This window comes from Rhynchophorus ferrugineus, unplaced genomic scaffold (genome assembly GCF_030347505.1).
Source record: "Rhynchophorus ferrugineus isolate W39M unplaced genomic scaffold, kcgeb_rfMv2 rfM1, whole genome shotgun sequence".
NCBI classification, from domain to species: Eukaryota; Metazoa; Arthropoda; class Insecta; order Coleoptera; family Curculionidae; genus Rhynchophorus; species Rhynchophorus ferrugineus.
The window spans coordinates 60377353-60521531 of NW_027472580.1; the positions used below are offsets into that span (position 1 = coordinate 60377353).

A 144179-nucleotide genomic window follows, 5' to 3' on the forward strand; every position below is an offset into this window, starting at 1 on the left:
GGTGCACTTCGTTTCTATGGTGCACTTATTGTTTATTTGTTTCGAACGTCATTTTCAATGTACTTGACGTAAGGTATAATAAAGTATAATAGTATGTTGAGATTTTGATAACGTTTCAATATTAAACGAATAGTTCATTAGTTATGAGTAGTACAATAAATAAAGTGAATTCTCGATTCAGGAAGTGTTGTGTACCCGGATGCACAGACTGTAAATAAATGCAGAATCGTTTTATTTCTAAGAAGTATTTGGCTGTTTAAAAAAATTATTTATAATGTTGAATATCCCAAACTGACTGGATTAAGTATCAAAGAAATTTATGATCATTACACAATGTTTTGTTGTTGTAAGTTGGGGTAAGTTTATTCATATTAATAATCATATAAAATATCAAAAATGTATTTTTAGTTTTAAAAATGTATTGCTTTCACAAAGAAGATATACAAACGGCTATATACTTTTATTCTTGGGTCAATTATTTGACAGTTGCAATTCCACTAAAATAATAGCTACTGAGTGCAAACCTTTTAAGAGATGCTTAACCAAAGTTCCAGTTCAATACACTAGGAATTTTGATCGCTTTTAGGAAATTGTGAAGAGGATGAACATAAGGGTTCTTTAGATAATTTACATTTCATACTAATGGGGGATATATCATCAGTTGTTCAGAAATTGCAACTTAACCCTATACCTTTAATTCCTTAAGTTGCTATATGCTTAGTATCTCATGCCCCTGAAAATTGTTTCAATACATGGACAGTAGGTCTTTGAGCTATCTCAGCAGGAAAAGACTAAAAATTTGATTTCAGTATGAGAAACCAAAAACAAGAGCTCTAATAGAAATTTATAGCAGTAAACATATATGAAAAAGGGGTAAGACAGAAGCCGTTTAGCCGTTTAGAAAGTTCTTTGTTTATTATTAAAAAATTAAATTAGATTTATGTCATTTTATTAATTTTTTTAATGAAATTATTAAGAACAGTTGGCAATTATAAAAAGTCATTTATTTACACATACAACCAAATCATAAAGCGTGGATTTTTGTTATTATTTATATGATAGTATAATAATTCACATTGTCTATTGTGGCAAATACTTTATAGACTGTGGTTCAGAGCCCATGTTAAGCAGTTGGTCCAGTACAAACTAACCCTAGTTTCTAAGGAGACTGATAACAATGTCGGTGTAATTTTGTTATTAAAAAATAAATGGTCTCTTAGAAAAGCATTTAAAATTATATCTGAATAACAGTCTCACCCGGCCTTACATAACCTGATGATTAGCATAACAAATGATTAAATATTATATTTTTATTAAAATTTTATTCAAATTATTTATTTTTAACAAATGTCCCTTTATGAGGCAAGATTTAAATCCATCGAGCACTTGAAGCGAATGTATCAGCACACAATTATTACAATGCCTGGAAAAATTTCCGATATGATATGTATGTTAATATGTATATATAGTTAATATATTAAGGACATTTTTTTATTGCATCATCCCTTAAATACGTTTAGTAAAATCTTGATTTACAAATTATTTTATTACTATTTTTCTGTTATCTTTTTATCAATAAACAAGCAAGACGAGTGCCGGATTAATATGTCAGTAAAGTTACATTAAACTATTTAAGCTAGGGTTAAAAGTCTTATGCATTATAAAGCTTATGTAGTTTGGTTCATTTCAATCTTCTAATTTTCTGCGGATTGTCTAGTATCCGTATTGCTCCACTTTGCTGTGATTTAGTAAACTTATTTCGACTTTGTAAATCTATTTGATTTCGAAATTTTTTATATAGTTCTTCAATGGTTACGTAGCGATAGGTATTAGTTGAAGAACTTTGTTTTGGCGGACTAGGATTAGGTACTAGTCGGTTTGGTGTTTCAGTACAACTAACATTAATTACACCCGGGAAGTTCAAATAGGCTTTAAAACTGACCAATAAACCAATATAATTGATATTATGACATGTTAGGTGTATTTTCCGATTAACTAGTAGGATTTTTAGATTTTCAGCCTGGTCTGCTTTTTATCTAGCGTGATTACTTTTTAATTAATATTATCTTTACGCATTAGCATATTTTCAGTTACTAAAGACCATCATTTTCTCTCAAATTAGTTAATAACAATAGTTTAGATTAGAGAATTTTTAAAGCAGTGTTATTTGTTCAAACGTTCAAATTTTTATACAAAATAAATTCGAATATCACAGAGAAAAAACACCAATCGAGTATTGTTGTAATAACTACCGAATTAGCTTCACATCGATACGTAACAATCAGTTCCATGGTAAGTTAACCGAGCAATACCCATGGGAGGGAACAAATTGTTTTATGGGAGGTGCCGTCGCACAAGCCCGACCTCGACGCTCACACCGCGGATTGTTTCAAACCAAAACAACAACGCCGACAACAAAAACAACAACAACCACAAAAAAACGCCATTGAAAAGGCTCGCGTGGGCTGATGAAAGCTCGCTAACAGCTATTTTATGTTAAACATCTTTGACTACAGCTTAATGTACGATAAGGATTTTAGTTTACGTAATTGCCTGCCAGTAACTAGTGTACGGGCATTTTGTTTAGATTTTACGATTACAACGAATAAAGAAAATGGAACAATGGTTTGTTTTTAATTATATTCAGGATGTTCGACATAAAAGAAATAGGTAAAAATACAATGAAACGTGTATAAGCTCAGTTATAGATATTTTGACGTATTGGGTTCCCATTAACACATACATTTTTAACATTCAGTCATTTCACAATAAAATAGATGAAAAATTCAGATGAATTCACTTTTAGCAAATACAAAACATATTTTAAACTTATAGTATAATCTCTTCTTACTATCATCATTTCTTCATATTAACATCAAAAATTTATCTTTACTAGACCTTGCTTGATGGAATTATGTTTTTAAATAAATTTTTTAACGTTATTTTTACAGGTTAGTGATTTTATTGGCCATTCTATTTAACTTTAACTTCTCACATAATCCTATACATTACGTCTAAATAGAGAGTCAACAACTTACATTTCCACCTAGACAATCACTAAATATATATCTCCTTTTATTCTGTGCATTTGCATGTTGTTAAACTCCCCCAAAACCTTTAGACCAATTTTGATGAAACATTTTTTGGGTGAGTTTTGTATGGGCCCCGAAATTATTTACATTAACAATTGGACAATCCCGCCCGCTGGATAAGCAGCGCCGCAATAAGATTCCAGCGATATATATCTTTAAATTTTTAAAATATAAAAACATATAACAACAACATTTCGACAAAATAAAGATTGACAAAATATGTTGTGTACTGTCTTAATAAACCCGGAATTCCTAATAGCTGTGTTGCTCACTAATTGAATGTCATTACAAATGTGTAATTATGAGAATCTTCTATAACGTTAGTTTTATTGTCGAAATAAATTATTCTACACAAACAAAATGCCAATATTTCGGCAAGACAACGTCTGTCGGATCCGCTAGTATAAATGTCAATAATATATCATAGATAAAATCAAATAAATAAAAATCATAAATCAACCACATTCATTCCCTGAGTAGAATTCGATAATCAGCATCAGAAACGTCCTGTCATGTTCGTCACCTAATATATTTAAAATATCCATACTCTGAACAGGATTTGAACATACAATTTTTACCACTACTTATACTACTTTTTTCCATTGTCAGGCTCTATACGAATTTGAAATTCCCGTATTTTGAGACTATTTTTGGGCCTTTCGTGAGAAGTTAAGCAATGGGTCATCAGCCGGAACAAGTAGTAACAATTTTTACCAAATCTGACTGAGCGTTTTCATGTTACACCGACTTATTTTATATTCGATGGTTTTTAAATATTCGTCTGATCCTCCTACTACGTTTTTTACCTTCAGTATTACCGTGGACTTCTATGTAATACTGATACAAAATTGTTAATATATATATATATATATATATATATATATATATATATATATATATATATTGTAGATGTTCAATATTATATTAAAATTTAACCAAATGTAATATTTAAGGCAAATTCTAAATATGAAATGAAGTCATTCGTTTACATGATGATAATAGTAACAGTTTAAATAACTATAAGAGATTCATTGATTTAATGGTGAGTATTATTTTATCGAAAGTCGAAGACTTTTATGTACAAGTGTATAGTTAAAAGAACTCAAGAACTAAAAATGTAACTCTATATAACTTATATATAATACATATACCTACATATACCTGCCTTATGTACCTATATATAAGTTAGGCTGAGAAAACTCGAATAGAACTTACGGCAAATAAATGATCTTACGTTAACTTGCCACGAAAATAAGACATTATATGCTTTAGTAGATTTCTAATGTAAAGGTTACATTTTATATCTTGAGAAAAACAATTACTTCCAAATATAAATAAATTATTTATGATGGTGTTATTGGATCGCAAAATATGCTCTAGAAAGAGCTTTGAAGAATGCGAATGAGAATGCTTTCATATGCATATGACTTAATTTAGAATTCAAAAATTACCTATTTCAACTTTCAGATTGACACGTTTACATTGCCTTCTAAATGAGACAATATCTTCCTCAAATACGAGGATAATTCAATACATCAATAGAATGATAAATAGTAATTATCAAGAATTTATTTATTTCAGTGTTCGATTTTTGCAATGATCAATCTTTGATCACTAAATGTCTATTCATATTTAAATATATTTAGGTCTCACTATTTAGTTATTAATCAACCTCAACATTATCCACAACCGAACCAACTAGTAACTAATGAAAAGCTACACAATGACTTCGAAATCAAATATGTTTTCGAAGTTATCCAAGATTTCGCCGTAAAAAGAAATAAGGTACTAATTTACAGTAACGTGAAACGAAGCTTCTGAACAATACGCTGGAAATTGGAAGATCGAATGGCACCAAACCACACTTGTATAATGTATAAGTGCTATTCTTTACTTTAGCTTAAGTTGATTAATTTTATTTTAATTTGGGAAATACATACCGTAGAAATATATTAATTTTCAAATTAAGATTGTACTAAGCATATCTTATGTAAGATATTTTTTTTAATTCAACATGGCCATCGTAACACTAGTTTAGCTAATTACCCTAATATAAAAGTTTGGTTCCCATTAATGCATATATATTCTTGGCATCTTTCTTATTTAAATTTTAATTGAGTTTTATTTTACAATAATGTACTAAAATGTACACAAATGTTATTTACATAAATATTGTGGTATTAGAAATAAGGAATCTGTAACCATTTTCTGAAATGGAGAATTTTCTTCCATCTTTTCCAGTTTACCACATTCAACAATAGAATCTGATCAAGTATCTAATGTCAATCTCCTTTACTGTATGTCAATGGTCTTCCGACGGATTCAGAATCCTTCAATTGTTGGCAAAATTGTTAACATTGGTAACAACTATTTGACAACTTCTTTAAGAGATCTTTTGTATATACCGATATTTTAAATAAATATTTTAAGGTACATTTTGTGTTTACATTATCAGGATTTCCATATTTTCCTCAACAGACACGTTGTCCTTATTTATTGTCTTCTTGTTCTATGTAGTAATTTATCCAGTCTGTGTTATACCTACTATTTATTTTTCCTATTCTATGTTTTCTCTCTTTGAATTACATATTTCTGTATTTGCTATTTTATGCTATTTTATGCTCTGATCATTATTTAGACATTTCTCGCAAAGCGTCTTATCTGTCTTTACTAAATTAATTTCCTGTGGGGTATTTCTAATTAAGTCATACTATTTTATACTTTCAAGTCTTTTTATGGAGGTTTATGCCTTACATTTTATATATTTTTGTCAATACCCCTTTTTCTGATTTTCTTTTATAATTCAGGCTAGGTTATTAAAGTCATTTTGTATTCCCATTATTCAAATTTATAAGTTTTTAAGTACTACTTTCTTTAATGGCATATCCATAAAATATATGCGGAAATTATAATACATACCCTACATGTCAAAGTATCTTTTGGAATCTAACGTATGCTTGCTATGAATGTTTTTCGTTAGGAATTTAATCTTTATTCTCGATCTTTGTGTATATATACCACTTTAAAACATTATTGGTATTTCAAATAATATTTAATTTTATTGTACTAGATATACTCCAGTCGCCAAGAAAATGGAACCCAAAAAAATATAATATTTTACCAAGTAAAAATGAAATCAATTCAGAATAATTCAGTTTTAATCAAGTAAGTTTATTATATTTCTCCCTTCTTTCAATTTTATTCTGATTATGGATGTGTTCCTCACTTTGTCATTAAGAAGGATTAAGAAGAATTCAAAATCAGTTAGAAAGTTCATGCATGTTAAAAAAAGAGCATTATTACTTGACTTCAACCGTCAGTAGGTAAGTTGAATGATCTACTACACATACTTAAAGGTTAAATATAATATACAATAAATGTATGTTAACCTATACAATAGGTTGGCGAAAAGTAATTTCGATATTTGTCATGCTTTTCAAAACGAATTTATTCTAAAATTTCAAATGCTAATTAATTTAAAACATAGTAATATATGTGCCGTGTAGAATCAACATCCTTCGTTTATTGTGTTTTTCTGATTATAATTATATTACGTTAAACGGGCAAAATCTAAGCCAAGACTTTTCACAAGCAACATTTCACCGTTAATATCTAACTAATGCATTTATGAACCTTTTTTTGGTATCAAATCTTATGTAAATGGTTCGAAACTAATTTTATGGCCCACATTTATTTTGAAAGGGTTGTCGCGATATTAAATATATCGAACTATCTTGCAACTGAACTAAAACGAAAATCAGTTCTGGCACAAGCCTTCACTAAAGCGCTCTTCGCCATATACATCACATAATTTTCTACATTTTCACCTTTTGGAAGTAAAACGCAAAATATAACAAAAATGACATTCTAGTATCCCCATTTTAAAAACGCAAACCCCAACTTTTGACTGAGTAACTAAATGATGCTACCTTTATCTCTAAAATAGCTGTTATTTGGTAACTGCACTATATGACGGCTTCATTAAATAAGCATTACTGGATATACACGTCTTTTAAGCGATCTGTTAGGAAATACCGAAATTATTTTCTCCTGGACCAATTATAAACTACTCCAGGCCTACTATAAAATTAAACCCCATGGCTCTTTTGGTTGTTTTTCTGATCACTCAGATGGTTATTACTATTTCATTAATTATTATATATCAGTAATCAAAATTACTTTGTTATATTTAATGAATAGAACAAATATTCCATAAAATTATCAATATATTAATTAATTTTAGAAACCTGTGAGCAAGTGCAATGTTTTTCCTAATCAACTTTTAACACCCTTGGTATCAATTATTTTCTGTAAATATTCTCTGAATTAACCATATACACCTTTACAAAAATAGGTATTATTGGTTTTTACATGGCCGCATTATGACTGAATTTACACTACATGGCAAATTATATTCTTAAACCATGATCACGTAACAGTTTTTGTAATCGATTTTCCAATAAATGTAATTAGATATTTTTATAAAATATATATTTTTATATACTATTTAAATGAATCACTAATTTAATTATTACATTGAAACAAAACCATTCCTACTTAATGTTTAATTATCAAAAAACCTTACACAGAATATACATACATTTTGTGTAGCTATATAATATATATTAACAAACATTTTACTTATCTATTTATTTAACTGAACAAACGAATATGACTGGAATAATAAGCTTATAACCAATGGTGTGTGAATTTAATACTAGTTAACAGAAACGAACACACGTGGATCTACTCTACAACAAAACGAACGAAACTCTACGGGAATATACCCCGATTAAAAGAAACACGTTAGTTGTCTACAAAAAGGATAACCAATAAGGCAAATAAGACGATAGTTTTATTCGTTTGTGTTCGATAATGGTAACAAAAACGACAACGTTTCTGGCTTACGAAGCGGCAGTGTCGAGGCAAAAGGTCGAAGCGTGGCTAATCCAATCAGCCCAAGTCATAGAGATGTGGCCCTTTGTGATGTTGCGGCGCTGGAGGACCACCTGGAAGACATTCGCCATTTAGCGGAATAGCTTTCGGGAAAATAAAACACCTTGATTTATCGATAGAATGGTGCTGAGAGCATATAAGAACCGGACGTTTTTACATTAAAAAATATGGAATTTAATCCAAAAAAAATATGGGGACGGGACGGAACAATAGTCGGTAAATGTATGCGTGGAAACGTTTTTTTATATCCAGGGTGCTGTGAGTGTTTTATGAATTATACATCTCCATTAAAATATCTGGTAACATTTATAAAGTAACCAAATCTTCCTGTGGAATAATATAGAACATTCAAACAAAGAATTTGAAATTAATCTAAAAGGTAACTTTATCATTTTATTTGATATATATTTATAATATTTTATATTTTTGTTAAGTTATTTTTTTAATAATGGCAGAGTTATTACTTAAACTACAACTTAAACTTATATTATATGGTAATAGATTAACATAACGTTAAGTTTTATTCGTGCAGCAAACGTTAATTTTATAAAACAATACAATTTCCTGACTCTGCCAAACATAAAAGCAAAGGAGCTTTTACAGAACGAATTCAGCATAATAGTTAGAAATCACAAAGAAAACAGATTATTCTTAGAAATCATTACAAGATTAATATCTAAATGTTGTCGTGTATAAACTAAGTATTGTATTTAATATAAATTCACACCATTATTTAATTCGCTGCCTCCTTAAGGCTTTTTGCACTGAAATATGCTTTATATCTTCAGAATCAGTATACCCATGATTATCAGTATATACATCTACCCCTAAATTTAAAGTATCCAAGTAGTGAAAAGTAGCATAAACTGTATAACATCTGAGCTGAAATCCCGGAGCTAACACATAGATGGCGCTAGTTTTATTGCATTCGCCGTTCTACTTTTGTTATTTTCAATGGATCAAAAACAATTTTCTATTTTAATTTTTATTGCTTCTTGACTGGAAAAAATTCCGTTCAAGCAAAGCAATGGCTTGAAAAGTGTTATAAGGACTCCATTCCATCAGAAACGACAATAAAACGTTGATTTGCTGACTTCAGACTTGGTCGTAGAGATATCGATGATGCAGAACGCAGTGTCCAAATGAAGTAGTAACACTAGAAAATGTCAAATAAATCCGCAAAATTATTTTGAATGATGGAAAAGTGAATTTGCATGAGTTAGCTAACATTATAAAGATATCAAAAGAACGTGTTGGTTTTATAATATATAAGTATTTGACTATGAGTAAGCTCTGTTCAAAGTGGGTGCCGCGTTTGTTCACCGTTGACCAATAACAAGAACGTTTTGATGATTCTAAGCAGTATTTGGCCATGTTTAAACATGGCATTACTTCACTCCGGAATCAAAACGATCATCATCTGAGTGGAGAGTAACCGGTGGCTGGCCTATTTTGAAGCAAAAGATAAATCGTTCTGCAAAAGTGGTATTGAAATATTAGAGCGGTGATGGAAAGATTGTGTGGCTCTTGATAGAGATTGCTTTGATCTAATTTTAAGTTTATTACTCACTATTACCGGTCTTCTTGCAACAATACGTCATTTAATATATTAATTTGATAGACATTTGCAGTAATATTCGGTTTTAGCAACTTGTAATATACTACATCTTGGTGATGCTACCATATGGCCATAAATATAGCATATCGCTTGTAGTAGATTCACTTTTATCGCCCGTTACAATACGTCACAGAACACTTTTCTTTTTTTATTTCTGAGCAATGAAATCGCGATGGTGCTACTGCTGATAATTGCTAATCTCCAAGCCCTCTGAAAGTTCTTTGAGAATTTGAGCCAGCTTGAGTTTCATCTAGTAAATCGTACAATTCATTCTCTTCCAGAGTTCTGTTCTGTTGAAAAAACTGTTTTGGTTCTCCAGGACCTTTTTTGACCCCTACATTAAAATCACTACTTTTAAATCCTTGAAGTCCAAACCGAGAATTGGCATATTTCAAATATGTTATGTATGTTTTCTGTTATATTGTTTAACAGTGGTTTACATTAATAATTTACTAATGTTAACGATGACTTTTTGAGCCACTTGAAAAAGCTTATTCAAAAAGCGAATGGTTTTTGTTTTAATGTTAGTGAATTCCACAGGTATTGTACAACAGTTTTACACATCCACATTTATTCATACATACCCTTTTATACACACGGTAATTTCTCATTTAGTACTCTAAACGGCTTTAGTTTTCCATTTTTTAGCTTTTGTATAAGTTATAATAATGTATTGGTGTTAATGCAATATTTCCATAGATACTTTATGAATATTTCAGTTCTAAAATACTCCTTTTAAAGACATAAAGCACTTTTAACATGCACAATGTTTCATACATACTCGCTTTTCTACGTACACTAACTGGAATTATTTTAGTAGATTTATCATTTCTTGTTGATAAAGTAATTTTAAACCTCTGGTAGTTAGATTCAAGTTTAAGTTTTTTCTTAAATTGCTGAATTTTAGGATATATTAGGATGAATTTTATATATATATGTATATATATATATATATATATATATATATATATATATATATGTATATATATGTATATATATATATATATATATATATATATGTATATATATGTATATATATATATATATATATATATATATATATATGTATATATATATATATATATATATATATATATATATATATATGTATATATATATATATATATATATATATATATATATATGTATATATATGTATATATATATATATATATATATATATATATGTATATATATATATATATATATATATATATATATATATGTATATATATATATATATATATATATATATATATATATATATTACAACTTATTTTATTATTATAATGTGTTTTGTATTTACACAAAAAATTATTTTAATAATATTTCTATATTAATGTCAAATACTTATATAGTAAAATAATCCTAAATTGTTAGATTTGCAAATTTATCTCTTTTAAGTACTATTAATATACAATATAAAACAAAAAACATATAACACTTCTAAAACAAAAAAGGTATAATTTTAGCACACATGGCAAGATCATTATATGCAATAAATGTGCATTAAATTACTTAAATAATTACAGTATTATTTTGAATCACGTTATTTTATGTACCTAAATACACGCAAAATATTCTTAAGTTATCCGTATTATGGAATTCCCCCTGAATCAATTATTTATAATAAACTATTATATTCAATTCATTTCTGTTACTATCACCGTGTCCTTCAAAACGTTCGAATATTTTCCATTTACAATTATATTACAATATTGCTTTGATATTGGGTAATCGAACTTGGATATATTTTGTGTTATATAACTGCTATTAAAACTTTTAATTAAAATGAAAACTTCTAGTTAATAAGAAGCTTATATAGTATAATAATCATATTAATTTTCTTTAAAATATAATGTGTTAAATATTATGTTGTCAAGGTAATGTAATAAGTTTGTGATAATTTACTAGTAAAAATTAAAAATTTAATAAGAAGCAATTATATCTACCAATTAAGTCAGGTGACTAATTGTCAGAGTGGGTAACGTCAAACAGAGGCTGACTGGCGAGAGGTGGCTGGGTAAGCTTCATACATTTCATATTATCAACTGATATATGATAAAAAAAAACAGTAATTAAGAATTAGATATGTTTTTTAAATATCTTGTTCAATTTTTATTACAACTAAAAATATGTTAGATTAATTTAAGTTTTAATATTATTGTGTATTCTTAATAGTAATATCTAATAATTTTGCGCACAATACTATCAGTATGAATGTTTAACAACCTTTAAGGAATCTAACTTATATACTAAACCTCTAACCTTTTATATAATATTGTACCATAAAATAGCTGTTTTCCAATTCGTATTATTGAATTATTCAGTGCATAATAATGTTAATCATGGACCGCTCCAAATAGAATTTTCGATATTCATTACTTTTGTTGCTTAATTTGACGAAACATAACGAAGGCAAAGTCATCTTCTTACACGCCAATACTCGAAATACTCGGAATTAATTTTGAGTTAGCAAGGGTTAATATTCCATTCAACGTGAATATGTTTAAAAGATAATCAGAAAAGCCTGAGAAAACTAAATAAAAAATATAAGACACTTGATAAATGGAATGATATAAGCTTCATTTTAAATTTTTAATAAAAGTATCACTAAGATGCAGTGCAGTTCATAATGAAAAGGTCAAGAATAATTGATCCATAATCATTTTGTAATTTCACCACTACCCTGAATAACATTCAAAAAATATTCCATGCTAAGATTTTGGTCACACAATAAATCACAGGCAAAAGCATCAAATTGTATTCCAAATCTGAACCAAATCTAGTTATCTTATAACCTATGTTAATTTTCAATTATTTATATTCATACATAAACTTTATGGTAATCTATATATAATATTATTACTTTATATGCAACCTCTGTAAAATATTAAATTAACTTATAAAATAAAAAAACGTATTCAGTAATTGTTCAATCTGAAATCCGTTCTCCTCAATCTCAACGTAACTTTTTGTAATGAATCGTGTATGATAAAATAATTTCAAAAAGACGTATTGAGTAATAATTTATCTGCTCCAATAATTAGTTATTGTTTTACACGACCTACTGGTTCGTAATTGATTTGCGAACTGCATGACAAGTACAAAAAAGTGTCAAAATTAACTTTTTACTAAATTTTGTAGTAATCACAATTACAGATTCTTTCGAAATTAATTTCTTTTTTCGTTTTGTACAATACCTCATGATTTTGACATGGGAAATTGCTAAGTTTTTTCTTTTATTGTCAGTTCGATGATAGATTTGGTCATATTTCAAATCAATCCGGTTTTACTGACAAATTAAGGATAAAAAAAATCTTAATTTTGTGTTTCCTTTTAAAATTCAATTTATTCCTTCCAATGAACTAAACCAAATCGATTAATATTATCAAATTATTAAATTAATTTATACTAATTTGTCGATATAATAACAATGAAGTAAATTAAATATAACAGTAAATCAGTTTTGAGTTCTTATAGGGCACTATAATATAGAGCCATGATGTTATTCATCAGCGACATATAATATATATAAAAATTTTAACATTTTGAACATAATCTTTTATTTTTTATCACTTAGTACAATATCATCAGTGATTTTGTCATTTAAGGACGATCTACGTAACTTTCAATACACACACATAAAAATTGCGTTTTTGTAAAATATTTAAATGGACTTTTACTTGATTATATATTTAGTGATAAAGTCCAGTCGTTTGACACTACGAAGTGTTAGTATTGTTAGTTTGAAACGCCCAAATTAGTTATCTGTCTAAAATTATTATATATAACATGCAAAAAGTAATGACACAAAATGCATCTTAAAATATTGTATCAACTTTAACTATTCATTCAACTAACATTAACGTACAATTATTACTTAAGTATAAAAACATTTTCATATTTAAAAAAAACATGATTTTAAAAGATCTCAAAAAATGCTCATGATACAGTTGATGCACAGAAATATAAAATCAGGATTTTTCAACATATATAGAGGTTAAAAGTTTTAATTAGCATTCACCAATTCAGGTTAAATAAACGCCATCTTGATCCTGTATGTTACCGTTATTTCTAATATGCCTCTCTCATAAAATTCCTTGTATCTAGTCAAAAAATTGATTGAGAGTTGATTCTCAGAAGTCTTTGCAAAAGATCCGGTCTGAATGTGTAGCCTGGCGTAGATTTCTGGCAACTTAGCCAAAACTGTGTTAATTCGCTATTACAGCAACAGAACTATATTACTATATTTCATATATAAACAATATTCACCTTGCTTTTTTACCTTTGAAGAACAATTGAAAATTTGGCGTGTTTTCTCTTTGCTAGTGTCCTTTGACGTGAGTTCAAACAAAAGTGAGTCAACCATTCACAAAACTGTCAAATAAAATTAAATTTTGAGTACGAAATTTAAATTCTAAAAATAATTTTCTCATTTCAATTCCAAAATTCGAAATTCTAATAACTGCTAGTGTAACTCGATCGAACTTTCGCAAAGCCAGATACAATTTATTAATCTTTACAAACTCTTTATTGGAAAAAAGTTAATTTTATTGTCCTTTTTGGATATATCTCAAATAAAATTATAAATATAATTTGACAAATGGTAAGAACAGATACAAAAATGTATAGCTTATGAAGATTATAAAGGAAATGTGAATATAAAATATATTGCAGTAACCTACTAGACGTTAAAATTATTTATACGTAATTTGATGGAGCTTGCTCATTAATTGTTTAACAAGCTTAGATAATATTTAATACTAGTACTTCTTTACATACATAAAGTCAATTTTATTTTATTTTGAAGTTGGAACTTTTCGAATATAACTGGCAATAATTTATTTATTAATATGATTCTTGTATAGCTACAACTTTTAACCGATGATAATGATTCTAAAATCTCAATTGATCAACCAAATTGCAATATTTTTATGCAATTCGGGCTAAATACATTATTCTTAAATGTTTTTAAATTTTTTAATTTTTCATTAATATTGTGTTATTTATGTTCTGACATTTATTTCGTACTTTTCAGTAGTCCACCTTAAAACGGAATTATTTATAATTTATTTGTATTTGTTTTAGTCCTTTCAGGTCTTCAGGGATCACAGTTCGCACTTACACAATTATATACCAGAAACTATCACGAAATATATTTTGTTCAGTGAGGTTTCTGCCGTAAATGGTTTAATTTTATACCTTTGCCTATCGATAAACACAATTATAGTCAATCAAAAACATAAAATGGTAAACCCAGTTCCCAGCAGAATTCGAATCTACTACTAACGTAGCAGTAATACAGTCCGTAGCAGTAAGAAATAGTTATTGACTTCAAGTTCTTTTAAAGCATTTTTCGGTTCAATGATTAATTCAATTTAATGTTCAATGTTTATATTTATCAATGACTGAATTCATCAAAGCAGTTCATCATTCACTAAAATCCAATGGAGCTAAATCAAACATATAGCGTCATTACGAACTAAGTTCATTGTGTTATGAAAACAATCAATGCCCTGTGAGAAGGCACATCATGACAAAACTAAGAGTTATTGACCCATAATTCCTACTTGTGTACAATACAATGATTTGAGTCTTACTGTGTTTTGATCACAGTACTAAGAATACCATCGACACTAATCGTGTTAAAATACGTAAACTTATAACTTAGACAAAAACGTGTGTAAATTTGAACCAATACATCGGCATACTCCAAAAAATAATTGTGAATGACACCCAGGTGGTCCTTAGCGCCCCCACTCGGGGATGACTGGTCTTATTAAATTAGCTACACAACGCTGTGGGCCTTTTCGGTACAATTCCTTTCACACTCCACTGAATCGGCCTTAGTCATCGCTCACAACAAGAAATCAATATTGAATATTGGTCTTAATGAACGTACATCGATAGGCACTAACAGCCTTAATTATTTTCCTTTCTTTTTTTCTCGGCGATTTATAGGCAATTCATTAGCCAATAAAACTTATTCTTTATCAATAATGGTAATATGAATATTACATTACACGATACATTAATTAAGTTCGTTTGGTTTGGTTTGGTAAAAATTGAAATTGATATATAATTAAAAAACTTAATGTAATATGAATGATCTTAATAAATATATTTAAATTATGTTTCCGAAACTATATTTTTTCCAAATATCTATGTTTTAGGCATTATTTCTTATTACATATAATTTTGCTAAAGTCTAAAAAGCATAACGTTAAAGTTCGGTGAAATATTTCCCAGAAAAAATGTTTGCCGTTTAATTTAAAAAAGTGCCACTGAAAGTCATCGGATACTTTTGAAAATGTATGTAGAATGTAACAACTCCACAATTGTTAGCAAAGAGTAATTATTTAGCAAATAATAATGTACCAATTTTTTACAATTAGGCCTTGAGCTTAAGTATTGATAGAGCTTCAACAGCTTCCTGGTTTAGCCTCACTTTTCCAAGTAAGAGGAAAAAAATAAGAAGTTGGCACAAGTGTTATTTTATTTAGTTCATAAATGTAATCCGATTCTTCATACATAGTTGAAGTTGGCGAAAGAATTTTTTATTGCTTATAACTCAGCACTATAACACTATAGCATATTTAGGCGATGACACCATGATCATCAATCCATGGGCTGGGAAGATTTTCTGCTTCTCAACCAAAACATTGCTGTTGGTATTAGGTTGCTGTTGGACGTCGAATACTTCTTTTTCACGAAATCTCACCACAGTTAACGATTGACCACATCCATTCTGGCGACGAAAAATGCTAGTCTCCTATATTGCAGATATTTTTCGAAGCTGGCTGACTCTCGTTAATTTCCTTCAATTTCGTTTGACAGATATGTCCAAACCCTTGTAATTTGCGTCGCTGTATTGTTTCTCTTTGTTTGTCAGTTATACACTGGTTGTATTCTACTGATCAAATTCAGTAGTTATGACTTATCGATCCCAAATACCTGAACTTCTACACTTGCTCTAAATAGATCCCGTAGAGATTTACAATAGCAGGCTATTCGTCAGTTGTCAATACATTGAATGTAGCTTCATTAATTATCAAGGCCCAAGGCTTTTTAATGAGAACTGTATCAAGATGAATGCTAGATGTCTCTCTGAACCTGTATTAGCGAATATGAGCGAACAAGCGATCAATCAAGAGGTAATATCATCATGTTATATCATATTAAATGCCGTATTTCTTTTTAAAGCATTTTCATGTGATTATGAATTACCATTCCATTACGTTGTTGATAAACAGAAAAACAGTGGAAATTGAACTTCACAAATTATCTCGCACGCATCTAATGGAACTATTGTAAGTAGCCTGAAGAAGTTTAATAATATTTATTAAAGGAACGTTGAGCTTTCAAAGCTGCCCAAAGTAGGACCGGTGTATGCAGTCGAATTCAACAGAAAAATTAATAAATATCGATAATCGCATAATTTCCACATCCAATGCATTCCATAAGCTACCGGACTGCGAAAATCTTATCAATACAACCACGATTTATTTCCTTTTCTAGAGTAACCGGCGGTGAAGAAAGCTGTGTCATCTGCATAAAATGATGTATATGAATGTTCGTGAGATGGGAAAGCAGCCATGTAAAAGTTGAGCAGGGTTGGAGCTAGTGAAGCACCTTGCTGGACTCCTGCGGAGATTTGTTTTCGAGAGGAGACTGCGTCGTCGTTTTACTTGAAAGGATATTTCTTCCAAATATGAGTGGATCGGGGAAATTAGGTCATTCGGTTGACCTAGTTCGCTTTCAATACTAAACCGTTGTGCTATTCTTGATCGAAAGCTTTGGATACTTCTAGAAAGATTGCTGCAGCTTTGCGATGTTTTATAAGTGCCTGTTGGATGGTTGCTGTGGCGCGAGCAGCTTGATGGTGGCTTGTTTGTTTGACACGGAAACCGAATTGTTCGTTCGGGCTTATGTGGTGCGCTTCTGTAAAACTATTTAAAGCGTGTAATATCGCTTTTTCGGCAAGTTTGAAATAAAACCACGATTGGATTTAAATCCTACCTGCTTTTCTCGGCTTGCTTCGTGAACCCTTTGAATTGTCATTTTATGATTTATATAAATACTTTCCGCCTTTAATTGTTAAGAGAACATTTTTTCAACACTGGAGCAATTATTTCTTTTTTCTCTCGTAATCTCTCCGATCACTAATTTTGCGTAAGCAGAATGTTGAAGTAACATTTCCCCACCGGCGATATTATCACAATTTAATGATTTTACCGCAGTTCGTTATTCGTCTATTGTAGGCTCATCATCAGGAAAACTAGGATGCTGATATAACTCTAACCAATAATCAATAAATATTACTCACTGATAATATTACAGAACATTATCTTGAGGATATGTTTCTTATGGACATTGTATTTTTTCGACAATTCCTCTGTTTTTGACTTTTGTTATAATCCTGATGCATACTGATAAATCTTTATCTATTATGTCAACGAGAAGGTTTTTGTTAGCACTTATTTATAATTATTAAAAAATATATATAACATTAATTTATAAACAATACATGATATTTCAACTGGAATAGAAAACAAACAAATCATTTGAAGAATCTTTTTATAACTGTTCTTTTAGCATTTCTTACAATTTAACTTCCCTTTATGTTTTATATAATTACACAGCAGTAATATTATATTTTAGTGTTATTTATGTATTTTTTTCAGTCTATGTGATGTTACAATTATTATGATCAACAACTAATAGTTTAGCGTGAACTGAAAACCTCTAAGAAAAGAACTAAAGACAACTAACGGGAAATTTAATATGGAGTGTATTAATTTATCATGTTAAATTGGATTAGTGAATATCATTAGAGACTATGTACTGGTCAAATAAGGAATTTGGTAAGTATATGCAACAAGGTAAGGAGTTCTATTATTTTTCTGCTCGGGAATATGAAAAAAAGGATAATTTTTGGACACAAACTTATCATCAAACACTTTTATTTATTCATTAGTAAAATTATTTTTTTATATTTTAATTTTAGATAACATTTAAAAATAAATCGAATGATTCTTCCATTCTGAAATATCCATGACTCAATTAAATACACACATTGAAATAATACGTTTTCTTTGATTTTGTAATATTCTTAATTATTTATTAAAATTATATATTGATTAATTTTGTAACATACAAAATTAAAACAATGTTTGCGGTTTATAATCTGTAGTTTAATATTTTGAATAGTTTTGCAGACGTTTGACAACCGGACGATTTTGACAATTCCTTTTTATTTCTTTTGAGATCCAAATTCCTTTTGGGTTCTAAAGAATTAACTTTAATTCTTTTAGGTCCTTATCTTTCTTTATTGTATTGATTTAATTCAAAATCATATTAGTAAACTCAAGTCTTTTCCGTGTCCGTAGTGATGAAACGGCGTTTAAAATAATTTTTAAGTCTCATCCCCAGTACCCAGTGAGCATATAGTTAACTGTTTTCAAGATTTGATATTAATTTAATTTGATCTTGAAAATTTGGTGATTTCTTATTGAAAAATGTAGTACATAGTGTATTCAAAGTTTTTTTTCGTAATCCGTAACGGATATTTGTGACGCTGAAATATTGCAATGTAGCCGCATCAACTCCCGAGTTTTAGTTCAGTTTGGCTTTGACATACAAGCAAATTCTAATCTAAATAAATGCTATCAAATATAATTTATTTTAACATTATAATACATCTAATACATATATTATCGTAGGACTTAATTATATAATTATTAATAAATATATTATCGTAGGATTATCGTACAATTAAGAATACAGGTATAATAATGTGTGGATTAGATTTGTTTTGTTTACATTGAACTCTTTTCCACACCATCCAAGAGGTAGGCGCATTTTAGTATGTACTGGTATCTCCTGTAGGCCTAATTAATCCACCTAATTAACAATTGTACATCTGAGAAACGTATTTTACTTTCATTCGAGAGCATATTTACTTTTTACATTTAGTTCTTGTTTCCTTGGATGGTGTGTCAAGTCACCTTGGTATCACTGTATATTTTATTTGTTCTGCTACTATCTGTGTACACCATATTGCATAAAATTAACCACTGAATTGAAAACAGTTAGTATTCATTCTCTCCTCATATAATTAACCTAATGCTCATATTTAACTAAATTAATCATATCTGTGCACACAAATCTTTCACGCCCCACAATACCATTTTCTACAGTCATAACCATTTTTAGTTATGTGCATACCTTTAGCTGTTTCCAATCTCATCACCCTGTCTCAGGAATTTCTCACATTACAGAGCATTATCAAATATCCTGAAAGGTTCCTTCAGTCATTTTCACTTTCCGACTTGCTGTTTAATTCAATCACTAAACTGTTCATTTCTAATCTGTCTAAAACATGTTCACGATTTCACCAATTTATCAATTACTTCCTCTGGATGTCTTATCGAGTTCATCCAAACCGAAGGTGTTATGGTTGATAATGCTTATTTCCACATATCCAAATAGATTTCAATAGAATATCCTTCTGGATCAGCAATATATCAGCAATTAAGTACTAATAAATATAATGACCTACAAAACCTAATCGAATGCTATTGTAACTTTTACCTTTTTCCATCAATTTTTATTGTCTTTACATTTTTTGCTTCTTTGTTACTCTCTTGCCAAGAGTGCCACAATGAATTATTTTGAAATATTCAAGTTCCATCAAGGTACACAAATTCAAATAGTTTATCTTCCTTGGTCTTATTTTATACCATTAAAAATTGAATTAATTTTAAGGTAATGTCTGGAAGTTCCATTAAACCTCACCGAGGGTTATCTTTGCACCATTTAAACCATATGCCCTGTAAGTCCTGGAGTCTTACATACCTCAAAGGATGTATCTCTTACATCTCTCAAAGAGCTGCATGTCCCTAATTATTTTATGTATACTTTATGTAACAGATAATTTTCTTAAATAAATTTAAAATAATTTATTAAATTTTGTTTATATCGATAAAATAGTTTGTGTACTTACTATTCTTATACACTTTGTATATTTGGTTTCGAATACAACGAATATCAAGATGGTCAAAATTCGTCACCCACTATGTATGTAGACGGGTTTTTTGGATTAATTTAACATATTATTCTTCATTTTGTAAGCGACGTTATTCACAGTACCCACACTAATATTTAGCGCGGCAGCAACCCCCTAGAAATATTTTTAATAAAATTGTAGGAACTTAGGGATATTATTTAATATCATCACCTCTCTAACGGAATTTACTGGAAAAAAGGGGCCTTCATTATTTCGTTCCTTTTCGAAATAACCTATTACAGCCGTAATTAATTTGTGACCCTGAATATCTATTGTTTTCGGAATTTTCAAACAACGTAATATAATGTATTACGGAGCGACTTAAATTTTATTACTAATCAAAGGGCTAAAATAATGTTTACCTAACTAATATTTTGAACAATTTAGCGTACATTTGACAACAGAATTCTTGAAAGCAATAGTGATAAGAGGTTTTAACTCTTACCTATGAATTATTGTGGCTGTATAGTTAACTGTACTTTTTAGATTACATTTTAGGCAACATTGCAGTGTTTCGAAGTCACAAATATCCATTACGCACTACTAAAAAAAACTTTCGATAGACTATATAAGAGTAGGTTTGATTGATTCTAATTTAATTCCTTAAATTAAAATGATATATAGCGACCTGTGCTCGACTAAGCCAAACCTAAATTTAAAAGCTGTTATCTAACAGGATTAATAAGTGCATTAAAATTTCGTCTAACAGGTATTTGACCAATACCGTGTGACTTGGTGTCTTCACAACGACGATGCATTAGCGTGAATTAGGATTAATTGGCATTAACTCGACGATTCGATATTCCCAACAAAACTAATAAATTAAAGCAATATTTCTTCGCGCAGTCGTGTGCGCCTCCAATGATTAATGAACGTGGAACTTTGTCGGCTTCAATTTATAAGAAACAACGTTTGATTTACGGATATTGTTGACCTGTACGGGGTCATCACGTATCAATACCGCGCCGAGGTACCGAGGACGTCTACGAAAACGTCTCCGAAAATAAAAACGGAATTTACCTATTGAAAATAGCGGTTAAGTCATCTGATAACCTCCTGGATTGCAGTTCGTAATGTCCGGAATCGCTTCTCCGACAATTCTACTTTTTAAGAGATACGTTGTTCTCTTCGCCATTATTCCTGCATCGTTATTGAGAAGTTTTATATCCTGGTATATATTGCGTTATTGAACTATTCACTCTGTACTAGTGTTCATCCAGTGGTCGAAATGCCATCGCAATCTATTAAGTTAATCATGTTTATCGCATAATAGAGTAAAAAGACGAATATAAAAATGATATGTTACTAAAATTTGTTATCACAGTATTTTCAACATAAGATCAAAAATGTATTTGATACCTAACATTAATTAAAATAAGAAGTGTCTGTATATTAATACATATTAAAATATATATAAACTATCTCAATAACTAACACTAGCAAGCATTATTTAAATTATATTTCATTAATTTTAATTTCCATTAACGTTCAATAATTTATAAAGTATTAATAAGTGTCAATTATTATTCCACTGAACATTATAACAAAGTACATAAGTAAGATTAGTTTCAAAACTGTAACAACTTCAGAGTATCAAATATAAGTATACAGATCTTTATTTTTATATTATAAACACAGAAATTGAATAATACATGATGTAATAAATGTTCATATATTAAAACAGATAATATATGAATAAAACAACTTTAAAATTAATAGTTGAGTTTAGCATGTATATTAAAACAATAACGAATACAATCAGGTAGTTTATTTTTTGCAATTGCGAAATAAAGGAATGTATTCATCAAAATAATTGATGCAAAGTTCAAAGAATAAAAAGCCATATCTTATTGCATTAATCACCTTAATTTATCAATGCTTGGAAATGTTTATCAATGTATTGTTGTGCCGTATTCCATTTATGTAAATTATTTAATTAATCTCATTTTAACTAATGTATGCTTTCATTGCTTCATTTATGCAATCATATAGTCCTTATCTTTTATCCATATTTTTCACCTGAAGTATATATAACCAAAACAATAAATACACCAGGCTGATTAAAAGAATAATTTGTTTACCTAAATTTTTAAACGAAATTGCATTATTCCTTGCTTATTTGTTTCATTCATCTATATCGCTCTTGCAGATAACTCATCCTCAGTTTGTCTTTTATGGCTTTCATTTCAACTTACCGAAAAATAATGATGCACAAATTAACGTATTTATTACCTGCAATTAGTGTTTTGTTAATAAGTGCATTTACTAATGAAACCAGAAATTAATCAGAAGTCAATACCTAAGTATGGAAAATTCAGAAAATAGAAAAATCTTAACAGAAGCTAGGATTAACTCTAGTACAATGATATACTATGTCCCCAGAGCCATATAAATTAATAATAGTCCTTAAGCAAGAACATTTTTTTCCTTTTCTTTACCAGACATTAAATTAAATCAAAAGCTGATTTCAAAAATCTAAATACTTTGTAAGCAAGGAAAACAAACGATTCTTGTTATTCTCGAATTTTGTTAATCTATGTTATCTTAAATAACACTGCTTAAAATTAAATCATTAAAATTTAATCAATTAAAATTAAACTTCGTTTAATATTTAACTAATCAGTTTCCGTTTTAATATCGTTTCAAATATTTATATTTGAAATATTAAGAATTAAAAATTTAACGATTAAACGGTCACTATCTTTTATTTAATTTTATAAATTTAAAAGAGCCCCAGCTAGATTCGATCTTCGTATGTTATTGACGGCGAGACGAACGCTTAACCCGCACAGCTACCCGCCGGGTTTATTTATGTGTTGCATATTACTGATCGGATTCTTCGTTTCTTGATCTAGGCATGTTTCAGTTTTATTGGAATATATTTATTTGTAGATGTAGATGTAGAGAAAAATATTATGTCTAAATATTCTTCCTTGATATAAGCTTTACCCGTGCCAAATTTCACACCTAAGCCGATTAATATATAGATTTCCCTTATTTTTATAAAAAGATATATTAATTTAGTGCAGTAAAATTTTTTGTTACCTTATGAATTTATTTTTTATGGCCAACTGACAGTGTTTTCAATGCAAGCATTGATTTTATGTACTTCAGATATTACGTACGTCTTAACGTTTCTCATTGATTCGGTATGAAAGTACTTTATATCAACCACTAAATCACATTATATTCAAGAACCAATCACGACATTTAGATTTATCGCGCTTAAACAAAACAACATATAGATAAACATCACTATGTATTACAAACAGGTTTTTGTTCTCCACCATAGTAAACACACTGTAAAATTTGTTTATGTTTTAAAAAGACTGCAGAAGAGTTTAAAAATACTGCCAAATTTCAATTAGCATGTTTAGCACAATGCATATCTGAATATCATAAATTTTATGCCGCTTATTATCTAAATTTCTAGTCATCTTGAAATATCTTAGAATAAGTTCAATTTGACAAATTCAATTACACAATTCAATAAGAAAAACAAAGAATCAGAGAACAACCGCTTGGCTACAATTAAAAGGTTTTAAATTTACATTTTTTAAAAGATATTTGATAAAATATATGTTGTTTTATCGACGTGGCAATATCACGGGATAAAATAAAAGATATAACTCAAAGACCTACTGACAGTATAATAAAATAATTTTCTGAGGCATGAGATTGCCTTGCCCCATTTGTTCGTATAGGAACATCTTGAATTGAAGCTATAAAGTCAAGTTGCAATTTCTCAGCTACTGGTAATACATCCCCCGTTAGTATGGAATGTAAATTATTTAAAGGGCTTTCTTTTTCATAGTTTCCTAAAGGCGAATGAGATTTAAAATAATTAACTTATGATGAGCACTTTAAATGATTTCTCAAACATACTACCGAAGAATGTATATTCTTGAGTCCATGAGCTGTTTTATATCCAAAAAGAAACTCCAAACTATCTTGGTTAAGTAGCCTTAAGCCAATATATTTATTCGGATGATTACACAGATTTTTTTTCTTTAATGAAATGAACAAACTCAAGCTAGTTATTTTTTAAATTTTTAATTGATGACACTTTAATAAATTTCTTTTTCCTTCAGCAATAATAGTTAAACACTGTTAAGTCCTGAACAATCATTGCATCAAAATTTCTAGTGTATTGAAGTTCGGTTAATCCTCTCTTAAAAGGTTTGCATTCTGTAGCTATTATTTTAATGGAGTTGCAACTATCAAATAATTGATCTTAGAACAAAAGTACTCTCGTATATCAGTTGCATAGCATCTTTCGTATGGAGATTAATTTCTAAAATTAAAAAATAAATAATTAATATTTCATATGATTAAATTACATCAACATAAGATTATTGATTATTATATGATTTTATATGATATGAATGAACTTACCCCAAATCAGATCCCGTCGCCAGTCATTTTTAAACCTGGCACTAAAGTAACAGGTCAATTGGAAAGGCCCCGGCCTGACATATAGATGGCGCTACTAGAATTATATATATATATTTTTTGTTAGCCCTAATCCTCAAAAGGTGCCCTAATCCTCAAAAGGTGCGTGTGTAAATTTGACAGCTGTCAGATTATTGGTTTGTGAATTAAAACATTTTGAGTGAAGCAACTTTTATTGTCATGGTTAATGTGAAAAAAATTGGATAAATATGAATTTTGCGTATTGATAAAATATTGCTTTTTGAAGGGAAAAAATACTGTGAAAAAATAAATTTGAAGTTGAATGAAATAGCAGACACTCTAAAGATATCAACTGAACGTGTCTATGCAATGCAAAGTGGGTGCCGCGCGAGCCCACTTTGCATTGACCAAAAACAACGACGAGTTGATGATTCGGAGCAGTATTTGAAGATGATCAGCCGTAATAAATCCCAGTTTTGCGTCGATATATGACAAAGGATGAAACTTGGCTCCATCCTTTCACTCCGAAGTCCAAGGGACAGTCATCATAGTGGACTACACACGATGAATCCGCTCCAAAGCATGGGAAAACCCATCTGTCGCCCGGCAAGTTTATGGTGTCTGTAATGGATTGTTTGAAATGCGAAATCGTCGCATTTGAAAAAAAAGAAAATACTGCTTCACCAAGACAATGCACCGTGTCACAAGTCAGTGAAAACGATGGTAATAATCCATGAATTGGTCTTCGAATTGCTTCCTCATCCACGGTATTCTCCAGATCTGGCCCCCAGCGACTATTTCCTGTTCTCAGATCACAAAAGAATGCTCGCTGGGAAGACATTTTCGTCGAATGAGGAGGTGATCGCCGAAACTGAAGCCTATTTTGAGGCATTTGAAGGACAAATCGTACTACAAAAATGGTATCGAAAAGTTGGAGGGTTGCCATAATAATTGTATCAATCTTCTCGTATCTCAAGGGAATTATGTTGTATAAAAAAAAATAATTTCGCCAAAAAAATGTGATTTACTATGGCAGGCTAAAGACCTTTCGATTGACCTATATATTGTTATATTTATGTTCCTATATTAACGAATGCGACGCTCATTTGTTCCAATTTAATACAGTTTAATAACGAAATATAGGTTATATTGTTACAAAAAAATTGAAATATTATTAACGAATAAGTGGTGCTTCATGATAAACCAAATTTAATATTAAATATGTTTTTGAAGAAACATTGTCGCTCGATGTAATAGTGTAAAAATTATTAATAATATAATTTGACAGATGAGAGGTTTGCGGTTCGCACGGCTTACAACACCCAGCCGTATTGTCCAACTAACGAACCGATCGATCTGCCGATATCCATCTTAATCAGTCGGTTATTGATACGATTTGGCGTTCGGACACCTTCGACATAGACAACTGAATGACGCGCTTCATTCGTGAGGAAGAAAGAAATATTGTTATCAATCAGGACGTTCACCTGAGACGCCCGAGTTATTTTTTATGAGTAGGGATGCGAAGAACGAAAAAATATCAAACCCAGAGAAAGGTACACCAGATGCGTACATTATGCGATGCAATGTGGAAATATATGACCATCTAGCCGTCGTGAGAAACCACGAAGGTCAAGTATATTATTTAAGTGTGCCTATTATGGAGGTTTTGGTGTCATACATTTCCTGAGAGGTAAGAAATTGTTTTCATTATATGAAAGATTTAACTTTACATACATCATGGAATATTAATACATTTCACAACATCAAGAATAATATATAGTAACATTATGTTTCTAATTTTTATTATATATTCTTGAGAGGTATCAATACATTCCAAAAATATATAATAAACTGACTAGAAAAAGAATATCTCGTGAAAATTGAAAGAAAACAAAGAATAGACAATTATAGTTCATGCAGTCAGAGGCACCCCGAATGAATTGGTAAGTAGATCAACCACATTGTTAGAATTTAATTATTAATTAATAATTAGTATCGCATTTAAGATGCTTAGTACATAATGTAATTGCGTATTAATTAAATTAAATGTTGAATCAATACTTACATTACTATATGTTAAGTAACATCTTTATATTTATATTGTCCCAATTTATTTGTCTTCCCTATGGTCAGCATATGAATGGTCAGCAATTGAAACATTCCATTGGCAGTATTTTTTTTCAAAATTTGTTCAAAATATAAATCACCCTATATCGGTCCAAAATTACGACTCTAGAGGATTATATGTTTCGAAACTAATATGGTTTCATTGGGGCCGTTATAATTCAAGCATTCTTTAGACAGTCTCATCGCTGCTAAGATCTAACTATTCTTTAAGTCGTTCTCTATGGTCCTAATATCTCTTTGGGACTGATCCATGTGTCTTCAATTCAAAAGATCAATTTTGTCACAACAGCCCCTAAAGAAGTCGTTCTCCCTATAGACATATTTATTACTGTGCACTGATTATCACATTTTAATATTTTTTTATCTTAATATAAATAAATCCCTTGGAACTAAACAATTAGAACAATGTGTAAACCGTAGATGTGTCCATATCTCGAAGCCATGAGAAATAATTTGTAAAATAGTAATTCACAAAACCCGCAAAGTATTAGAGACACGAAAGCTCCTGGCTGATTCAGTTTATTGCTTTAGCCGTGAATTCCACTTTCATCTGTATTACTGACCTCAAGTACTTGAACAACTGCACTTGTTCTAACCAGATGCCGTTGAGATTAAAATTGAAAGTAGTACGTCTAGTTAATTATTAATATACAGGGGATGGGCAAAATATTATCATAAAATAACACCTCACATATACACAACATTTATTTATTAATAATGTTAAAACATAGTTTTTTACATTCTTGTACCAAAACATTCGCCAATTGCTTCAATTATGTTGGAGTTAGAAACATACTCATGATTCTCTGTTTTAAAACCCTCATAAGGGTTAAATTATGTTGAGGTGTGACGATTGTACAGGAGAAAGAACATATTTGATGATATTCTCAAACTAAGACTGAACCTTTTTGGCTGTCTATATGGACGCATTATCATCTTGGAATTCTTGCAGGAAATATGCTAGTCATAGTAAGAACTTCATCATTGAGAATGTCGAAATATACATTCGTGTTAACCCGGTCAGTGATATGAATGAGAGGACCAGCTAAATACCGCGTTAATGCCGCACTAATAATAACAAAACCTGCCCATCTTTGAAGACAGTTCATATCCTAGGCTTCTTTTGGTGTTTGCCATTCGCCATAACCCGGTCATTTGTAGAGAGCAATGCAAACGATGATTCATCGCTTGATATCATTATTCTTCCAAAAATGTTTTTCTCGCAATGGGTTTAAATAATTTTTATTTTACCTGAAAAGAGAAAAAAATATTAGTGGAAAGTAAAATATCAATCTCTTAGGAAAAATGTTAATGCCTGCCATTAGTGAAATCAAATCTGACGCAATGTAATTTGGAAAAGTGGATTACTGTGAAAATATAGCTAAGCCTATTTGGGGTACGTGTTGGGCATTCTTTCGGTATATTTAATCCGAACCCCAGCCCGTACCCTCGATAGACAATGCAGACATCTTGAACATATATGTTGATATAACGCTCATAACAGATAGTAATTCCTCAAGAACCTCAGAGACGTCAAATATTTTAGGCGTATATAAAAATATATTTAAAACGCATTATAAAAATATATATTTAATCAGAAAACCAGCGTTGTCAACTTGTGTGGAATTCCCCCAATCTGCGGGGAATATTGTATGAGGAATATTATGATAATTGGGGATTGGCAATACGCGGGGATTATGACAACTCACCATAAATATAATATCAATATTACAGGTCGGAACAGTTATAGAACAGTTCCAAATACCCACATAATTGTTTCAAATATTTCATAAATTACAATAAATTGTTATTTGGTTATAATAATATATTATATTGACAATTGACAAACTATACTTTCGCACATCAATGGTCGGTCTGTCACCGACAACAATTGCATGGCATTAAAAACTAGAAAAAGTATGGAAAATTTGAAAAAAGATGAAAATGTACCTGCTGATATTCCTAGAAATAGAAATGCCAGGAATATTGACTTCAAATATTATTAAGCGATTTGATTTCAGCGATTCTTTATTTTCCTTTATATCCACAGTAAATTTATCAGATGCTCAAAAGCTAATAATTAAATCGCTGGTGCCAGTGATGAAAAGATTTCCTATGCTTTATAAATCCATAACAGCACAAAAATTAGATGACGCGTAACGAACTCGTGCTAGACTTTGATCAAGACGGGCTTGAACTTCAAGAAGATAACATTAATAGCGAATACTAGTATACTTAAAAACATCGCAAGCGAATACTTGTTCCCAAATATAAAAATTGAGATGTCCTTACTGCTAATTGTACCAATTTCGAAAGCATCGATTGACCGAAACAAAGGGATTAAGAAATTGGTTTGTGTCAAGTTTAACCCATCAAGCAAAATATTGAAAAAAATGTAACGTTATAATTCAGAATATTATACTTTATTCCATATTATGAAAATATAAAAAATAAATTTTATTTAAACATATTTGGATTTAGTTTTGGCTATGTTTGCAGATATGCAATAAAGATCTGAATATTCCACTTATAGATTGGTATAATACTAAAATTGCTTCGCTGCTTGTTTTCTTATATTAAAATCCTTCATTGTTCGAAATCGCTATATATTTTTCTTACTTATATCTGAAATATAAGAACTCTCTTCCAATTATTTCAATTAAACTGTATTCCAACCGCTAGAACAAAAAAATCCAATATTATTAAAATCATCAATAAGACAAGAAATATATATGTTCACACAAAAAGGTAACTTCTTTTCAATATACGAAGATACGAAGATATTTACAGGCCAAATAAGATCATAACTTAAAAATGTTCACTTCAATTAAAAAAATGTGTTGCTAAAAGTGACCAAAGGTATTGAAAACTTGCCACAAACGATATCTTTCTGCAGTAATATCCCATACAAGGTGAACTTCTGAATAATTAAGTAATTTCACAATAGTTTTCGAATATTTAAACTAAATGGTAGCCATTGGTAATGATAATAATTCAATGTTCATTGTGAACCACTCAAAAAGAACATAACAGAAGAGTGTAATCGTTTGAATTTGATACAATTGAAATCAAATAGTATTGTATAAAATAACCGCAATAACCTAAGTACTTGGGAGCTCTAAATGGAAGAGATGGAAATAAATTGTAGTCAGACGGGATAAGCTCCGTATAGTTCGGAGCGAATGCGCTAAAGTTTCCAAGCCAGTCCATTCTCTCTCAGTTTTTGTCAAATCGCTAAAAATGTATGTAGTTTTGCCTTTCAGAGAACGATCAATTATGAACCGATTTTCAATATTCTAAAATTTAAGAAATCCTAAAATTTCAAAGGCGAGGACAAAGTTTTCACATGTTTCTTAATGTAAAATAATCGGATATTTGTGTATAATGTTACTGCTGAACTAATGTGACAAAAAATCGAAAGTAGTTCACTGTAAAAGCCATTCAGTTTGCTTTAAGCACCATCCATATTATATGAGAAGTCGCAGAAGTACTGCAGGCAACTGTTTCTATCGTGTAACGGTTAGAGCGTTAAGCTTTCTCACGAAGGTCGCGGTTTAGATTCCCAACGGGGCAGCAACTTTTTCCGTTTTAGTTTGGTTGGAACAATTTGTCAAATCACCTAGACTATGTAGCGAACTCCGGGGACTGAAGCGTTCCTGATTTTCAAACATTGTTTCTTTATTCCTATTTTTCCTTATACGGGTTGCACTTTTACTTGGGCTCTGCATGGTAATACTTAATAAAATAACTCCGTAATTTATTGAGTAAATATCTATCTCTATAATACAAAAAAGAGAAAAATTAAATATTTTTAAGAAAAAAATATGAACCGACTTCAAATAATAAATAAGGAACTCACTAAAAAGTAAAAAATGATCAAACTTGGATTTTCAACGCACAAAAAAAGTTTTAAAATAAACAAAAACTTATTTAACCTATCTGCTACACGTATTTTATATTCTACTATATACATACAATTTAGCTTAATACCTACCTAAACCTATTTGTCTATTTATAATATTATTGTAACTACCACCAACTAATCAGTTTGAAATCGGTGCCGAGCCCAAACAATACAAAAATAATAATATAACATTGTGACATACACATACATACACAAAATTGAATTTCGAACAAAACAAATCTAATTTGTTGCTCTGCACCGACTTTAAAGTCATCAGTTGGTAGTAGTTAAAATAATATTGTAAATAGATAAATAGGTTTAGGTAAGTATTAAGCTAAATTGTATGTAGTTCCATAATTCCAACATGCAGTGAAGTGGAAACTTGTGTTTGTCCATTAAATTTGTCCTTATTAATTCATGTGAACCCCAATTATCGAATTTATGGTTAAAAATCTGTTTTATACCGATGTTTAGTTCCGTAGTGACTTCACTAGATGAAATATGTTGTTATATGTCGATATTTTTGAATCAGCTTTTACAACGGTAGGCCGACCAGAGCGAGGTTTAACTTATATCGTCCCTTTTTGATTTTGTATAAAATAAAATATTAATTATATAAAATTTTAAAGATTTATTAAATATCATTAAGTAAAATAATACATTAAATTTTAAACATTATGAACAGTATTCCTTACACAAAAAAACTTACTTTTAAATACTTTTTTATGCACCTAATTCCGCCCCGATGACGATATTGAGATCACTTCAGTACATCAGATTAAATTGCATTCGTAATAATGATATAATGTTAGTACTTAATAATCTTCTTGTAATAATATAATCAGACGTTTGTCAATCAGTGACTGTTTCTTTTGTCGCTTGTCTTTATTTGTGTAGCTTTCGTCTGTTTTATTTCTTTACATTTCTGTTTCTCCATTTTCGTCTTGGTACTTTTATTCTTCTCATTTCTTATTCGTTTCTCATTAATTTCTTGTATATGCGGAAAGGCCGTGACTATCATGGCTTTACCCCATCTAATTAAGGTTAAAGATTGCTCAATAATTGAAATAGGCTACACATTTGCTCGTATTATAAATGAAGATGAAGGGTTTCCTGATGACAATAATGAAGTAAATACAGTTGGTCTTTTCCAGTCTGTAGAGTCCGAAGGTGATGAAACGTCTTTTACCACACATGTTGTATTGTTTGCATTGATTGAAAAAGGGACATATGGTAAGTCGACGGTATTCCATTAAATAAAAATATTCTCTTTTTCTGAATCCATTTATTGCTGTCAATTTTACCAGCTATTGCATTTCCAAATATTTCTCTAACTTGGTGCAGTGGACGGTATTAGCACCAACTAGGGGGACGTTATTATGAATGTACTATTTATTTTAATAAATACCCATTCAACAATTAGCCTATTTTTTCTTATAATTTTAAATCACTTGTAATAATGTTAATTTTATTTCAATAAGTCAAGCATATAAATATTTAAATATACCCGAGAATATTTTAGTTAAAAACTCACCTTGAATGTTTTTTTCTTTTTTTTAATAACTTTTACAAGCGACGTTTCGCCATTACGTGGCCGAGTGACGTAACTAAGTTTTGTTTCAGGATATGAAAACAACATAGTGTTAGATAGCAAAAAAATAGGACAGGGGATGAAATTAGATTTGTGAACAAAATTTTATTTTGCGAGAGTATATTACTACTATAACAATATACTATATATATATATATATATATATATATATATATATATATATATATATATATAATATTTTAAATTAAATTATATTGCAAAAAATTTAAATACTGATTAAAACTTCCGGCCACTATTACCAATAGACTAGAATAGACTAGAATATATAATGTATTATATATGTATGTATTATAATTATAGAAGATAATTTTTATATTTCATACCAATGTAAATTTTTAATACGTACTTCACTTCGACAACGCAAAAATGAAATGAAAAATAATAACATATATGTCAAATATGATATAACTATGTACCGAAATTACCGTTAAAATTTCGTAATTTAAGTATTCTAATTGCAGTGGAACAAATATTTACCAGGAATAGAGTTGATATATGTATATACTGTTTATGGAAAAGCATGCTTTGTAAAGGTATTTTACATTTGTTATTATTTACTCATAATTTTAGTGCGCGTGGACTTTCTCTGTTTTTATTATTAACAATGCTAAAAAGACTTACATCATTGAAGTATATCAAATGTGGGACGAGCTAACATACGTGCTAACCGAATTGATGACCATCGAGAGATAGAAAATGATAATTGTCGTATGTTACAGTTACGTCTGTGAGTTCGTGCACATCAAACATAACAACAGAAAGCACGCCAAATTAAATTGAGCGATTCTGCAAACGCTCATGTGATCCAGGAATGAGCAGCATTCTACTACAATCCGGAATTAGATGATAGTGCTACAAATCATGTACATTTGGAGAAATAAAAATCACTTGTCAAAATTGTAAAGCATTAAAATCCGGTAGTGATTGGCTTATTTTGTGCCAGTAGAAAAGCATTAAAATTGCCACAATTGATCGAACCGCTATATCCATTACGCTCATAATTTCTGGGGTAGAAAAAGATTCTAACCACTTCTTGGTCGACATTTAACCAAAACATAATAATTATATCCAAAAGATGTCCTTTAGTACAATGCGCTTTCAATGTATTATACCATACTATTTTTTAGGTAACATTAAAATGAATTATATTCATATTATAATGAATTAAATTTGTCGTCAGTAAGTTAACACAATTTATGTCAATCCGAATGCAGAAATTCATAGACATATATCACAATCCAATAGTGAGGCGAAATACTGAACTTTTTTCTTTTTTCTTCTTTTCATTTAATTTTGTTTCTTCATCAGAACAACGATTTAACTAAAATGTTCAAGTATTAGATCGAGTGTCATCCATAGAAAAAATAGAAATTTCACGGTATAGGCGACCTTGGGGAAAAGTTTTGTTTAGTTCAATCAACTGTAGCGCTGCGATCGCAAATTGTGATTGGCTAGTTTAAATTCCTGGTGCCGCCACTAACATGAAATGTGATTGGTCGATCAAATTGTGTGAAATCAGAATTTTCTATGGGCGTCCACTTTTATGTTTGTTGTTTGTAGGTTATAGTTATTGTTTAGATCACGAAATTTTCGTTTTACGTTGTGCATATTTTCTGTTTTACAATAATTATTATGGAGTAATAATATAAAAATTGATGACAATGAGTCAGTGTAGTAAAAGATGTAGTGTACAGGGGTAAAAATCTACTACGGAAATTAGACATCGTTTCTCAAAGAATGATCTCGCTCCTTTCCAAAAATGGGTTGATCAAGTAAATAGTAGTAAGTTACCTGGATAAACCACAATGCAAATATATCAACGTCATGGTGTTTGTAATGGACATTTTAGTGAAAAATTTAGAATTATCCTTCCTTCACGAACAGGTATTAGGGTAAATGCATATCCATCATTGGTTTTATCAGGTACATATAAAATTATCTATCTACTACATGTCTGTTTATATATTTTTTGTTTACAGAAAATCAAAACCTTATGAAGATGTTAGTAGTAATAAAATTCAATTAATCTACCAAGTTGTTCGTATGCTGTCAGTGTGATGTCTCTACATAAAGAAGTCTTACAAGAAGGTAATAATTAATATAACTGGATAATTAATAGTAATAAATACTACTTTTAATTGTAAAATATCCCTAAAATATTTGCAATACTTTAACTTTTTAGAACAATCAGTGTTGAATCATTTTATAGTAGAGGAATTATATATTTAAATTTGATTGCCTTGTTAAGAAAATATTTGTTATGGTGCCATCAATTAAAAATTTAATTGCTACTTTTAGGGGATTTATTACCTTAAAGAAATCTATTTTGTCTAAATTTACAAATAACTACATTTGTTTAACAAATCTTAACCAAGATTGCTTAAAGAATTTTGTTGGATCTATTAGAGATCATGGAGGTAGAAACAGCATCCTTCCCCTAGTATGTTCGAGAAAATTATTATGAGGTGTGATTGTATTTTTGGTTTAATTAAGTTAATGCAATATCAACAGGGAAGGATTTAAAGTTTACCTTCAATATATCAAGATAAGTTAGAACTCTAATAGATCCAATAAAATTAATGGCACTAAACATATATGGGAAGGCGTTATAGAAGAATTATAGATATTTTAATATTGCCTAGAATAGAGTTCATAATTGTTTTTTTCTTGCTTTTTGTTTATATATATTTATATTATTTACACTTATGTATATTTGTATATGATTTTATTTTAATAAATTAATTTTAAAATTTAAATTTCATTTTTATTTAAATACTATTGACCAATAAATGTGACGTCACAAAATAATCAGGCCAAATGGCAGACCAATCAAAGCAAAGTATTTTCCTTACAGGTTTCTACATAACTATTTTAAACTAACCAATCAAATTCGCGTTCTCAGCGCCGCCAATGATTGGAGTAAGCGAAACTTTGCCTTACTACTTACCATTGCAGTTGCACACCCCTGGTGTCATCTGACAGCCGTCATCAGCAGACATAATATGGTAACCAGCCCTGACGAAACATAAGTGACTATCACTATCGTCGGAAAAAAAGTGTAAGATAGGTGCAGGTAGTACGAAGATCATCTGGTCATTTAATATGTAAATAAAATATAAACATGATAATACTACAGAGTATTCTTAGCGTTCTTAAACTGAAGAAATGTTATTAATAACAAAACATCACGTTCGACAATAAATTTCAATTTAAAATAAACACAAAGATCTAAGCGCTACAAGAAAAATCCGCACGCATTCTAATTAACCGCGGGGTAATTTTCTGTTCCGCGGGAGTACGACGTGATGAAACAGACGTTGATGCTGCGGTAAACCAAGCAATTAAGATCTTATAAATTGTACTGTACGTGCCCCCGCACGTTGAGTCAATTAAGAAGCGCTAGAAAGACACCAAACTCAGAACCGGACTGCATAGTATCAAATAGATATATTTTCATTTAATGCTTCATATATTAAATGTGTTAATTGTGATTATTTGTTAATCTTCAGTTATAATATGGTTAAAATGATAGGCATATATAAATGCACGATGTACTAAGTGTAGCAGTTTTTAATTTTTTCTCAGTAAAAACGCTTATTATACAAGTAATATAAAAATAAATTATCCAAGTATTCACCATCGAATATTCTGAAGTATTCTAGGCATCAATATATTTTTTCGTGTTACTTGCAACTATTGAAGGGTTTCATGCAAAATATATAAAACGTCGATGAAAACAAATGATAGCCAGCTCACAAAGGTCGATGTAAATCGCTTTGCCTATATATGAAATAGCGTTATCAGACTGCAAAATCTGCTTCACCTGAATATTCAACTATAATACGTTCCCGTTTTCGTTTTATAAATTATTTACACATCTGTTAATTAACATACGACTTAAAATATATGATATTGTTTATGCTATTCTTAATTATAAGCAACTTAAGCTGGATCAAAATTACTTATTTACTAAATCCTAATATCCAATAATGTATACGAAATTAAAAGAAAACATACTTACGCTATACACTATATAATTTTAAAACAAAGGGACTCTAAATTTGAACCTAATAGTGTTTACCAGTAAATACCAGTAAAACCTGTAATAACTGTTCAACAACCTAAAACTATTCGATCCTATAGTTTCGAAATTTCTCTTCAAGAAATAATGGTTTTCTCCTAATATTCTTGAGTTATTAGATAGACACTAATCAAGGCCAAAACACATAAAACAATTTAACAAACTTATAGTGATGCTGCTCCGCCATATTCCATTTATCCTTTTTGGTTTGAAGGACATAATATGTATTTTTGATACCAATGACCAAGAATGGCTGTACGATGACTATCCTTAATATATATATACAAGGGTCACTATTTATATTTCGGTAATTGGCAACACTGTTGTCATGTGAGTCTTTCTGATAGGTTCATAGTAAAGTTTGACATTTTTGACCATATACGTACTGAATTTTGTCGCACGAACGCTATTTGTTTATTTTATATTAGTTAAAAGTTTCGTCTCGGCAAAAAATGGAACTGAATCGTGAACATTTTCGTGCGATGACTTTTTAAGATTTTCGACGTGGATTATCACAACAAGAGTGCATCAATCAAGTTAATTTGAGTTTTGGCGATGAAGCTCCATCAAAAACCACCGTGTACCGCTGGTTTAGAGAATTCAATCGTGGTCGTAGTTCGCTGTCCGACGAGTTTCGTTAAGGTCGTCCAAAATCGGCTGTTGTGCCAGAAAACATCGACGCTGTGTGCGAAATGATTAAGCAAGATCGTTAGGTCACCTATTATGAGATTGAGGCATCCCTAAGCATTAGTTCCACCAGCATATAGGCAATTTTACATGAACACTTAGCTGTGCGAAAGTTATGTTCGCGTTGGCTCCCACACAATTTCGCAATTGCTCAAAAAAATGCTCGTCTCGATTGGTGCAAAGAAATTCTTACGAAATTCAATCGCAGTGCTTCGAAAGACGTTTATAAAATTGTGACCGGTGAGGAATCATGGATATATTTGTATGAACACGAAAGTAAGCAGCAGTCTACTGTATGTCTGTTCCAACATGAACCAAATCCAACAAAAGATGTTCGCGCACGAAGCACTTCAAAGAAAATGGTCTGTTTCTTCTGGAAAACTAGTAATATCGCAACAGTGCCTCTAGAGGATCATAGAACAGTAAAATGACAGGAAATTACTTTTTTTGTTGCCATCTGTGAAGAATAAACTGCGTGGTCAACGATTTTCATTGCCCGAAATTTTCAAAGTACTTATTCCATTTACATATATATATATATATATATATATATATATATATATATATATATATATATATATATATATATATATATATATATGTTTATATATATATATACATATATATATATATATATATATATATATATATATATATATATATATATATATATATATATACATTAATTTTAATCCAGGATATCAGATATAGGAAAATCATTATTATATTTTCATAATAATATACATGATTAAAAATCATAAAATTTATATAATTTATTAGTCATTGAAAATAATTAATTTTATATTATATTGTCAATTGCGCATAGGTAGTTCCTGGATTTTTTTGTAATTAATCTTGTAGATAAATATATTACATTGGTATTGCGACTAATACCAACCTTTGTTTGTTACAACCAACATATTGTTTCTCTTAGCAATAAACAATATAATTTATTAAGACAAATTATAACTACATATTTACCTGCATCATATTTATTAAAAATAACTATATGAATTGTATTAAATCAAATTTAATGAAACAAATTGGCCAAAACATTTTAATTCATTATATTTGCACAATCAGATAATAAACTAACGTAATACAGACATTGACATTTAAGCTGTTGTTATGAATATGAAACTAGTTAATTTGTAAGAGCAATATATTTTGAAACACAATATAAACAATAATATAAAAACTCCGATTAAATACTATAGATATTATAACACATTATGTTCATTTTCTCTACTAAAATCCAATTGAAACAGTTCAATTTATTAAACGGTCTTGTAGGTATAATTTGTTGAGCTAATTTTAGTTTACACCATACGTGCAACTTTTCAGCTAATTTTTATTACCTGACCATTCACATAATGATGGAGACGTTTTATAACGTCTGGTCTATAATGTGTAAGCGAAAGTCATGAAGGTCAGTGTTTTTAATATTGTCAAGGCGTACTGACAAAGTTCCTCTGTATTTTAACCTGTAATATCCTAATAAAAATTATATTTCTTTTACTGATACAAACCCAGTTATGCATACCATGATTACTATTCATAATATTAATTTTAATCAATGATATTCACGGCATAATAGATAATTTTAATGCTATGAAGGCTAAACTGTTACCAAGTTTGCTAAAATTTCATATGCCTGACGCAGCTCAAATATGTTCAAATTAAATAAAAGGCACAACCACCAGTGATTAAGCGCCCTGATTTAACAGAAACACTTTCAATCAAAGGACAATATCCAAGCTTGGTTCTGAAGAACGCGAGTAGAGTAAACAGTCTCCTTTTAAGACTTTCTCGAAAATTCAGCAATGCTCGAGTATATGTATACACGCTTATCAAACAAGAAGAAAACATCTCGAACGGTTAATATTAATATATTAATTAATATCGGATTTTAATTAATATCTCGTTTTAGACAAATATCTCGAAAAGTTAATTGTAGTATCTCTGAATAGGTTTCTGCCTGTAACGTTACGAGGAACAGTTTTTGCCCACTTAACAACTGAAATGCTTAGAGCTTTACGCCAGTACACGTCATTTGTCTTCTTATTATTGTCCATTAATTAAGCAGATGGTTTGCTTTAACATTAACGTAGTTGTGGAGGCGTCTTTTACGCTTCTCTATGCCGTTTTTATGCTCAACAACCATGTATACACTCAGGTTTCTAGATATATTGCTATTTAGTGTAAAATAAAGTAAATTTGTTATCGACTATATATTTTAAATGGAAATAATTTTATTCCATTCGTTTCTAATATTTAATGAATCAATGTATATAGAAATATCTAACTATTAATGTTTGATAAAGCAACACAAGCATTTGCTTCCAAAATATTTTCCTTTCAGGAAGCTATTCAATACTAACGTTGATGATTATATAGTCTAACACTGTCACTCCGAAAATTATCAAACTGATGAAGTTATTGTCTCTAGTTATCACCTCCAGTGCAATTTATTGTTATGTTCTTTGAGAATGAGTGTAAGTTTACACCTGAGCTTAACAATATCAGACATTTCTTCTAGCCTACAATAAGGTTAAATTGAGCACAGAAAATATGCTTTTCAGAGCTTCATATTCTAATAGTCCACACTAGTAAATTCAGATGTGCATGCATTTTGGCATTGAGCAGCAGAAATTAGAAACATACCAGTCCATAGTAAAATTATCATTTTTGAACGACAGAAATTAAGATATTGTGAACAGACTAACAATTTTTAGCTAAAGTTGTTTGACTAAAATTGCAAAGAAAATATTTGATAAAGGGTATCCAAGGCATTATAATATTTTTCAGAGTCAATTAATCATCATCAATTCAAAGGTTATCTCAGCTAATAAGCTGCTGAGATTGTTTATATCGTATTGGAATTGATTATTGTATCTGCCGTACGGAAGTACGTGAAGAATCCATTTAACAAACATATCCAAATGACTGTTTTAATGACTGTTTTATTTAGTTTTAGTCTTAACACTTTTAAACATAAACATGTAATATTTGATATCAGCACAGAACTTAATGTACTTGAAGCTTATATACTTAAAATTGTAGTGGTGTAAGTGAGTCTTGAAGCCAAACAAAAAAACTGTCAAAATTTTCATAATAGCCTTATTTTAGTATGAATTGTAATATTCACTCTTATACTCCGCTGTCGCTTCGTAAAAAATCTTCTTCGTGCTACAATAGGCCCATTCGGCTTCTAATCATAAGTACTTGAATAGCTATAGTTGTTCTCATCGAATGTTGTGATATTTACAATTGCATCTATAGTCAAAACTTGCTCTTTTCATAATTTATGGTTAATTATCTTATTCTACAACTCTAAATACATCGTAATAATACTAACACTTAGAACTTTTTATTCGCATTAGCTTAGTTAAGAAGTTTGTATCACCATATTGCAATAAACTACTTTCGCAAAATTGAAAAATATAGTTTCACATATACAGCAAATATATAGATATGTAATAATGTATATAATAATTATAATATTATATAGATAATGACTAGCTTCAAAAAACAAACAGTTATCAGTGGAATCCGTATTTTAATCCTCCAGTGTATTTTTAACTGCCATTCTATTCTTTTCGGTTTTTTTCGAATGGGGTGAGTTTAGTTTATTACACACGTTTTAAATCCATGGAAATACGGTCCTGAAGTGGTAGACGTACAGGCTAAAATATGGTATCCTCTTACGGTCTTTTAAGTGATGGTTTAGCGTATATCATTTCGCTGGGCCCCTCACAATACCAGCAACGCTTAGCGGTCCCTTTCTTGTTTAAATATATTGAAAATCGTGTCGCAATTCCGCGTTGTTTATTGTTTTATTTATTATTTTCTGTTGTACGGTCAAATGTTTCGCTGAACAATGCGCCGATGCATAAATCTCGCTTCACAATTCAGTACCGGGAAAGTAGTAAAAATTTGAAACTATTTATGGTTAGCGAGCTGGCATAAATCTGATACACAATTGGGATATTTTCTTCGTCTAAATATTAAGCTAACCACGGCTCAATGGGATTTTTGTTCTTGGTAAATATGGCGGAAACAATTTTAGACAGAATGTATCTTGCGCAATATGTGTCTATTTATAAGTACATATATATACAAAGAATTTTCAACAATTATTATGCATTATAATACATAATATATTATGGAATATTTTGTAATTGTGTGTCGTTAAAATGTCTTTTCTCGAAATGCTAGAGCAGTATTTAACAAGTAGCATTTTTTCAAGTATTATGTTTTGTTCTCTTTCTATGAGTTTTGTTTTTTTGTTCTTTTTATGGGGTTTTCTGTAATGGACACTCTGCTTAACTTGACGTGCGTACCACCATCCTCTACATTAAGCCTAACAAATAGCAAGCAAACAACATTCCAGAAAACTTTTCCAGATGATATCCGGCATTGTCAGCTCTGACTACTGGATCAAAAGGAGTTTTAATCACAAATATCAATTAAAAATACATTCCCTGGGCATATTGCGGGCCCCTGATTATCGCAATAGTATTGGATCCACTATGTTGCCCTTGCCTTTACCTCTGCGCTATTAAACTAGCAGATTTAATACCTAGTATAATACACATATGCCACACATCCATTTATTTAATAATTGTCTATATATGTTATAAGTCAAGATTATTATTGTACATAAATTATAACCAAAATAAGTATTATAGTAATAATATAAAGAAATATAAAACTGTTTATATTATTATCAAGCAAGAAAATATATTAATAAATTAGTTAGTACATTTAAATTAAAGTATACTTAGGACAATCATAGTAAGCTGACATATGAAACATACTTTCAAGTCATAACGGATATTTTCTGTATTTATTTATTAAAGCAACGGAGAGCTATTCGCACATAAGTGTTAATAATTAATTAATAATGTAATTAATTAAAACAATTTCAGATAAAATCAATACAACTTCACTAATGCATCCAAAATTATTCATTAAAATTTGATGCCGACTTAGAGCTAGAGAATAAATCTATAGGGATAAGAAAAATATTCAATAACAAATGTTAATAAAGCAATGGTAAATATTGATCGACTATATCGAACCTACATACTAACACTTCTTACTATTCTTTGGTTATTCTTTTATTACTAAAACATAAACTTTTCAAGGTCCTATGGAAAAGGATTCTTGATACCCTAAGCAAGAATTAAAAGGCTTTTATACTACCAAGATATTAATTATGGAGTTATGTATATGCTTTCCAAATAGACTATATACTAACATTATATAAATGCAACGGGAGATTCCCTTATCCATTCTCTTGGAAGATTACAAACTTTAAACTAATGTTTTGAATGCCATTCAGTGACAAGTATCGCCAATATTTCAGCTAATATTAATATCCTAAACTTATTATGAATTCCTTGAATCATTCTAAAATCAAACAAAGGTCGTCAATACAAAATTATGTCAAACTTTCTAATTTTATATCCTACATTTCTATTAAAAATAGTTTTGTATGCCGAAAGATATATACATTTATGCACCAAAATGTAAAGTAAACACATATAGTATTTTCTAAAAAAAAATTCTCAGAAATGCTAAGCATCTATAATCATTGAATTATTTAAAGCCATAAATATGAATTATATTCATAGCTAGCTGCAAACATAGCTGCATAGTATAGATACATTTGGCTTCCAAAATTCTAAATTATGTTATAAAAGTAATAAACTCATCCCGAGTTTAATGAAAATAAGAAACTAAAATGAAGCTAACAATGTGAACTAAGTATAAGTTGTATACCCAAAAATATGTTTAAAAAAATTGATAATTAATATAATGTTAAGATGCTAGTGTGAATTATAATGCTACAAGCTGGACACTTACATTAAAAGGCAAAAAATATTTAGACACATATATTAGTAATAATAGGTGCCTATATGTATTTTAATCAGCGATGTTTACTAGATGAATACAAACAATTTAATTTAACTATTAAATTTAATAGTTTTAACATGTTTATACATAAAGTTTTCGATTTATAATTGTTGATTTACTCAGTCTATACACACGCTAAAATTGTAAAATTGTATTTTTGACATTCCTCATTAATTTGAGAGAATCTGCTACCAAAGATCATAAATTACCTATATTTAATAAATTACAAATTTAAAAGTGGTAAATTTGATGTCGTTGGCAAGGAACAGCCTGGAGAACCAAATATGATCTAGGACATTGAATTGCAGGACGTATTGGTTGAACACCACGTTCATAATCTCAAATAATTTTCAGTTTAGTAATTAATGAAGTTTCCAGAAGTTTACATGTGATAGAAAAGATTGGAAAAGAGTGAAATAGCTTCAATACGAATTAACTGAATATGTTATTTCGAACCGCTTCAACCACATAGTTTCATTGCTTGCCTGGCCAAAAAGTTTACTATGGCGTATTACATCTGGCAATAAACAAGGGTTCTGCTATGATAATCCCAACGGCGAGGGATCGTACATTATTCCAGGAAAGTCATCCACATCGACACCGAAGCAAAATATGCATGACCATAAAGTTTTGTTTTAGTAATGGTGCGATCAGCAAGGCATAGTTTATTACAAACTACTAATATCGAATGTAAATGTCAATGCAGATATATATCGATATTAGTTGCACAAAAATTCAGTTTATTAAAACGCATTTTGAAAAGGTCAGCGATGACAAATAACAGGTGAAAATAAAATTTTAAAAAATAATAAGAAATAAAATCGCATCATTAAAACATGGTTCATCAATGTTAGTTTTGGCATCTTAAATAAGTTGGAATTAAACTGTTAGGGGTACTTATCCATCCTTAGGTAAATAAACTAATAAAAATGTTACTAATTAAATCAATTGCTTATGAGTATTATTTCCAACCGCAATGCTCAAAAATTGTTTCATCTACAATCATAAATCAATGATCATTTAAGAACAGATATATTAAGAGCCTACAACAATTTGCAGCTTAAGGGTTTTGAGGATTTTAATATACATGTTTAGTACATTCCTTACTCACAAAAATATGTCACTTTTAAACATTTATATAAAGGAAAATGTAATTGTTTATTTATTAATCAACATAAAGTATATTACTTAATAAATGTTTTACACGCAGATGTTTAATATAACGTCATTTGAAACAATCAGAAATAAATAAGGAATTTATATTACAGCTACCTTTATTATTAACGAATAAGGTTAACAATAATTTTATGAGAATTATTTTATCAATACATAAGCAGAAATAAAACGAAAACAGAGAAAATTAATAGATTGTTCAAGTCAATTTCATTTCAATTATTCTAATAATACCGCTTTACAAACGCTTTTAGCCCTTCTTTTTCTACCAACAAATGCTGTGAGATGTGAGAAGAACTTTTCTTTGACTTAATTTATTTTCATTTAATAATTTTCAGATGTATTAACACGATAAAAACTGATTTTTTTCTGTAAACATCCATAACTGTAGGATTCGGAATCCCAATTTAATATGATTTGTTGTTTAGTTTTTAAACGTTTTACTGTATAACAACCATTTAAGGGTTTCCACAAATTATCAGAAATTGTTCTTTCTTAAATAAAGAAACAATCATTTCAAAATATGTACAGGTATAACATATAAAGAACAAACCAACAGATGGGGCACCATTTTAGTTATTAAAAAATAATTTTATATTGTAGAGTGAATTTTAGTTTTGATGGATAATCCCTATATAGTCTAACATGACATATATGTAGAACTTTATTGTTCCGCGCTTATTGAACTATTGGTCTTTTAAAATCAAAACTAAGTACACATTTATGTTATAACATAACTAGGTGACCCTCTGAAGTTCGTATCACGTACATCTTTCAAATCTTCTCCAACAATAACAATAGCAACTTCGTCGATTGTCGGTGAATTAAACCTCCTCATGTGCTTACTGACAGGTTGTTGTGTCAAATGTCGATAATATTAGATGATATCCGATACAATAATACTTTAAATATTTTGGCTAAAGCGTTTTTCTGATGAAGAAACGTCTGCAGTTCTTGAACATTTTTGGATTGTCAACGAAACGAAACGAAATCTGTCAAAAAAAGAAAGAAATTTGTCAGAATTGATGATCGACATCTAGTAGTGGTAACAGCACTCCTAGTTGGTGATAATTGTCTGACTAATTGATTGATTGTGTAATTGTTGCACTTGTCTGAACCTGAAATTGTTTAGGATTTTGATAATTTATTGCTGATATAAATTTATATCTTACCAAAAAAGTTTTATAATACCTTGAAAGTGGGCATTAAATCGCCATTTGATTTGGAATTTGGAAACAACTGTTTTGAATGTTGGATAACAAGTGGTTAGAATAACTACCCATCTCAGAAAGCGTAATAAGTCTGGTCGTGGGTCGACGATTTTCATTTTCACTATTGTAACTGATTTGTTGGCACCCATAATCTATTTCCGGATTGTAGTGGGATACTCTACGTTCTTGGATCATCACAGCACTGCTCGTCTACGGAATCGATCAATTACATTATGCCGTGCTTGCTGTTGTTGCGTTCGATGTTGACTAACTCGTTGCATTCTAAGCCTATACATATTTCTATTCACTCTGGAAAGCAATTGTGACATACCCTCGCTGGTCATCAGCCCTTTAGTACCTGAAGTAGCTCATCGTATATTTAATTGACTTCGACGACCTTCGACTTTCGTAATCAGGTCGTCTGTTCGTGGGCATTACGATAAATGTAAAGAAAACACTCGCGCATTGAATTTGTGACTAAACAGTAACACATGTGAAATACGTTTAAATGGCAACTTCAACTCTATTCTTGGTAAATGTTGACTCGATCGAAATTAGAATAAGATTCTATATTATCCTTAGCACATTTATTAAACAGTCACTGCCAAGAAATTACTACTTATTATTAGCATTGTGAATTATCGACTGAAAACAGTCGAAACAGTCGATAGTGGAAAACTGTCGATACAGTCGATAGTCTAAAAACTAGTCGATGCACGGTTCGACTGTCAATTAGTGATGTCAGACGAAGATGTACAAACCCTTTCCTGTATAAATTGTGAGAGAGAAAAGGACGGAGATAATTGCTTGGAGCAGTTAATTTTATATGTGCTTTTATTATCCAACGGTAGTATAAGCGAGACGGAGATGTACATATTCCTTCACGTACTAAGTGTAAAAAAGAATAGAAAAAAAATTACTGAATACTATTAACATGCAATTAATATTTAAATTTTGAATGAAGTAGAATTACTTTTATATCTGAATGTTCTATGGATCTGTAAAAAGGAATGGAATTTTTCGATGGAATTAATTGCTTATTTTAAGTTAATTGCCATTTTTAAATAATATGCTATAAAATATAGACAATGTAATGAAACTTAAACAAACACTAAAAACGAATGTTGTATAATAACCATAAACACTAAATAAAAATTAAACATATACCTATATAATCATAAAAAAAACTAATCTATGACATAATTTAAAATGATGGCAAAAATTCATAAAACTATATATATTGCATATAAATCTATGTAGTATAAATTGGGTACATTTTTGTCAAGGGCTAGGACGGCTAGGATGACAGAGCCAGAACGTTAAAAATCAGTCCAATGAAACTAGTAGAACAAAAATAGTAACTAAAATTGCACTACTGAAACAGTTTATAGTAAATATTAACAAAATCAGTCGGACCGAAAATAGCGACTGAAACAATCACTGGTAAAAGTAGTGAAATCAGTAGAAGCAAAAATAGCGACTGAAAGAGTCGATAGTAAAAAGTAGCCAATTACGAAACAATCGATAGTCGTTTTCAGTCGATAGTTCGTAACGCTACTTATTATTAATTCCAATCGCAGTTTGGTAATACTGGCCGATAATTTTAATAATATTTCAAAACCAAATTTACTCAATTTCTCCAGTCGTTCCCAAATTTGAGCTAGATTAACAAACAGCAATTCATTTCTATATATAGATTGGTTAATGCGCTACCGATTCAGAGAACTTCAATGTAGACTTAGCTCAGGTAATGTATGGAAAATCATTTCAAGCTTCAATAACTCAGTAAAAATATTATTGAAACGAAATGCCTATTCTATCTGTCAATTTTTCACTGATTTTTCATAATTTTTATTAATGTTTTTAATGCTTAACAATATTACACATTTGTCAATTTGTTTTCATAGTAGCTGTCCCTTGTTAAATTATATATACTTGTAGTACTATGTTAACTGGCGAGATCTTGGATAATTTCGCGGATCCGTCTTACTTTGAGGTCTGTGTAGAATTTTCGTCAGTTACGTAGCAATAACAATTGGTAATTGATAATCGAAGAACTTTGTTTTAGCAGCGTTGTGTTACTAGTCCATTTTATTCTTGTGTAGCCTACTCTTCCTTCTTGGCAAAATACAATCTGAGCAGGCCATCCATCTTCGTCGGGGCAATATATGGGTAGTGGATCGAACCAATACAACGTTTCCTTGATGGGGTTTGCTCAAATAGGCGCCACGAAGTTCTCGTTTTCTCCAATATTATAAACCACGAACCGCATTCGGGATACTCTAAATAAGGGAATTAAAGAGTGAGCTTAAAACAAAATTATACCTAAATTAACATAAGAGATACAGTGTTTGCAAGGCTAAAATGATATTCACAGCTTTAATAGCAATATTCCAATACGACTTCCTAAGAGTCGACACTCAGACCGATATAGACAGACCGCAAACTAACGGTATATAACCAATATCTTTTTGGCCTATTATGAGCTAATTAGCAGCACAATGTCCTAGCATAAAATTAAGTACATTTAGTAACATTTAGGATCCGATATCACATATTTTGACCGATTCTGGACATTCTTCCAAAAATAATATATCATTGACGAAGTTATCTAAAAAAAAGTTACCACTACTGATATTAATTCTTTTATTACTCTTAGTAGGTCCACACTCTGCCTAGAGGGCAATAATTATTAGTTATGTTTATATTATAAATACATGCCATGTAGAAAATAACTTCATTAAGTGATCTCCTGTATAAAATACTATTTTAAATATTTAGTATTATTCTAAAACTTATTCTAAAGTATATATGTGCAATAATCTGATCGGATGGTATTAGACGTTTCAGTCTACGCACTTCACTGTCACTTCGCATATTTAGCTGATTAGCGATTACATTGGGATGCAGTGATATTCTTTCGAAGTACTCCACAGAAACACGTTGAATTCCGTTAAGAGGAATATCGCGTTGTATTACTGCATTTCAAACATTAATATTAATTAATAAATACTAAAATTGTCTAAGGAATCCATATCATGAAAGGATTCTATTTGTTATTATTTAAAAACTTTTAAAATAACATGTGAGACACATTTTGGTTTTTAGAAAACATTGCTGGTAATGAAAGTCTCATAACGTCTGTTTACTAGTCTTTCAATGTTGCCTGGAGTAAGTTCCAGTTTCTTGATTCACATTCATTCAGAAGAACGTATAATCGTTTGCAAATCATTTGCATATTTTATCAAATTCATTCCACCGAGATTAGCAAAAACAAAAAATATACATAAAAAAGCTTCTGGTGATATATTTTATCATGCGTAATAAACTCCAGCCAAATGAATCATCAGGTTCGGATAAGATACGCTTCGCAGCCGATATGAAAAATGGCGACAGCGATAGAGGATTCCATTAAAGCAGATTGCACTTATTTAAGCGGCCGTAGAGAAACAAACTCGAAAAAAAAACAGGTGTTTATTGAAAAAAGTTTATTGCTTTTGAGTAAGAAATGGCATCCGACAAAATCAATGACAATCACGCTTTTATCGGAATATGATGAAAAAAAGGTAAAAAGAAGACCGACGCTCTGTCGGAATGTTCCCATGAAGAATCTTATTACCGTTTCTCGGTTTTGATTGGTTTTCCAATCTTTCGGCGACCGAGGCGCGAATTTTCGACGCTTGAATTTTTTATTTAGCCTGTAGGGAAAACTTAATATTGTTCCGGTATAATGGGAGGTTTAATTAAAATCTACCTGGATTCTGCGGAGATGTCACACTCAAAAGAAAAACTGATTTATTTTATTCTAATCTGGATAAGCAATAAAAAATGTTTTTTATCAATTACATCTTTCATTAGATATGTTTACTATAATTTTAATATACAAATGTAGCGACCTTGAGGCATGTCGAATTTTACATCGTGGAATAACGGTTTACAAAATACCAACAAATATAATCCCAGATGTTGAACATGGGCGGGGTGCCAGCACCGCCAACTAGAACCCGATAACGAATAGCTGCCGGCAACCCCGAGACGTTTATCTGGAATGTTATTGAAGTGTATTTCGATTCATTTAGTGCTCGACCATCGTTTGGTTTAGACGTGCCACCATCGACTGCCCAAGCCTCGTCTCCAGGTAACACATTTTTATATTACTTCAATAAATAACGGTCATATAATGTAAACACCACTGTTTCAATTCGTTTTACTTCCATTCACCGAGCCACGTCATTTGCCCTAAAGTGGTGACCCCGATGTGACCTTTCACAAAATTGGGTTTGGACTCGTGAATGAAGGGTACGTGCAACATGGTGTATTTTACATGGCCGTTATATTTTTTGTTTCAAAATTTTCAATATTTTTAATTCGATTCGTTTTCGATTTTACCTTCAATATTCCTTTTCATTTTATTCCTATTCATTTCATTATTTTTAAATTTTTTGTCAAAATTTTCTTTCACAATCTTTTGAACTCATAGATATTTTTACATCACTGCTTAATCATCAGCGTCTCGGCTAAACATTTCTTTCGGCACTATGTTTAAATCATAATGTCTTCCTTCGCTCGCCATCTCCGTCATAATGGCAGACATTTTAATTTGAAAGGTTTTCGGCAGCTTCGGTCGGATACCGTCGTTATTTGTTTTCTCTGAATTACCGTAACGTATGTGACTACGGATTAGTCACAGAGCAGCTCCAGAAGCTAGGTACCGATTGCAGTCACCGTAGACTCGTCATGTCTTCGCCGAGGTACCAGAATTGCCATCGTCTCGTCGTCGAAGAAAATAAGCTACCACGTCGTCGAACAATCGATCCTCCCACAGCGCCTATTACGGGAGCCCTGTCCGAAAAATAGCTTGTTCTCACGTCGTCGATGGACCACATTCAAGTGCCAAAGCAACGGAATCTGTAGGACCGGAAGATATCAACAGCCGTACCAGATCGCAACCGGACCAACCACAACCGTTTCGATTTATCATAATTTTCAAAGCCCTTTTCATGCAGCATATTTTGTTTGGTATATAATTTTTTTTTGTATTTGATATTTTTTCATACATTTTTGTATTTTTGTTGCTTGGAGTAATTGTACGTAAAATTCTGGCAGGGGAGTATTGTAGCGACCTCGAGGCATGTCGAATTTTACATCGTGTAATAACGGTCTACAAAATACCCACAAATATAATCCCAGATGTTGAACATGGGCGGGGTGCCAGCAACGCCAACTAGAACCCGATAACGAATAGCTGGCGGCAACCCCGAGACGTTTATCTGGGATGTTATTGAAGGGTATTCCAATTCATTCTGTGCTCAACCATCGTTTGGTTTAGACGTGCCACCATCGACTGCCCAAGCCTCGTCTCCAGGTAACACCGCTGCCATCCGTTTTATCTAATTGTATTTGTCACATTTTTTTTATATCGCAAATAAATAACGGTCATATAATGTAAAGAAAACTGTTTCATTTCGTTTTACCCCTATTCACCCAGCCACATCATTTACCCTAAACAAATTAATTTATTACTACTGTTATGTTGTACTGACATTAATAAACAAGCAAGGCAAGTGCGGGAATAATACGTCAGTACGATTTTCGCCAAATAAAATAAAAGTAAGCTAGTTGAGCTAATATTAAGCTAAAGTTAGCAATAACACTTATACTAGCACTGTTCTTGTAGCTTGATTCGCTTCAATCTTCTGATTTCTTGCTTGTTGTTCAGTAACTGTTGCTTCCACGTTGCTGTGATTTAGCAACATTATTTCATGTGTAAAGGCGAAATCTTGGATCTAAAATAGTAAACTTTATTTTGGCTGCATTGGATTTCTAGTAGGTTTGATAATTTAGTGCGACCCCATATTTACATCCCAAAGGTCTAAATTGGTTTTATAATTTTATTTCATAAAATAATAGCTTTATAAATCAGTTTCTTTCATTTGAGGTCAGTTGAGCCGAAATAAGATTAAGTGCGAGACTCTAAATTTTATTTTAAAGAGATATGATTCCAGCAGTTAAGAGTAATTATAAGGTAGCAATTATGGCAGTGTAGTCAAACCCAAGTATCATACCCGGTGAAAAGCTTGTGAGACGTCCAGAAATATTTGAGGGTACTATTTATTTTCTTCTAGTGCCTTTTAGTGCATTTGGTCGATTGTTGAGTGGTCATTTCGAAATCCAAACTGGAAATCCGGTATTTCTATGAAAGGTTTAATATAACAGCAGTTTTTTCAATAATTTTGGTATCGCAGGTAATAATAAGATAAGTGTGTAAAATTCAACTTGTTCTGCCGATTTATCAAGTTTTTTAAACATACTTATTTAAACCGGCATTAAATATATATGTTGCTTTTCGTGGCAGGTAAGCCAGGTGAAACATCGTCAATCCCAGGAGTTTTTTTAGGACTGAGATTGTTATCAATTTTAGTGGCAACATTTGCTGGAAAAATCAGATTTACAGCTACATTGGGATGATAAAATAGTGTAAAATACTAATATAAATTTTTATCTAAGTTATAACACATATCTGTAACAGAAAAGCTGTTTGAAAAAATTCCACAATGTTAACATTTAAGATTCAATACGAAACAGCACCATGGCGCCTTAAAAAATGAGTCTTAAAGCGGTTCTGCTTCACAACGGCTATTTTTATACTTCAGTTCCTCTAGGTTATTCCCAAATTAAAATATTAAGACCATGGTTGGCACGTGTCCGGCGATTTTAAAATGCGTTTTGCCTTTTTTTTGTGTATGTGGGATAGCAGAGATCTAGCAAATCATTGCGCCAAAAGCAGTTGTCCGCCCAGGAAGCTGAAAGTTGCTAAAAAGGACGTCCTCCAAGAAACATTGATAGCAAGCAATTTGTAAAACGGATTCTCAATAATAAAGATTTCTTCAAATACATAGTTTCAAGGTTTCCAAGAATATCAGAAGCAAAGCTTGTGCAATCATAAAAACCCTAACAAACAAATAATATAAACAAATAATCAAAAGAATGCTGTAGACAATTCATTTTATAAAATACTGAGAGATATTAAGATGAACGATTACATCAGGACATTAAAGAGATTGAGAAAAGATACCAAGAAAATGGACAGTCAGTGATATAAGCTACTGTTTAACGTTTCAAAGGCCTTCCAAATACTTCACATAAGCGATAATGTACATGCCTCACTGTGAAAAAAAGTTTCAGTTCTCATTTTATTCTACTTAAAAAGTTCGAACATGTAACTACTCTGTCAAAGTCGTCCAGTTGTCAAACGTATGCAAAATTCTTTAAGACAATAGTAATAAGAGATTATAACCCGACAAACGTTATTTTAACGCTTTGCTTGTTTTGATAAATTTTAAATCGCTGATTATTATCACCCTGATTAAAAATTCCGAAGCCAGGCAGATCTGATTGTGTCTCTACTCAGCTACTTTGAACAGGAACGAAATAACGAAGGCCCTCTCTTGTCAGTAATATTCGTTTGAGAGGTAAACATTTTTACTGTTAAATATTAATTTACTTTTTTGTTGAAAATATATTTTAGCGTGTTGCAGCTGCAATAAATATTAGTATGGAGCCGGCCACTGAAATATGTCAAAAACTGAAATATATAATCTTGAATTCACCGAAAAAAAAACGGTCCTCATACGAAGCAGGTGACGAATCAAGATCACCTTGATGTTAGCTCAATCAGAGATTAAATATATGAAATGTATAAAAACAATGTGTAGTTTTTCAATGCAAACATAATTTAATACAATTATTTCAAAGGAAATTATTAAACTAATTATGCTCTCTAATGAAACTAAAATATATTAGTTGGATATACAATTATTAATTAGGTGAATTAGGCCTCTTGAGGATACAATTGCAAACGCGCCTATAGCTGTAACTCATAAGTGGTTTGAAAAAGAATTAAATGTAAATATAATCAAACGCAATACTAACATACAAACTATTATAAATGTGTACTTAATTGCAGTTTTAAGTCCTACGATAATATATGCATTAGATTTACCATTTTCTTAAAATTAATTATATTTGATAACAAATACTGTTTAATTATTTTATTTAGATTATAATTTTCTTGTAGGTCAAAGCCACAAATTTAGATTTCATATTTAAATCAACGTTTTAACAAAATAACTTTGGATAGACTATATAGACTATACTCGTTTAATATAGTTCGATAGTTTAATATGACTCGTTTGATATAGTTATACAAATTATCAAGAAACATGTCGTCCAATGATAAAATACAACGGAAGTCATTCAACATACCCAAAAGCACAAAACCTAAACAGCTTTCTCCTCAGCTCAGAATATTTCTTTCTGGGGAAGAATACGGAAGACATACGAGAGCAACATGTAACAATTGTAATTGGCGCAATTTAGCGGCGATAATTTTAGACAAATGTATTTAAATACAGTACTTTTACATTTGTCAATTACTTATGGTGTTAAGGTGTTAAATGAATTGCTGTAGTATTATGGAATAACATAAAATGCAAAAACAATTCTTTCATATTATCTAAAATACTGCATTAACTATAAGTTTTCCATATCTTTCAAGCTAATTCATAATTTTCAACCAGGAACGGATCCAAATTTTCTTTTAAGAAGATCAACAGAATCAAACAATGAGTGCCCGACTTGTCTTGTTGAAAGGTTATTTTGTCATGTTCTTGGTATATTGAGGGTTTTCAAGTTTCAACATTAGTTGCAGCATATGTTGCTATCAATGTGCTACAGTTATGATTTGGTTGGATTGGAGTACAACATGGGGTACAGTAATAAATATTTTCCATGCATATTTGATTTAATCACTGACATAAAAGTTGTGGTTTTCACGGTTTTCTGCTCCGTTACTATTTAATGTAAAAAAATTAAATAAAAAATAAATATTATTATTAAAAATATGTAAAAATATTTCTTTAAATTAAAACAAAAGTAGATCTGCCGTAATTTTAATTAACACAAAGGTTAGCACGTTAGAACATAAAAATTTATATTACTTAGACTTCAGATATTTACAGATGATACTGATTTTTAAAGGCAAATGATGACACTTTTTAACAGACTTCAGCTGTATGATTTTATAATATATATTCGCCGATTTCTCAGTCAATTTTGCGCCGCTCTTCAAAATTCTTTTTTTAATTGGAAAGAGTGCACTTCCGAGATGGCTCAATTGAAACCAAATCATGGTCTTTTGGAAGGAAGGAGAGAAATCGAGGAAAACGCTTAAATTTTAAGTCACGTAAAATTTTTTCACATATTTATTATCAAAAATAATCAGTTATTTAGGTATAATGTTATTGCTGAGCTGATGTGACATTACTGTGTTTGCTTTTTAAACACTAACTGTATCAAATAAGACCTCATAGAAATATTGTAGACGACTGCTTGTATGATGTAATGATTAAAGCCTTTAAGTCCCAAACAGAGGTCGCGGATTCGATTCCCGGCGGGGCAGTCATTTTCTGTTGTTTATTTAAAACATTTATCAAATCACTTAGGCTAGGTAGCGGTACATCATTATTTCTTTATTACTATTTTTCCTCATACGGGATGCAACTTTACTTGGCCTACCCATTGCAATATTAAATAAAATAACTGTGTAATTTATTGAATAAATATCTAGCACTAAAAGGAGAAAAATAAAATATTTTTAGCAAAAAAATTTAACCGGCTTCAAAAAATAAATAAGAAATTCACCAAAAATTAAAAAATAATCAAAGTTAGATATTTAACACAAATTTAAAAAAATAATAAAATACGTACATAATAATGGATGTAATAATTAAATGAAAATAAACAAAAACCTTATTTAACCTATCCACTACACGTATTTTATATTCAGATATAGACACACAATTTAGCTTAATACTTACCTAAACTGATTTATGTATTCACAAAATTATTTTAACTACTACCAACTGATCATTTTGAAATCGGTTCCCAGCAAAAAAATCGGTTCCCAGCAAAAAAAATATAAAAACTATAATATAATTTTGTGACATATAAAAAAAATTAATTACCTAAAAACAATTGATTCTATAATGATTTTTTGATTGCCTTTGATAATGATTATCTTTTATTATATTCCTTGCAATAGTAGCAATTCCTCATAATGAATTAATTATGTCAAAACCACGTGGTTCTTTGCTTAATATATTAAAATCAAAATTTTCTAAAATAATACATGAAATAAGTTGGCTTTGTAATGATAGTGGTTATGGAGACATGATAGTCATGTACTAATACATCTTAAGCTGTCGGTCCAGTCACTAAAAGGTGATGTTGATTACGGAATATAAACACCGTATTTAGAAACTGCAACAGCGCTTCTCAGTGATAGTATTCAATAAATTAAAGAATAAATGTAAAATATAGGATAAATAACGTCATCTATTGCAAACAACTTAAAATTAATTTAGTAACAACTACTGAACGCTTATATAAAATTGTAAAATAAATATTATATGAATTGGTTCTAATATTAATAGTTGGAATAATAATAGCAGGAAACTCTGTTACACATAAATTCTAGAGAATCAAGGTCCATATAACTTAAAAAATTAATTTAAAATAATAATTTAAAATAATTATTAAATTTCTTACATTTTGTTGAGATATTTTTTATTGTTCTTGATAATTATGTTGCTTTATGTATTTTTCAAATATATCAATTTTAGCATATCAAATGTAGCTAATTAAAGTTCCATAAATCTTAAAACTTTCACATTTTACAACTTTATTAATAAAACATTTTTATGTTCGGAGCTATTTCATGTTTAAAATATATTTCCCTGTTAACTTAATTACCACGTGTGAGTTAAATACTCAATTAATCAATATACTTGCAAATAGTTTCAAAATTTGTAATATCTTTCGTATTAATTTATTTATTATTTGGTCATGTTAATTTATCGTCAGAATCATTTTTCATAAATATTAGATTACTTACCGATACAATTAGCTATCAATGCATATCGGTAGCGTATTTGAATTACTGGTTTAATTCAAATAAGATAATCATAATTTTTAATTTATTAAATTTACACTATTTAAAATTACGTGTTTTACCGTGACGCCTACTTTCTATACACTTACACTTTTAACACAAAAGAACAACATTTTGCAACTGTTTAAAAGAAAGGGAGGTCCTTCAGGAATCGCGCTTGTAAGCCCAGCTTAAAATCTGTAACCGTAGTGGCTCCGATGTATAACAGGGCAATTTAAAAGCCCCCGGCGAAAAACATAGTTGGCGCTACTAGAATTAAATCCATATGTTTTTTTAGTTAGCCCTACGCTCAAAAGATACATGTATTAATTTAACTAACAGTTGTCGGATCATTAGTTGGTGAATTATAGCATTTTGAGTGAAGCAACTTCTGTTATTCTGAAAAAAATGGATAAAAAGGAATTTCGCGTGTTGATAAAATATTACTTTTTGAAGGGAAAAAATACAGTTGAAGCAAAAACTTGACTTAATGCCGCATTTCCGGACACTGCGCCGGGAAAACCAATCATCAAGGATTAGTATACTAAGTTTAGACCTGGTGAAATGAGCACCGAATACGGTGAACGCAGTGAACGCCCAAAAGAGGTTGTTACCGACGAAAGCATAAATAAAATCCACAAAATGATTTTGAATGACCATCAATTGAAACTGAATGCAATAGCAGACACCCTAAAGATATCAACTTAACGTGTCCATCATATCATTCACGAATATTTGGTAAAGCTCGGTGCAAATCGGGTGTCGCGCGAGCTCACTTTTGTTTGACCAAAAACAAGGACAAGTTAATGATTCGGAGCAGTGTTTGAAGATAATCAAGCGTAATAAACCCGAGTTTTTGGGTTGATATGTGATAATGGATGAAACATAGCTCCATCATTTCACTCCGAAGTTCAATCGACAGTCATCCGAGTGGACAACAGTCGGCTGGTAAGGTTATGGCGTCCGTATTTTGGGATGCGCATGAAATAATTTTCATTGACTACCTTGGAAAAGGAAGGATCATCAACAGCGAGTATTACATAGCGTTATTGGACCCTTTGAAGGACGAAATCGCCGATAAATGGTTACATTTGAAGAAAAAGAAAGTGCTGCTTCACCAAGACAATGCGCCGTATCAAAAATCCATGTTCCAATCCATATTTTGAAGCAAAGGACAAATCGTACTACAATAATGGTATCGAAAATTTGGAGGGTCGCTATAATCAGTGTATCACCCTTGAAGGGAATTGTGTAGAATAAAAAAAAATAATTTAGCCAAAAAAATGTGTTTTACTATGGTAGGCCGGGGTATACTTTTCAATTGACCTGTTATGTATCTGAATTTCTCTGTTTCTTAATATTTAATTATGCCCGGCTTGTAGAAATCTTGTCTACAGTGCCACTTGAATCTTCGCCGACATCGAAATTAAGGACTAAGATGTCTGATTTACATTTGAGGATCGCTTAGTATTGCATAGTTATTTATTGTACTGTTTGAATTTTTGACTTTTAAAGAACATTTTTTTTAATTTGTCACGGAATATAGACAACAGATGGACCTTGGGGAACTCCCCTTTACCTTTACTTTTTCTTGAAATCGCCTGTTCGCAGTGTTTGATTTATGTGACAAGATGATATGCTTAGTTTGATTGTTTTGAAGATTAGCTTGTCGTGCCAGGCTCCGTCGGAGGCTTTGGTCAGCTATCGAAAAATTACAGGACTCTCTAATTTAAACAAAATTCCAATCTTGCATCCTAATACAACAAATGTTTCAATTTGTTTGACCGTGATGAATGATTTGTACGTGATGTATCTTCAACTGTTTTTCGAAAGAACTTAACAGACTTATTGACCTACTGACAATGATTTGGCTCTTCAGCTATATATTGTTGCTTGTGTAATTTATCAAATTGAAAACAACTGTTCCTACGGACAATTTGTTACAATTGAAGTTCTTTGTTGTCGGGTAGAGAAAACCTCTGCATATATCCAATGTATTTATACCATAACTAAAAACATAATCTTATTCTCAACTAAACGTAAATATAATGTTAAATTTAATTAACTTTAATGGAATAATATTAACATATAAGTAGTTTTTTCAAGCTACTAATCATATCATTATATTTATCGGAAACTTTACTATACAGTTCAATAATTGTATTGTTATTAAATTGTTATATAAATTAATAATATATTAAGAAAGCAACCATCATCGCAATATAAAAGGATATATTACTCACGTATATTATTCTCAGTACTGGAACGCTGTTATTTAACACTCAATTTAATAACAATATACAAAATTGGTAAACTATAAAATAATATTATTAATATATTTATATATAAAAGGGAACATAAAATGCAGCAGCATTGCTACTAAAATATCTAATAACCAAATATGAACGATAAAAAATACATGCATTTAACCAATTTGTATATATTAGTAACAGTATGTTTAACGAAAATATATCCATTAGACCTTAATTTAAAACTATACTTTTACCCAAATGGCTAAAAGCAATTACATGCCGTTGTATCAAGGTTTACTATATTAATAAAATTAAATATTGTCTTAATGTAACGTCTTATAATGTATTAAAACAAACTGGGATGTCTTAAACATAAGTCATACACTTTTTCTTGAATACCCTTCACTTGAGCACTTCACTTAATTATAAAGATCAACTACAGTTTCAATAAAGTCAACATTAACAATCTTCAGCAACTTGAAAGCGCATTTCAAAAATCAACTAAGTCAGGAGAATTTTAATAAGTAAATAATTTAACAGTATTGAAAGTGTCTTACAAGAGGAAGATTATGAAACAAGAATCTACTTTTGCATTGGCTACAAGTCAAAAAAACTAAAGTGTTGTATATAATATAAAGAATGACCAAGAAATACTTTGGAATTTGGAATTTATTGGAATAGCACATCTACTAATTTATGTTCACTCATTATGTACTTAACAGGTCTACTGAAAAGGCCCCGGCCAACCATAGTAAAACACACTTTTTTGGCAAAATTAGTTTTCTTATTCAAGATAATTCCCTTCAAGGGTCATACATTGATTATAGCGACCCTCCAACTTTTCGATACCATTTTTATAGTACGATTTGTCCTTGCTTCAAAATAAGCCTCAGTTTCGTCGATCGCCTCTTCATTCGACAAAAATGTCTTCCCAGCGAGCTTTCTTTTGAGATCTAAGAACAGGAAAAAGTCGTTGGGGGTCAGATCTGGAGAATACAATGGATGAGGAAGCAATTCGAAGCCCGATTCATGGATTTTTGCCATCGTTTTCACTGACTTGTGACACTTTTTCTTCAAATGCAGCCGTTTTTCGGTGATTTCGTCTTTCAAGCTGTCCAATAACGCTATGTAATAGTCGCTGTTGAGGGTCCGTCCTTTTTTAAAATAGTCAATGAAAATTATTCCATGCGCATCCCAAAATACAGACACCATAACCTTGTCAGCCGACCGTTGCGTTTTCCCACGCTTTGGAGCGGGTTCATTGTGTGCAGTTCGGATGTGCACTCGGATGACTGTCGATTGGATTTTGGAGTAAACTTCATCCATTCTCATATATCGACGCAAAACTCGGGTTTGTTACGCTTGATGATCTTCAAACACTGCTCCGAATCATCAACTCGTCGTTGTTTTTGGTCAAAAGTGAACTCGCGCGGCACCCACTTTACACAGAGCTTCCTCATACCCAAATATTCGTAAATGATATGATGTACACGTTCAGTTGATATCTTTAGAGTGTCTGCTATTTCATTTAGTTTCAATTTATGGTAATTTAAAATCATTTAGCATTTAAATGTTTTCGTCGGTAACACTGCGTTCACCATCTTCTGTGTTCATTTCACCACGTCTAAACTTAGCATACCAATCCTTGATGGTTGATTTTGCTGGGGCGGTGTCTAGGAACTCGGCATCAAGCCCAGTTTTTACATCAACTGTATTTTTTCCCTTCAAAAAAACACTATTTTATCAACACGCAAAATTCTTTTTTATCCATTTTTTTTTCACAATAACAAAAGTTGCTTCACTCAAAATGGTATAATTAACAAACTAATGATCCGACAGCTGTCAAATGTATACACTCATCTTTTGAGAGTTAGGGGTAAACCATGGACTTTTCAATTAATCTGTTAGTGATAAATAGTTTACAATTTATGTAAAAGAGCAAATCTATGTTGATTTGACATTATAAAGAAGACAAATAAAACCATTGTCTCATTTCATTCTGTAAAACTAGCTGCCGGCTTTCTAGCCGCAATGGTTATTCTTGTAGGACACTCCTCTGTTACTGCTACCGCTGATTGTAAATTTATGTTTGTACTTCTGGTTGTCCCTAGGTAAAATTTTAAAATTCGACAGAAATATTATTCCAACTACACCTATAACCGCAATAGATAAAATCAGATCAGTTTTGGGGAGCCTCTAAGTTTGTCTCTCGCTAGTCGATAAGCTTAAAGCCAAAAGTCGTAGTTTACGTTAAGCTGCAATTCCAATAACTAAAATGTGCAAGAGGTTTACATGAATATTATCCATAAACGTAAAACTAAAACCAATATTTATATGCAATATACTGGTAGTAAATGTTATAGATATTAGTGTACCAAAAAATATTGGCACCCACTCTTTGATTTATAATCTTAACCCTCACCAATAATCATAACAATTAAAATTTTATAATTGTGTAATAGTGTCCTTAAATTTGACCATCAAAATCCGGGTAGATATAGGAAGAACAGAAACAAATGTAACAAAAATATACATAATATGACACTTCTAACAGTGAAACACATCTGAAAGGAAACTGTGCACAATCTAAAATTAGGAAAATGTATCATAAATAGAAAACTACTGACAAAACTGAAAATAAACAGAAACAGACGAGAACGAGACGAGAAAACGAACGAGAAAATTTAACAATGTTACCAACAAGGAGTTTAAAAATGGGTCAGTAACAAAGAAAACGAAGAAATTCAAGGGAATTTAGAACCAAACTTAACATCATATGATGCACATTCACCACGGAAAACAACAAAAAAGATACCAACACAATACCACCTGTTAATACTCAATAATAAATACTTAAAATTATGCATATAATTAATATATATTACAAATTAAAAATTTTGTGAATATTTATTGTCAGCAAATTATTTGTTTTTAGGAGAAAAATATGCATTACAAAGATCCAACATATTTTAGTAATCTTTGAAGGGGTTTTGAAATCGGTTTCTGTTTTGGGGACAGTAATATCAATCCTGGTTATTAATTATTAATTATATATTGAACAATTAATCATATATCATAAATATAGCACTAGTTGTATCTTTGTTAATAAAATCATCAAGGCTCATATACAATACAAGAATTTCGTGCAGCGATTATAATATAAAAAGTTAAATATTTTGTACAATATACATTTCGTATCATAAAAACTCGCATTACTGAATTTAACGAATGTAATTTAATATTACTCAAGACAAAACTGCCATGTATAAGGTTATCCATCTGCAGAATAATTATATTCATATTTTATTTCTATAACGGTATTCTCTAAATATAAATTTCGATTAACCACAACAATATTTCTAAAATATTACTTATAGTGCCTTTACCACAAATTTATTATAAGTATTTAAAATATTAAGCACAAATTAAGATGAAGTACCGTTATTTTGCTATTTAGAAATAAACCTTACTTAAAAATTAAAATTTAATGTGTATAGAATTATTATTTTTAGAAAATAAAAATTGCAAAATTAATTAGCATTTAATACACGATCTATATATTATCTGCTCTAATAACGTTTTTGACATTGCAATAACAGATTTTGTTTTACTCCATATAAGATAATTTTACTCATAGCTTCTACTCTAATTACTAACATCGCTGATAAAAATCACATTTTTGATGTCAAAAACAAATTTAAAAATGTGTGATGTACAAATGTAGATAAATAAATTAAAATGAAATATTATAAAATGACTAGTGTCACTGAGGGTATTTATATTTTTAATGAAGCAACAAAGTGAAAAAAATTGAGATCACACATTTTAAAATGATTTTATCTTAAATTACTATAAAAGTGTAGTATTTTAATTGATGATATCACAGATTTTGTCATTCCAAACAAAATCTTTGAAAACCTAAAGAGAGGCATTTAAATAAGAAATTTTATGCAATATATTAATAGTTTCTTCCAAATATTGCTAGTTATTGTCATCATCAATCATCAATTTTCCTATGTAGTACTAAATTTAATTAAAAACGGATTTTTTAAATCTATCGAGCTTAGATTTTTAATTAATTTATACAGTATTTAAGTAAATTTAAATTACTGTTACATTTTTATTCTCAAACATTAATTTCCGCAAGAATGGCTACAATTATAATTTGAATTAAACAAATATAGATGCAATATTAAATACGGGCAAAAATAATGACGATTAACACAAATTAGAAAACTAATAATCAATAAAATTATTAAATTATATTTAGGGTAAAGATCAAATCACAGAATTTAAACGGTCATGTTCGTTTGTTTTTTACTCGTTATTATTTTCCACAGACCTTTTGTTATTTCGCTCTCATCTTTATATAATTTATAAATAAAATCGAAATATATTTCACTCATATTAATGAGTTATAATTATAAAATAATTATAAATAAATTCCCTTTAATACTAATATAGTTCAAATACAATATACGACCAAACGAATATATTTTAGCTTTGAAAACATTATAATTATAAACACATCACATCACTGGTTACATCATGATTTAGACACCGTACCTTTAATTATATTTAATAACATTTCTTAGAATATTCAATGTCATATTAAACACGCTAAATAACACCCCCTTCCGAAAGAAAAAACCAAAGGGACCTCGTCTGAACAGCTTGATGCTGTAGTTATACTATTTGTGACCATCAATCGCTTGCAATTAAGTCCGCCAGTTTGCCTTCTGCATTGTTTTTAAACAAATGTTAATGGCATATCTTGTATAAAATGGTCGCCCAATTTTTTTTACTACTTGCAACAGTCTATAGCTGAGCAACTAAGCTACTGCAATGTTTTGTTGGCCATACACCCTGACTTGCAATGTTTGTGCCAGAAATCCACAGATCATGAAGGTTTGCCTTTCAAAACATGGTCATGGTCGTTTCCTAATTCTAATAGTTTATAGCTAGTGGATTTTGAGCACCTTTAGTCTACCTTTGAGAGCCTTACAGCCTGAAATATTATAATTTTATACGAACTCCATTTATCTTTGTCAAAAAATGCTTCCAGTAACAACGGAAACATTGTGTATTCCAATACACAATGTTTCCGTTGTTACAATATAACACCAATCTGTTCTGTTATGCAATTTGATATTGGCTATTAATTGAATGAATTCAGATCTATAAAGAAAATGATCAATAAAGTTGGCCATTAATTAATTGAATGAATTCAGAAAATAGCAGCGTTATGATATCTACGAATCCTAAAAAGAAACATTTTAATCTACTTTAAAACTATTTTATTTAAATAGAAAAAGTGGCTAATAACTTATTAGAATAACTGAATTAGAATAACACTGCCGGTTCAATTATATCCTAACATAAACGAAATCTGTATATGGTAAATACATCAATCGTTACCATTCGTCAAATATTGATAAAATTATTTACTAAATATGCATTAATAAAATGAGCTGAATCAAATAATTAATCAATGAGACTTATTAATAAAATATTTTCTTGGCAATTTTTAATTTAGTATCCATATGTAGATTAAATCGTAAAATAGAAACGTATAAACTAACTATGATATATATTCGATTTCGAAATATCTAGGTTTATCTGGATTTACAATATTGTTTTACGTAAACTTTAAACCACCGTGAAAGACTTACCAAATCCACACTAACCTGGATGGGTAAGACCGGATATCTTCTCAGATGGTCACTCGGCAATTGGTAGATTAATGCCGAGGTCCGTCGTTCGAAGACCATGTTAAACAATAGGTCCAGATAAAACATAAGTTGGCAAAATAAAACTTTTTAAGATAAAACAATATAATAAAATTAATTTAAATATAATTTAAGCAAAAAGAAACGAGAGAAAAAAAAGGTCAGAATCGAATAATGAAAACACATAAATTCAGATGTCAAATTTTCTCTTTTCAATTCTTCTTCATTACAACCCACTGTAAATTCAAAAGTGGAACAAATAAAGCGATAGTGCACAAGCTATACTCACAATATTGAACAGTTACTTCTGTTTGAAGCAGTTTTCTTACGAAACACCCATCGATCAATTACATCCTAGAGCCAGTTACCTATTTGACAAGCCTATTTGTAAGTTTTCCCTCAGGGGGCACGCGATTACTCCTGGGGTTATGACAACAACATGGGCTACTGGATTTTTCAAGGAATAACACCCCGGTAGTTGAAGAAATCGTATTAGAAGGTCCTCAAATATATGTGAGACTAATTTCTCACTACTCGACTCGATGTTAGTGACATTCATATCATGTTCGACAAAATGTGAATGAAACAGCTTCCTAAACATTTTAATAAAACTCTTTGATAATATCCCTAAGGAAATATAGGTATTTATTAAAGATATATAGTTTTTTGGATATTTTCAGGCATGTTTGGGAAGAAATTTTATGAATATGATCTTTATAATGTAGCCAGAAGTAACGATATTTTAGAGTAGATATTGTTTACTCTATTATTTGAAATAATTTTTGAAAAGTCTGTATATTCTCGTTTTATAGTAGATGTAAGAAGTTGTAGGTAATTTATTTATTTATATAGTTTGAGACGCATTAACCACGTTCTTTTTCTTTTCAGCGTCTCATTATTTTTATTTACTTTTATTAATTATTGGCCTATCAGCCCCCTGATCTTTTTAGGGTCGTAATGGTTGTTTTTAAAGACACAAGTATACGCTACTTACAGTAATAATCTATGGCGAATACAGGGAGATAAAAGATTAATATTTACTATAAAATTTAAATATGAAAATAATAACAAACTGTGGTGTAGAGTAGTTTAATACATTTGGCGAATATAAAAGAGCAAATATAATTACAAACATACAATACATTTTAACCTAGAATAAATGGGATATATACCTTATTTTATATGGTATTTTATTTTTAATAAATCCCAGGTGTTATGTTAATATAGCATATAGTAATCTTCACCAATTTCATACTCTTGCACATTCTCAAATATTTCCAAATTTCCTATATTCCTGTCTATTATTTCAGTGCCTAGTTCCCACGCGTTGCTGTTTATGAGAGTAGTGGTTAGGTGGTATTTTTTTAAGTTTTATGTTCACATTATTCCTGGATTAATCTATATAATTATTTATTGAATAACAGGCAAAAGCAGCAGATAATACGCGCGTAAAGTATGAATTATAGGTAAAATATTATCATTTAGTAACAGTAATTTTGTAGTTTAGTAAGGAAAAAAAGTTTATTTATATTAAATAATATGGAAACACTGAGCAGTATCACGTACTTTCGGTGTCTCTTTTGGCACGTTTCAGGGTCTGTTATCTATTTTTCCATTACATATCTAAGCAGACAATATTATATAAATATTGGACACAATACTTGTAAAGATGGTATTTAAAAACCAATAAAACTTAGTTTAAGTATGCATTAAAATTATAGTATTATATGAATAAAGAAAAGTGTAAATTAGTATACATTAAAATATAAACAAAGATACAAATCCGACATTACAAACATAAGTGCTTAAACTTCAACATGTATAGAAGGAAAAACAATATTAATATACAAGCATTATTAAGACAGTGACTCTAGTAGTAATTTACTATGCATCACAGACATCTAGAATATGCCACTAGCCTTTTGCCAACAGTCTAGAGGCGTATAAAAATTTAAACAGCCTGTCAAGGTTTTAGAACCGGAAATACCAAGACACCACCAATACCAAAATTATACCTTTGCAATCGAAACAATTTGCACCTTGCATTAGCAAGAACTAAGCGTAATAAGTAAGCAAGAACTTGCATTAGCATTAAAACTATTAGTTTAGCTGAACTAGTTGTTTGAAGCGACCTGCATTGTATGCTGTAAGGTATATGCTCCGAAACTTCACAAAAAATAATGACAAAAATCTCTACATTTTTTTGACGGGTAGTAAAGTAACTGCCTTGTATATGTTTAACAATGCAAATATATGAGCTCATCAGTGTGCTATGCTGGTATTCCGCGAAACGATATCTTCATCTAAAATATTTAACATGAAACATTCAGCTCTTGTTATGGCTCCGTTTTATTAAAAGGCACAAAGAAGAAGGAAACGAAAAAATATATAATACGTTTACGCTTTTAATATCTTTGGTTACACAAAACTCAAGCATACACAATATGTCTGTTGTTTTCTCATATGTACATTAAATGAAATTGCTTGGTGTACCGACTTTAGAACAGTTAACATATAATAGGCATATAATATGCGAATGAGTATTTACATCTACACTACAAAATTTTAAAAACTGACAAATATTCGTCGGTTATGATTGAAAACGCCAAATTAATTACGAAATAAAATGTATTAAACCAAAATGGGACATCCGTTAGCATTATAGGAACGTAAAAAGCTCATTGCTTCTATAACTTACTCAAAACACTGTTAGAATATATTTGGCTGGATAACATATACATAGCAATGGATATACTAGATAGCAATTTTGGCAGCTCGATTATATTTAGATGTAATTATAACATAATAATAGATAGGATCAATATAATAATAGTAATATCAATCTACTAATATAATATATTCCAACAGTATCGAGAAACTTGCAAGTAAATGAGTAAGATTAAAGTGATTCAAATCTTAAACAAAATTTAATTATGGTTTTTATAAATAAAACATTTTTAATAATATTTTCCTTTTCACTAAATATATTACTTTTCGTCTCTAATTTCCAATAAATCATGTAAGTGATCTTTTTTCTAGCTAGTTAACTTCAATATCTTTATTGAATCATTAGAAATTAAAGGCTTATATTATATTCAAAAATAATTGTATAATCCTGCTGTACCTTTCACATTCCGGATGTTTTGGAAATACAGAATATACAGAACAACAATTTAATTCTGGAATAAGTAATTTTTGTTAGCACCATCATAGTTTTCAGGAAGATGTAAGATAAACTAAACTTGTGTAGTTTTGTAATTTTTTCACAATGGGCTTCCACGTACAATGAAACAGCAACAGATCTTTATTTGCCAATTAGGATTAACAAATTTACATTTAGTTCTAAAGCGAAAAGGTAGTAACTCCAAAAGAATATATCAGAGGATTCAATAAAATAACATTTGTCGAAAATAAATGAAATATATTGAAATAAGCAATAAAATGTAGTATTATTACCTAAAACCACTCCAAATTTGTTTTTGTAGGAGTTAAATAAGATCTTTATTACTTAAATGTTTACAACACTTTTCCTTTTATATAACATAATGATATTAAAAGAATATTAGTAAAAGTGAAACGATTAATTTAATTTAATAAATTAATTAGCCACCGTAAATCCATTTACAGACAATGCAATTTATAAAATATTGTTCAGCACAGCCTTATTTCTATTTGTTTTTTGGGCACAACCTAAATTAGATATTGTCCTGAAACCAGGAGATGAAATACATTATGGATACCCAAACGCAGAGATCTGCCCTTGAGTCGACAGATTTGATTAGGCTGTATTAAATTCATACCTACTAAAACCCTTTCAGAGGGTGACTTGATTACTGCTGATATTAATGGGGGGGGGTAAAAATGGCACCTGTAATAAGACATCCTTTACGAAGGTATTGCAGGAACTAGATATCTATACACCTATCTGCGATCTTGGGACACCTGGATTTAGTAGTGCTCTACTAGCCCAAGTATAGTAAGTCTTTGGGTAGATTTATCGAATTGATTTGAAACCTTGTGAAAAACTTTGGTTAGACCTAAAAAAGGAACTTAATTTAACTGAACTTTATTAAAAGGAACTATTATTTTCATTCTTATTAAAAATGGTGCCGGTCGACCAGAACTTGTTGCGTTGATGCAAACATGTGACTAAAGCAAGGGCTGATAATAGCTAAATAAACATGAAGGATGGCGTAGAACTTTTATATTATTACATGCATGCATGTGTTTTATAATTTCGCAACATAGTTCTTGCAACATGCCCTTTGTGTTTTTGTCTTCAAGTGTTCAAACACATGTAAATTATGGCGATGAATTTTTTTTTTAATTTGATTTTACAAATTCTAATCTTCGAACGTTTTCAGTTGACCAGGGAATTTTTTGTCGAACCTATATTAATCTATAATAATATAATACTTATTTGAATATATTTCAGTTCACTCACCATAATTAGAATTACTGATACTATATTGTTTCACAATTTGATATTTTAACACATTACAAATAAAACGTTATTAAAGCCCATTGGTTTTCTTAACAACATATTCATTTTAAAAAATTGTAAATTCGAAAAACATTTGAATTTTTGAAATGGTCCAAACGATTTCTGGAAAGCACTAGCATTCAAATGATACTTGTCAAAATTTAATACAATTCAGTGTCTTAAAAACAATAGCGGTTCCAATAAATTTAAGAATATTCGATAAGTTATATCACACGAAATATACACAACCTTTCAAATGTATTCATAAATTGTGTCCCTTATTACCATATATCCGTAACGACAATCATCTTGCCATACGTCTGCTTGACATATTGAAATGCTGCCATAACGTTTTGATTAAAATGCCAAAATAAAGACGTTAAATAGACGCCGTTATAAATGATATATCAGTAATAGAAACGGAGAAATATTATCATAACAATGAAATTTAAAAAAAAATTAAAATTAAAAATGCACTCAAGGCTTTAAACAAAAATTACAAATACTTATATTTATATTATACTCATCGCAAAACAAACTGGATTCCGCAAAGACATATAGTACAGCCGCAATCTCAAATATTTCGAGTACGCAAAGTTTTAAGAAGGAACACGATCGTAGATAGATGGAAGATCCATATTGTCTAATATTCGTTCTGTTCCGGCCGAGCCGTTTTAGATACCGCGTCATTAAAACAGGACAGTCCTTCTACTACTGCAATAATCGCGGGTTCGAACCCCGTCGCATATTTGTAATTGCCCATAGACAAGAGTGTAACCATACCAGTCACCAGGCTAGGTAAGACTGTGTGCCATCTGGGATGGTCTCTAAGTTAATCCCTATCCAGTCGATATGTTACATGCCAAGGACCGTTGTTCAGAGTCCCCACTAAGCAGTAGATCCAGTCAATAAAAATGGCAGAAATTGGCTATACGAAAATCCATTTACATAAAAGGAAATGAAGTAACTAACGCTGAAATAAAAACTTAATATATTTTTTAAATATTTTATCCCTAATTATATTTACTGATATAATTAGATATGCCAATTCAGTTTCAATTTTGATGAAACTTATTGCGTATCGCACGATTTTTATCGGTTTCAAATATATAAGGAAATTTCGAATCTGAAAATTTATTTGATTTAAAATTTATTATCCATATTTTAGTTTTTATAGTTTATGGCTTAATAAAAAGTGTTCCCGGCACGCTTTTACAATTTAAAACTTTTATAACTCAGAATAGCAAAATAAATAAAAGAAACTATTATGTACATTTTAATTAAACACAATATAATATGAACGTAGAAATTTATAATTATACTTCCTTAAATGTCAATGAAAATATCAAATATATGGAATTTCAGCTAAAGTTTCATGATTTTAAAACAAATAAAATATATTAGAAGCCATGGTACGGTAACACATAAAACTAACATGTTTGGTTATAAAATTTTAACCTTACTAAAAGCTTATGCCGCCTGAGAATATCTTTCTTAAACACAAATTGAAATAGATAATTAAAATCTATAAAAAAATATATAAATTCATAGAATAAATTATTAAATAGAAAATATTTCACTCATACTTTTGAAACAGCTTCATTCGTTCATCAGATTCAGTACTGGATTTGGTATAAGAATTTGCGTGAAATAATCACAATGGACTATTGCATGGAGCCATTTACAATAACAAACACAAAGTACATACATGCTCTGCCAGGATTCGAACTCGCTACAATCGTAGGAATAGGACGACCTTCTTGTCGCTTTAACCACTGCAGCTATCAAGCCGGTAAAGAAGGTACTATAGATTAACTCATTCATAAATAACAATAAATATACTTTGTTAAATAATAGTTGTTAAAAAGAATTCGACACCGAAATTCAACCACAATTTATTAATTTCATCTTGTTTATCTCATAACAGAGTAAAGGGAATAATTTAGAAGTGATATATGTAACTAAAACTTCTTTCCGTGTGTATTAAAACATATTAAAATAACTAGCTCAGAATCTATTCATCAACAAACTGTCAATAAGTTCATATTACTGCACCACTGAATATTATAACAAAATATCATTATTTTAAGTAAGATTATTTTCAGAAGTATAACAACTTCAGTTCATCCAAAATCTTTCTCAACTTGTATGTCATAAACATGAAGTAATATATGTTTGTATATGAAAATTAAAAATATATGAAAACTATTATGAAATTAATATTTCACTTTAGCGTGTATATTAAAACAATTACAAACACAATTATGTAATTTACTTTTTACAATTTAGAAATGTAATGTGTTTTCAAATCTTGACTACAAAGTATACAGCCAAAATAATCTACCAAATCAAAGTTCAAACATTAAATTGTCATATAGTCACATATCGTATTGCATTAATCGTTAAACACACCTTAATATTTATCAGTGCTTTAAAATGTTTACACATTTACTGTTAAGAATTCACAATTTCTTCTATTTGTCCTATAAGTCCTATTTATGCAAATTATGTAGTTAGTGTTATTCTAACTGCTGCATATAGTCATTATCTTTTATCCATATTTCTCATCTAAAATTAATATTGCAACAACAATAAATACACCAAGCTATTCAAAAGAATAATTTCTTTACCTAATTGTTTGAATAAAATTGCATCATCCTTTGCTTATTTATTACACTCTTCTATCTCAATCTTGAAGCTTATCTTTTATTTGCTTTGTATATACTTATACATTTATCGACTGCTTTCCACTTTGGCTCATGCCCCACATGGGATATAACAACTCACAAGCCTGGAATTAACATTCTATGAGCCTATTTTATAATTGTTTCTTTGCAACATTCGTTTTAACTCCTGATGTACAAATTAACGTATTTATTATCTGCAATATTTGGTTAGTACTTTGTTAAAAATTACACTTACTAAAGAAACCTGAAATGAATCAGCAGTTTATACCACTAAAAAGTACAGAACATTTAGAATTATATCTAATACAATGATATACTATGTCTCTATGACCATATCAATTACTGACAGTCCTTAATCAAGAACATTTTTTCTAAGCTGTTCTCTATTCACCTCATCAAATTACATAAAATTAAATCAAAAGCTGATTATGAAATTCCAAATATCTTGTAACAAACGTTTCTTGTTATTCTCGAATTGTATTAATCTATATTGGGAAGACATTTTCGCATATATTGAGTTTATCTTTCACAGTTATATATATTTGTCGATAAAGCAGACATAAGCTTTAACCGTGCCAAATTTCACGCCTCCAGATGCCCTCATTTCCTCAAAAAGGGAGGCAACATTTTCGCTAATTCGATTAATAGATGGAAGGTAATGTAATACTGTTTATAGTCGGTTATAAAATTGAGGAAAAAGTAATCTCAATTATTTCTATTACATGCTGTTAAAACCACACATCCCTAATAATACCTATTTAATCAAGTCATATGAAAACATATTTGAAAAGTACAGAATCCACAGAAAATTCTATCGATATTTGAATATTTATAAGTATCAAGAATCGAAATTCTTAGACATATCAAGGTTCAACTTATTTCATCTCACGATATCGATACGGAACTAAACATCAACCATAAATCAGTTTTAAACCATTTATTTAAAACTGGATATAAAAATAGCTTGATACTTGGGTTCCACATAAATGAGTTTTCATGTATTAATCGGTATTGAAAAATTAAAACAATTATTTATACCGCTTTTAAAACGTTTTTAAGATCATGAAGGAAATTATCGTTTTCGAAGCTAGGAGAATTTTAACAAATGGTTCCATTTGATCAATGGGGAAACAGTTGTCTCCATCACGACAACGCTAGACACGCCCATTTGACCCGCTAAACATTGGAGAGATTGGCTGGGAAGTTTTGGTGCACACACCGTAATATAGACCGGACCTTACCTCGTCCGACTATTATTTGCTTCAGTATCTGCGAATCTGTCTTAATGGTATAAAACTGACTCCAAAAGAGGCTTATGGAAAATCACTAAGTTTTTCACCTTAAAATTTTAATGGAATTATAGTTTTACTAGAAAAGTGGTAAAAAATCATCGATCAAAATCAATCATTGATTAATATTTCAAATGTATACGAATAAATTTATTAGTATATATAGTTATTATAACATTAATAATATTGCATGCAAATATTATATACTTATATACATATATAATATTTATGCAATATAGCATAAATACTCGGTATATCGCTAAGATATACCCGACCTGAATAACCTTACCATAACATTCCTTCTCAAAACATGTTATTTACAATATATAGTTAGCAACTATATATTCTGTACCGGCCATTTTATTCTATACACTTTATTCATCTCTCAGACAATTTTTGGATGTTATTCCAAAAGAGCACTTTTACCTTTGAGCTAAACCTTTCAATGAGACATTTTTTAACATCTTCAAAATTGGTAAAATACTACTCTGCAAGCGCGTGTTCCATCGACGAGTAATCGGATGGAGCTAGGTTTGGAGAGCTCGACGGTTACGACAAAACTTCCCATCCATGTGATTTCAACACTTCCTTGACTCGTTTAGCTGTATTAGACCATCCTTTGTCATACTGACAATTCACCATCATATTTTTTAGCGTATTGTGAACGATTTCTCGATTTTCTAATTATGATTTAATTCACGTGACACCCATCTTCCCATATTTGGATCTATAACTCCGAATCAGATTCTATTATTAAACTTTTCTGCATTTTCATCTTCATCGTTGTACATTGAAGGCATCACATTTGAATTGTCTAAACCACGTTTCATGTATTCCTATTAATGAAGCATGATCAACACCGTCGAGTCTCTATCAGTAAACATTTTTTCAGTGTCTTTTTTCTTTTAATGAAACAAAAAAAAGTAATGCGTGCTATAGCTGCACGTTTTGTAACACAAAACTCATTATTTTCAGAATATTATAAATCTATAATGCTTTTATTTTGGCAGAATGGACATTAACTTCTCTCGTTTCGACTTCGATATCGAAACGGTACGTGTTGAAATGTCATCATTCAAACTAATTCAGTAGTGGGTCCAGTGGTGCAGCTTTTTTTATTGTCAAAATATGATTTTATTAATTACATCATACATTATATACGCTGAGTACAATATTAATTTGCAAATTCATTTATTACCACTGTTCTATTGTACCGCATCAGTACAAAATGAAGACAACTACGAGATAAATATATTAATAAGTATTTCCTAAATTCAATAATGTTAAACTTCTTAAGCTAAAGTTAAAATTAACGCTTATATACTATACAAGTTTCTGTAATTCGGTTTGTTTCAATGTCTTACAATTTCCGGCATTCTGTTCAGCTGTATAACTTCCATGTTGCCGTGATTTAGTATCCTTAATTCATGGTTTAAAGGCGAAATCTTAGATAATTTCGTAAATCCTTTTGATTTTGATATAATCGCACAGTTCTTCGTTACCTGCGTAACGATACGCATTTGTAATTAATCGTAGAACTTTGTTTTGGCAGCGTGAGTTGATGGTTGACTAGTTGGTTTGATGTTTTAGTTCAATTCCATATTTATTCTCCATGGATCCCAATTTTTAGGTCAAGTTCTGAGTTCGATCGGCTCTGCATTTTATCTAATATGATATTGGTATTGTCAAAATAATGAATAAAAAAATAATTCCGTATGCAGATTAAACTTTGTTTTTTTAAAAGGTTTGAAGACTGGTGGAGCACTATCGGCACTCTATGCACAAAATTACTATGATATGATGAATTTAAATATGAAGGTATATGACGCTTAACGTTCCGACTAACCAAAATTAACAAATTTAGAAAATATAGAAAGAGTTCATAAAATAATTTTGGAGAAGGGTAAAGGGAAGTTGCATGAGTTAACACATAGAGCAACATATATAAGAATGTAATGTGAAAGCAAATATAAGCTAATAAAATTTTGATATTTTAGGATATTATATGTATCTGTTTATATTTTGTTCATTAACTATTTGAATATAAAATATTACATGATATTAATGAATAAACCAAGTAAAGAAATTAAAGGTAAACGTTATCCCATACGAAAGAAGAAATGCCGGTTCACCAAGACAAGGCATTGTCGTTGAAAATTATGGTATTTTCCAGATCTAGTCTCCAACAAATGAAGAAAAAAACTAAGACTTATTTTGAGGCCAATATCAGAGCAGGTTTTCTACAAAGTAAGTAAACTTATTAACGATGTAAACACATACTTATTTAAGTTATATTATATCCAATATATAAAATTCAGTGACTCCGATAATAAAATATTTTATATTCAAACTCACTAGAATAAAAAACTGATTTTGCTATTCTCCAATATACTTTATTAATAAAAATGTTTAATTAATTTTTATAAATTAATTTTAATTGTTATACTACACTAACTATATTACACACATTATTATGTTTAATATTATTTAATTTCTATATAAAAAATCCAGCTCTATGATTGTTTTAGAAAAATGCAGTTCCGGTATCTTATCCGTAAGTTTTTCAACCATTACCTACCATTGACGAAATACACTAACAGTTTCAATGTAAAAGCAAATAACTTTTTAAAAAACATAAATCACGATCTCATTAATATTAATACTTGAAAAAAAAGCAGTTTGAATCGAATTGCCGAATAATGATTAACAAGAAATAGAATGACTTAAAGTTTGCTCATTAGTTTAATTGAAATTTGTTCTTTTTCCAATAATTCTCAAATTACTTTCTAATTTTTCAATAACTATAAATATATTGAATGAATTAATTATTATTTTTAAAATTGTTTTAATATCTTAATTCGAACTTAAATTATATAATTAGGAATAAAAATATGTTTTTTTTTATATAAATTAATTTTCCTATTCCCTCCATTATCTTATAAAACAAATAATTTTATGTCAGTAATATAATTGTACTGTTTTATATTTTATAACACCTTATAAAAGCTTTGAGACAAGCTCTCAATTAAGTAAAGATGCTACTAATGTCATAGGAGGATACCATCACATTTGAAATTCTTATAGATAATAAAATAATAATAGAATACACATTGACTACAGCTTCTATAATATCATGTAAAATTATTTTTAGGTGGAAAAATTAGTTATATCAAATATTTTATATGTTAAATAAAATCATGTATGGTTATACACAACATATTTATCTCTAAGAAAAAATTCAATATTCTTGTATTCTGAAGCCGAAATAAACACACTACTCAGAGCGACACAACAACAAAAAACACATAAAAATCCACATAAACTTCTTTTCCTGGGCAGACTTGCAGTCTCCAAGGGTGGTCTGCCTACCTACGAGGTTACGGTACATTTAGTCACGTTCAGGCCACACCCAGCAATAGTTCCACCAATGAAAATCAAGCGTCTACTCGAACAAAAGAAAGTCGGTGTTTTTAGCACCGCCCAATTACGGCACCTCCGGCTGGTACGGTCATCAGCAACTTCGTCTTGGTCAGTTCGTGTGAAGAGGTACCGACTGACAGCTCCGTGTTGAGTTTTACAAGGTTTTTTTTCTTATTTCTTTAGTTTTACCAACTGTCTAGTTTCAGTGATAGTTTGTTTCGTGGCTTCTATATTCGTGACATTTTTTTCGCTAGTTAGCTGCGTTAACGGGACTGCATTTGGTGTTAAGTGTGTAAATGGCAGTTTCTACGTTGAATATGTCACCATATTTCACTGGATATCCATTTCAAGGTAACATATAGTACACAAGTAGATACCAATAATACTCTTCCTTGCCTAACGGGAGCAATATTTATTTATTTATAAATGTACGCTATATTTTAAGCAACTTTTAATAATATATAATAGACTTCAACAGTCGCGCAAATGAAAAGCCCTTTATAAAAAAAGAAAAATGTGGCTTTTTTACAGAAAAAAGTTGGTACAGATGCTGGAAGAAAGGCTCACGCTTGGCCGATGCAAATTTTGATTTCCAATGTATCAGATCCCGGCACATAATCATTGAAATTTACATAATCACACCCTTGGTTCCGTAGGACAATGTAATACAAAAGATTTCAAGAGCACGATAAAACCATTAAAGAGGTGTATAGCGCTTTATTAAAAAGTGTGCTTAAAAAGATATCCACGCAGATTATGAAAAGTACTTGCCTCAAATGGAGTTTAATTTAACACTGATTGATATTCAAATTACGAAGGAGATACCCAACAGATAATCTACCAAAAAATTTCGAATTTGTAAATATATTACAATTAATGTTATATTAGTCAATGCTGGAAAATATTTGCACACATATTTTATCCTAGAAACACATTCTAACTAAATGATCAGTGACTAAAGCAATAAATAAACTGAAATTCGTCAGTTAAAAAGAAAAGAAAACTATATTATATTAAAATAGAAAAGAACACTGTCGATAAGGTTAACAAGGGCTATATCCAAAGACATGAACAAAGGCTCCATCAGCACATCAATGTTGAGATTCTGCAGCTCCTAGGTAATGATGGTTTGCTCAGAACATTAAAGACAGTAAAACCATTTGATCTAGTTCAGTGAAGTTATAAGTAAAAACTTAGTGCACATTAAAAACAGTGACACATATGTTAAGCCCTAAGTATCTATCAAATATAGCAGCAAATTAGGATAAAAACAAATAGCTTAATAGTGTTAATTTACTAGATTTCTATAATAAATAGTAAAACAAAGAAAGTTTACCGCGTACATTACTTAAATACTGGATGATCATAACAATAAATATATAATAATGAAGTGATCATTGATGTTTTTTTACACTCCATAACCATTTACTCTATAATCTAGTTGTTTATTATATAGATTGTAATATAGTAAATTATTGCATATTATCATAATTATTATGATCTATGTATTGAAATGGTGGTATAAGGGAATTGAAAATAGATCTGATCAACAAATACATAAGATTTAACATTTAAGAATTTTTTAAATTTGGAAAAGTACTATGTAAATGAAATAAAAGCTAGTGATTCTATATCTTATATTAATTTATTTTCCATTAATTACGAAAACTAAATTCACAAATAAAAAAGAGGCAAAAATAAAAATGATTTATATATATAATTAGCATAAAACTCTAATGTCAATTGGCATCAAATGATGGTTAAAGATATGACAGTAATACATGGATCTATTTTTAAATAATGGCAAATTGCATTCGAATAACTATTGCATTTTAATATCATTGAGGAATAAAGTATCTATACGTCTCATTTAATTGGTTGCCGTTGGTGTCAAAGAGTGACGCCTTATCAAGCATTAACCCAGAACAATTTTCCATCCTCTCGAGACCATGCATATTTAAAATAATTTACGTCGCCATCGAGATGATCCGATAAGTTAATAATACAGACTTAAGCTGAATTTTAGATGAATTAAGCGACAACTTACGCTGTAACGGACACTGCTTGACTGAGATTTTATCGCCCGGTCAGTTTGACATAAGCTGAGCGCGAGATAACATTATACAGAGCCCGACATCATACCGGACGGTTCGTTTTATTATTTTTTTGTAGGGGGTTTTCTTTTGGCCGAGGTGCCAAAGGAGCCGGCCGAAGAATCGGTGCCGTCCGTGGTTGGTAGCCTATCAGATCGAGAACCGAGTGGTTTTATAGGTTGTCCGCTTTTGTTCGCCACGATTTTTTGTAACGTCATTTGTGTTTGATCGGGATCTTTTTATTTGTCCCGCGATCAAACCGATTCTGCAAGTTAGTAGCTCGAAAATCATACCATGAAGCTTTTTTCTTCAATCACTTTTGTTCTTTTTTTCGATTTATTATTAAAATAGAAATTATACTAACTGTATATCTTATGTTCCTGATATAGAAGTCATTCATGTATTCCAATTTATAATCATTTTAAGCAACATTAAACAATTTTGAAATATTTTCTGAAGAAACTAATTCATTCGACTAATGCTCAAAGCAATCGATATTAGCGATCTTTGCGTCTCCACATTTAAATTATACAATGATAATCGAAGACTAACAATGATACATGGTTATCATCATTCCTGTATTTTTCCATCTATAAACCGATTACAACATTACAAGATTTTCATTAATATTTAATCCAAAGATTGCAATATATTAATTATGAAATATGAAAGCTTAAAAACAACAAAAAAAGTTATTTTACATAAACAAACAGTCGTACGATAACAACTCCATCCTAAAGAAACGACCCTAGGGATGCACGTGGATGTACCGTTGTCCCGTCCGGATCGCTTATAATTATAACGAAATTATTAGAATAGCGCCTCTATCTTCATTCACCAGCTTAGTCCGGATGATATTTTAAATAACATCATGTTTACCTAAATTTTCATAGCATATCCTGTACGGAATGGTTTCCCAAATTTCGGTTACTCCAGATTCAATAATACGGCTGAGAACGAGAGCCACTTCAATCCGCCTTTGGTCACCGTTTACCTTCAAGCTTCTGTTCAAATTCCAGTAGACTATATGAATTCACGGTAACTCAGCCACCTTTTGTGGTCTTACAAACAAATTAAAATCGCCAGGACTTCAAATCAGTGTATAATTACGATACTTGTACCAGAAATCCATGGACTACAGGTGTTTATCATATCATGCTCTTTTCTAATTCTAATAGTTTATATCTAGGAGTTTTGAGCATCTCTTTTCCACTTCTTGTCTCAGAGCCTGTGCTAAAAACGGCCAGAATACTTTTGCCCAATCTTCACTTAACTACACCAAACAATGCTTACCGCATTACTACCGATTGCCAATCCAACTTCAACATATCTGCCTTTATTGAATGAATTCAAAAGATAACAGCCTTATTGTCTCCCAAGAATCTTACAGACCGTACCAATTATGAAACTCGAAGATTTTAAAATAATAAAAACTTTCATTTCACCGAAAGAAGTGAGGACTTGCTGAACGGCAAGTATAAAACGATTTTTCTGAAAAAAACCATTCATTTGTAATCACCATTTATTGTAACATTCTACACTCACTATTAACTGTTAATAAATATTGACACCATAAGAAGCAATAATTCAGTAAGGCAGCATTTTTTCTTTTACTTCATAAAATTAAAATTTTTATTAACAACACTATATACTAATTATAATTCAAACTAAATATCTTTCAAATAATATGAATCGTATTAAATTTAAATCGCTAGGTTTCTTAAATTTTTTCGATGCTAGTACATATTCATCCGAACAGGGCAGAATACATAACAAAAGGCCAGATAATAAATATATTTCTGTATGTTTAACCACATTATACTAGTTCTATACATGTTTAATTGCATCAAATTAATGCTATTCCCACAATAAGAACGAAAAACTGGTACACGCTTTCAGATCTATTATGCCCTCGTCAATTGGTATCAGCGATTCCCTTTTTGTAAATAGAGCTGGGTGGTCTTTCATGGTATTCGGATTGGTCTTCATGGACGATTTCACAATTTTCCAGTAAATAACTTTTTTCAAGTGCCGGCTACTGGTCATCGGTTCGGACATGAGATTAATCTTAAATGGTTGAGTTGTCAGCCTTTTTCTCTTAAATGTAATATTTGTTAAAAAATCAGCGAGTTGTTTATTGAACACGAATAACACACCAAGATAGCTTTACGCGGACCGATACTTACGTATATTCGAAGAACTTTTTAGGTTACACTATACTCATTTCATATATGGTAATACTAGAGCTCGAATTTGCAAAAAAATAAGGTTATGTATTAATAAAAGGTACAATATACTTAAAAATGGGTAGAATATTTATACATAGTTTAACAAGAATCTACTATTTTCTATGAAACAATACATATTCTTAATTAGTACACAAAAGTTTTAATTATTATTATCAATATTGATAGCATGATAATTATGATAATACATGATTATTCTTAAATATTTAAAGGTTCGTAAAGTAAAACAACCCTTGTAAAGCATAGGAATGAAATATTAATGAATATTTATAGTCAATTAAATTTATTAGTAGCAATTTACCAAACCTCTCACTGTTACCTGAAATTCAATCTTGAATGATTGATATTATAAATGTTTATAAAATTAAATAGATACAACTATTATATTATGAATTAAGTCAATTAAAATGATTGAAGTAAATATTTCATTATGTGATACAAATAAACAACATAGTAAAAAATTTAGATATCTTGAATATGCTAATGAAGTTGCACTTAATTCCGACGCTATTAAGCTGCTATTGGACATCGCTAGAAAATAAGAAGAATTTAATTTAGAAGAAGGAATTAGAAATATCTCGATAAATATGTTTAACATGACACCAAACAAGTTCTTATGAATAAAATGAAAATAGTTTTGATAAATTGACAATATGACAGTTCGGAGAGATAAATCCTTGTTTATTGGGTCAAGAATCGGCAAAGAATTGGAACAAAAGGCCCGAAAATGAACCTGACCAAAGATGCATGACAGCCCATCTGGGTAAAATTTGAATTTGTATTTTCGAACTTAGAGCTCGAAGATTTAGAGTTAATTTATTTTCTTTGCTAATATTAACTATAGGCATGTATTTGTACAAAGTATATTTAATATGTTATTATTAGCAACATTTCTAAATTATACCATGAAAAAATCATATTCAGCTTAAATAATTTCTCGATGACATGGAATGATAAAAACGAGCTTCCAATAGTATAAACTCGTCAGATGGACCGCACTGACCGGCCTCAAAGAGCCCAAAATCAAGTGTGCGATGAAAACAGACATTAGCGAGATCAAAGACGGCCGGCCCAGGCCGACTTTTCATTTCGTTAAATGTCCTCACGCCCACCTCTCGCAGCTCTTCGTTTCTTCGTCTACATTGCCGCGCGTTTCAGATGTTCCTTTTCGGCGAACGCACACGGCTTACTTGGATTTATGTTATTTATACGTGACGTTATGATGGCGCATGACAACACGACGATTCTTCGTTCCACGTTTTTGTTTCGTTTCGCATTTTCCGCTTCGTTTTTGACTTGGGATATGATGATTTTTCACGTTTCTGGTTTTTACAGGTCAAGGCCGAGTTAATCAACTGGGGGGAGTGTTCATAAATGGACGCCCTTTACCCAATCATATTAGATTGAAGATTGTTGAGATGGCAGCAGCGGGTATTAGACCGTGCGTCATTTCCAGACAATTGAGGGTGTCCCATGGTTGCGTGTCAAAAATCTTGAACAGGTACCAGGAAACGGGAAGCATCAGACCAGGTGTTATCGGCGGCTCAAAACCAAGAGTAGCCACGGCAGAAGTTGAAGCGAGAATCGAACAATTGAAGAAGGAACAACCAGGAATCTTTTCGTGGGAAATTAGAGATAGATTAATCAAGGTAGGTTATTAATGCCCATTTGCTTTAATAATTTGTTTCTTAAACGATCTATTCAATTGCAGGAAGGTATTTGTGATAAAAATTCTGCACCATCAGTTAGTTCAATTAGCAGACTGCTGAGAGGTAGCCGAAAAGATGACCCGGAAAGAAAGAATCATTCAATCGATGGCATTCTTGGTAAGTGTATTCAATAACAATTCGAGCTTTAAGGATCTCTTACTGATTAAAATAAAAATATTGAAACTTGACAAAAAAAAACAGTTTATTATTTGTTTTATGAATGTTCTGCTAAAATTGATCAAATGTGGTGGCTTTCAATAAAAAAACAAATCGATAGATAACCGATTAATTCAATTTTTTTATGGTCACCGTACTCAAAAGTTCTTGGCTTTGTGGTCAACTAAAGTCATTTTTTACTAAAGATTTTAACTGAAGACCATGAGGGCCTCCGAACAGGAGACAAAATCTGTAGCAATAAAACAGATAGATCGAGAAAAAAGCATCAGACAAAAAAAAGCGCCCACAATGGCGGTCGGTAGCTGTTAAACTCGATGATAATGAAAATCAATCATTACATTAAAACGTAGCGATGCTAAAATGATCCGTCATTACTGCTGAATGTACCTGAAATAGTGGCGAGTCATTGTCGGCGACTTGTGAGGTCCTGATTTCAGATTTTCTGTCGATTTTAGGCTCGGCCGATCTCGACGAAAGAATTAATCGCTTTTTTTGACTGTATTAGTTTTAATCTACAAATTATATAACCGACATGAAAGTTTTTTAACTTTCCAAGAATACTTTATGGTAAAGTTCAATGCTTTTTTAACTATTTAATTGTAAAAATGTTAAAATAATGTAGAACTAAATTTTAAAAAAAAAGTTTAAAAGTGAATCCAATCAACTTAAATCAAGTATCAAATTCTTTTAAGAGTGAAGTAAGAAGATTTAGTTGAATAATATTTTTTTAAATCTAATAAATTTTCACTAGTCATTTTGGGCTACCCTATCTATACTAACTTAAAACTATAAACTTACATCACAGTCTGTGAAGACGTACTTAGTGCTTCTCAACCAACCACACTTTATTAAATGAGGTCCAACGGTTTGCACTTCTTAAAATTAAGTAATAATGTTCAGGGAATATAATTAATTTTTTTGGAAAAATATATAAAAATATAAGTTATTTTGTAATTACACCATATTCATAGTTGTTTGTGTATAATTACTATTATAAAACTAACATTTGGTTATGTTTGATCTCTGTATTTTGATCCACGTAGATATGTTGCTACATGTATATTGCGGTTTTCTGTTTCATATTGCTTCCAATAGCTTTATAAATATAGGTCGCTTATGAATGTGTAATAGTCAAAACACCATCAACTCAACTATTATCTATTATGTAAATTTTTATACATAAGATGCATAGATAAATAAATTTGACTAAACTAAATGTTATCATTTGAATAACTTTTTAAACCGGTTGTAATGTATACAATTACAGTATAGAGGTTTGAACTTCAATTCTGCATATTTTTTCATTTATTTTTCAAATACATATGCTATTTTACTGAATATTATCATCAATGATATTTCTTAAAAGTTATTTATAAATGCCTTATAGAGCTAATTTTCTCAAGAATATCTCTCGTATCCATATTCCTGTAACATATAAACTGTAACCAGTTTTTAATATTAATTTTAATTGCGATACATTTATTCTGTAAGAAATATAGTTAAATCACTTTGCGACCATCTTGTTTTATCAACAAGTAATATATTTCTTGCTTCGATTACTCATTATTTAATCAACATATCATCAAGTTAGTTTCATGAATAATTTGAAGCTGGAGTTTAGCAGATTTTATATTTTACAGTTGTATCTTAAATAAATCCACTAATGAAATGTGGAATAATTTTTTTATTAACACAAATCACTGCTCTTATCAGAGGATATTAAGCTACTAACATGTCCATTGAAAAATCCTCAGTTGTACACACTTATACAAATATAACAATATGATGAAATATAGTCTGATCAAAGTTATTTTGTACATAAGTCATTTAAATGTGTAAAATCAAAACGTCTCAATGTTGCCGTATCAACTTTGAGGTTTAGTTCAGTTTGTCTTTGACATGCGACAAAATTTTAATCCAAATAAAATAATTGAACAAAAATGTTATCAACTATGGTTAGAGTTATAACCTCTTATCACAATTGCTTTCAAGAATTTTGCATACGTCTGAAAACCGAACGACTTTGACAGGCTCATTCTTTTACCTGTTCCATCTAATCACACAGCATTATGTCTCTTTTAACTAGAATAAAATGAGAAAGAAAATATTGTATGATTCTACAATGAATTTACAAATTGCGACAGGCAATACATTAAACATCTTGATGACATATATACAAAAAAAATTAAATAGACTATAAATATTTTTATATAAATGTGTTTATTTAACTAAATTTAAATATTAAATTATGTTGCAATAATAATAATCAGAATAATAATTCACACGTAGGCCTAAAAAAATAAAACAGTATTAAAAAAAAACAAATTCAAAATTAGATTATAAATATTTCACACAAAAAAATATCCCGAACCAATCGAAATTAATACAATCTCAAAGCCTACCAAACCATAAAATACATTTCATGAATATGGAGATCAGAAAAAATGTCGGTTAATAAATTAGAAGGAGAAAAGCTTTAATATCTTTTAAATTCATTAGCGACCAATGTTAATAACAAGTTATTAGTGTTAAATACGGTACCACAATGGCGCGGAAGCCTTTTGAATTAATTTATTAATTACTGTAAATGAGAAATCGTAGATTAATTCGAACGGACGTTGATTGTACAATTTATCCCGGCATTTTGAGTATCCATTAATTCAGTACGCTAAGGTTTTTAATTAGAAATTGCGTCAGCGTCGGTTGGATCTTCTGAAAAATTATTGTTTCGAGTGGTAACCAGCAATGAAACCCATAAAACGCCCATCTGACGAAAGAGTAACGTGTCAAGGGCCGCTGACCTTACCTGATTTAAGAACAATTAACACAAACTGAAAATTAATGTTATAAATTAGGAGTCCTTGAAAAAATCTAGTTATTCATTTTCATTCAAAGAAGATGCAATAACTTCAATAAATTTCCAATATTTCCAATAATTTTTTGTTGAATAATTTTCATCTTAAAATATGCTTAGTATCTGGTGTTTTCGCTATTTATAAATTTTAATCTATAAATACTTTTCTTAATTTTCAAAAGTTTGCTCAATTACTAACAATATAACCCAGATCTGACGTGAAACGCCAACTAATACAATTTTTCGGTCAAAACTAATGTTATGCGGCACAGTGCATGCATATGGAACCATTTTAGAAATGTTTGTTGATTTTCCTAATGTTTCAACAGTTTTAGGTTCAGTAACATTGGTTATTGATACATATTCCCCTTTAAAATAATCAAATTCAATCTACATCCCAAAATATTAAGGCGATTACCTATCCAGTCGATTGATTTTAATTACTTTGAATTGCATCAGTTTTTATCGCACAATTTTATTGCCGGTTTGATTGATTCCCGCATATACCGATGGTACAAAAAATGTTTATTGGAATCTGAATAATCATCCTATCTTGACTCTAATTTTTTGCCAAATAGAACCAGCATATTCATATTCATATTCATATATAGCATATTCAACTGATTTCTTAAAACGTTAAATAATTACTGCAACTTACATATATTAAGTCTATGTCTAAAATACTCCATTTCATTTTGTTCTGTCTTAGTACCCTAGTAAAACACATTTTTTTGGCAAAATTTGTTTTTTTATTCAATATAATTCTCTTCAAGGGTAGACTGATTATAGCGACCCTCCAACTTTTCGATACCATTTTTGTAGTACGATTTGTCATTTGCTTCAAAATAGAAAATTTCTTCCCAGCGAGCTTTCTTTTGAGATCTGAGAATAGGAAACAGTCGCTGGCGGCCAGATCTGGAGCATACGGTGGATGAGGAAGCAACTCGAAGCCCAATTCATGGATTTTTGCCATCGTTTTTACTGACTTGTGACACGGTGCATTGTCTTGGTGAAGCTGCACTTTCTTTTTCTTCAAATGCGGCCGTTTTTCGGTAGTTTTGTTCTTCAAACGGTCCAATAACGCTATGTGAGAGTTGCTATTGATGGTCCTTCCTTTTTCAAGGTAGTTAATGAAAATTATTCCATGCGCATCCCAAAATACAGACGTCATAACCTTGCCAGCCGACTGTTGCGTTTTCCCACGCTTTGGAGCGGGTTTATCGTGTGCAATCCACTCGGGTGACTGTCGATTGGACTTCGGAGTGAAATGATGAAGCTACGTTTCATCCATTGTCACATATCGATGTAAAAACTTGGGTTTATTACGCTTGATCATCTTCAAACACTGCTCCGAATCATCAACTCGTCAGTGCTTTCGGTTAAAAGTGAGCTCGCGCGGCACCCCCCTTGCTCAGAACTCTCTCATATCCAAATATTCGTAAATAATATGACGTACACGTTCAGTTGATATTACGGTTATATTCATTAGTTCAGTTATATTGAAATTTATTGTAATTCAAAATCATTTTGTGGATTTTTTAAATGTTTTCGTTGGGCATCCACTGCGTTCAGTGTCTTCGGTGCTCATTTCACCACGTCTAAACTTAGCATACCAATCATTGATGGTTGATTTTCCTGGGGCAGTATACGGAAACTCAGCATCAAGCCATATTTTTGCTTCAACTGTATCTTTCCGTTCAAGAAGCAATATTTTAACAACACGCGAAATTCCTTGTTATCCATTTTTTTCACAATAACAAAAGTTGCTTCACTCAAAATGCTATAATTCACACACTAATGATCCAACAGCTGTCAAATTTATACACGCATCTTTTGGGTATTAGGACTAACTAAAAAACATATGGATTTAATTCTAATAGCATCATCTATGTGTCAGGCCGGGATTGCGTAGTATTACTAATCGATTGTATCTCTTAATGCTACCCTATATTTTAACCCCATATCTCCAAATAAGTCTTAATACTAACTGAAAAATCAGTCTTTAATATTGCGTCGTAAATATAGTATTCATAAATATAGTAATCACTAATGTGACCAGTAACGTGTGATACACAATATATATCTAACACATCACAATATATAAAATAAGACTAAAAACAGTAAAAATCAAATTTAATCAATATAGTCAGCAGCATAATCTTTCTGACGTAATTGCATTAACCGAATGATCGAAGTGATATTGTAAGACATCATTGTGAAAATTAAAGTTTATACACTGAAAAAGCAATTATGTATTCCCATACTATATATCACACCCATAGTTTATTGTTTATTATTAATGAAATTTATACGAATCCAGTTATATCATAAAAATATTTAGAAAGTATGTCTTATCTTCTAAGAAAAATCTTTATGGCAGATATGACGCAGGTGTACAATATTTATAGTATTAACTCAATACAAAAAATACGTATATATTATGTCTGAACAATATAATTGATAAATATGAACCCCATTCCTTGTTTAAAATTAGCTATAATATTATAATTTCTTAGATAGGTAAATCAATGTATAATTATAGAAATATTTAACTCCTTTAATATTCAGTGATAAATATATCCGCAAATCATGTCAGTATCAAAATTTAATCTCCTACACGATAGACATTATTTAATAAATATCAATTATTAGTATTATGCAAATTTTTCTAGTATTCTTATATAATTCTCTATAATTTTTCCACATTATTTTGTTGCATTCTCACCATATACATAGCAAGGCTTTATGGTCATCAATATTTCACTTCGATATCACTGTAGATGACTCTCCAGGACTAACTTCTGACTTTTTACGTTTAGGATTGTCACAGTACTATATAAATACATAATCGCAAACTTTTCTTATATGTCTAGCGAGCAATGAAACGCCGAAGTAAATAATAAGTCCTAATTGAAAGTTATTTGAAAGTATAAACTGGATTTTCATCAAATAATCCTTGAGACTTTTTGGTCACCCTGGTCGCTTTTTTATATACATTTTAAGGTCTCCTTTTTACTAACGAGGGGTTATGTGCATTAGGGTTATCTTCGGCATTAAGCCTAGGTACCAAATTACCACTAACCGGTGTTACCTAGCCTGATTACTAGCGTGAGTGGGATGTTTATTCCTTATCGGATTACAATAACAATAACTGAATAATTATACAATAGCATTACAATAACAAACATAAGTACATATATGCCCCAGCAGGATTCGAACCCGTGACTACCGCAACAGTAGGACGACCGTCCAGTCACCTTCACCACCGTACCAACCAAGCCGTATCGCTTCTTGTCATTGATATCAAAAATCACTTTTAAATAATCAAAATCAAAATCGAGAACTGAAGTATAATCACAGTTGTTTGACGGGCTTCAGCAGTAAAAATGTAAAACATGAACGTCAAAAGTGACTTTTTGTTTAGATCAATAATACTTTTAGTTTAGATTGTTTAAGAGTTACATTAATTCCTTATATATTCATCATTAGATTTATCTGATCAAAATACACGCAACAGCCAAATATAATGAATAAAATAAAATTGTTCGCCTGAAGAGGAAATCATCTCGATATATATGAAGAGACAAACTATTTTTTACATATCCCTGAAATAAAAATGTAATCCTTACTATGAGAATATATTAAAATAGGGTTAAAAGCCCATTTCTCATACCAACAGAAGATACCGAACCATTTTTTGTCCGTGGTCGAAAGCAATCATAATCGGAGTACGGGTCATTTTCAAAAAATTCCGTTTAAATTATAGATCGTATAAAAGGCAATTTCGTTAAATGACCAGTAGCAATTTCTAAAGATAAAATTATTATAATTCTGGAAAAAAGTGGAAACGAATTGAGATCGACAGACCTGTTCGCTCTTACTCGATGAAACAGTCGAATTCGGTGTTTGTACATCGCCTGCGTTTTTTTTACAGGTCCCACTTCGTCTTGCGAGGAATCTGATACGGAATCCGAACCTGGTATTCCGTTGAAACGCAAACAGAGGCGTTCCCGAACAACCTTTACTGGAGAACAATTGGAGGCACTGGAGAGAGCTTTCGGTAGGACTCAATACCCGGACGTTTACACTAGGGAAGAGCTGGCTCAGAAAACCAAGTTGACAGAAGCAAGGTAAAATCATCCTCAAAAAATGTTTATGTTAGACCTATAATTTTATTTTAAATGATTTTTTTTAATTTGAGGCTTCATTATGAAAAATCGGTACAATATAATTTATACAAAATCTTCAGTGATCGACTCAAACACGTCAGTTGTAGTTCATTGATGGTTTCATTAGGTTCTAGCGTTCATAGTATACCACACTACGATACCACCACATACAGGGATATTCGGTTTTGCCATTGAAGTTGATGAATGTGCCAGGTCCCCATGACTTTGGATCCATTAGGATTTTACAACAACAATGCGATGGAAAAAATCTTTCATATTTTGCCGTTGGAGTAACATTTTACACATCATCAAACGCCTTTCAGTGTCTCTTGAAAGCGCATAGAGCACTTAGCCGTTGTACATTCCTATGTTCTTCAAGCGATTGAAATTGGTTTCTTGTGTTACTGCATACTATTATTGTACTTTATATGGATAATATTCGAGTAATGCCTTCAAATCCTCGTCTTCATTTTTTTAGCCGTCCAGAACGCCATTTATTTTGGTATCAAAATCAATACTTTCAAGAAGTTCACACATAATATTCACATACTAACGGATGGAGCACAGCTAACATAAGCTTCACACAGCATTCGCCAAAAAGTATAACTCAAATTTGTATAAAGTACAAGGTCAGACATTTTCAATGCATTTTAAAATATTTTTCACTCTCCAACGAAATGGCACATACTGAAAAGTGATGCCTGTCAGTAGGGCTTCAATATGTAGTTGGTTATAAATGTACCCGATACGATTAAAAAAAACGTCTGTTAATATATAATAAGTCCTTAAAAATTAATTTATAAGTCTAATAGTAGAAATAAACTTCTATCATCATAAAGTTCCACCGATATTATGCGGATTCTTACTATCATTCTTGTTGAATTACAGAGTTCAGGTATGGTTCTCTAACAGACGTGCCCGTTTGAGGAAACAACTCAATTCACAACAATTGAACGCCTTCAACACCATGTCACTGCAGAGCGCGTTCCCGTCCGTGCAACATCAATACGATGCTGGAGCTTTCAACCAATCAGCATGGACCGCTCAACAGTCCTACAGGTAAAACACAAACGACATCCCCTAACATTACAATTTCTGATGGACGTTTTTTATTACAGTGCTGCCCTTAGTTCACCCCTAACCACCGGTTCCACGTCGCTGCCTCACACCCTGGTAGCTTCCAGCATCTCCAGCCAAGCAGCATCCCCCGGTTCGTCCACTACCCCTCCTACTAGTCAAAATCCGGTTCTCTACGACAAGAACACGCCCGCAATCTACGGATCGTACAATTCCAGCACGGCACCCCTCGACGGGAACGTTAATCACTTTGGAGCCTATAACATGACATCGCAAGTGTCACCCAATCAGCATTCTGTATCGCCTGCGCAACAAACGGCGGTGTGGATGCGTCACGCCGCCGCCGCTGCGCAGAACAACAAAGTTGGCGAGAACTTGAGCAGCTGGCATGAAAACTATAGGTGAGTTATTTAAAAAAGTTTGTCCGAATATATCACAAGATTACAGTGTTAGTAAAATGTTAAATAGTAATTGGAAGTCTACTACAGCTTGTTAATATTATATTTGTGGCTTTTTTTAACTCACTGTATGCACACGCCTCTATAATCAATTATAAATAAATTTAAATATTTAATAAATCAGTTATGTAAATTATTGCAATTGCAAAGAAAAACGTTAAAAATTAAATAACCCAAAACACTAAACCTAAATACAACGAATATAATATTCATATAAAATATTATTCAGTAAAAAAGAGTAATAGCAATTTATGTTATTGATAATAAAATAATGTAAAATTATTACTAAATGGGATAGAAAATATACTTCCCTGTAAATAAAGCGGCGCATATGTATTGCTCAGTTTACATGACAAATCTTATGGGTTATAGTTGAGTGTATTATTGGAAAAAATTATTGATGAAATGTGTGATCTCTCACATATTATTGAAAGTCTCGCGAGCAATAGTATACACGGCAAAGACAGCATATACAATACTTATGGTCCGATGGTTTATACTCTTTTCTACAAACGGTCGAGTTTATGTATGGAGAACCTTAAGAACCGACCATCCGACTGCCTGCTTCCTAGAGTCAATCATTAATTTGGGCGACAATATCGTGATATTCGACTGGTCCTCTCATTTACATCACTGGCTAGAATGATGAAGTTCTAACTATGTCCATGGGCCATAGACATAGCCAAAGATGCTTATTCTTAGTTTGAGAAGCATCAAAATATCTTCCGTGGCCAGAACAATCGATATTCTTCAACAAAACTGAACCGTTATGGGGAGTTTTACAGCAGAGGGTGATGAACAGATTTCCATCTCCAACAGAGTTTTGGTACAGCAGTGGGACAACATTCCGTTGTAAACTATTCGGACACTATTCACTTATTATTAATTAATCGATTATCGATTTAATATTATTGAGTTTTTCAATATATACGGCCGCTAACAATGAACAACGCTCAAAATAGATTGTTTCACATTCACTACTTTTATTGTTTGATTTGAAAATTTGCTGCTGAAAAACCTTCAAAGATTTTTTTAAGGCTTATGGTATCGGTTTTTTTGGTTTCAACAATTTGAAAGAGGCAATTTTGATGTCAATGACAAAGTACGACCTGAAAGGCCAAACAAGGTCGAAGGTGAATAATGAGTTACAAAACTCCACCCATCTCAAACTATAAAAAAACAGTCAGACAATTGTTATATCACTTGTGTCAAAAAAATGTAGATGTGATGGGAAATATTGAAAAAAGGTGAAACTGGCTACCACACGAATTGTTTGAAAAATATATTTCGAACAATTTAACATCGCTGAAAAAATACAACGACAATACTAACCGCAAACAGCCATAGGTTAGTCCAGGAAAGCCATTCACATCCACACGGAAGCGGCTCCAAAGCGAATGGCTATAATCTACCGTCACTACAATCGGTAGATTGCAGCAGAACTGCACCATTTTAAAGCCGGAGTTTTACAGCAGAGGGTGATGAGCATATTTCCATCTCCAACAGAGTTTTGGTACAACAGTGGGACAACATTCCGTTGTAAACTATTCGGACACTATTCACTTATTATTAATTAATCGGTTATCGATTTAATATTATTGAGTTTTTCAATATATACGGCCGCTAACAATGAACAACGCTCAAAATAGATTGTTTCACATTCACTACTTTTGTTGTTTGATTTGAAAATTTGCTGCTGAATGACCTTCAAAGATTTTTTTAAGGCTTATGGTGTCGCTTTTTTGGTTTCAACAATTTGAAAGAGACATTTTTGATGTCAATGACAAAGTACGACCTGAAACGCCAAACAAGGTCGAAGGTGAATAATGAGTTACAAAACTCAACCTATCTTAAACTATAAAAAAAATACAGTCAGACAATTGCTGTATCACTTGTGTCAAAAAATGTAGGTGTGATGGGAAATATTGAAAAAAGGTGAAACTGGCTACCACACGAATTGTTTCAAAAATATATTTCGAACAATTTAACATCGCTGTTTTATTGTTTGTCTTGAAAAAATTAAGAGTTTCCTGTAGAGTTTTATGAGTAACGATACAAGAATACATTTACTACGACAATAATAACCGCAAAAAGAAATCCACACCGAAGCGGCTCCAAAGCGAATGGCTATAATCTACCGTCACTACAATCGGTAGACTTCAGCAGAACTGAACCATTTTAAAGCCGGAGTTTAAGAGCAGAGAGTTAAGAGAGTAGAAATCCTTTATTGAAGCAAGTAGCAGATTTTTGGTACAAGATTGGGTGAACATTCCATTGGAAATTATTTCGCGTAGGATTCCAGCTGTTTTAAACGTAAATGGTTCATCTTATATTATCCATCCCCTGTAGGTATGTTATTTGATAAATGCCAAAAGCGTCAGATAGCTCATCTAAATAATATATTAAAAATACCTGGCCTATAATTGCTGAAACAATATGACGTGTTTTATTTTTCTACGCTTTGAATTAAAGAAGTGTATAAAAATGGACTTTGAATGTTGAACTATCATACTGAACACACTGTACATGTAATAAAATCCTCAAAACAATAATTCATATGGCAGCTTGGTTGGCTCAGTGATAAAGGCGACAGGGTGGTACCCCTACTCTTGCGATAGTCGCGTAAATGCATGTTTGTGAATGTTTAACATTTGTGATTATCCTTAGGCAAGAGTGCAAAATCCGACAAGGAAAGTGATCCCAGTCACGCCAGTAACCAGGCTGGGTAAGACCGGATGTCTTCTGGGATGATTTCTAAGTTGGTCACTCGCCATTCGGTAGGCTTAATGTCGAGGACTGTGGTTTGGAGCCCACGTTAAACTGTAGGTCCAGTCCAGATAAACACTCGTTGGTAAAAGGAGAAAAAAAATCATATGTAAATATCCATTCTGGATAAGGTTACTAATTTGTTTATAATCCAATTTTGAGACAGAATTCAAAAATTTGTATATCTTGGAGACCTCAAGATAAAGCAAAATACTAAAATATGTCATAATTTTAAATATATAAAATAAGAAAAACAAATCTACAGATGAAAAGTACATAAATCTAACCTCACTTTTAAATATCACATCGAAATTAAAATCAATACATACGTTAGTAACTTATGCATTATTAAATAACAGTTTCCATACAGCACCAAATTCTATTTAAATTACGTGGCAAAGAGTCAGACGTTAATCCGTTCGGACGGGCGTTCTTTACCATCATGAATTATGTGAAAACAGTCCGAAACACAGGCGTTGATTTATTCGCCTTGTGCACAGAACCGAACGTTTAACCTCGCATAACTTATACGATTAATATATCCTAGATTAACAATGGTGCGCGCCTTCTCTTATTATATTCTGAACGCGGTCTCATGCAATTTAAACCACACAAACCGAGCACGTAAGTTACGAGCCTTTTGCTGTTATCAAGGGGTCGTCGGAGCCGTTCGGCCATTTTATTTTCGGATTCGTGTTTAATCGTAAAAGTGACCGTTCGTGGAAATATCTTGTGTCTCTTTCTCTCTCTTCGTCGTCGCGGTATTGGCCGTACATCACCTTCTCACTCATACCTGTAAATGTCCTATGCTCCCCCTTGTCGTTATTGTTCGGACTGTGTCGGTTAATTGGTTAATCTAGCTCTGAAAATGGTGCTGTAACAGTCAAGTTTACTTTGTTTCGTTCCGATGACAGTCGGAGATACGAATATACCGTCTAGCGTCTGTCATAATGTAAAGTTTATTGTACGTCTGCGTTGGAAGTTTATGCATTATTCCAGCTCATCAAACGAACGGGGCATTTTATATGCAAAACTATTTTTTCACTATTAATTACGAGCAACATTTTAAACACCAGTATTACATGAATTGTATCTATAGTATAATGTCATAAATAATCGCAAAGAGCGCGGGTTTCTGAAACGAAACAAAAAACCGTCGACATTTTTTCTCCGACAACGTAGCATCCCGGCAACGAAAAACGACAAGCGAACCTGGCCGATGGTACTACGGTACCAATTTCCAGTGATTACGGAGCGATAGGCCATAATTAATCAATGGCAAATAAATAATAATTCATTCCGGTAGCTGGGGAAGCGGTTTTTAGCCGTAAGTAGAGAGCGGTATCGGCACCCATTAAGATGGTACCGTGTAATTTTGTTTAGCACGATTTTCATTGATTGCGTACCGTAGTAGTGCCGTCTACCGGCGAGAGGATTTATTTCAATGACACGCCTGTGAAGAAGTTCGATATGGCAGGTCGATATCAGAGTAGGACTTTTTGTTTTAAGCATATTAGAATTATTTTATTAACTAATAATAATTATTTATTATATGGCAATATTAAAGATATAACAATTATTATAAAACTGCAAAAAGTAAACAAATATTTGAAAAAGCAAAAAGTACGTCTTATTTAAGTTGGAAAAGCAACTTCCTTCTGAAACACAATCAACATTTTTAAACCTCATTAATTTTCATTTGTTCCATTTGTCTAAGTTTTAATGATTTTTTTTCAAATTGCGTTAAGAATTATCAAATTAAATATAACATATGTGTAGTCAATTTAATTAAACAGTCAATGCACGTCATAAAAATTTATGACGTCAGCATATCACAATTCTGCTGCGTTAACTTAAAAAGTAAAACAACTTTTGCTGATTTTTAACCTCTAATTATTAACAACAATATTTTGAGAATTTTGTAAACATTCGACAATAGGTTCGACCAGCACAAATCGAATTTTAAGGATCTATTCGGTTAAATGTTCTGGTGTACTAGAAAACATTCTGTCTATTTTTAACTATAGGAAAAATTCACTCCAAAATGTAAATAATTACGAATAATTTTATAAATGAGTAGTACTTCTTTAACATGTTGTGTTAAAAAAAATGGTTCTCCTAAAAATATTTCTACTCATTTTCAGTATATTCATTAATTCTTTCATTTAGAATAAAGTCTCGAAATACAAATAATTTGTAATAATATAATAGAGCCTACTACTTTAATTCGTCTTCCATGTCATTTAACCTTAATTCAAATTTACTTTATAAAATAAAAATATGTGCATCAAAAATCAAAGTTAACATATTTTTTCTGTTGCAGTTTATTTAGTGGTGGTGGCCACTATGGAGCCCACTCCCCCAGTGAAGCTAAATCCGGATATCCATACTTCGGAGCTATGGAAATGTGCTCGAGCCGAGTACACTAAAACAACACCAATGCGTAACAACCAACATCTACATCGAAACATATCGAGAAAGTGCCTATTTTTAATAAGAAACACATTTGTGATTTTTACAAGCCTTTACTAACGAAATCAATTGCCTTTATTAAAAATTTATACAGAGTTTTTAACTTTAAAAGCAAAAAGAAATAGTAGTATTTTTTCCCTTACAAAAATGTATTTTCGATGTGTCTGTTCCTTATATAATTATTGTAATCAACTTTACTATAAATAGTAAATTTATATAGATTAATTGTTCGAAAGCTTTAGCAGTCTGTGCATTTTTCTGTAATATAGATAGTTGTTTGACCAAATTTAGTGTCCCGTTTGTACTTTAAGTAAATTAAATTTAAAAAAAGCTGTAAATTATTTTCAAAGAAAATCGAAAAATGTTATATGTAATATAAACACAGTTAGAGTAGGAGTATTTTTGTATATAATGTAGCAATAAATGTAATGTTGGCTTTCCTATATAGATCTGTACATACATATATCAATAAATTTTTAATTAATATTTTTTTTGTATTTGTTCCTGATAATTCCTGAACTATAAAAAAACAAAGAATTTTGTTCATTTTTTAATAATAAATATCCAGTAAATGCACGACCAATACTAGCCCAAACGATAGAATAAAGAAACCTTTAACATCCTTACATAAAGGTTCCGTTTTATCATGTAGATCTAGTTGTTATAAAAAAATTGCATTTTATTTACAAAATATTTTATATTCGAATTCATAGCTAAAGGAACATTTCTAATTATTTATTACAATACATTTTTAATAATTAATTTTAGTTACCATTAGGTGGTCGCTTGTTTTCTATCAGCGGTATATATTGGTGAAAATGCAAAGTATCAATGTAAACAACTGTTAAATAACGTAACCTAACTATTAAATTTGATAATTTTGACAGTTTTCTACATAAAATAACAGTTATTATTGTAAAATAACAGGGAATGAAACACTTAAATTTATATTTTTGGCAATATATTTGTTACTCATAATTGATCATTACTTTTATAAACCGATTTTTGGTTTCAACAATTGTGAAGTAACCATGTTGATGTCAATGGCAAAGAACGGCTTGGAGGCCCAAAAATTATCGAAGATAATGAATTACAAAAACTTATTCGGTGAAAACCTAGTTCAAATTATCAATAAAATTTCAGATAGCTTGGTAATTGATGAATCAATTCTTTCGAAAATTGTACATGAAATAATAAAGATCCAAAAAAGGGGTAAATGCCTAACACGCAAATTGATTGAAAATGCTACTTCGAACATTCCTACTTGAATATCGCTCTTTATTAGTTTTTCTGCAAAAATGAAGAGTTTCTGTATCATGACTAACGATAAAAAGTACATCTACTATGACAATTTCAAAGAATCAGTCATGGGTTAGTCCAGGAGAGTAATTTTTGCTATGAATAGGAGAGATGAACAAGGTATTGTATATTACGAGCTGCTAAAACCGATAGAAACTATTAGTGCAAATGTTTAACCACGTAGCTCGAATGGAAAGTTGTGGGTCACCCAGAATGCTTACCTGATATAACGCCTTCAAATTACTACTTTTATTACATTTAAATGAGATTAGTTTAGTTTTGTATGAACAAACTATCCACAATATATTACTGATTATTAAAATGGATTCGAATATTTAGAGAGAACTCATATCATAAAAGAATATATTCGGTCACTACTTAGATTTTTTTTCTTTTAGGTTCAAAACTTTTTAATCTGCTGAATCGAAAAAGCATTTATATCCATGGTATTTTGCACTTTCAGTTGAAGATTCCACAGGTCATATGTAATTTTTCAAAACCAAATTAAAAAACCATTCTTTAAATTAATTATTTCAAAAAACAATAATATTTATTATAGTCGTCCTAGTAACCTACTACTATCTACGTTACCATATATCATAGAATAATATTAATCGATAAAACGCATAATATTTCGAGCTAATTTGCTTTTGATAACTAAAATTAAATAATCATTTTATATTGTATATAAAAATAGTAATTAAAAAAAAACAGACACATCCTGTATTTAATGGCAATAAACTGCTAAAAAATCCGATAAAATTATATTAAATATATTATATATGGATACATTTATATAAGATATAAAATTTTATTGTTTCTATTTCAACGTTAAATTTCACATTAAAAGTTAAATAAACACAATAAAACCCAATTATGGTTAAGTGGAAAAACACATAAATATATAAAATAAAATCATAAAATGTGAATTTTTATATTTTCTTAAAAATAAACATTCTCGTATATAAATATTCTTAATCCAGATTTGTCGAGAAAATATAAATTTATTAATTAATATAGTTTAAAAACAAGAATATTGTTACATTATATTTTAAATATTAACTAAAGTTTATGTAGACTAAATCTATTGTTTAACGTGAGACCGAATAACGACAAACCTCAGCGAAAAGGCTAAAAAGTATCTTACCCATATTAGTTACCGGAATAAAATTCTTCTTACTGGAATATACATTAGTACTTTGAAATATTAACAAACACAAAAAAAAACACAATATAATCCCCTGCGAGTATACTTTCTCCTCAAAATATTGACGTACATTTTCTTCATTTGGGTTAAACCACCTGCTGTGGATTATATTTTTCTAATTTTATATACTAATATTCATACAAACAACAAACATTCGCATTTAAATATAATTTTTAAAACTATACTGATAAAGCATAACCATTCCGGTCTTAAACTGAACCAGATGTACTGACTTATAGGGCATAAATCCAAATTATCTTTATATAACAAGATATTGTTGTATAAGTTAATTCTTAGGCCCATATGGACATATGCTATCTGTAAGGACATATGAACTGTAAGGTACTACTAGCGAAGCCAATGTAGCCACCTTTCAGAGATTCCAAAATAAAGTGCTACATGCCGTCGTTGACGCTCCATATTATGCTAGTAACAACCTAGTTCAGCGCGATATCCCCCGGAAATCATAACGAGTGTGATTCAAGGTATCAGTATAAGGTACTCTGAAAAAGTGTCGATGCACCCGAATGCATTCGCCAAAGAATGAAATATGGGCGATGTCAGAGAAGAGTGTAGGTTAAAACGTTAACTACCTCCGACCTGATTAATGACACAGAATAGTTTTTACAATAATATAGAATACTAATTAAATTAAATATAATACTAGTTCATAAGTTTCAACAGGAGATTACATGTTCTACATATCATTGTATAACATAAATGACCAAATATATGAAATGTATTTTATAGGATCAAATACTTATTGTCCATTAAGGATATTGTGGAATGCTAAGAAATATTTGTGGAAAAATGAAATGTTAATCTTAACAAAATGAAAGCACCATGGGTTTATGTTTATCGACTGAACTTAATGCGTTTCAGGTGAGTATTAAAACAAAGACGATTATTATATATGTATAAACAACAAGCTACTTTTGCAACATAACTACACTCTATCACACGTTAGAAAATCTATGAAACCTATATAATAATTAAATCTGTAGAGCCGTATTTACCAGACTTGTCCTGTTACGAAATCCTTTGTTGCATTTTACCATTTTCTTAATGTAAAATTTAAATACCAGCGAAGATATTAGAAAGAAGTAGCAACTAACAACTTATTGAATAATAAAGTACCATTATTAACAATTATATGTATAGGAACAAGTATTTAATAAATTAAATGAATTAATAAATAACCTGCCTCGTAAATTGTAAATTAATAATTAAAAAATATTTCTTTATAAATATATATAACTAAAAAACAAAATTACAATACGTGCGTTAACACTAAGCAACAATTTATCCTAAATATTTAATTATACATTTTAGAGCTATTTTCTGGGCCTCCCATCGAGACCCCACATGGTTCAGACAGTCGAGGATGGTATTTTTCAAATTCGAGCCTTTCTGTCGCAACCTTTGTCTCTTTTGTGTCGATTTTTGTCAACTACACCGTCGGGATATTTTACACCCATCCATCCCGATGACAGGAAGATGTATGTCTTCTTTTTTTATTAAGTTAAGGGCGACGACCACTTGTGTGATCGAGAATTCTGGAATTTTACCCATCCATCATCCGGAGCTGCTACCGAATGTCTAGTACGGTGGTCAGAAAAGAATGTTGTTGGTAGGTCGCTTCTTTGTAGGTCGACTAATTTTGGGTTATTCAAGGATACTGTATAAATGAATATAACTACATTTATCTCAAGTAAAACCACAATCCTAATTTATATGGAAAAATACTAATAACAGCGAGATATAAAATTATTTATTTATTTAATTGAGTAGTTGAACTGGGTGTGACAAAATAATAACATTAAATAAAACAGTAAATTGATAAAGATCAGTACCTAGTTTAATAATTTAAATGAGTATAAACAGGCATAATAATTTGACATTATATTTATTATGCTAGTATAACAAGTATTGTTGTAATAAGTTTAGAATCAGATAAATTAAAATCGAATAATCGTTTAATCTCTCATAAGTTTTATATGTAAAATAACAACGAGCTTCAGTTCATTAAACATTAGACTAAATAGTGGATAAATGAATAATTTATTGAACATTAAATATAAATTAAATTAGTTTTAAAAGATTTTTCTAATTTTTTAAACTTTTTTAAGCTTTATTGTGAAAAATCAATACAATGTGTTTTATTGTCCATCGATAGCCGTTTCCTTTTCCCATCTTTCACGCTATTTACGGATTGCATCTCAAAAGAACGATGTATCTTTTGAGGCTATCCACGAATCGACCCATTTTTGGAATCTTCAAATATGCTCACAACACATATGTCGGGATAACCAGTAATCAGAAGGAGTAAAGTCTGTAGAATACGACTAGTGCGGTTGCACTTCCCAATTTCATATTTACAAATATATTTTCATCGGTTAGCAAGGTGGTTCTCTAGGGTGGGGTTACTATTGGCAACCTTTAGTATCCATGTTATTTTGGTGCAAAATGAAAGAGACCTAATTATATCACTTGTCGGATATCCAATTCCTCAAGCAGAATCATCTAAATATCTTGGCATTCATCTTGACGGTAGGTTAAACCGGAAACAATGTTGGACAAAAAACACCACAGATCATACTCATAATCAAACATCAATATTGCTTAATCGGAAGATTATCTCAACTTAACCTAAAGTCAAAGAGATTTGTTTATAAGTCGATCATAAAGCCAATTTGGGATATAATTATGCGGTTACACTAAAACATCTAACGAGGAAAGATGTTGTTTGCTTATATAAATATTTGTCAAACAAGATAATAGACATATGGAACGACCAAGTTCAAAACCATTTTCCAAATCGTCCACACATGAATACCATTTGTTGTAGAACATGGACCGAAGGGGTCACTGATATGTCTTTTTATTTTATCATCGAAGGGCGCTACAGATAATGATAACTGGATTTCTAAAGTCGCCATGTTATGCTCTAGGCGTTTATTTAAATTGTAAATTATAAAGTCATAAGTTACTGCTTACTAAATAGCTATGGCAAGTTGCACGATTGAATAACACATCCAAATAATAAGACTTTATTATGGATCGCTTCGTTTAGACCCTTATTTTAAACGGAAATTCATCTTTACTAACAAAGCCCATTTTTAGATGATTTTATGGTTTTTAGTTGAACGTTATAATTGAGATATATAAAAGGACATCAACCCACACGAGGTTCACTATGTGCTAGTTTATCCAAATGTTGAAAAGATTTTTGTTAAATAACCGATTTCTATTAGTAAATATTGAACGATAGGAACGTGGACGACATGTGACTCCAGCTGGACGGAGCTACATAGCATATTGCGCATACCACGTTGGACATTCTACATTAACGTATGAAGGCTTTGCATATATTTCCAGAAATTACTTTAAATTGCTTTCTTTATTACTCTTCCGGCACTTTCATTACATAATTACACTTTTCTTTGGTATTTTCAGCATCGACCCACCCTTACTGAAAACTCTATTTATTGATTAATTTTCAAAATACTTTATTTTCAGCACTTGGGCCATAGCTCTATATTACATTTATAAGGCTTCCATAATTATTACCGAATATCATTGAAAAGAATAGTTCAGCAGATTAAACGGAAATGATTGAGGAAAAGTTCAAGAACTACTACTAAGGAGTTCTCTTTTTTTAGTATTTTTCAATGTATTAAATGCTCACTATCACTCCTGGGCCAGAAATGTTCTAATCAAGGAAATACTCCATCATCAATATATGTGTTTATAAATAAAGACGCTAACCGTCCAATCAATTTTTCAGTCTTAGCAAACTGGATTCAGACCAGCTCCAGCTGTTACTAATCGTTGGTCATAACAGATTAGTCGAAGCCACATTCATGGCAACAAAATGTAAGACAGACAGGAAAATTGCAGCATTGGATATATTACTAAAACTAGCGTTACCTACACATATTACCCATAATCGCAAATACCATATTGAAGAAGCAATCTGTAAACTTGCTAATAATACACAAAACGCATACTCCCAAGTGATATGAATCTCAAATAGAGGCTGCACAGTTTTCCCCAAGGAACTAGAAAATATAATCAGAGCGCAGACTTCTCAGACGATACTAGTTCTCCAAAGACGATACTAGTTCTCCAGATCCAAAAGACAAAAGTGCAGTAAAAACCTGGAAAAGTCAGGAATGCATGCTCCTCAATATTGACTCATCGCACCCTGGCAACATCTGGAATCTAACGAAATCATTATCAGGAGAGATCACAATATATATATCCGTTGAACAGAGACACTTGCTGAACTTGCAGTCACAGAATAGGAAAAGGCAGTGGTATTGGCGGAGTCCATTAAAATCCCAATACTAATGAAAACCAATACATCATCAATGCGATAATGTCCAGTCCTGATGGTATAACTACCCGAAAAATGTGGCACCTGAAATAATCTGGATTTCTAGCATAACACTCGTCAATCCATCAAGCTGCTGGGTTAACAGGCGATGTAAACTGTATTTTCATGACAAGAGCCTCCTTAGACCTCACTAGGGACTAATTTTGAAGCATTATGGTTTAGTATTCCCAGCTATGTTTGTAAATCTGATACGTTCAAACATGATAAACCGATAATTTAAAGTCAAAGTCGATTTTTCTCGACTAAAATATTCTCCAGCCTGATATCTTGGCTATAAATGGTTGAAATCCTTAAAATTATCAGGGTTAATTACCAATGCGTATAGCTACCAATGAAATACACCAACGAAAACATGCACGATGACCTCGAAACCAAATAGATTTACAAAGTTATCCAAGATGTTTCATTAAAACATGAAATAAGGTTATTAAAGCGTAACAAGGTGGAAGCAATACAGCTACTGGAAAACACGAAGGATATCTGAAGAGAACCAAATCATACGACCTTGTTTAGAGTACAAGTGTATTCTTAAATTTTCCTTAAGTAGATTTGTTTAATTTTAATTTGGGAAATACATAAGTATTAATCCTGTACTCGCCATGTGTATTAATGTAAGATGTAATTAATAAAAAATATATTTCAAAACGCTTTTTTTTGTTTTAAAAATCTAAGTCTTATTATTTTTTACTTTTTAGTGACTTCTTTATTTATTTTTTGAAGACAGCTCAATTTTCTTGTTAAAGATAATTTATTCCATCTGATTCCCACATCACAGATTTTCTTTACTAATGCTGTTGGTCCTATTACTCCCAGGCATTATTCCATTTTGTTTGTAATTTGCCTCAAACCCATTATACAAGATTTTAAATAGCTTGCTTCTCATCTGTTATGTAATTTGTGCATTCTGTAACTATACCAAATATTGGGTGGCACTAAAACATTGGGTAGACCAATGCTTACCTCTACTTAACCAACGAAAAGCTGCACGATGACCTCGAAACAAATGGATATACGAAGTGATCCAAGATTTTGCTTTAAAATGTGAAATAAGGTTGCTAAATCACAGCAACGTGGAAGCAATATAGCTACTGGACAATATGCAGGAAATCCGAAAATTTAAGCGAACCAAATCACACGAACTTCTATATAAGTGCTACTCTTAGCGTTAGTAGTAAGCGACTTAATATTTTATTTTAATTTGGAAAATACATGCCGATGTATTCATCATACTTACTTAATTAGGTTGATTCCCTTCAATCTTCCAATATCCCAAACGCCTAATAGTCGAATTACTTTCACGCTGATATATTTTGTGTTTTATGACGAAATGTTTGATGAATGTATTTTATGATGAAATGATCCTTTCGCACATTTTCATTTATCATATTTCCAGGATTGGGCAGTATTTGAATTACTTGTAATTTGTTTGCCAGAATCCGCCAGAAGATATGAGAGTAACAGGAGTATCAGTACTAGTAAACAGGATAATAAATTTATTGGTGATGAAAAGTATATAGTAAAATTTGAGATAGAGTCAGTCATCCTTGAACACTATTCAATATATGATATTAAACAGTGTATTAGTAAGAATCAAACTTTGTAGTAGACAATTTTTATCGTGCTTTAAAATTAGAATGTGTGGCAAAATCGATACTTCGTCCAATTCGAGGAAAAACGAAAATAGTTCATTTTATGGTTCCATTGAGTGAGGAGAAAACGTCGTTCCTGAGGTACCACGGCCGTAAATCTCTAAAATCGTGGAATCGTAAACGTCGACGGAAAAAAGCTGGAAATCGAACCGTGAAGTCAACAGTCTAAAATTGGACCTCGCGCTGAATGGACGCCGGTAACGGTTTGTTAACGTTTAAGTGTTCTCGAATTATTATCGTTTTATTATCGAAATTGTTATTTTGTTGGCAACCGGCCGCTACCAATAAACCGTATTTTACGGCGGCCAAATTGACTATTGGTCCGTTGCGGAGTCGGGTATTGTTAGATCGGACTTCGCTTAGCTGTAACCATTATTATACTGATGGAGATTATTTACACTGAATCTCTTCGGAAACCAGTCTTAATGAAATCAATAGTTGGAATCTTTTTGTTCCGCGATCGGAAATACTAACCAGAAATATAAAGCCGCTAATGGTAATCCGTTACAAAGAGTGATTTTATTATACCTTCAATAGAAATTAAGTGTTCATTATATAATTCAATTATTAGAGATGATTATGTAAAAAAGAAATTTATTTCCAAACTTTATTTAAAGTTAATATTTTATTAATTTTTTTTTCAGCCTTAGGCAGAGAGTTCTGAATACTGTTCCTTTTATTGTTAATATATCAACATTGTAGAGCAGATACAGGTTTGGTCCCAGTATACTACCTTCGGGAACTCCAAAATAGGTTTAAGTGCTGAGAATGCTCCTTCAAGCGAGAAAATTTTCCTTCAAAAATATATGAATCCAGCAGTCGACTGTAATTCCGCGGTAACAATTTGCTCATTTTGTAGATTAATTCCAGATGTCATACCCGGGCTTGTGAGACATCCAGGAATATTGCAAGGCAATATTTCTTTTCTTCGAATACCTTTTCAGCAACCGCTGTTACTGTGTGCTTGGTCAGTGGTGCTTTAACAATCCAAACTAGATATCTGGCATTTCTATAAATATACATTTTAATAGCAGTTTCACTAATAATTTTGAAATCGCAGGTAGCAGTGAAATAGGTATGTAAGACCCGCCACTGGTTTATCAGGTTTTTGGAACATAATTATTTGAACAACCTTAAAACAATCCAGAACTTACTTCAGTTTCAAACAGGCATTGAATTTGTACGTTAATATGATGATTGCATTATTAGAGATAAATATTTAAGAAAGAAATTTATTTCCAAATTCCGTTTATTATAATTAATAATATTTAACTAAAACATATCAAAAAATAATGTGTATTCGAATGCGAGGTGGTGTGTTTATGCTAAAACTGAATACTGTGATGTTCAATAGTCACCCCCTTTTTTCGTAAAACAAAATAGTTTTTTCAAGTTAAATAATTTTTTTTCTTATATTAAACTCTTCTCATTTCGTAACTAACGCATTCGGTAGTATTCCGAAGTTCTCTTTTGAATTAATCGAATTAACCGGAATCAAACTACTCAACAAAAGAAGGCAGGTTAACCTTTGATTGTTATTGGCAATTGTTACACGATTTCTCGAAGCATACTTTGGTTGAGACAAGTGGGGATCAGATAAAAGTATCGTAGCCAAAGCTGTGAGGCCACAAAATGTTGTTTGATGTTCAAAGACCCCTAACTATAAACTATTCCAAACAAGGAATATCCAAGATTTGAAAAATACATCTAGTCTGTGGATCTAGGATAGTGTAAGGCCATTAACTAACAGGTAACCGTATGCCAGCCATGCTATGCTGCCTTGATGTTAAAAAGTGGTAACCAGAAGGCGATATGTTTAGTGAATAATATGATTATAGCAAAACTCATTTGAGCTGAATCACAACGTGTGCTGCTATTACTGCTACTTTTTTATAACAATATGTCGTTCAATTTAATGAACTAACGTTAGTATACATATGCATTAGCAGCATGTTATCCACCACACTTTGCTGAGCCCACCACAGCTTTATGATCATGAATATTCCATTTCGCTGTTGTTCCCTGTGATTAATAATATTTTGTACTTAGAATTATCATAATAAATCCGCTTTTCAACACTAGCCACTATACACATCACATAAAATTTGTTTCCCTGATAAGCAAAGAAACTTCAAAGTTGAAACGCAATTCATGTGATAGGTGCCCCTTGTGCATTCTTCCTAAAGCATATAAAGGAAATATTTATAATATTTAATACCTGAACTACTAAGCTTTTTGAAATTTCTTTAAAATTTTAAACTCGGTTAACGTCCAATAAATCTTGAAATTCGTTGTCTTTGAACTTTTTTGATTCTCTATGTGGTCCTTTGTCTTTGACATAAAAATCACTTATTTCAGTCACAAACTTATTTCATTGAGATCAAAACTAACAATTAGTATATTAAAAAAGTGCATCTCCATAACTTTCTAAAAATGGCAACAAAAGTAATAAATGACTAAAATGAAATGTGAAAGTTATTGGCCTCACTATACACTGAACAATTCAATAATACTAAATGGAAAACTGTTTTTTTTTGTGGAAGATGTCAAAACCATCGAATCTTGCAGCTAGGCTAGATTGTTTAGATTTGAGAAGAAATCATTGTCCACTTTATAAAATGAATTAATAATTATTACTATATTTACTATTAAGTTTTTTGCAGTGGAAACTAAGAATATGCTAAAATTGTAATCTGAAGACATAAATTTGGGTGGGTTTCAAATATAAATTTTGTAAAATATGTTTCATTTACTTCACATTTCATTGTAGATGCAGTTTTGTACACTCTGTTAGCTCAACCTTCTTTTTTCAATTTCTTCAATTCAATTTCTTTTTTCAGTTCTTCGGCTGATATTCAATCAGCATGCCAGGTAAAATAATAATAAATACTGTTATATAATTCAATCAATCCTTATTAATTCCAATATACTAATTGGATACATTAAATTATTTCATAGAAAGTACATTTAATATTCAATTATATTTACACCGTTTAGGAACTGACTGCATGTCAAAATATATAAAATTAACTCTAAGGTAATTTCATAATATAAAATAATTAATCCGAAAGTTGAATGTCTCCTGTCTTTATTAAGTTAAACCTGTATCATTGAACGAACATACGAACAGGTTTATACTAATTGTGCATAAAAAATGAATTCTCCGCCACACCTTAAGCTAAAACCCGCATCTTCTGAATGAAAATACTGTTAAAAAGCCAGAACTAAGGCAATTACAACCCGTAAGACAACTATGACGAAATCCACCCTACCCGCGTGCCGAGCTCAGACCTACGTCTATTGAGTTGCAATGAAACCAGCGCCATTTTGCGAGCTATACGGCTCGTCGCAGCTCAGACGTCACCATTCAGTTCCATATCCTACGAAATTTCCATCCTTATTGCAACGGAAAAATTAACATTAGTCTCCCTATTTATAACGAGCATTATTCTTATGTTTGCCTCTTTCTCTCTTTTTTTATACACATGTAACATGCGGAATGAGATCGACAGAGATGAAACCAGTTCAGCTGCCGTTTTGGTACGCTTCACGCCGATTACGATTTAAATTCGGGTTCCTTTAGAAACTTGATTAGCACGCATGTCAGAGGGCCACCCTGCACGCTGCCAACCCCATGAAAAATGCGCGGCTTGAACAATGAGCAGTTCTTGATGGGAGCTGGGCGCGAACTTGACTGGGGAATTGTTTGACGAAACTAAACGAACAAAGAGTACGAAACAAAGCTGCCACTGCTTACCGGAAATTTGCTGATGATTAACTTCGAATTGGCTTCTATCACAGTTGGATGTGGCTTTGTCAATATTAGCGATGATAAATGATTAGGTGGTACAAAGTAACCACTTCCATAGTCAGAGCAAGATGAAAATATGTAAAAATATATTTAATCAAACAGCGCATTAAAAATATGCATGTGTAGAATACAGAATAGTAGTAGTATGTCGAATATTTTTTACGTTTGAAAAAATATAAGTTTTTTAACAACACTAGGAAACAAAAAATCATTTCTTATAATTTTTTTACCAAACCTTCAATATTTTATCTTAACTTTGTGCAGTTGTGTTACTTATTATCAGTCTTATGAAACGTATTTCTTTATATAAATCTACTTTTGTTTTGCTTCAATTCATATATATTAGGTCTCAAACCTCAAAAGCAGCTAAACATAACTTTCAAATACCTCAAAATTTGAGGACAATTAATCCACAAAAAATCCAAGTCATAATTTTTCGCCTTAAGCGTTTCCTTTTTGAAAAATTTACTTATTGAAAAAGTTCCCATTCCATGATTACACAAAGCTACATACCTCGGATTTCATTTCGACTGTCGTCTTAACGTCTCTTAGCTTCTCTACGTGTTTGGAGCACCGTTCATTCTCTTGTATCAATTAAACCAGTATTACCAGTATCGATTAAAAACATCGAATTTTCTCATGGAAAAATAATCACCGATTTTGGCTTTGAATGATCAGTTTTCTAAATATGAATAGAAGGTTTACTTTAATTATTGGTTATATCAAACTTTAATGCCTTGAAAACTATATTTTGATGGCCCCTCATGAGGCCCTGATAAGAATATTGTCCCCATGAGGTTATTTCCATTATCAGTGAACACCTTGTCTGAAAATCTCGCAGCTCGCAGACGAATTGATAAAAGTTTGGCTCGAAATTCAAACCGTTTGTCTTCATTATTGCAGCTTTATTAAGAACTACTCATGCTTGACTGGTGGAAGCAGGCAGTCGTAAGAATAGGCTTCTTTTGGGATTAGTTTGTTTGGAAGAGTTGACATAGCGTAGTAGCAAGTGATTACATAGTAGGAAGATCACATAGTAGCAAGATTACATAGTAGCAAGTGTTTTTATTAAAACAGTATTACTCAAGCGAGTGTTGAGTTCTGCTGTCATTTTTTCACAGTAGTTTTGTGTTTTCTGGCCAAAATTGACTTTTTGATAATGGTCGATTTCATCAGTTAATTTTTGGTTTCGCCCACTACTCCTCTTCAACGATGATATTAAAACGTCTACTTGAAGACCATCTGGTCGGTTCAAAAAAAAAACTTAAAGTTTTTAACAGGCTTTTCAGTTTTGAATTATCCATGGTTCGTCAGAAATCCCCAGATTTATTGGGAAACCGGCTTTCCACTAGTCCAAACATTTATTTCTGAACTTTCATTAATTTATAACTCTAGTCCAGCCATTCAAATAACGAATTTATCCGGACATTTTTTTATTTTCCACTAGTAGCTGTTTCGGTCCTAATTCTTCCATTGTCATAGTAATTTATTAATTTTACTGATCCATGTTTAGTCCGACTACAACTAGGTTTGAGATTAAACATGTAGTTCCCACCGGGTCCTCGTGCTCCCCTCACAGTTACTGATGCCATTTTTCAACCGGATGCAATATCAGCAGAGATAATGGATTAGTGGAAGTGGCTTTTGTGGTTAAGAATCTTACAGGTCAACCGCCCGTTGCTGGAAATTCATTACGAATTTTTGCTTTTGGCATCAGGAAAAATCCAAAAATATATCATAATATATTGCTTGTCTAATTAACATGTTACTTTAACTTTACCATTTCATTTACAAAATGTAAAGAGCAGACACTTCAAGAAGTTATATAATCTTTCCAAAATAACAGTGAACTCATGTCATCCAGATATATAATGCATTGGCTGTTGCAATTTCAATACACGCAGATAAAATTTTCCTTGTCATTTTATTCTAGTTAAAAAGAGACACCCTACTATCTGAGATGTGTTTCAAATCACTTCTTAATATTTCCGATTAATATGATTGAAAATGCTGAAGCCAATAAATAGTCATTGTAAAACAGATTACGTCTCTAGTAGAGAACTTCAAACAGAAATGAGGTAATGGGGGCCCTTCTTATCAGTAAAATGCATTATAGAAATAAGCATTGATACTATTAAATGTTAATTTGTTAGTTCTTTTATTGGAAATATTTTTATTGTGTTGCATCTTTACTGAATATTATTACTAATATGTCAAAAAAAGAATAATAATATAATGTTAGATTACCTTAAAGAAAGCATCTACATACCTTGAACACTCATTGGTTAATTTGAAATTAACAAGTGGTATAATTGTGAACTAGTGTTAAAGCGGAAATTAACAGCGTATTTATTGAATTAAATAGTGGCTCAAAAAATAACAGTAACTGAATGAAACTTTCTGGATGTAGAATTATGATTCAATGCTAATAATTACCGAGACATGGTGATGAGAGTGTAAACAACTAAAGTATACACTTAATATACGATAAACGTAGAAAATCTTATTTAGAGTGTATAATTGTTTAGAATATACAGAAACCTTTGGTTAAAATCATTGAGTAGAGAATATATACCAAACGTTTTGCAGATATAGCAAATTCAATAGGGAAAATGCAGCAATTAAATCTAATTTTATCAAGATTATTTTAGATATTTTAGATATATCAAGATAATTTTTTTCACAGTAATATTAGAATGACTTGCCAAGCAAACACAGCCACGAAAGAAACAAAAAGTAAAAATAAAATGATAAACATGTTGTCGTATAAAAGTAAAATACACTACATTAATATAAATATGATCAAACACTAACCTACAAACTATTGTGTGATAGACGATATTTACAAGTTTAGTAATAAGTAGTGGAATCAACATGCACTGTGGATTAAAATGAAAGTATTTTCATTTCATCTAAATATGGGTATTCTAGTAGTAACATTAAATATTAAAAATAAAATAGCAATATTAGACTTCTGATTTATTAAGAATATCAATGCTTAGTAGTGATTGAATAATAATCAAGACTAATACCGAAATAACATTGTAAATAAATAATTTAAAAATCTGGACAATGTGGCATTTGAATGTTACCTGAAAATTGGCAGCTATAGAAAGTAATACATAATTTTCACAAAATCAATTATTGTCTAGTTTTGAAATATATCATATTTGTGAAAAGTAAAAAAAAAGATAGATAAGAACATTTCTAAGGTTATTCAATCTTTAACATTTATCTAACCATTGACTCTGAACCAGCGTTTCTCTTTCTTGGGCCAAACTAAAGCTCCTGGCATCCGTTCTTGGTAATGACACAACCAGAACAGATTTAGTCTCAAGAAATTACTTAACCGTGAAGCGAATAGTTAAAAAATGTTAAGAGTAGTGCAATAAAGCAATTAAGAGAACGGTAGCAAAATTAGTCATAATTTGACACTGATGGGAACCATAAACCCGTTTGCCACCTTTTATAAGTTTATAGGGCTCATAAATTATCACGAATAATGCGAACTGTAAGAGATCGTCAAGAAAAAGGAGGGTTGACTCTTGTAAAGGAATAGGAGTTTCGATGGGATTTTTGTTGACAAATCAACAATCGGTGAGTTAGAATGTTTTTTAGATTTATACTTAGAATAAATTGCAAGAAAAGACAATATTATATAATAAATATTTAATATAATATTAATAGATTGTATGTTAATAGATAAATTTAAAATAATTGTAATCATTTTGTTTCATTGAAAATCTTAATTTTTCATCTAGCAAAGAATAGGTGAAGACCATTCTAATATTTTGTAAATAAAGTTATGAATAAAACAAAAGTAATGGACATGAAGGCTAATTTTAAAAAAATCTCATAAAATAATTTCCTATAAAAAAGGATTTGAAAGAAAAATAGACGTTTGAAATAATGTAATTTCAAATGTTCACAAAGATACTCCATATAGGTTGTTTTGTTACCCTTAACAGTTTATATGGTAGTAGGTTTAATTGATATATATTTTTAATACTTTTGTGTTATAATCATATTTTTTAATGTATGTCCAAGGTCCAATAATAATATATTGGTAAAAACTCTAAAAAATTGTTTATTTTCGATTGAAGACAGAAAAGGCATTTCATGTATTTTATTATTTTTACTAACTTAATAACATTTACCGTATCTCATAAACGTAATATCTGATAAACGTAAATTCTAATTTCGTAACAACAACTTCTATTCTTCTTTAAATATATTTCATAGTACCCTTTTTACCAACTAGGATGTTTATCTGGACTGGTTCTACTGTTTAACATTTGCTCCCAAATACGGTCATTGCCATTAAGCCTACCGACTGGTGAGTGACCATCATCTACTAGACCAGTTCAGAAGGCATCCCGTCTTAATTAGTCTGCCCACTGGCCTGATTGGCACTTTTGCCAAGGACAATCACAAATGTTAAATAATCACATAAATCACATCACATAAACATAAATTTACCACCATGTCCCGGCAGTATCGAACCCGCAACTATCGTAACTTTATCCTTATTTCAGTTATCAAATTACATGCAGCATATTTTCATATGAAATCTGAATGTCAGACAGACAGAAGGAAATCGGTTTCTAACTTGTTTTAACTAAATAAGCTTGACACAAAATCCTTCAAATATACCTATCATGGCTTATTATGGTCAAATATTCAAAAGCTAATATTATGCAAAACAGCTATATTACGCATGCAGATATTATCTAACCCCAAAAACAGAAGCCGAGTAAAGAATTCCTGTTGAGAAAATAATTAGACAATTAAAACAATTTAATAAGTCAAAGCATATCTAAACACACAATTTTAAAAATACCTTATTATAATTGCATGTATTCTTATAAATCTTCAAGCCTATTATTAAAAGAAAAATTCAAAGTTACAGCAATTTTGGGACACTTGACTTCAATAGTACTATTCTCATAGTTCCTCACGACCATGTTTAATCAATAAAGAGGTAGGACTAGGCAATATGAGTCTGCAGTTCTGCAATAAAATTTCTTATTGAGTTTTATATTAATACTATTTTGTACCCCGTTTTCTTCAATATTCAACCACATTCCATGACTATTGTGTCTGAAATACTTACTTACTATTATTCATGCACTAATACTACCATTACCCTTTATAAAAATATTATTTACTAGCATCAAATAAATTATGTATATATGTTTATTGCAAAGATCTGAAATTAACAAATATAGTAACTATATTTCCTTTTATTATATATTAAAATCTTAACGAAAATAAAATAGGCAATTAAATCACACTTCGTATTTTAATTATTAAGTACATGCAAAGAGTACAGTCACCAACGAAATATCAAATATGGACTAATTTGAGCTTTCTGGTTAAATAAATCTCTGTTCTATTGCTGGTTATCATACTGTTGGTACAGCGAAACTTATTATATAACACTGAGATATGTATATTAAAAATTCGCACATATACACAGTTAATTGACGTCAATACGCTACTATGCCAATAACACTTCTTGCTGGTGATGTACTTAATATCACTAAAATAAGGTTTTTATTTTTTCTCAAATCTTGATAAACATATTTATTATTTTGAATCAAATGCTGTATTTAAGAGAATCTTTACCCTACAACATATCAATATTTTATGATTCTTTTTTACTGTTATCTAGCCATCCTATAGAATCTAGTAAAGTATCGAGTTTTATCTATATTTATATAATTTGGATAATGTTGGTCTTGAATTATTTGTGGAAGTCCAGGGAAGGTTTAAAAGGTGCATAAATATGAAAATTCCCGTAATTAAATATAAACAACAATTTTGTTTTTACTTTAATGTATCCCCCGTCGTACAGAAATCAAATAGAAATAATAGTTTAAAATGAATAACTAATTCGAATTTTTATATCTTTATTCTCAGGGGGTAAAAAATAAACTTAATTTTAGCTAACTACAGTTGTTAACTATCATATTATTTTTATATAGATTAATAAATCTTAAGTTTGTCACAAATTAAATTTCTGAACGCAACATAATATTTGACATTTGACAATCAACTAATATGTCTTTTGGTCACAAATTAAATTTTTAACCGCTACCATAATATTTGACGTTTGAAAACCAACTAATATGCCGATCCATCTTCTCTGTCGATCGATACCCCAGATTCGAAAGAGTGCATCCTTCTATTTTTTATTTACCGCTACATGCGCGAGAACTTTCTTAACTTCGGTGATCCTTGGTGATAGATAGCATTAAAATTATGTACTCTTTTTTTGTTGATTTTTTGTGATGGTGACACTTTACTGCTAAGTACACGAGAACTGTTCTCACTTTGATTAATTACAATTTACGATGCCGATGAGAAGACGACCTGACTAAGGTCGCAGTCAATCAAATGTGCGAAGAGCTACCTCATGTGCTAACCGCACTGATTACCAGACAGAGATAGATCAAGAAAATAGTCGTACTGATATATCAGAATTGCGTTATTTAGAGAGTGACAATATAGTAGATAGGCTTAGAATGTAACAAGTTCATGCACATCAAACACAACATAATGAAATTGAGCAATTCCGCAGACACAGTGCTCCTGTGATCCTGGAACGAGCTGCAATCCACTATGATACGGCACTAGATTATTGTAGGGCATTAAAATACAGTGGTGAATCTACTGGATTATGTTGAGTTGACAAAGTAAAATTGCCACAATTGGTCCCAACACCAGATCCTTTACACTCTTTAGTTTCTGGGATTGGAAATGATTCTAAGAACTTCTTGGTCAACATTTATAAATATAACAGCTGTTTCCAGACACATCATAGTCGCTACACATATTATACAGAACAAATTCATGCCCACTTTCAAGGTATACCATAACATTTTATCTTATTTACTATGTATCTTCATATCTCTGTTACTTATTGATGTAGAATAAAGTATTACATACATTTTTTAAATAATATTGAAGTATTAAAATATATATCAGAAATAATTATTGGACAAATGTTTAAAAATTACAGACACAAGGACAAATTTATCACTTACTGGGGGCGCTGTTACCACTACCAGATGAAGATTACCAATTTTTACAAATCTATTTTATGGGAAATTCAGGTGCGGAAGTTGATAAGCGTTGTGCTCATAATCCAACAGTGAAGAGAAGCATTGTCCAAGAATTACAAATATTTCTTCATCAGAATAACAATTTAGTAAACATGTTCAAAATAGCATTGGATCTGGTGCCATCTCACAGCCATAATATTGTCATTCGAGCTGATCGAGCACCTGCCAGTAAACACACAAGGAGGTTTAATTCACCCATCATTGACGAAGTGGCTGTTGTCATTGCGGTCAATAATTTAAAACGTGTATCTGAAACACACAGGTGCGTTATAATATCATTTAATCTTCTGGCAGGGGGAAGATGGATACCATTTTAATATAAAAATGGTAAATCAAGTAAGAGATTTGGAGTTTCCCTGTTTCGCGCATGCACAATTATACGTCGCGTGATCGCGCGTCGGAAATCCATCATCTTTGTTTATTTACGAATCACAAAACAAAACAGAAAATATAGTTTATCACAAAGCTTTAAATTGATTAACAAACTGTATCATAACTGTGTGTGTCTGTAAATATCTAATTGAAACCTTATAAATAGCCAGTATTTCAGGAAAACTCTTTTTTAAGTATGAAACATCATATGTAAAATTCATATGTTTCCCATACACTTTCAATCTCAATATCTATAGATAGATTGATCGAAGGTATCCAATATTTCGTCTTAAAATATGAAATAATCCTACTAAATAATGGCAAAATGCAAGCAATACAGCTACTAAACACGCAGGAAATCCGAAGATTGTGAACAATCGCACCAGAGCACACGAACTTAGCTTAAGCTTAAACAGTCTAATTTAATTTTAATTTTGGAAATACGTACTGGTATATTAATACCCTACTCGTCTTGCTTATGTCATTAAATTGGAAATTAAAATTGTAAGCATATCTAATAAAAGACATTCAATGAAAGAAAGTCACTGTACTATAATACCCTAATTGTTAATCATTAGTAATTGTAAATATATTTCTTCTTAAAACTAAAGAAATTAATAAGTAGTAGGGAACATTTTATTTCATATCGATCTAGTATCTAAAATGTATTAAAAAGTATTTTTAAAAAGTTCAATCGTTAATCATTCCTTCTAAAAAGTTGATTCTGAGTTTGAAACAATTTTAAAGCAGCATCTGTTCTAAATCGTTACACCTAAATCGAACAAGTCCTCACAAAGCCATCGCTTATGCCAAAATTGTAATAGAATGTCTTTTTTTCTTTGTCGAAAGTTATCGGAAAGCATTCTCGGGAACGATGCCCGGGACACAACCATTTTCAAGGAATGACTTAATAGTAGTTCGTAGCAGACCATAAGAAAAACGAGAAGAATAGGGCAATAAAGCAATTTAAAAATTCGGTAGCAAAATTAGCCATAATTTGACACTAATAGTGTCTGTAAACCCGCTCGCTGACGTTAATGAGTTTATATGCCTTATAAATCTTCACCCATAATGCTGAGCATCGGTCGGGGTTCTTCTAGAAAATGGAACGTTGGCTCATTTTTACCGATAGGACATTCGATGGGCTTTTTGTTGACAAGCGAACAATAAACAGTGGGTGACAACATTAAATTTAAAATGGATTAGATTCGGAATTTAAAGACAAAGCAATGAAACCCTATTATAACTGTTTAGTTGAGTACTTTAAGAATAATATTACTTAAAGTATATTTTTAGTATTACATCTTCAAATTTACTTTTAATATTTACTATTTAATTTAAAGTTATTTTTCGGAAGTACTTATTTTCGAATTTAACATAGAAAATTTAAGTATTTAAGTAACATGTTCTTCTTGTAAGTAACAACGTCCAAATCATACCAATCATGATGAATGGTTTTTCAGAATGTATCATAACGGCTAAACTTTCTTGTTGATATTTCTGAAAATAGAATAAATTGTTTAATTTTCATATACATTCCCTAAAAATGGATTTCGTTAGTGATTTTATTTTTACATCGATGTCCAGTTTAAACTATATCAATGCTTAGTCAGAGAATGAAGAAGAACAGGTTGATATTAACAGTCTGTTGTCCTGCAAGCACCTATTTTACCTGCTTTTTATTATTCAGTATTTTAGAATGATTTATAAATCTGTCCAAATGACAAAATTTTGTTATAGAACGTGTATGCGGTAAAACTCTAATTTTGGGCGAAAACATGTATCTGCAGAGAATAAATGGAAAATTTCACAGAATTTGTCACATTCCACTTTGACATTGACTTAACGATAACAAAGTCTTGTTAAAGAATTAATGTTATATCTTACGAAATTTATTTGACATGCAGAAGCAACGCACTGAACAAAATGTTTAGGGTCAAACAAGAGAGAGCCTACTCTACAACAAAAGAGGCTAAAACAGATAAGGAAGTGTATCGTGTCCTCTTATTTATCTACCTTAATCATATAACCACATATTAAATATATCACAATGGCTATGTTTTTGTTACTAATGATGCTGCGATTTTTGCTTTCGGAGAAAATAGCAAAGAAACATTCCGAAAATTACAGTAGACAAGTGATGCCAAATTTCACTGGAATTAATATATTAAAGAAAGGAAAGAACTAGAGTTGAAATATAGGAAAATTTGACAGGAAGAAAATCACAATTATCTGTATATAATAAATTAAGAACCAGCAGAATATAATTATGATGTTCCGCGAAAAGCAATGTAAATATAATACGAGATTTGCAGAACAAAGTCCTAAGGAGCATAGTAAGTGCAATCACATACTATAGTACTACTTACACCGAGACCATCAAATACCAGAATATTAAGAGAATCGCAAAAAAAGATTAGAACAAAGATGACTCTCTTCTCATATTAATACTTAAGTATTAGAATATGTAGATAACACAAGAATAGAGCACAGACTCACAAATAACAGCAGTGTTAATTCATAAACATTATTAGACTAGAAACTAAGTTAGGACCGATGAAATATCCTACATATAAGCAATTGTAAATAACAAATTGTAGATTACTTGTTAACTACAAGTAACAATGTAATAAAAACCTTCATGAAACATAACACATGTTAGTACTCAGAAAACAATAGACTTACCTCCATAATCAGCTTCACCTTCATAATAAAACCAGTGAAATACTAGCATCTGATTGGATCCGTGTAACTATATGGATCCCAAATTTAATACACTGAAAATGTACATTCTGAAATGCACCTAGCAAGTGAGTAATTAGATTCAGGCAAACAGCAATGCATAGCTATATAACAGCAATAATATGTTTAGAAGGCAAATATTTGAAATAAAACGGGAATTATGTCAATAAATACAACTAACTAACGATTTAAAGCTTTGTTTAAACATAATATTAACACAGCGTACTAAGAGATCTCAAAAGATCAAAATGCTAAGAAAATAATTATTAGGTAGATGAAAATCAAATCTTCCTCCATTAAAAACAGACAAGAATCAGCAACCTGCAGTCAGGGAATATCCAGAAGTCCACTCTACGAAAAGCACCCCGTTGTATATAACATTACACTTTTTATGACAAGAAACTCATAGAGGTAGTCTTTTTGGATAGGTTTGGTACAACGGTATCGTTCATAATCTACAGAAAATGTTACCGAAGCAACACTTTAAAATCTTACATCAGAGCCAGAATGTTTAGAGTGAAACAAGAGAAAGCCTACTTTACAATAAAAGAAGCTCAACGGATTGGACCCACTGGACAAACACGCACGTCTCAAAGTACATGATCAGCTAATATAACAATTAAGTAAGTCAAATTCTGGAAGTTACTAATATAATATTAGTCCAAAAAAAATCAAGCGATATTTTTTCTCTACAAACATTTTCTTACTGAAACCAATTTACCAGACGAAAAAATTCCCATTAAGTGGCTATAAAAAGCTACATACCTTGAACTTTACCAATTAAATTCTGTATATGTACTGCACTGTACATACTAATTTCAAGATAAGAAACTGCAAAGTCTCCCAAAATAGATCTTGAACATGCTTCTGAATGTCTCTGAATTCAATCAATTGAACACAATCATCGAATAGTTTAAAAGAGAAAATTTCACCTTCAATAATGGGTTAATTTGATCTACTCTGACTTAGCTACAATAATATCTCGTTGCATAATTTGCAACAATGACAGAGGTCTTCCTAAATTTCCCGAATTATTTTGTCCAGGAATTATAAAATGCCCTAAATAACAAATCTCCAGAAAAGAGATTAAACAAAATAGCAAAGCTATCGTAATTTTATTGACTAAGAAGTAATAGGTAGTGTGTCTAATTGCTATCATCAATTGATCAATACTATTTAAAATATTTGATTATTTATTTGATTGGAGTTAAAAGGATAATAAATTTGAATGGTAAACACTAAAACACTAAAACACTAAAACTTTTCCGTTGCTTTATATAAGTCTATTATATATACCAAGAAAATAATCACAATTTACGATTTGTCCTTTGCATCAAAGTAAGCCTCAGTTTCGACGATCACCTCTTCATTCGACGAAAATTTCCTCCCAGCGAGCATTCTTTTGAGATCTGAGAACAGGAAATAGTCACTGGGGGTCAGATCAGGAGAATACGGTGGATGAGGGAGAAATTTGAAGCCCACTTCATGGATTTTTGCCATCGTTTTCACTGACTTGTGACACGATGCATTGCCTTCTTGAAGCAGCACTTTCTTTTTCTTAAAATGCGGCTGGTTTTCGGCGATTTCATCCTTCAAACGGTCCAATAAGATTATGAAATAGTCGCTGTTGATGATCCTTTCTTTTTTGAGGTAGTCAATGAAAATTATTCAATTTACGGTGATTCAAAATCATTTTGTGGATTTTTTAATGTTTTCGTCGGTGACAAACTTTTTTGGGCGTCCACTGCTTTCGGTTTCACCGTTTTCGGTGCTCATTTACCATGTCTAAACTTAGCATACCAATCCCTGATGGTTGATTTTCCTGGGGCAGTATCTGGAAACTCGGCATCAAGCCAAGTTCTTGCTTCAACTGTATTTTTTCCCTTCAAAAAGCAATATTTTTCTCAAAATGCTATAATTCACAAACTAATGATTCGACAGCTGTCAAATTTAAACACGCATCTTTTAAGAGTTAGGGCTAACTAAAAAACATATGGATTTAATTCTACTAGCGCCATCTATGTGTCAGGCTCGGGATTTTTCAATTGACCTGTTAGTTATACGATATAGAGATAAGATCGATATAGAAACAATGCCACTGATATTGGAGCTATATATTATCCACAACGGCATAAAGGAAAATTATTATTAATCCATTAAAAAATAGATATTTCTTTCAAAATTAGGCCTAAGGCTTATCATTACAGGAGGTTTTAATATTAATTACACAGCTTCGAATTTGTAACACACATAATAAATTAACAACACAGCTGGAAAAAGTGAATAACTAAGAGTCAGTAACACTACAAATTATAATTATCATTCAGAAGTTTAACCTACTAAGGCTCTTCATTTTTTTAAATATCTGACCATCTTCATCCATATTAACGACACGAGGATTATGAAGTTCAGATTAATTATTGTGGTGATTTAAGAAGAGCTATATTTAATTTTATGTGATAACAGATTCAAAATACGCGACGAAACGCCCAAATATTGTAAATGGTCTATTGTAATTAATTTCAGGTATTTAACTAATAACGAAGCTAAAGAAAAAAATAAAAATGGCAATTATCAAATATACACAACAACTCACTGTATATCCCCACAATCAGACTCCACTATTAAAGACGAGCGGTGGTTTTAGGTACTACACGGTGTGTTATGTTTAAGTTATATCCATAAAAAATAGGAATTGTAAACCAAATAGTTACATATAAGAACGGGATATTCCACGCAACATCAGTAAGTAAATTAAACATTTATATAGATAGTTGTACAAAATGGCGCCACTGACATTTCAGAATGAAAAGACCAGTTAGCATCAGTTGACATTTCATGTTAATTAGTTAAAAAATTTTACTAATTTATTACGAGCGCTACCTATTACGCATATATGTTAGACTTCATTAATCCTTGAGGCATGGCTTAATTATATGTCAAGTATATTAAAATAAACAGCTCGGAGAAATTAGACGTAAAATTAATGGATTAGTGATGCTTGAAAACTTTCTAAAAGCTTTTCATTAATATAATAGAAATATGTGCGAAGGGGCTTAGAATATTATAACATAAATATATTGAAATATATCTATCTTTGTTGTTTATATTTACTTTAATGTAGATTATGCAAAATCATCTACATAATCTAATCTACAATCTAATTGAATAGAGTGTAAAAGAACCCAAAGAATGAGTCAGTAGCATTAATTTCTGGATACTATAACAATCGGTGTACTGTTACAAATTGAGCAACATTACGATTCAATAAATGGATTCAATAAACTTATTTTTGATGCCACAAGTTCTTTTTATGAATGTTGCCGTAACTTGAATTGAAAAACAAGAAACTAATGAAATCGCTCTACCACGGGGTATTCAGAATTATCCTCAACACCTTATTTTGGAAAACTTAGTGGCCACTAAGAAGGAATTTTCAACTAGTAAATTGTTTTCAATACTAGAACCTCTACATAGGAAAAATATCACTTACACTGCAGTTTCGATGAATCTCCTGATCGAAAAATCATCACTAAATTTGATTTGAATATCGGATTTACAGGATCATTGGGAAAGTCAATCTTTAAGGCCTTGAAAACTTAACCACGATGTCACATTTTTTGAAAGACCCTAGTTATATAACCAAAAAGACTACCTCTACAAGATTCTTGTTATGAAAAATGCGGCGTACCTAAGACATGTCATGAAATGTGTGACGTACCCTACGCTCTCACATTCAACATCAAGTTACACACCAGTCGCTGTGTAGCACTTGTAGCTTGCCTAGAGGCAGATTATTTTATGTAATATTTGTTTTTGTAGTGTAGTATGTTTTGTGAGTAATAGTACCTTCAGCTACAGTTGCTCTTTGATGATCATCTGACCTGCATTGCGTCTACTGAAATTGTCGTTTTATTTAGGCTAGAGAACAATTTTCTAAACTTTGATATATTTCATTCGTAATAATGCACTACTGGATACTAATCCGGATTGGAGAAAACTACCCAAATCAAGCTAAAGAAAAACAAAAAAAAACAAAGAGTCCGGGAACTAGAATTATTCTTGAAAACGAATAACTATATCTATAGACCTCATACTGGAAACACATTTTTCTAAAAAAAGCTACATTAAAATACGGGATTATGATGCTTACTGGACACTACACCCCAGCGAAAGGACTCGAGACGGAACAGCTTTAATAATTAAACAAAATATACAACATTTCGAACAAGAAGAGATTAAAAATAAAGAAATACAAGCTATGATAATTAGTATCGAAAAAAGCGGGACTGAAATAAATATTGGCGCTATATATTGTCCACCAAGTCATAAAATGACATAACAACAATATAAAGATATCTTGTCAAAATTAGGCCCAAGGTTTATTATTGATGGATAATTTAATATTCAACATACAGCTTGGGGTTCACGATTAATAACACCTGGAAAAGGAAACGAATTACTCAAAGCCATTAACCTTACAAATTGTAATTATCATTCAGCGCGAACCCACTTACTGGCCCACAGAGAGTTATAAAGTCCCAGACCTGCTGGATTTCTACATTATAAAAGGCATCTCATTAAAACAAATTAGTACAGAAAGCTTGTGCGATCTAACATCTGATCACACTCCAGTATTCTTAACACTGGGCGCGACTCTCCTAAGAAACGCAAAAAGGCCTAATAATACTACCAACAATACTATACTATACTGACTGAGACAAATTCATATTAATACTGCAGGAACAAATCAGTTTAAAAGTAACACTTAAAAGTATAGATAATCTTGAGCAACAAACCAAAAATATAACTGAACAAATTAAGTCAGCTGCATAAGATGCTACCCCAATAGCAAGAGAAAAATCAGAATACGAAGTAATTTACCCCTTCGAAATTAGAGAAATGATAGAAGATAGGCGAAAAGCTAGAAGAGTATGGCACAGAACCAGAAATGTTACAGACAAAACTACTTTTAATAGAGTTAGCAATCAAACGAATCAAAATATCAAATAATATAAACAGAATTGCTTTCAAAAGTATATAAGTGAATTAAACCCACAAGCAGACAAAGATTATTCGCTATGGAAAGCAACTCGAAGATTTAAAAGACCAATTATTTGAGTACCGCCAATTAAAAATGATCGAAATAAATGGGTTCGACGCAACGATGAAAAAGCTGAATTGTTCGCACAAAACTTATCTAACCAAATATTTCAACCAAATGATATAGAATCTACCACGGATACATCTCGTGTTTATCAACCCGATGTAGATCTAAATCTAATTTCTCCATTGGAAGTTGCCACTGAAAACTCAATCCCAAAAAGGCAGCTGGAATAGATTACATTTCACGTGGATTATTGAAAGAACGGTCACGAAAATCAATCGTCATGTTGACACATATATTTAGTGCCTGTTTAAGAATGAAGCATGTTCCGGAATGCTTTATGGTGGCAATTATGCTCAAAAAACCTGACAAACCTGCAGAACAAGTTGAATCTTAGAGGCCTATTTCGCTACTACCTGCAATATCAAAGCTATTTGAGAAACTAATATTTAAACCTATCACAAAATTCCGGCAAAGCAATTTTAAATCGGAAGATAACTGCTTAAATTTTGGATGTTCTATTAAAGCCTAATATGCGAAAACTTCAGCCTAATATAGATTAACAAAATTCCAGAATAACAAGAATCGTATGTGCTCTGTTTACAACGTATTATATAATATAAAAATTTTAGTAAATTTGTTAACTAGTGAACTCAGAACAACTAACAAAAATTGTTCTTACTTAAGAACTGATAGTAATTGATAAGTTTCTGAAGACACAGCATATCATTATATTAGACGTAATTGTAAAATTTATTATACTTTTTCTTTAAATTTTCAAGTTTCATTAGTAAATGCATTTCGTAACAAAACCGTAACCAAATATTACAATTAATAAATACATTAAATTGTGTTAAAGAGTTAAAATAAATGTTTTAATTTCTCATTTGTTGGTGAGCTTTTAGTCCTCATGTGAGACACAGCAAAGTAGAAAGCAGTAAATGTGTAGTGGTAAAATTCCAAAATATTACATAAAATAATAGCTTGAAATAAATAAATTTAGTGGCAGGAAAAAATATGACAGCTACTGTTTGAAAGATTTAATAATGGAATAAATAAGTAATGAACGATGCAATTTTATTTGAAAATGTACGTAAAGATAATTAAGTATTAAGTAAAGTGATTAAAAATTCTTTTATCAAATAAGCCTAGTTTTTAGCCAAATTTTTAGCCAGTTTTTCAATATATATTTTAGGTTAATAACATATATCAAAAATAAAAATTATATTAATACATAAAGAGGGTAATGAAAATATGTACATAAAGTGAAACTAACTACATAATTTGCCTAGATGATATTACTGCATAGATCAAATAGAAGAAACTATGAATTATTCACAGTAATTTGATAAATATTTTAAACTAATGATAAATATTAAGATTTTTCACGATTAGTGCAATAAAATATGTAACATTTATCAATTATTTTAGTTACTTTATAGACCTAAGTTTTGAAAAGTCAATAGTTCATTTAATGATTTTAAATACTTTAATACAATTTTTATATTGTACGCGATCTAAAAAATATGATAACATTGTCCAAGGTCAGAAAGGTTGCGACACTAATTGTAGCGCATTAGTTAAGAAGTAGACACTCTCCTCGAGCTCCAGCTATCTAATAAGGTAATCACTATAATTATTACGCTTAAAATGAAACTTTAATCTTATATTAAAAAACATATTGGTGATATAAACGCCTACTATCCCATTGTAAATTATTTTTCTCGGCATTTACCGTAGTTTTCATCAGTTGTTTGTTTGATTTCATTTAACAATTAGTTACACACGTGCCACCCCCTTCTTAATCCTTTAAAGCACTATTCAATAAAACTTTTGATTGACAGGTTATACTAGGGGTACAAATTGCTGATGCATGGTTTCTTCAATTTATACAAAGAACCAATCACATATTAACCACAATTTACTTCTCAATTTACTTACTTAAGCATGAAGTTATTTTAAACGGAGGACTAAAATTCATATTAACTTAATTCATAAAAATAATCTTATTCCATAAAATACGTAAATAGTTAAAGTGCCATGGCTTTAAAACAATAAAAAGTTTTATTTTAATTCAAGAACTATTTTATTCCACGGAAAGAAGTGGCAACTCGTTAAAAGGCAATACAAAATAACACTGAGGGTTTAAAAATATTTTACATAAACCCAACCATCTCTATGCGACTCGATCTCTCACTCATCACGCCATTCAGTTTTAACATAAACACATGTCCTTGTTCCTTCGAATACATATTCTTCAATATATAAGAAATATACATATATATTTTTATATGTAAAATACTTTACCTAAATAAATTTATTATTATAGTTAATTTAATTAGGCAAATTTAATGCAAATTTATGTTTAGCGAAACTATACCAAATATTTTTGTTTTGGTGTTCTAAAATTTTTGTGCATTGTAGCATTGTGGAGAGATTTATTATCTATATATTATTATTGAGCAAGATTATGAGTTCTGATGACAAAATGAGCTTCAATTACCATAGTTCAACAGTACTATAACTTATCATCTTGTAATATGTAACTCCTTGTTAAATCCATCAAATTTAGATCATAAACTTATTATACAAGTATTTTGTATATTTGTTGAAATATTGATAGATTTCTGTGACTTCAAAGTAGACCTGCTTTTAAGAAACTGTCATGAAGATTATTATAAAAAATGGAATTTTTATGAAATATGATAGCTAATGCTCAAGCTTTTTGCGCACAGTGCACAGGTGACGCAGTGCTAAGCTCCCAGCATGTCGCCCAGCTCGCGAACAAGCGCGTTTTCAGTAAAACTTGAGCTGAGTTATTGTTTGTGGAATGATTGAGATATGAAGTGCTTGATTTCTGGAATGTCAGTTTCCCTACGTATTTGATTATTTCTGACAAACCATGGAGCGTTTAATATTCTCCAGAGGAGCTTACTTTGGAAAAATTGAAGCATTTGACCTGGTTGGGTGTAACAAACTTGAAGTAGACATTAAACCCGTAGAGGAGTACGAACAGAATTAACATCTTGTAAAATAAGCATTTGATGGAGATGGGAAGTCTGCTAGAAGGGCAGATCAGAGAAGATAGCAGATTTGCGATCTCCGAACTTTTCTGGATTGCTTTCTGGATTTGGGAATGCCAACCGAACCGCCGGTCGAAGTGAAGACCTAGGTACGTGACATTATCCAGCCATGGAATTGTTGCGGTGTTCATCTTAAGTTGCGAGACGCGCAGTGCGTAACGCCTCTTATGAAAATTGATGGCCTGGGTTTTCAAGGGGTTGATTTGCCACCTCCAAAATTTGAACCACTTGAACGCATGACCGACCTTCTGTAAACGTTCATGAATTGTAACTTCGAACCTGGCGGCCGTGAAGAAAGCAATGTCGTCAACGTAAAATGCGACGTCAATGTGCTCTTTTCTCGGCAGATCTGAAATAAAGAGGTTAAATAAGGCTGGGACCAGCGGGGAACCTTGAGGTACGCCAGCATCAATTTGTTTTCGACTGGAAAGTGTTTTCCTGATCTTGACCAGGAAAAATCTGTCCGAGAGATAAGACTTCATGAGAGCGGTTAGGTCTTCTGGGAGGCCTAACCGCACGCATTTTGCGATCAAACCGTCGTGACAGACATTGTCGAAGGCTTTGGTTAGGCCCAGAAGTACTGCTCCTAGTTTTTTACGTTGGTCAAGAGCGTGATGGATGTGTGCGACCAGACGAATAGCCTGATGGACGGTTGAGTGGTGAACGCGAAAGCCGAATTGTTCATTAGGAATGATGCTGTTTTCCTTTGTGAAAGAGTTGAGAACATTAAGTATTGCCCTCTCGGCAAACGTCGAAATGGCACTGAGACGGCTGATGGGCCTATAGTCAGATGGAGATGATTTGCTCCTGTCTTGGGAATTACCGCTATATGTGCGTGTTTCCAAGACGCCAGGAAATGTTGCAGCCTCATGATGGAGTTAATGACGTTTGGCAGTTCCGCGAGCTGCTTCTACGGGATTTTTTTTAAATGTATAATCAACATCCCGTCGAAACCTGGAGATTTAATTCTCAAGCTCTCGAAATGTATTTACTTTACTAATAATGCTTGCGATTTGTTGTCCTTCAACTTTTATACAATTTAGAATCAAATAATATGATTTGGTATTTTAACTTAAAGTTTCGAAAAGTTTCTTATTGCGTGCGGAAAAATAGAATAATATAAAAAATCGAAATTAAATAATTTCTCTATAATGTATTAATATTTAAAGATATAAGTTACTTTCTTTAATCATAGAACTGATTTATGAAGAATTAAAATATTAATTAATGAATGTGTTTTTTTAATTTTATGTTTTTATAATGGGAAAATAAATTTCTAATATTTTATATTATCGGCATAATACAAATTCAAAGTTCGAGTGGAAACAATTCAATTCGGTTGTCATGCGGATCAACAATTTGTAAATGTTTATTGGTTATAAAACAACAATAAAATATTTAGAAAATACATAACTCGCTATTAATTTATAATAATGTGTCTCTCCTAAAATATTTATACTTTTTTATTATTTATGAAATTTATGAATAATTATTTATGAAAATCGTACCAAAAATTTCAAAGTCTACACAAGAAGACAAGCCGAGAAAAACAGTCGGTTCCCATTACCTGGTGCGAATGTCAGATTATTTGTAAAATAATTCATTGAAAGTCCGAGCCAGTACTCGATAAGGATGTGTAGACTCTCCACTGCTTTTCAATATAGTAGCTGATTGATTCATGTGGAAAGTTTTTAAAAACAAACATCTCCAACTGTGACGGAATTTAGTGAAGAATGTTTGAAGTACTGCGATTGTTGTTGTGTTATTCATACCACAGACACTACTACTTCTACTTAATGTACAGAAACTGAATAAAATTCTTGGTCAATCCTTTGTATTCGAAATAAAACTAGGAAAACTGATTTATGAGTGCAAACTGTCTATAGTCTATTCAAAGTTATTTTGTACATACGATATCTAAATATGTGACGTCAAAACGTCGCAATGTTGCCGCATCAACTGTGAGATTTAGTTCAATTTGGCTTTGATGTACAACAAAATTCTAGTTTAAATAAAATAATAAAACAAAAATGTTATCAAACATATATAGCTTATTTTAACATTATTGTACATCTAATACATATATTATCGAAGGACTTAAAACTACAATTATAAACAAAAATATAATAGTTTGTAGGCTAGAAAAGTTTAATTATATTTACATTAAACTACTTTCCACACCACCCATGAGGTAGAGTTATAGGCGCGATTTTTTATGGTATCCGCTGGATGCCTAATCCACCTTATTAACAATGATATATCAAAGTAATTTTTTTTATTTTCATTATAGAGCATATTTACCTTTTAACGTTTAGTTCTCGTTTCCTTCGATGGTGTGTTTAATAGTCAGTCATCTTGATATCACTGTATTTTTTATTTCTTCTGCAACTACCTGTATACCTGTCTTGATAAAATTAATCACTGAATTATGTCTAATGCTTTTACCATATCTACAAATACTTATATTTCCTCATATATTCTAACCTAATGCTCATGTTTAATTCTGAACAATTACAATCATATCTATGCACACAAATCTTTCACACCCTACAATACTATTTTCTACAGTTATACTCTATTAATTATGCGCATACCTATATTTGTTTCCACTCTCATCACTCTATCTCAGAAATTTACAGCATTGCACAGCATTATCAGATATCCTGAAAGCTTCTTTTAGTCACTGTCACTTTCCGAGTCACTATCCAAATCAGTCACCAAACTGTTAATTTCCAATCTGTCTAAAACATGTTCACGATTTCACCATTTATCAATTTGTTCCTCTATATGTCTTGTCGAGTTCATATAAAGCGAAGGTGTTATGGTCGACAATACTTCCTTCTACATATCCAAACTTAATTGAATATCCTTCTCGAGCAGTAAGTCTATTATAATAATTCTTTGCTACCGAATTTTCCTGAGAAGGAAAATATTGTTTGATACTGATTTGAATTTAAAACTTTCGGCAGGCAATACATTAAACATCTTGATGACTTATGTACAAAAATAAAACTTTGAATAGACTATAGATTTAATATTCTTAAAGATTATAGAAAGACTGTATGCTTTCAGATACATCTTTCGAATTTGATGGAATTTTATATATGTTATTTGAAAAAAGAAGTAAAAATCGGCACATGCGAAAAAGATTTCGACTTGGACCATTAATCAAATGACGTGGATCCTTCCAGCGGCTATACAAAAAGTAGCACAGGCAATTTGTCTTCAAATATTTACTTCAATATTACAAAAATTAAACTTCAAAAATGTTTTAGTAAAGAATTGGAAGATACACCTTTTTCATTAATTTTTTTTTAACTTAAACAATTGTACATAAGCATAATATTTGAATTATTCCTACATACACATAACATAATATTATATATAATAATAAATAAGCTTTGAAATAATTATATAAGTATAGTCTAATGATTTTACATACTATTTTGCCATTTGTGTAATCTATATATCTTTTGCCAATACCAAATATGTAAAATTACGATTAATTATTATAACAAAATACAATCCAAAAGAAGTGGTTATCGAATGCTGTTGGAACTATATATAATAACAATCTATCGATAAAACATGTATTGACTTCAACAAAGAGCATCGCTTAACAAATGAAGGTGAAAGCTGAGGAATCGGAATATCAAAACAAAAGAAATATTCACGGGCAATCGCGGAATTACCATCTTAACTCAATTGAATATTTTAACAAATTGCTATGACATGTAGAAAGTTAGCTCCCGAGTGGCCAGTCCATGTTATAACAAACTTAATAATCTAACTATCTATACCATTTATAAGGTAAAGTGGTACCAAATGTTGTGCTTTTAAATCTGTTTCTTTACTCAAATACATCATCAATGAAATGGACTAGATAGATAGAACGTTCTTCATAGGATCAGAAGCAGCCATCGGAAAAGAAGTAGCAGCAAGATAATGTCGTTAAGCGCTACTATAACTAAATCAAGTGCAAGTTTTGTTATAATAATTAATGTAATATGACATATTAGTTATATATTGATTATGCAAAATATCATTGCATGTAAAACCTAACGACATTATCTTGCTGCTATCTCTTGTCCGATGGTTACTTTTGATCCTATGAAGAACGTTCTATTTATCTAATTCATTTCATTGATTGTGTATTTCAGTAAATCCGTATGTTTTTTTAGTTAGCCCTAACCCTCAAAAGATGCGCGTATAAATTTGACAGCTGTCGGATCATTAGTTTGTGAATTTATAGCATTTTGAGTGAAGCAACTTTTGTTATTGAGAAAAGAATGTTGAATTCAAAAGTTGAATAGTTTTCATTCACTACCCTGAAAAAAGAAGGACCATCAACAGCAACTATTATATAGCGTTATTGCGCCGTTTGAAGGGCGACATCGCCGAAAAACGGGCGCATTTGAAGAAAAAGAAATTGTTGCTTAACCAAAACAATGCACAGTGCCACAAGTCAATGAAAACGATCGCAAACATCCATGAATTCGAATTGCTTCCTCATCCACCGTATTCTATAGATCTGGCCCCCGACGACTATTTCCTGTTCTCAGATCTCAAAAGAATGCTCGCTGGAAAGAAATTGTCGTCGAATGAAGAGGTGATCGCCGAAACTGAGGCCTATTTTGAAGCAAAAGATAAATCGTACAACAAAAACGGTAACGAAAAGTTGTCGCCATAATCAGTGTTTCACTCTTGAAGGGAATTATATTGAATTAAAAAAACTAATTTTGCCAAAAAAATGTGTTTTACTGTGGTAGGCCAGCGACTTTTCAATTGACCTGTTAATCACGTTTATCAATGATTTTGTCTTTTTGTCTGACCTCACGTTCAGTGATATCTTGTTGCTGAACAAATGAAATTTGAAGATAAAGAACGGGAATATCAAAACAAAGGCAATAGTCATGTGCAATCGCAAAATGATCACCTTTACTAGGTTAATTTTTTTAACAAATTGCTATGACATGTAGAACGTAAGCTCCCGAGCAGTCATTCCATGTTACATCAAACTTAACAAATTAACGATCTATGCCAGTTATAAAATAAAAGAGGTACCAAAGTTTGTGCTTTTCATTATGTTTCGATACTGAAGTACGTAACGAAACGAAAAGATAGATGGAACGTTGCTCATAGGATCATTGACAAAAGCAGCCATCGGACAAGACGTAGCAGAAAGAAAAGAAACGAACGCAAAGGTACACGCCGAACGTACCGACCGCCTTTAGAAAATCCTGTTACGGACGTTAGTTACGCCGTGTAACGGGGCACATGTCCTTTTTCTTCGGCCATGTCGAAGGAAAACATAAAACCGAATAACTTCCTCGATAAAGCTGGCCCGCGTTCCGCTGCATTTGCATTGATTTTAGGCCGAGGCGGCAGCTGCGACCCGCGGCTGCGAAACTGCGGAAATTTATCGTCGTCTATTTTTTCGCTTGACAAACGGAAAATGTTTCGACGTCGCGCCATCCGAATTGCGAGAGAGGTCAAAGGAAATTGACGCTTGACCTAGTTTTAAAGACAAATTACCTTGCTCTTCGGCATTCCAACCCTTTTCTGTTAATATCCTTTTCTTACAATTTAATTGACATAATACAAAGACTTCTATTTTGGAATTTGCAATTTACATTTAAAAAGCTTTTATTAAAGCTATATATTCTACTGCTATATACATTAGGTATTTGCGTGTATTCTGACAATTATCTTGCAATAAAAAAGTATTTATGGAGAAAATATCCACAATATATATTGATCAAAATATTTTTTATAATTCCCATCTTTCTAGCAATATGGCAATATTCTATCAAAAAGAATAATATTGGTTAGTCAGCGATCCTCTCATCAATATATTGTCGTTCTTCAGTATTTCGAAACTATATGTCAGGCAAGCCTTGCTGAATGGATAATCTGCACTCAAGGAGATGACTTTACGCCTGACTGCGTCCATTTTATTGAATCGTCAACAATACATCAGTAGATCATGAATATTCCGTTTATAAAATGTGTGGATATCTCTTCTGGACTAACTCGATACTTTCTACGTTTGTTATTGTCATAATAGATATATTTTTCATTATCAATTACAATACTTTACAGAAAAAGCTTCTTTTTGGCCAGTAAGTAATTGTATTAGCCATTTTCTCTCCCTTTGAATCTGTCCCATTACATGTAAATATCTAGACATTTTTTACTCATTCAACTTCTAAGCTGTCTGAAAATTCTTGGATATTTTGAATAGGGTTCGTTGTTAATGACATCAAAATCACGACTTTTAAATAGTTAAAGACAAATCTAATAAATGGTTTATAATGGCGCAACTCTCATCAAAAGTTTCTAAAAGAATTTAATGATTGATGATGGGCTTCAGCACTATTAACCTTTCCGTAAATCATATCCGTCAATCATATGCTATAATAATGATTAAATCAATAATTCTAAATGGAAAACAATTTTTTTGTTATATTTTAAAGTTTCCTTTTTACCAGTTTGGGTTTACCTAGACTGGACCTATTTTTAACGTGAGCTCCGAATTATGGCCCTCGGCATTAAGCCTACCGATGGGCTGCTGTGTTCGCTTAGAGATCATCCCAGAAGACATCCGATCTTACACAGCCTGGTTACTGGCGTGGCTGGTGTCATTTTCCCTGTCCAGTTTTGCACTCCTGCGTAAAGGCAATCAAACCTAAATTTAGATCCCAGCGAACTATAGCAACAGCAGGAGGACCATTCTGTTGCCTTTACCATTCCGTTAACCAAACCGATACTATTATTATTTGTAAAGAAATATCAAAAATATAGAATTAACAGTTAGATTAGATTTCTTGAGAGTTATTTGATATTAACTGGCTAATAGGTTGAAGCGCCTAATAATATATACGCTGGTAGCCATATAGGGAAAAACTTAAATTCAATATTTATCCTGCTATTAAAAAAAGGAAACTTATTAATTTTCACCAAATACTGAATATTATCTTGTTTTGTATCCGTATAGATATAAATAGAATAATATGACCACCTTGCAATATAGTACATTTTATTACATGTTGACATCATTGTTTCCACGTAAATAACTGGACAGTATTCGACGCAGTTGGCATACATCCCCAGTCTTGTAAGTAATATATTAGTGTATAAAGCACTCTGTTCTGCGATAGTTAAGACATAACCCAAACTGCGAAAGAGGACAAATCGTTAGTACTTGTTTAGCAAGAGCGTAACTAAAGATGGTAAAACATCACCGGTGAAGAGAAATAGTTGAAGAAGACTGACTAAGAATTAGGAACATTAAAAAGGATTGCGACCAGACAAAATGAAACTACCGCGGCAAAGTGGTAATAGAGCATTTGAGCAAAACCGTTTAGATAAAAATTGTACGGGAGGAAAAACTTTGCGGGAGCTTCATAAAACTAACATTTGTGGAAGAGCTGCAATTGCAAAAGTCTTTATCACGGAAATAAACGCTACTTGATGATGGACTTGAACTTGAACGCTACTACATGACACAATGACACTTGATGATTGGGAGAACATACTCTAGTTAGCTGAATCATCCATTACATTGTACCAGAGATTATGTGCAATTAAGACAACCAGCTAGAAAATCTTTTATTAAAAAAACACTTAATATTTAAAAAGACAACCAAACAAATAATAGATATCGAAATATACAAAATCAACTTTTACTTAGTGGTGCAAAGGTACTTTATGCTAATGTATTAAAAATATACGAAGTATACGTTCCAAATTGACAATTGACCATTACAGAACATAGGTTTAAACACAGTTAAATATTTAATGGATCTAATAATGTAAATCTCAAAAAGAGCAATTTAAGCATGAAAGGCGAAGCAAAAAGTTCCAAAAAAGACATGGATCAAGAACATAGAGAAGAATTTGTAAATAGAATACTAATATTGACAGAGGCCAGATCGGCTTCGGCTGGTCTTCAACACTAACGACATTTCTGAGAGATATTAAAAGAAACCAATAGCAACTGTCCTGGTTGAGAAATAGTAGACACTTCACTTCGAAGGCTGGATATGGAGTGATGATAATATTCTGCAAGAGAATCTAAATAAAAATTTATAATTTACGCTCTGTATTACAATAAATTATAAATAAAAGAACAGTAGAAATATAAGAAATTTTCTGGTTCATATTTTCCTCTAATTTTAGACCAGAAAAGGATTTTTGTGCAATATTAAAGTTTCTTTGTAAGATATACAGCATTAAAAATAACTTATACTATATAGATAACAGTTAAATATAAAATACATGAAATATGAAACAAAATGTGTTAATCTAAAATATGTTGAAATATAGATGAGATATAATTACTAAAAGCATAAAACAACTCTTTATTTCCTAACTACATGATACGAACGGAGACTAAGCCAAAATGGGAAAATTTGTTGACCCAGTTTAGAAGCAAATAGCCTAACCATATAACTTCCGACCCATTTCTGCTCATATTAAGTCCTCTCTTAACTTCAACAATTCGAGACCCTCGACCATGTTTTATATATAAAAGTTGGTAACGGAATAATATAGAGTAAATTAACCGAGAAAGTCATTAAAGTAAATGTACTCATATACAATTAAAAAGTATTTTATACCAAGCCAAATGTATATCGGATCAATACATATCTACCAATAAAACAGTCCAAAAACCCAGTTAAATACAATTTTCATTATAACGGCTATATGTAAAATGTAAGCGTAAAAAATATATTTTAAACTGGAGCTTTTCAGTTGTTCTCGCTTAAAACTATTATAAATTAGTTCAACTAAAAAAGAATTCCACACTTTAGCCGAAATAAATTATCTATACATGATACTATTACATTTACTAATACTCAAAATAAATGCAAAAAAACATGCAATAAATCCTCGAATTTCGGAAATTTCATATGTAACTTCAATATTACTCTGAACTGTCCATACACCAACACACAGCTACTCTTTACATAAAATTTTGAAGCATATATGGTACCCAATATTTCATTCATTAGAAAAATCATAGAAGAATGTCATCAATTAAACGAAATCGATTGCCTAATTTCTTAGAGTAAAAAAAATGTTTTCCTATTTGTATTGTATTTGAGTATTTGGTTAATATTAGAAAACTCATTAACTGATTAACTAAATATGACACTGTATACATATACACTGTACATATATATATATATATATATATATATATATATATATATATATATATATATATATTTTTTATATGTCTTATAGAAGCAGCTTTATTTTTAAAAATAATAAAAAATAGACCTTATAATTAAACTATTGTAGGGTATTTCTATTTAACCTGACCTGGCATCGACCCGTTCTTGTTGTGAGACGTTACCTATGCTTCTACTTTATACGTATATATTACATATTTAAAATAAGGACAATTTATATATATTTTGAAGTTTTGTATATAAATATGATTTGGTCGGGTAAATATAATCATATAGTTGTCACTCCTGTACAATTATGCTCAATATCTGAAAAAGTTATTTCTCGTTTCAAAATTTGACTTATTTTTCTTATGAGTACACTGCTGAAAATCATCACTGACATATCTAAATGAATATAAGTTAATTAAATTAAAAATGTAGAAATTGTAATGTGTTACGTTAACATATTAAGGTTTAAAACTCTAATCAAAACGATGAAACATAAATATTTTATGTATTTCAGTTCCACAAATAGAAGACATTTCAAATAATACCAAACCAGAGCAGCTACATTTTTGAATCCGCTTCTCCCAACCCCCATCAAATAATCGACGCGACATTATTATATTTCAACCCTAACCCTCACAATATGCACCCTCATGTGCGAGTTCTTTATTTCCCATTGTTGCGTTCCTGCAGCCAATAGAGGGTAAGATATTCTGCTAAGTTCCCCTGATAACCTAACGCCCCAATGTCACAAAGTCTATTGTTATTCAAGGGGGGAGGCCATTCAAAAACCTAATATGGCGAACGGCGAAATCGGCATCAGCATCGGAAAATATCGTTAACGATTAAGTTAAACGACTATAGCATTATGTATTAAAATGGCAAAAATAGTTTTCAGATATAAAGGCTACTACTTAAAAGTTTGGAAAAAATAAAAATAAAAAGAATAATAAGTATAATAAAACAGATAAGTTATGATTTATTACATTTGAATCTTACTCTAACCTTAGACTCACATTTAGCTAAAATAAGTTAAATATGTTAAATACAAGTAAATTAAGTTCAATACATTTTTCATTAAATCCTAGCCTCGTCAGAATAGCCACCCTTATTTTAAATTATTTTTTCGCAAATTTTACTCATTACTTTTAACTTATTTAAGTATTCATTGTCCAGTGTCTTGCATTCATTTTGTACGTATTCCCCTCAACTGTGCTGAACTCGATAGGCATCATTTCTTAAATTCCCTATCAAGTTCATCCCATACTATTTTAAGAAGATAAATGTCTAGGATGCGATCGTGATAGCCATTTGTAAAATTTCCTTTGTTTCGTTTTTGCTCTATAAATTCCTGAAATAATTTGATTGACATTGATTTGAGTTGACGAATATTTAAGGTTATCGTCTAATTGAACAACCAAACACCGAACAATTAGATTATATCTAGAAGGGATCGCATATTTAGGAAATAATTTTAGGTAGCCTTCTTTATGCAGTTGTCCATAAAATTTAATCATATAACCGGGCTTAGTATTACTAACGCATCCCCAAATCAAGCTACCTCTATGATGCCAGTGTCCATCCGTACAATCCATACAACCGTAATCTTTTCTGTGATTTGGCGATCCCTTCTGGCTCAAAATAGATAACTATATAGATCACTGTTCTCCATTGTTCAAAAGAAATGTGTTTCTTTTTTGCCTAAGTATGCACTTATGAACTATTACGTGAACGTTATAGAATACACAGAATCTTAAACTAATAGTTTCTTTATTATTTTTTATTAATCTCTTGGAACATCAACAATCTACCCGTGGGCAATAAGTATTATTGTTTGATTTCTATAATATAATATAACCATCCTGACATGTACTAAATCACTTCAGTAAGTGATTTGCTGTACAATTTATAATCTAAATCTTATTCTAGATACTATTCTAACTTATTTTAAAGTCTATCCCAACTTATTCTAATGACTATTCTAAGTTATTCTAGAAATTATTAAATTTCACTCTATGTGTCTATTAACCAGTTCGTATGGTAGTTTGCGTTTGAGCCTACGCCCTTCACTGTCATCGTGCACATTTAACTCTTTGGCGAGTGCATTAGGATGCACTAATAGTCTTTCAGAGTACTTCGCACTAGCACTTCGAATCACACTCATAGGATGTCTATGTTAGATTTGCTGATTGTACCCCACAGTTCAATACCATAGGTCCTAAGTAATGACTTATATAGCAAAACCTTGTTATCTAATGATAATGTAGATTTACGCCCTATTAGCCAATACATTTGGTTTAGTTTAAGCCCAAGCTGTTTGCGTTTTGTCACTATATGTTTTTTCCAAGTCAGACGTCGATCAAAATGCATTCCCAGATATTTAACGCTGTCTGCTTGCGGAAGTTCATGATTATTCAATTTTACTGAGGGACGTGTTCTTCTGCAAATGGTGAATGTCATATGGGTAGATTTTGTTTCATTTGCTTCAATACGCCACGTTTTCAACCACAATTCGACTTTGTTAAGATAAAGTTGGAGGTTCTTTGTGGCTGATATTGGATCCTCGTGTGATGATAAAACCGCTGTACCGTCAGCATATGTTGCAACAGTAGTGTTTCCTGAGGTCGGTAGGTCAGCTGTGTACATAAGATATAACAATGGGCCGAGAACACTGCCCTGCGGAACACCCGAATATATGGGCTGTAGATCAGTGTATTCGTCACCCTGTTTGACAATAAAATGTCTGTCTGAGAGATACGATTTCAGCAATTGAAAGTGCATATGGGGCAAGAGCTTTTTCAATTTAACATGCAGTCCAGTATGCCACACCTTGTCGAAGGCCTGATAAATATCGAGAAAAGCAGCGGAGCAATATTTTTTATCGTTTAAATGTTTGTTAATTTGGTTGACTATTCTATGTATTTGTTCTGTTGTTCCGTGTTTATTAAGGAAGCCAAATTGATGGTCTGGAATAATATTTCTCTCCTCTGCGATTAATTTTAATCTCTGAATATATAGTTTTTCGAAAAGTTTTGTGATGATAGGTAACAGGCTTATAGGCCGATAAGAGGAGACTTCTTTTGATTTTTTTCCAGGTTTAAGAATCATAATGATTAGAGCCACTTTCCAAGTGCTACGAAAATAATTAAATCAACAATAACAGTTTTTTAAATTGCTAACCTTTATTTAAAAGATTAGGCTATATTCTTCAATATAAAAGGAAAAACAGGTTTGTCAATCTTTTTTTAAATGAATAATAATTGATAAGAAACTAATCATTTTATTGATTATTAAAGCTAATAATAATAAAATGAACAATACAAATGTAATACAAATAGAATAGAACAATACAAATATAAAAAAATTTAACACCAACATGTTTATTTAAAGATTTAAAGATTAAGAGACTAACAAATATTATATAAAGAGACTAAAGATTTATTGCATTCTCCAAACTTTTGACCATAGTCTATCTAAAAATTGAAATCATTAATTTAAGTAAGTTTCATATAACTAAATTTATTTATTAAAATTCGGTAAGCAATAGGAAATACGTATATAGTAATATGTTACTTAAAAAATTTTGGTTTTAATTTAAATAGTCTCTTAATGAAATTTTCAAAAAAAATAGCTAATTAAAAATAATAATACCTAATATGTGCTCATAACAAGACACACAAGACTTATTTCAAAATATAGCGTATTATATAGCCATATAACATATTCTTGCCGTATCTGTCAGTATTCTTTATCATCATTTGTTTATCAAGATATTAATCCGTGAAGTTACCAGAACAGGTTCCACCATTGAGCACTACATTCAAATAACAAGACATTAGATTTAAACAAGATTTTAGTTCGCTAGCCCCATATTTAGTTAAAAAATCATCTTTAACGATGAAGCGCATGTTTAGATAAACGTTTCATTGATGCTAACAAGCATAGTAACTGACTATAGTATAACTTCAATCCATTACTCTTTTATTTCTTTCTAAATTAAACAATACGAACTTGGATATGTGGTTCCAGTGGACGTAAGGATAGATATTTTTTCATAAGAGGTGTATGGCTAGACTTTATCATGTAGTGTTTTCGGAACTCGAAGCTCTATGCCAAATATCGTAATCGACTAATGCTCTTAAAGTATCAGGCCATCACACAAATTCAACGGGATCTACGTAGAAAAATATTTCTATCTGGTCCACATACGAATAACAATGTTTCAATACAGAAATCGCCCAGCAGCCCAGCGAATATGCTATATTAGCAGCAATCAGTCTTATTCATTACAATATTCTAAATATAATACCAGATGAAACGAAAACATAACATATAAGTCAATCGATGCTGCAATGAATCAAGATGAAACATTTTCGAACGGATTCTTGATTTTCCTAGCATTCCCTCACACATTTTAATATTTCAAATTGGCGCCTTTTCCAAAATATTAATTCATCACGGCTTTGCAATGGATCCAGATAACACAAGTAGTATGTGGACTAAATTTGGAAAATATATGTTTCTGTATATGTCTTTTCACGCATTCGAAAATATTAATTTAGATATAATGATTTATACGAATCTATAAAATATATTAATAATTATAAAATATTTAAATTTGTGATAGATTTTTCAAACTGAAATAATTTAAAAATTAAATAACTTATAATGAACCGCGACGTTTAAAAACGTAATACACCCCATTTTGTTACCAGGGTCTGACTTATATTGTTAAACAGCTTAGGCATTTATTAGTAGAAGAAAAAGTATGAGACATAAAGCGAACTTTCTGCACCCAAATATAGTGGACGTTGTAAGAAAAATTTTAACCAGAAACATCCATCCAAAAAATGAAAATGTGTGATATCCTGCACATTAAAGGCAATCTCCCTCCAGTTTGTGCAGACTACCCTACAACTATCACAATAAAGTATGTCCTATTTTAATACAGGAAATACACGTGCCAAGGCCATCATTTCGGGATTAGGAATACATTGGAGACGTGCCTAATTATGAAAATCCTGGGAAATTTTACGACCTCCCTGAAAATGATTGTTATACATACGGGAATATAGTATCTTTGTAGCGCTTCATTAAAACGTAGTGTACTTAACTTATTTTAATTACTTATTATTACTTTTATCCTTATTTACACTAATTTGTATATACTAGTAACACTAATAACACTAATAATATATATATATATATATATATATATATATATATTGTACTGCTTGTTCTATTTGTATTAATACTATTGTATTTCTATTAAATTATTTTTTTATATCTTTAATGATGTTATAGATATTTTGCTAACTTATAAGTTATTTAATGGTTTGAAATAGAGTGAAATACCTGAGAGATAAAACCAAATATCATCCACAATTCAGCAGATGCAGAAGACAGAAAAACGAGAAGAGCCAAACTAAACCAAATATACTGGCCTGTTGGATGCAAATCGAAGTTATCCTTAAATAACAAAATAATGTATTCCAAATCAATACTTAGGCCCATTTATGCCTTAAAAAATAAATTATAAGATGCTTCTAACAAACCTAATATAGCTATCATCCAAAGGTTCCAAAAGAATGGATTATGTGATATATTCGATTATCGTCTCTAATGAAATAGTAAAACATAATATCCACATAGAACCCATAACGACTGTGTTTCAATATGTTAAAAAAAACTATTACAAGAAATAAGAAATAAGATCAGATTGTTGAATCACTATGGGCAATAAAAAATTGTTACCAATTTATTGTACATATCACATTTGACATAAAGCAGAGGAAAAACTGTATCGGTTAGTCGTATCCTCCGAACTTAGTCTAAAACCATAGAGATTAGTTTATCAGTCTATTATAAAGCTTATTATTCAGTAATTCAACATTTTTCGATTAATTATCGATGTTAATCACACATAACCAACGAAGAATCACACGAAAACGTCAGAATCAAATAGTTTTACAAAGTTATCAAGCATTACAGTAACGTAAACGCAATACATTTATTGGGCTACACGCAGAAAATCAGAATTAGAACTTGCATAGTGTATAAGTTTTAATATTACCTTTAGTTTCAGTACCCTAATCTAATTTTAATTTGGGAAATATATATATAACTAATAACTATGTAATCACCGATCCTAAAGTCTCCGAAGCTATTGGGTTGATAAGCAATCTAAATAAATAAATAGGTAACGAATGAAATAATTTAACTATTATGAATAAATGAGTCAAAAAGCGTAATATATGAAAATAAATGTAAAAGTAACAAATATAAATCAATATGTTCTTCATATCTTTTGAACTGAATTTTTACAAATAAACGGATACTTGTGTTTGTATTAAAATATCATGCAGTGAAATAAAGTTTGTTTATTTTCGTGGTATTAAAAATAATCTCCTTTAATCTGACAAAGTCAACTGCGAACAATGTGGGATTTTTTTACATTTCCAAAATATTTCCAATAATACCGCTTCTAATACCGAACTAATTCCTTCTCTCTGCATGAGAGCTGTCACTCTCGAAGTCAAAACTCAATTTCGCTAGATCCTAGATTAGATGTCGTCTTTCGGCAAAGGTTACTCGAGCCGAAGATCGGTCGCAAACAGTGTTAATCGTAAATGAAACGTCCATTTTTAAACGGATTAGAACGTCTTTAAAGGGTTTTCACACCAAACACTGTCGTCCAGATAATCCCGCTTGTTGTCAGTCAGTTCAGCCGTTTGGCGAAAAAAGGTGCAATGACCGCACACTGAGATAATACCTTGTTTTGTTTTCCTTTTCGATTAGGCTCAACACGGTAAAGAAGGATGTTGAAATTGATACGGAATTCTTCCTTGAAACCGACCTTGTGCTTGAACCATTTTCTTTATCAATAGAATATAATAGAATTACGTACCACCTGAGTTTAAAGAGAAAAACAATCTGCATATATATGTTGCAGTAGTTTCTACAATAATTGTAGCTAAAATAATGTTTTTGTTAATCTGAGTTATTGAAATTAGTTTCTCAATTAGTAGTAAATGAGTACTAGATATATTTTTTAAAGAAATAAACACACATTTTTCAGGTAAAGCAATTACTAGAAAATTTCTCCATGTTATTTTTTGCGTAATTTTTAAAAGGGTATTTACATGAACTGATTGTTCATATAGTATTATTCAACAAGAGATTTTGTATATGTATATATTATAACAATATGCAATAACAATCTGCGTTGCCGCTAGCAATTTTTAACCGACTTCAAAAACGGAGGTTCTATAGCAGTATTTTTTTTAATGTATGTTCGCCGATTTTTCCATCATTTATGAACCAATTTTCAAGACACCAAAAGTCCAAACAATATAAAAATAATAATATAAATTTGTGACATATACACAAAATTTCTTAGGAACAAAACAAATCTAATTTCTTGCTCAGCACCGACATCAAAGTGATGAGTTGGTAGT

The 144179-nt window shown here is 30.9% G+C and overlaps 1 protein-coding gene across 2 annotated transcripts; it reads left to right on the plus strand.

Moving 5' to 3' along the window:
• The first annotated feature begins 6191 nt into the window (after positions 1–6191).
• On the plus strand, positions 6192–97190 carry gsb (paired box protein gooseberry). Of its 2 annotated transcripts, none has more exons than XM_076397326.1 (7): positions 6192–6415; positions 82395–82708; positions 82771–82885; positions 89734–89929; positions 90857–91027; positions 91087–91446; positions 96593–97190. In XM_076397326.1, exons 2-7 carry the CDS (start codon positions 82478–82480, stop codon positions 96696–96698), a joined length of 1179 nt encoding a protein of 392 aa, XP_076253441.1. In that variant the 5' UTR covers positions 6192–6415; positions 82395–82477; the 3' UTR covers positions 96699–97190. The 2 variants fall into 2 exon arrangements, with proteins under 2 accessions (XP_076253441.1, XP_076253367.1); XM_076397252.1 differs by lacking the exon at positions 6192–6415 and adding an exon at positions 76843–77071.
• The last annotated feature ends 46989 nt before the right edge of the window (positions 97191–144179 follow it).

Excerpts from the sequence above, each read along its gene's own strand:
- gsb (XM_076397252.1), top strand. The coding sequence starts at position 77,017 with ATGGCAGTTTCTACGTTGAATATGTCACCATATTTCACTGGATATCCA. Across the intron at positions 89,930-90,856 it reads ACCAAGTTGACAGAAGCAAG|AGTTCAGGTATGGTTCTCTA; the intron begins GTAAAATCATCC and ends GTTGAATTACAG. Across the intron at positions 91,028-91,086 it reads ACCGCTCAACAGTCCTACAG|TGCTGCCCTTAGTTCACCCC; the intron begins GTAAAACACAAA and ends TTTTTATTACAG.